The sequence below is a fragment of the Mauremys reevesii genome, linkage group 22 (genome assembly GCF_016161935.1).
Source record: "Mauremys reevesii isolate NIE-2019 linkage group 22, ASM1616193v1, whole genome shotgun sequence".
In the NCBI taxonomy this organism is placed as follows: Eukaryota; Metazoa; Chordata; order Testudines; family Geoemydidae; genus Mauremys; species Mauremys reevesii.
The window spans coordinates 2,424,566-2,557,127 of record NC_052644.1 but is presented as its reverse complement, the minus strand read 5'-3'; the positions used below and the strand labels follow the sequence as shown (position 1 = coordinate 2,557,127).

At 58.5% G+C, this 132,562-nt stretch overlaps 1 protein-coding gene across 1 annotated transcript; it reads right to left on the bottom strand.

Annotated features, from left to right (window-relative positions):
• Window positions 1–55,651: 55,651 nt before the first annotated feature.
• Window positions 55,652–130,583, bottom strand: SLC8A2 (solute carrier family 8 member A2). Its single transcript, XM_039509779.1, has 8 exons — window positions 130,515–130,583; window positions 108,476–110,309; window positions 67,520–67,623; window positions 66,431–66,448; window positions 58,557–58,681; window positions 57,472–57,571; window positions 56,895–57,170; window positions 55,652–56,090 (listed from the first exon to the last, which is right to left on the bottom strand). Exons 2-8 carry the CDS (start codon window positions 110,266–110,268, stop codon window positions 55,714–55,716), a joined length of 2,793 nt encoding a protein of 930 aa, XP_039365713.1. The 5' UTR covers window positions 110,269–110,309; window positions 130,515–130,583; the 3' UTR covers window positions 55,652–55,713.
• Between the last annotated feature and the right edge of the window lie 1,979 nt (window positions 130,584–132,562).

Below are 132,562 nucleotides of genomic sequence, written 5' to 3'. Positions count from 1 at the left end.
CAACCTCCAGCCAGCCCAGCGAGGCAGGGAATGAGCGTTATCCCCGTGTTACCCAGGAGGAACCTGCGAGCTGGTCTGCGCTACGGAGCTGGCTTGGCTTAGCTGCGTCACTCAGGGCCGGGACGGATTTCACGCCCTGTGCAATGAGCTTAAGCCGAGGGGCTGGGGGATGCAGGAGGGAGAAGAGGTGATGAGTTGGTCTCTCTTCAAAGTCCAATAGCTGCAGCCAAAAGTGAGACTGGACAATGCCCCTGTTCTGGAGCATGCAGGGGGGGTGGATGGACGCTGTTTCAGAAGAATCTTGGGAATTCCCGGCTCCTTCTCTAACCCCTAGACCCCACTCCCTTCCCAGAGCTGGAGCTAGAACCCAGGAGTCCTGAGGCCCAGTCCTGTGCTCTGACCACTAGGCTCTGCAGCCACTGCTCTAGATTGCTCAGTTCCCTACAAAAACGAACCGGCGCGGCTGTGCCCTCCCCAAAAGCCCTGAGCCTTTCGCTCCATCCCTGGAGGGAAAACGTTCTTCCCCTCGGCCTGCTCAGCACAGCTCCCTGGGAAGGTGATTAATGGCCAGGCCAGCTCCCCAGCCTCCCTCCCCCCTCCCATCCCTGGCTCCGCTTCAGCCGCAGCCCCCGCCAGCTGTTGGGCTCACATCTGGGCTGGAGCAAGAGGAGGAGGGCGGAGACGATTCCGCAGACGAAGGGGAGTAAGACATAGGCCCCATCCACCCCCAGACTCTCACGCTGAGTCCAACGGGGACCCAGCTCATCTGCTCAGCTCGCCCGGCTTCGGCTCCCTCTCAGGCCAGTATCTCGAGCAGCGAGCCCCCAGCCTCTGCTTGCCCACGTTCCGTCCCTTCAGAGACCGCAGGAGGGGGGTGATTGATTTTTCTGAACACGGCACCCAGAGGCTACGGTGACGGGCAGCCGGATAACGCTCCAAGATGGATCGTTTGGTTTCTTTTGTTGGCCAGAGAACAAGGGAGGGCCTGATTTGCAGCTGCCCCAGCCCTGTGCTTGAGTGGGGGGGAGAGGTGGCTTTAAAGTCCCTTGCCGCCCTGCCTGACCCATCCTGTGTCATTTAGAGCAGCCTCAAGGCTGTTCCAGCTCATGCACTGCCCCCGACGGGCCCGGAGGGGCAGAGATTAGCCGCCGCGCAGGGAGCTCTGGCCATGTCCCTGATTTGCTCCCTATGGCAGGGGCTGGCAGGAGCAGACTGGCCAGGGAGGCTCCTCAGCATGTGGGGGGATTCTCCGGGGTCAATCCCACCCCAGAGGGGCCTGAGATTGAAGCTGCTGGTCTCAGCTCCAGAGTGGGAGAACCTCCCACAAACCCCCCTCCTCCCTCCCGTTCCCATCCCCCTTTTTCTCTCTCCTCCTCCCACCTCCTTCCCCATCAGACTTTATTCCCCATAAGTGTGGGGGTGGGGATAAGAGGGGGATATGCAATTGCAGGCCTAGAAAGCTGCTACTTCCCCTTTAAGGGAATCTCCTCCCCCTAGGGAAACACCCCCACCTCTCCTTCCCATCTCCCCTCCACCCCCGCCAGGTGGTGGTGGTGGGGAATCTCACTCCATCACTGTCAGGCACCAGTCCCCTCCGAAGGGAACGGGAATTAATCCCCATCCAGTTTGAATTAAAATGCAAAAAAAGACAAGCCCCATTCCCTCTGACCCCGGCACGTCCCCTCCCATCCTGCCGAGCTCCGGGGGGCACCAGAGACCCGGCACCACCAGCAGCCTGGAATAATGTCACAGGGTGGGGGAGCAGGGGGTGGCACTCTGCTGTGCCTCAGGCACGGATCCCCCCCGGTGCCGTTGGGCTGCTGGGTGGGGATCGATGTCTCCTGGGCAGGTTGTGCAGCAGTGACACAACGCCGTTTTGTGTGCCGTACCTTTAAATTTTCTACCTGCTCTGACTGGAGGGGGCGGAGCCATTCTGTTAGGGTAGGGGCTGCAGCCTGTTACATGGTGCCCCCCAAGGGGACTTGACCTTAGTTCTTTCTTGAGGCTGATTTTCCTTATACAGAAAGGAAAGTCGTGCTAGCCTGCATGGCCACATTGGGCACTCGCACATGTGTGCACACACAGGGCTCTCCCCCTGGGGCACTTTACTTTAGTGCTTTTCCTGATGCTGCAATAAGGTTGTGCTAGGCTGACAGCCCTTGTGATAGTGGGTGTGTGGAAACACAAACACGCACACTGAGTGCACTCTCCTCTGCCTTCAGTTCTTTCTTTTCATGCATTCTCCTTTTGTAAAACGAAAGCCACGCTAGCCTCAGAGCCCCCGCCCAACTCTCGCACGACGCGGGGTGGAAATTTCTCTGGGTCTCAGGTCCTCTGTCTGTAAAAGGGGGAGATGCTTAGACGTTGAGTTATTTTGGGGGCAGGACCTGTCTCCTCCCACTCCGTGCTTGCGCAGCGCCTGGCGCGATCTCGGTCAGGCCCTCCTGCCTGTCATGCAAATAAAAAACATGATGCAAAGTATTATAAATGACGAGCAGATCGATGGTCCATATTCTGCGCGGTGAGCAGTAGACCGACCAGACAGCAAGTATAAAAATCGAGATGGGGGTGGGGCATAATAGGTGCCTATATAAGAAAAAGCCCCCAAAATTGGGACTGTCCCTATAAAACAGGGAAATCTGACCACCCTAGACCTGTATGCAGCATGTGTGTTGTTGGTCAGACAATTTGTGTACACACACACACACACACACACTCCCCATAACCTTAAAAAAAAGCAACTTCCCTGTTAGACTGGACTGCTATTCCCTCAGCAACGCAGGCCGGTTGGTGGGATAGAAGCTGCCTTTGCACTATAAGGGAATCCTAGAACTGGAAGGGACCTCGAGAGATCATCTAGTCCAGTCCCCTGCTCTCGTGGCAGGACTGAAAACCTTCACACCGGCTCGGGGGCCGCTATGGCCACCCCGGGCCCGAGCGCTGAGCCGAAGGCCTCCCGCCCAGAGCTCCCGCCGCGCTTTCGCTGGCTCCCGCTCCGTCTGGAGGGGCCCAACACACGAGGGGCCCTAGAAACGAAATCTCTCTCTCGCCCGGGGGAAGCTGCGCGGGCTGGTCGCTGGCTTTCGAACAGGGAGGCGAGTCTTTTCCCACGGCTCCAAAAACCAAGCAGGTAAGAGCGTGGCCAGACTGCGCCTCTCTGGGGACCGTGGGGCAGTCCCAGGTCTGCTGCTGCTGCTAACGAGTGTGATCTCGAGCAGACCCCCCCACACCTGAAAGCCTGGGGGTCATTCCATCAAAGCAGGGAAGAGTCTCCACCCTCTGTTAGATCTTCTCTGGTTATAACTATCCTGCCGACCGCGGCTCTCACCTCCACCTCCTTCTTCCCAGTTGTACCCGCCACTGCTCCCATGTCACCCCAACGCCCCCGGGGGGCTGTCAGGACGGGGGGTTGAACCGCAGGCCTTGGGGGTCGTAACATATAAGTCGCTACTACTGGAACTAGAATACCTGTCGCAGGCCTGTCGATCGCTAGTCACCTTGTCGCCCCTAGAGGGGGACAGCGGGCCGCCCTGCATGGGCATCGCTTTAAATACCTCCTCCCTAGTGATAGCGTTCACAGGAGGAATTAGACAGGCAATGGCCCATCTGTTCATAAAGCCAACGAGGGGGAGCCTGTTTTAAGGGGCAAGGGAGAGCTATGAGTCTCACCTGCCGCGAGGGCCGGGCTGAGACCCAGCCAGCTTCTCTCATGCGGGGGAGGTGGGGAGGGTGACTGAATCGGTTTTGATCCCTGCTCAAGGCGGTTAGCTCTCCACTGGTGACCAAGAGGCAAAAGATTCTGTAGCTTTTGCCAAAGCCTATTGACAGTGATTCATTGATTATAAAGCCAGGAGGGACCATTGCGGGGCTGGGGGCGTGGGGGCTGGGACTCAGGACACCTGGCTTCTGTCATTGATCAGCAGCAAGTCACGGCCTCGCTCCGTGCCTCAGTTTCCCCACCCCACTACGTGTCTATTTCGATTGTAAACTCTTTGGGGCGGGGACCATCTTTCACTCTGTGTCTGTGCAGCGCCCGGCCCAACAGGGACCTGATCAGAGCTGGGCCATCTAGCTGCTACTTCAATAGATATAACAACAGATTATGTGTTTAAAGCTCAGCACGGGCCGGGCGTCAGCGGCGGTAGGAGGGGGGACTAATTTTGTTCACCCCCGTTTAAAAGCCTCTTTGCCTCGTTTCATATTTCAAATAATCCTTCTCCTAATCCCCTGTGTTGTCTCCCCAAGTCCACCAAACAAGAAAGCGCCATTGCTGGGACACTGTATCGTAAATTACAGGCCTGCCAGGTCATAAAATCAACAGGGCCCAGAGTGTTTATTTTGCTGCATTAGACCAGCCCCTCCATTATAGACAAGAAAACATGTGAGGAATGCCCCCCTTTGAATTTCTCCGCTGCATAAAATATATTTATTACAGGGCAGCTGTGAATTTAAAGGCACAGCGCCTGCATTTATGACCTCTCGTTACATACAATTTTCAGTTAAAAGAAATCTCTTTTTTTTCCCTCTCCCGTCTCTCTTTCTCCCTGCCCAGTAATTCATTCTGGGGCCAAAAGGGGGGGGGGGAGTGGAAAGGATCACTTGAAGTCTGCAGTGGCATGCCGATAAATTAAAAAGGAGAGCATCTCTCGGTACGGAAACACAGCAGAACGACACTGAAGAATGATATTTAAAAGAGACACAAAAAGTGTATAGGTGGTTGCATCTGAAACATGGAGTGATTAGTTTTTCAATTAAAACCTGATGTTTGCCAGCTCGCTTACCAGCATTGCTAAATTAATGTCTGCAGAAACAGTGGCTTTTTTTTTTTAAAGGCAGAATAGGAAATTCAAAAAGGATGGATGGATGAATACAGAGATAGAGAGGAGTGTGCATTGGGATGGATGGATGGATAGATAGATACCATTTGAAATAACATGGATTTATACAGGCAGATCCACTAGAAATTAAATAGCCAAATCCCATTAGAAATAAAATGGATAGATAGACCGACAGATCCACCAGAAATTAGGTGGACAGATCCTAATAGAAATAAAATGAATAGATGGATACCACTTGAAATTAGATAGACAGTGAAGCCAACCAGAAATTAGGTGGATGGATAGATTAGATTTAGGAGAAAGTTCTATTTCTCAGGTCTGCAAATTTGTGCCTTTATAATTTAAGGAGGAGAAAACCTCATTATAACTGTGTTGAAACCAACTTTTTTTATAAACGTGCTAACTTTGTCCCATGCAGAATGAGGGTGTTTGGGGAAGTTTGGTTTATCTGTTAGTAGATTGATTTGGGGGGAGGGAGGTGTTTTGTGTCTTGATCCAGTTTTAGAAATTCTGTCCCATTTGTCTAAAGATATTGCCACCTTCTTGCTAAAATCCAAAGCGTTTAAAGTCTCCCAGATTTCTATCCGCTGTGTTGCTACAGACACCACTTTATGTTTCTATAGCAGCTTTTCATTTGTGGATCTCAAAGTAATTGAGCACTGAGACTAATAACATACACTCCGTATAGGATACATCCTCACGGTTGTGTCTGTGCAGCGACGCAGTTAACTCAGGGATAATGCCACTGATAAATTAAGCAAACACGGGGCTAAAGAAATTTATCTGCAAGTTGAGTTTATCCATTGGTTGTTTGAAATAATATTGGTTAAAGCAATTTTCCCCTCGGCTGATGCAAAAAAGACGCTAAGACCTGGAAGTTAACCTCCTTGTTAAAAAAATCAAATCCCTAGAGGAAAGTTCTTTGGGTATTTTAAGTATTAGATTCCAAAGCAAGCCACTGGTATCGGATCTAAAGTTCAAAGGCCTATGTCCTCGGTATGGTAAATAGATCATGTGGACGCAACAATGTGATAATCTCCTTCCTTCACGGAAAGGAAAGGGGGAAAGGAATGAAAATGATGATTAGGGTGAAATTTCAGGATCAAATGCATTTCCCATAGTGGCCCTTTAGGACAGATTTGTCCTTAGTGTGTCTTGTTCAGTTGTTTGTTTCTAAACCCTCTAAAAGCCTTTTAAACACCAATATTTGCTAGATACAGATTAAAAACTGAGAAAATAGGCCCCTGGGTTTTGCTAATGTGCCCAGAGCAGCCCTGAAAAGTTGGGAGAACATTTCTTTTTTAATGTCAGAAAAGCGGGTTTTGAAAACAATACTATTTCAGAATCCTCATTACAGGAAAAAGCACCCCAAGATCTCTCTCTCTCTCTCTCACACACCCACACACCCTACCCCTCTTCCACTTTCAGGATTTCCCACCCAACACAGCAGACCTGTTTGTCTTCAGCTTGCAAACAAATCGGCCAGCGTGCAAAAGCTGTGCCAAGCACGCAGTGCAGAATCCAAAGGCAGTTAACGAGGAGCCTGCGGAATCGGTGGCAAACGAGTGCCACCATTTCTGGGTTGAGCCCTTCTAACTGTGTGGGCTCTTTGCCAAGTCTGGATCTGGGGGTGGGGGGGGCGGTGTTTCGTCTTGTCTTAAACAAAGTTTGGATCCTCTTGTAAAAGTGATGGATTTTAAAGAGAGAATCAGGGACTCTTTTTTTAATGAGGATTTGAAGTAAAAACAAAAGACGACCCTCCATGGTGGCTTCCATGGCAAGAAAAGGGCATGTGGGAGGTGAAACAGAGGGGCCTGTTTTGGGCTATTTAAAGACAGTTACATTTTTCTACCTCCCCTTCCTTAAACAAACAAACAAACAAACACAAAAGGTGGATTTTAAAGCAATGTTGGGGCAGGAGGGGGGAAGGGATGAGGAAAGCAAAAAGATGCAAAGGAAAACAGAAGGTGCTTATGTAAATAATTCATTGGAACAAAAGGGACACACACCCCCCTGCACCCCCCACGCCCATAATACAAGGCTGGGGATTTTCAAACAGGAGGGAATGGGGGTGGGGATGGGGGTGAGAGCGGCAGAGAGAGCTCTCCGCAGTCCCTTCCGTTCTGTGGAGCCCACAGAGATCTGCTCACTCCGGCACGAGGCCGGTTTTCAGCGGTTGGGTTGAGTTGGTGAGGACCAGCTGGGCTTGGTGCTACTCAGGAAGGTGGACAAGATGACCTGCTTCCGGCCTTCGATTCTATCCTTCGTCTCCCCCGTTGGCATGAACCGCCTCCCTGTTCCAAAGGCCGCGTGTGCGCATCACCAGCATGGGGAGGGGGCTGGATTCGGAAGTGGGGGGATATTTTCCAAGCCGGGCTTGGGAAACTCAGACATGATTTGGAGCCGGAAAAAATAAATTTCTGAAAATAAATCAACGGCGCCTGTTGCTTTGTATGTTCTGCCTCTTTCCTTGCCAGGTGGGGCCCAGGCGGAGAGGTTGTTCTCCAGGGGTAACGACGACCCTGATTAACGTCATGGTGCTTAGAGGCTTAGGACGTTTAACACAGCGAAGATGTAGCTAACCTCTGGCCCTGGCTGGGATCGGAGTTGCAGTAGCAACCCTTTGCAAACCCCTCCGATTTGTTTTGAATCATGCATCTACTTCCTAGCATTTTGCAGCTGCCCCCCAGGGTTACCCCTGGTTCTGTTTATTATTGTAGGGTTAGCTAGATTACTTTGCTCTGAAGAGGAAGGACAGAGGTTGAGGCCTTGCCATCCTGCTTTGTTTTCCTATTTATCTAAGGCACCATCCCGGGTGGGGTCATCGTGAGGTCAGATCGGGCTCTGTAAAGATCAGCAGATCTGCAAAGGTGCCCCCTTCTAAAGATCTAATCGCCCCCCCCCCCGCCCCCACCACATGCTTCCGGGAATCCCTCAGGAGCGCTGAGGGGAAGACGAAGGATTCAACGGCTCTGTGCAGGAATGTAGAACTGCCGTCTCTCAGTCAAAACCGCCATCAAGGAGACCCCATCCTGGTGAAACATACAAACTCCCCTCTCTGTCCATGAAACGATTCCCCAGCTTGTTTGCTGTTCGTCCACCCCAGCTAAACTCATTCGTGATTAAGCTGCCGACACCCCCCACCCCTTTGTACAATCATTTACATCTCTGCAAAAATGCGCTGCACCCCCAGAACAGAGCAGGGAGAGCTGGCCCCGGGGGGGAAGGAAAGCCCTGGGTGTATGGCAATGGAGAATTGGGTTCGTTTGTAATTAACCACTGCAACCCACCAAGGGTCAAGGTGGATTCTCCATCACTGGCCAGTTGTCAGTCAAGTTTGGATGGGTGTGTTATTAGATCTGTTCTAGGGCACGAGTAGAGTGACCAGACAGCAAGTGTGAAAAATTGGGACAGAGGGTGTGGGGTAATAGGCGCCTGTATAAGACAAAGCCCCAAATATCAGGACTGTCCCTATAAAATCGGGACATCTGGTCACCCTAGGCATGAGGCATTAGTGGATCCTTCTGGCCTTGGAATCCAAGAAGGTAGTTGTATGTTTTCCAGAAACTGAGAGGGAGAACTTGGCTCACTTGTGTCTCTGGACTCTGAGTGTGTGTGTGTGTGTGTGTTGTGGGTTTTTTTTTAATTTTAGCCGCTGTTCACACACACTCACCACTACATGTTACACACACACACACACAATTTTAGATAATGTTCACACACACAACCTTTAACAATGTCCACACACACAATCTCTAGAATATGTTCACACACACACAACCTCTAAGCAATATGTCCAGACACACCCAATAACTTTAGATAGCGTGTGTACACACACACACACACACACACACACAACCTCTAGACAATGTTCCGACACACATGCGCACACACAGATTTATCTCACTGTAGCGTGAAACCAGTCAGCTTTGGGGACACTCCTGTTCAGCTTGCTTAAAGTTTATTGTGCTTCATAAAATTTGCAAGAGAAGCTCCAGCGTATTATGTTACTCCGCTCCCAGCGTTTGTACAGCGGGGCAGTAAGGGGGGTGGATCTCCGAAGAGGAAGATCCATTACACTTCAGTATTTCCCGCCTGCTTCTTTGGTGTGGTTTGTACTTATTTATCCCTTCATACGTCCAGTGTTGGAATGTATAGATCGTTCCAATGCCTTTGGGGGCGGGGACAGGGGGGTTATGTTTCATGCCTGACGAGCTGCTCAATAAAGGTGCTTTTCATGTCACATCCTGAAAGTCAGGCAGGAAGAAAAAAAGTGAGAAAAAGAGAAAGACAAAAGGAGAGCAAAAAAATTAAAGAAAGAATCGAGTGAGAAACTGAAGGAAAGAAAGAGAAAGAAAGTGAGAAAATGAAAGAGAAAAAATAGTTAGAAAAGGAAAGAACAGAGTGAAAGAAAAAAGAGAAAATGAATAAAGAAATAGAGTGAGAAAATGTAAGAGACAAAAGTAGAAAATAAAAGAAAACTACAGTGAAAGAAAGAAAAGGGAAATGAAAGAAAAAGAGTGAGTGAAAGAAAGAGCAGAGTGAGAAAAACAATGAAAGATCAGAAATAGAGTAAGAAAATGAAAGGGGGAAAAATGAGAGAGAGAGAGAAAGAAAAAGAACAGACTGAGAAAAAGAAGAGAAAGAAAAACCGAGAAAAAGAAAGTAAAAGTGAGTGAGGGAAAAAGTAAAAGTGAATGTGAAAACGAGAAAGAGAAACAAAAAGTGAGTGAATGTGAAAAAGAGAAAGAAAAAGCGAGTGAATGTGAAACAAAAAGGAAAGAAAAAGCGATAGCAAGAACAAGAAAAGAGAGGAAGAAAAGGTGAGTGAGAAAACGAAAGAGAAAGAAGCTGAGAGAAAAAGAAAGGAAGGAAAAAACCACACACACACGCAGCCTCTCCCGGTGCGGGCTCAGGGAGCTACTCGGGGGGAGAACCGGCTCTTACAGGAAGGGCCGGCCCGTGGGCGGGGTGTGCCGGTCCGGCTGGCTGGGGAGGCGGGTTGTGCCCCCCCAGTCCCAGACTGCAGGCCAGGGGGATCTAGTCACACAGAGTGTTGGGGTTCTCAGGGACTGGCTTCTTTTGGCCTTGTTTTGAAATGGGATTCGCTTGATTTCTGGCTTATTGTGAAAGTCAGGAGGCTTATTTACCGCGTGTGCCCCTCGGTCTCTCTTCTGCACAGCTCTTTCCCCAAGTCAGGGGGAAGTTTCCGGGTAATGGAGGGATAATTGCAGCTTCTGCCAGGCCAAGGCAATTAGCAGCGATTGCGACTCACACCGGGAAAGAAGGGGGGGGGGCGGGCTCCTTTGTTGGAAGATAAAATGCCTTAACACTCAATTAATTCCTCAGCTCCGGGGCTGATAAAGCAGTGGGAAGTTACAGCCCGGCGATTAACCAAACAAGTCCAGGAGCTTTGAGTTCTGGGGGCAGAGAGAGCAGGTGGGGAGGGGAGTGGGCAGGCGGGAGAGACTTTGGGCAAAGGAAGAGCCGGAGAAAAAAGACTTTGGGGAAGTTGACTAGACGCGCACAATACAGACAGCTACCGAGTGCCCCCAGAGGTGGTGGTGGGGATAAATCCAGAGCAAAGAGAAGAGGGGCCTTTTCCAGGAGACAATATATTCAGGCACTGGGTTCAAAACAAGCCGTTTCTTTTAAGCAGATTTTAAATAGTAATTAATAATAATAATGAATTAATTAATTCCACGCTCCTTGCAACTGGCTTTTCCTTCTTCCTCGGAGCCCCCTGCAGACAGAGGAGAATAAAAAATAAAAGCCAGCAGGGGAGAGAGATTGAAAAAGACAGAACTAAGTCAGTGCTGAATGATGGACCTGCAAAGAACGCAAAGCCCAGGGAGGTGATTTGGAGGAGAGGGAAGCAGGCTTTGAAGGCTGCTTACACGGAACAAGCTTTTGCTCCAACAGCACAGAAGGGCAGAGTTAGCTGATGGTCTCTGAGCTCCAGGTTATTGCGATTCCTCTTGGAATCGGGGGGGTTGTTTTTTCAGAGACGGGTTCATCTAAACATGTGAGGTTCTGCTTCTGGTCTAAAGTCGGCGGGAAGCAGCACGCTGGTCTCTGGGTGAGACGGATGAGTTGCCTCTGTTCGTGACCACAAAAGAACTGCCCCAAGGCTCTGTTAGCTGGGCTAAATTTACTTGAAAGATTTAGAAAGTCAATTTGATTTGATCCAATGAAGAAAGAAAGACAGAAAATATAATTCCAAGACCATCTCCAGAACTGTATCCCCAATACAGAGAGCCATGCTGGCGAGGGAATGAGAAAAGGCACAATATATATTTTTAAAGGTAAACGAAAAAGATGCTCTTATGAAGCCTGGGATTTGTTAAGGTGATCACATTTTTCTTTCCTCCTCCACAGCCTGGATTTATTTACAAAACACACAGTCCATTTAGTTTGTCTGCTGGGACCCATAAAAAACTTAATTAAACTAGAAACAGATTTTTTTTTAAAATATCCTTGTCCTTGTTATTTCCACGGATAATATTTTGATCAACAACTCATCTCTTCTGGCTCGCAATCTGTAGACAAGTCAAAATAAACTTTAAACAGCAAAACAGTCTTAACATGTGAGGACGAGCGGCCTTACAAATATCAAATTATAAAACAAAAAGCCATGCAAAATTCAGATCGATTCAGCCAGATGGAAGTTCATCAGTAAAAGCAAAAGGGAAACTGATTTAAAAAAAAAAAAAAAGGTACCTGTCCCCTCTAGATTCACAAGGAATATTATCAGCAATGATTGATTTATTCTGGGATTTCTGTTGTTGTTTGGGTTGGCCACCCACCAGTCCTGTTAAATATTTATCAGATTTGTTTATTTAGAAAGACAAGGAGTGTCAGAGCTGCTTTAGAAAAATAAACTCTCATGAAGATGGAAAGAGAGTGGGGGAAATGGGGATAAAATAAGACCTAGAAAGAGATTTCACTCCTGAAAAGATCTCACCATTGCTCCAAATTAAATACTCTAGAACCTCAGAGCTACAAACACCAGAGTTACAAACTGACCGGTCAGCCACACACCTCCTCTGGATCCACAAGGACGCAAGCAGGCAGCAGAGACCAAAAAAAGGCAAATATTGGACAGTGCTGTGTTAAACGTAAACTACTAAAAAAAAGGGGGAAAGTGTTTTTAAAAGATCTGACAAAGTGAGGCAACTGTTTCCGTGCTTGTTTCATTTAAATTAAGAAGGTTAAAAGCAGCATTTTTCTTCTGCGTAGCAAAGTTTCACAGCCGTATTAAGTCAATGTTCCGTTGTAAACTTTGGGCAGAACCACCCTAATGGTTTGTTCAGTGTCACGAACAATCCCCATTCCCGAGCTGTTTGCAGTTCGGGGGCTCTGAGAAGCACTCGTTCACCCACAGGATACTTTCTGCCTATAGAAGAGAGAGTGGGACCAATTTTTATAAAAATAAGTTGGCCCAAGATCTTACAGTCCCGGGGTCCAACAGGGTATAATTACGGTAGCAAAATTCAATGTTTTGGGGGTGCCGTTTCAACAGAAAATATCAATGTTTATTTATAAGCATTTTTTTTAGATCTTTATCTGTTTCAGTTTTCACAGCTGCAGGAAATTCGGGGGGGGAGCCGACAATTATTTCATTGCGGCAGCGGCTGAGATTCAAAAGGGTAAAGCTTTATAACCCGTTAAAACACAAACTGTCAACATCGCATGACCAAAGAGACAAAGTAAATAGCCTCAAATCAACCACTCCTACCTGCTTTCATTGTTCATTTGCTGCTCTGCTTTGGAACCAGCCTAGTTCAGCAGTTTGACTCGAATATGGTTTCAAGCAGCGTTTTCCTTTCTTTGCCTGGCTGTGCAGTTCGACTATTACTGAGGGAATCGTTTTTCGTTGGGGTCTGTGTGTTTACGGTGAAACTGACGTTTCCAGACATAAAAGTCTGACCCTTCCATGCCCGGCTATAACGTAACGGACGGGAATCTCTGCAGGTAGCTCTGTGTGTAGCAAGTTTTAGGCTCAACTCACCAAATGGTAATTTAGACACTTCCCAACATGCAAAAGCTCCCTTTGCCGCTGGCGGTCTGAAGCAGGAGATGATCCCTTGGGATGGTTTTGGTTAATATGTTTTTTTTTTAAATCTGGATTAATAATAGAAACTTCTAACAAGCCAGAAACAGACACAGGTGCAGTGAGAGAAAGATGTGCTGGTGGATTGCGGGAGCGCGCTGAGGGGATAGATACAATATATACCAGTGATATGGCCTGTCACACACACATATTGTACTACACACCAAGAGCACCATCCTGTGTGCATCTAGCGTGTAGAGTGTGAAGATATGTGTAGCTGTAGGCATATATAGAGATCTGCGTGATTTGTGTGTGTGTAACATGGTACACACAGAGGACTTGCAGAGGGGGAGGTTTAGGTTGGATATTAGGAAACACTATTTCACTAGGAGGGTGGTGAAGCACTGGGATGGGTTCCCTAGGGAGGTGGTGGAATCTCCTTCCTTAGAGGTGTTTAAGGTCAGGCTTGACAAAGCCCTGGCTGGGATGATTTAGTTGGGTTTGGTCCTGCTTTGAGCAGGGGGTTGGACTAGATACCTCCTGAGGCCCCTTCCAACCCTGAGATTCTATGATTCTCTGACTGCCCCCTTTTCTTTTTCTTTCTTTCATTTGTTCTTTCTTTCTCCATACACCTCCTCTGTCTGTCTGTCTATCTATCCCCATAAACCCCCTTCTATCTTATCTATCTATCCATCCCCATACACCCCCTCTATCCATCCATCCATCCATCCCCCTACACCCCCTCTATCCATCCATCCATCCATCCCCTACACCCCTCTATCTATCCATCCATCCATCCCCATACACCCCCTCTATCTATCCATCCATCCATCCCCATACACCCCCTCTATCTATCCATCCATCCATCCCCCTACACCCCCTCTATCTATCTATCTATCCCTCCCCATACACCCCCTCTATCCATCCATCCATCCATCCCCCTACACCCCCTCTATCCATCCATCCATCCATCCCCCTACACCCCCTCTATCTATCCATCCATCCATCCCCCTACACCCCCTCTATCTATCTATCTATCCATCCCCATACACCCCCTCTATCTATCCATCCCCCTACACCCCCTCTATCTATCTATCCATCCATCCTCGTACACCCCCTCTATCTCTCCCCATACACCCCCCTCTATCTATCTAATCTATCTATCTATCTATCCTGGGCAATGGTGTTACCAGCCCTGCTTATAATATGGCCCATTCAGATAGAGATAGGTAGAAGGGGGTATATGGGGATAGAGGGATGGATAGATTAGATAGAGTTTGTGTAAATGTAGCGTACATTGTACGTGGGTGTGTGTGTGTGTGTGTGTGTGTGTGTGACACTACACAAGAAAAAGTCCCCAGCCATGCGTGTGCCTCTAGTATATACTTGGTCTACACGTACGTGTCGTGAGGCGGCTGCCCCACCCCTGGAGAAGAGGGGTGAAGACACCCAGGCTGGGCTGCCTGGGGAAGCAGCCACCGCTGGGGCAGCTCAGGTAGGGCTCAGCTGGCCCTGATCAGAGGGCTGGGGGCCGGAGCTGGAGGAATCTCACCCTAGCCCTGGAGTGGGAAGGGCCTGGCTGCCGGGGAGCTCAGGGTACCTGACTCAGAGCAGGGCTGGGGAAAGGCCAGAGGAGCTGGGGAGCTCCCCAGGCTGAGGCCTTGCTTGAGGCCTAGAAAGGTCCTGGGGCTGCAGAGGGGCAGGCTAGGCAGAGGCAGCTGGTCCGACCCCCTTGCCAATGATGAGCGGCCATGACACACACTGCGTCTGCCCCAGGGAGCGGGGGACTGGCAGGAGCCACTGAGGCGAGGTGGGGATGGAGGGACCCAGAGGGGGGGTACTGCAGGGGCAGAACCCCGAGGTAAAGGGCACCGGGGTCTGGGAGGGACACGGGGCCTGAGGCCGGCCAGCCAGCGGAGGGCATTCCGCAGCTGGTGAAGCGCTAATTCCCAAGCTGACCAGCAGGAGGTGCTGCACCGGTGAGTCATCGGTCCGCTACAGTACGTATATGACTGGTTTTGATTAAAGCACCCAATCTAATAAATAGACGGGTAGCGTTTGTGTAAATGCGGTGAACATTGTATGTTTCTGTGTCCGTACACATAGTGTGATTGTGTGTGTCGCTAGACAAGTAAAAGTACCCAGTTCTGTGTGTGCATCTACTATACAGCTAGTGTATAGGATTGTGGGGTGCGTACGTATAGACATACCACTATACACTACGGATCCTTTGTATGTGTAGCTAGATGGGTGTATATGGGGATACAGAGATAGTGTGAATGTGGTGTACATTTTGTGTGTGTGTTTATATATGTATAATTAACGTGTATGACATTACACAGATATCGATCCATATTCTACACTCACGTGTGCACTGCGTGTGACATGCATACACATAAGATGATAGAAATACACCTGTTGTTCTGTGACACGTGATGCATCTGTGTATGTGAGTTGCTGTGTTTAGCCTATATCTGTTACACACACATTCACACCACACTGGGGTGGTCTCACCGGCGTTCCTCTTTCAGTCCTGTGCCAGCCTACACGCCACTCAGAGCCTCTTTCACAAGCTCAGCATCGGTAGTGGGGGGGGGGAGGTGAATATTTTCTTTTAATTACAAATGCCCCATGCCTGCCCTCTCTGCGAAAGTTGCCATTATTTTAGTGGTAGAATCGGGAGGCCAGGTTCTCCCCCCTTCCCTTGTGCATGGGATTTATTATTCTTTTTTTAAAAAGAAATTTAAAAATAAATACAACTTGCTTTATCCAGAGGGAAGGAAAAATCTTGCCACCGGATTTCTGAATGATCAAAATCATCCTGGGCAATAAAAATTGACCAAAGGGGGTGGGGGAGAACTCCTTAAAGAGATTCCCCTCAAAAAACAAAATAACTTCACTTCTCTTGGTTTGGTTTGTCCACACTATGGGGCTATGCCGGCATATGCTGCGGTGATGGCCCTGGAGTGTAGTCATGGCCTTTGACAGAGATGTAGTCCAAGATACTGGCATGTGGTATAACTGATCAGGAAGGGGTTAAGGAGAAGTCACTCGTTCCCAGCTGGTTACGCCCAGGGCAGGTGTCAAGCCGAGAGGGGGCAGTTAAAAGCCCAGTTCAGCCATGGCTGACAGGGAGGAGGAGGTTCTTTGGCGTTAGTTCTGTGATGGAAGGGGAGCTGGGGCTATGAACTGCCAAGCCCACGGGTGCCGGGGCTCAGCCCTGGCATGGCCTGTAAGCCATGCACTAAACTACTCCTGGGGGAATTCTGTGCCACTGCGCGTGCGCAGAATTCATGTCCCCCACAGATTTCTTTGCTTCCCTGCAGAAAAATGACTTTCTGACAGGGAAGCAAAAGGAAGCTGCAAGAGAAGTCGCACACCATTCCCTAACTGCACAGGTACATCGTTTCAGGCACCCGGAGCAGCCAGCAGAGAGGTAAATCACCACAGGGCTGGGGACACCTCCTACCCTGAGCTGGGATCAGCTGCTAATCCCGGCTGGGCTGGAGGCAGGAGAGGACGGGACTTCCTCTTCCCCTGCAAGGAGTGGCAGGAGCTGTGTCAGACCCACACTCAGAAACCTCCCCCAGGAAGCTCAGTATCCTCCCCTGCTTCCTGCCCCATCGCTCCTCAGCTGCGGGGGGAGGGGTCACTGTATGGGGAGCTACTCCCCCATCCACCCAACCCCCCTGCATTCGGACCTCCCATCCCCAGACACCCCTGCCAAGCCTCACCTGGTACATCCAGACCCCTCCTAGTCCTCCCTACCTGAACCCCCACCCCACCGAACCTCAACCCCTGCATCTGGAGCCCCATGCTCCCAGACCCCCACGCCTGCACCCAGATCATCCCCCCACTGAGCTCCCTGCACTCAAACCTCCATTCTGATGAGCCCTACCCCCTGCACCCCTCTGAGCCCTCACATCCAGACCCCCATGCCACTGACCTCCAATTAGTTCCACTCAGACCCCCACCCCACCAAGCCCTATGCCCCAGCACCCATCCCCCCCCCCGCTGAGACCCCCACACCCAGAGCCACCCAACCACCTTCACCTGGAAGCCCGCACAGAGTCCCCCTCCCCAGCCTCTGTGCATCCAGACCCCCCCACACCTAGACCCTCCACTGAGCTGCCTGCACCCAGATTGTCCCACACAGAATCCAAACCCCCCACACTGAGCCCCTCCACACTTGGAGCCTACCTGGTGCAGAGGGGCAGGACCCCAGGGTGTTTCTGGGGCAGGCCCAGGCCTTGTGCTGTGTCAGGGTTGGGTGCAGCCTCACCGCTCAGTCCGTGCCTTAGGGGTGGGGGGTAGGGAGGCTGCAGGGTGACCTCCCACCTTCGTGCACTGCCATGCTGGAGTCTCTGCATTTATTTGTTGACAAATAAAACTTGCAGAATTTTGCAACATTTTAAAATATTGTGTGCAGAATTTTTAATTTTTTGGTACAGAATTTTTATTTTTTTCCCCAGAATGCCCTTAGGAGTAACTAAACTCAACAACCGACAGTGTTGGATTTCCTATCTCTCTGCTTCACAAGGGGCATAAATCCATTTATGGATTGTGACATACACTGACACATGCCAAGGGCTGGCCCATGTGAGGGCTGGCAGGAAAACTAACCTGAATTAACTAAAGGTTAAACTGCGTGAAAACCCCGTGTGGACACCCTCGTTCGGAATTCAAGGGGCCTGATTCGGGCTGAGTGCTGTAGACAGAGATCTGTTGAAACTGACCTGCATGTGTGTGTTTCTGCCATGCGGGAGAGGTGGGGCCGGGCATGTCCCCTATTTCAGAGGGGCTTCTTTACAGCTGGGCTGTGGAACTTGTGCAAAAGAAACTCCCACTTGAAAGTTAATTTGGATTAAGGCTGGGTGTGAACTCAAAGCCCACTAGCTAGGCCAGAGCGCCCCATGTGTTGATACGTTTATTGTGGGACGGTGCGAACTCTGAAAGAGAGCTACTGAAATTCACCTGAGCTGCAAGAACATAAAAGCGACTCCAATTTTGCAAGATCTTTGAACAATCCCTCCCCCCACCCCTTTGGTGAACTTTCTTTGAACCTCCCTCTCTCTGGTTTTGTGAGCATGGACCATGGGAGGCCTGTCTGTCCTGCTAAGGTAGGGCAAAGACTCTTTGATGGGAGCGGGAGGGTGTTTCCTTACAATCTGCTACTCCACAAAGAAACCCGAGAAGCCTTTTTCTTAAAGGTCTGTGTGATGCTCACCTCAGGGCAAAAGCCTCTCAGCTATTTTATAACCTGTACTGCCTAATGTAACAGGAGTGCGGGAAAACGAAGTGGGATATACCTTTACCTGTCCTTTTTCAGCCAGAAGCCAGCAATACAGCCGTCTGTCCTCCTCGTCTCCCATTGTTTGCTTGCTAAAGCATAGACTAGGGCTGTCGATTCATCGCCGTTAACTCACACAATTAACTCAAAAAATGTATCACAATTAATCCCACTGTTAAGCAATAGAATATCCACTGAAATGTATTCAATCTTTTTTGGATTTTTTTTCTACATTTTCAAATATATCAGTTTCTATTACAACCCAGAATACAAAGTGTCCAGTGCTCTCTTTATTACAAATATTTGTACTGTAAAAATGCTAAACGAAAGAGTATTTTTCAATTAATCTCATACAAGTGCTGTCGTGCAATTTCGTTATCATGAAAGTGTAATTTACAAATGCAGATTTCTTTGTTACATAACTGCACTCAAAAACAAAACAATGTAAAACTTCAGCGCCTACAAGTCCACTCAGTCCTACTTCTTGTTCAGCCAATCGCTAAGAGAAACAAGTTTGTTTACATTGACAGGAGATAATGCTGCACACTTCTTGTTTACAATGAAAGTGAGAACAGGCCTTTGTATGGCACTTTTGTAGCTGGCACTGCAAGGTATTTATGTGCCAGATACGCTAAAGACTCATATACTCCTTCATGTTTCAGCCACCATTCCAGGGGACATGCATCCATGCTGATGGTGCTCGTTTAAAAAAAAAAAGGTGTTAATTAAACTTGTGACTGAACTCCTTGGGGGAGAATTGTATGTCTCCTGCTTGGTTTTACCTGCATTCTGCCATATATTTCATGTTATAGCAGTCTCGGATGATGACCCAGCACATGTTTGTTTTAAGAATACTTTCACTGCAGATTTGACAAAACGCAAAGAAGGTACCAATGTGAGATTTCTAAAGATAGCTACAGCCCTCGACCCAAGCTTTAAGAATCTGAAGTGCAGTCCAAAATCTGAGAGGGGCGAGGTGTGGAGCATGCTTTCAGAAGTCTTAAAAGAGCAACACTCCGATGTGGAAACTACAGAACTGAACCACCAAAAAAGAAAATTTATCTTCTGCTGGTGGCATCTGACTCAGAGGATGAAAATGAACATGCATCGGTCCACACTGCTTTGGATTGTTATCGAGCAGAACCCATCATCAGCATGGACGCATGTCCCCTGGAATGGTGGTTGAAGCATCAAGGGACAGATGAATCTTTAGCGCATCTGGCATGTAAATATCTTGCAACGCCCACTACAATAGTGCTCTGAGAACACCTATTCTCACTTTCAGGTGATATTGTAAATAAGACATGGGTGGCATTATCTCCCACAAATGTAACCAAACTTGTTTCTCTTAGCGATTGGCTGAACAAGAAGTAGGACTGAGTGGACTCTAAAGTTTTACATCATTTTGTTTTTGAGTGCAGGTTTTTTGTACATAATTCTACAGTTGTAAGTTCAACTTTCATGATAAAGAGATTGCACTACAGCACTTGTATGAGGTGAATTGAAAAATACAATTTCTGTTGTTTTTTTACAGTGCAAATATTTGTAATCAAAACTAAAGTGAGCTCTGTACACTTTGTATGCGGTGTTGTAACTGAAATCGATACATTTGAAAAGGGAGAAACCCCCCCAAAATATTTAAATAAATGGTATTCTCTTATTGTGATTCATCAAACAGTGGAGAACAGACACCTCACCTCTCGGTTCAGCCACGCCGCTGTGGGTTTGTCCCGTGTAGACGTTCTCTGGGAGTGAGGACTTCGGATCTACAGCTGGGCCGAGTGTGGTGTATTGCATGTTCATGTGTCTGTACACAGAGGTGTGTGTGAGAGATTGTATGGGGGGGGGCGTTGCTTGCAGTCCTGGGGCAGAACAAAACCGAAATACTTCAAAGTTTCCTGCAATAGGAAAGGCTGGAAAAAAATGTGGAGGGCGCGTTTATAGCCGACAAAATCACCGCGATTTCAAAACCGCTGGAAATGCTCCAACCCCCTTGAACTGCCATTTTCAACCCATCAAAATGCTCCCCCCACCCCCCCAAAAAACATTTTTTACCCGTTTCCGTGACCCATTTTGCTTTCCCCAAACCGGCCTTGTCCTGGGGGAGCCCCGCCCCGTTGGGACTTGGCAGCAGCTCCCTGCGCGTTGTGGGTGGGGGCGGGGCGCTGGGCGGGGGCTGCCCGGGTGAGCGAGGGACTCTGGGGTGAGGCTCAGGCCTGGGTCCCGCTTTCTCACCACATGAGCAACGTTGGTCAGTGGCGCCTGCTCAGGGCTGACTTCGCCTTTTCACGCGGTTCGCGTCCCGGTGCCTCCTCCGGAGGGACAGCCCGGAGCTGGGGAACTAGCCGACACTGGGCGCCGGGGGGGGGGGGTCATTATCTGGAGAGAAAGGACTCCGCGCCGCACCCTCTGCTGGATTCCGCCAGCTGGGGATCCGGCCCCGGTGGGTTTTCTAAAAGATCATTCGAAGCAACAATATTGGTGTGAACCCGAGCGAGTCCGGCCTTGTTTCCCCGGCTGGGCAGTTCAAGCGGTTTCTCCACCGGCTTTACACCACGTGGGGATCCAGTGCTGCTGTTTGGAAAACGCTCCCTCTCTACCGGCCGCTCCCCCCCCCCCTTCCCTCCGGTGTGAAACCGGAGTCGCTTGGCTGAAGTCAGAGCCCGGCCTGCCGCCGCGAAGCCGAAGTGAGCAAGATGCGAAGTGCGGCCTCGATTCGCCCACTTTGGACCTGGTGTAAACCGGCTGCATGAGGCGTGCGCCAATGGAGAACCCGGATTGACTCCTGATTTGCGCCAGTGGAGAACCCGCGGACTGACTCCTGATTTGCGTCAGTGCTCGAGGTGACCCGGAGACCCCAGCCCCGGGCTGCAAACACCCGGTACCTGAACACGAGTGAAGTTATTCGGGTCCAGATCTGCACAGATTCCAGGTGCCGGATTCCTCCGGGAATCCATTCCTGTCTGCACCTCCCTGGGCGATGCGACTCTCCCGGGGTTAAAGGGAGCGGGGGGGTGGCCCAAGATGTTTTTGTTTGTTTGACGCTGTGTGAATTTAGGGCCAGATTCACTCCACTGATAGCGGAGTTAGGCCCACGCTCTGCGCTGCTTACACCGGTGTCAATCCGGAATAACCCTGAGCGTCTTCCCTGACGGCGTCTCGCGGCAAAATTCACCCACCCGGACAGATCGTGAGTCCGTTTACACCAGATAAGGATCTCGGGCCCTCGGATCGGAACCGGATCTGGAGCCGAGGGTCTAAGTTAGGTCTGAGACACCCCCCCCCCGCTCCCCCAGATGAGCTTCCCGACCCTCTGCTTCGTTCCTGGCGCAAACTCCAGCCCTCCGGTCCCACCATCCCCGTTCACACAGCTTTAAGGTGCCGCTGGAAAGGCGAAGCGGGGACTGATTCCCCAGGGCCCCTGCTCCCTTCCCACGGGGCAAAGCCCCTGCTTCCCAAGCTGCCTTCTTCCAACCGCGGGCCCAGGCTACACGCTGGCAATCCAGGGCCTGAGCCCAGGTCGATGGGAACAGGATCTGGATTCAGCCCCCCAGCCCCGAGCTGCAAACCCAAGCGACCCCAGGGCTTCCCACTTAATGGCAGAGGCCGGCTCCCAAGATGCTCCGCACTAATAAAACGGCCCGTCGGTCTCCGAGCCCTTCACGAAGGCGTCGGAGTCATGATCCAGATGGGGAAACTGAGGCACAGAGCGAGCCACTTTTCCCAAGGTCACTGGAGACAGGACTAGAACCCAGGCGTCCGGAGTCACAGCCTAGTGCTCTGCCCACGCGGCGCCTGACTCTGCGGGGCTGGACCCCTTGATTTCTGGGTGGGGGTGGTGGGAGGGGGCGTCGGCAGGGGCTGAGGGTGGCTGGTGATCGCTCTGCTCCTGGGCGTGCTCGGCTCACTCTGGGGGTAGGGCCCAGCAGCGCAGCGCTGCGGGGGGGGGGCTTTCTCCACGCCCCCGCCCGGTGGGGTTTGCCCGGCCCCTGCTGCGCCTCTGTCCCAAGGCAGCGGTTCGAGCCCCGCGGGAATGGCTGCGTCAGCGGTTTCTTTAATACCAAAAAAAAATTAAGTAAACTTCAGGCATTTCCACTTCCCCAGTAATAATAATGAACGCGCTCGTGCCCCTGCCCGGCGCTCCCTGGGACCGCTCGGCTTGACGGATGGTTCCCGGGATCTATTAATAATGCAGTTGCTGCACCGGGTTATCCATCACTCGGGGTGATTTATTAGCGGCTAAGCGAGAGGCGGCGGGGAAATGAGATTCCGGCTGCTCTGCGGGGGCCTGATTCGGAGCTCCTGTGCGTGCACCCGGGCGCTCCGCCGGCGTCACTCCGGAGTCAGGCGGCGTCCACACCACGCGCCAGGCACGTGAGTCTGGCTGCGTTCGCCCCAGTAGTGTCAGCAGCCATGGGGCTGCGGGACCCATCAGAGACACCCGTCTGGGAGAAACAGGCGCAGGGAGATTTGAAGGGGGATCTAAGGCCCATCAATCTGGGCCTGACGCCCAGGGTTGGGTACCGGAGATTAGCTGCAGGTACAGACGCTCCACAAGTGAGGGGCTGGTTGCTTACGTAGGTGAGCGGGGTGATTCGTCTCAAATAAAGCCCCGTTTACTCTGGATCCGCCCCAGTCCTGGACCAGCCCCGCACGGTGCTAGGCGCTGTACGAAACCGCGGGGCTTGTTTGAACAAGCAGGCGATGGAGCCCATTGGAGGCGGGACCCGACCTTTTGATAAGCAGCGAGAGCTGCTCCTGTCCGGGACTGCCCCGGATCCTCAGAGTGGCTAGAGATAAGGGGTAGGGCGAGCAGAGAAGGGGAACAAGGTCAGAGCCCTGTGGGAACCCCTACAGGAAGTTGGAACTCCTGGGTTGTCTTCCTTCCCCCGGAGAGGGAGTGGGGTCTAGTGGTTAGATCAGGGACTGGGGTGCAGGACTCCTGGGTTCTTTTCCTTGCACCAGAAGGGGAGTGGGGTCTAGTGGTTAGATCAGGGACTGGGGTGCAGGACTCCTGGGTTCTTTACCTTGCACCAGAAGGGGAGTGGGGTCTAGTGGTTAGATCAGGGACTGGGGTGCAGGACTCCTGGGTTCTTTACCTTGCACCAGAAGGGGAGTGGGGACTAGTGGTTAGATCAGGGACTGAGGTGCAGGACTCCTGGGTTCTGTTACCAAATGTGTGTGTGGGGGGTTGTGTCTTGGTGGGGAGAGGGTCAGGATTCCTGGGTTCTCTTCCAAATTCTGGGCAGGAGTTTGATCTACTGACTAGAGAGGGGGACTGGGAAGCTTGGGATCCTGGATCCAGCCATGACCTCCGAGTGTGACCTTCGCTGTGCCTCAGTTTCCCTGCCAAGGCTCGTACTCTTCATCTCCCTTTTCCAGCCCCCTCGCCCGGCATGCCATAAAACCCTGTCCAGCTCCGCGACGGAGAGGCGCGCGCCCTGGCTTACTTCAAAGTCTGGGTATGTCCCAGGGAGTGTCTAGCCGCCACCATTTCATTAAAAGCCTCCTGAACAGACCCCGATTAAGCTTGACAGGCCGGTTGACAAATCGCCCATGAGCCTGTTCTCCACTCAATGACATCATGGCCTTCTGCTGCGGCTGCCAAGCCCCGGGAATGGAGGCCAGTGGCCAGGCCACCAGGCTGCTGGGTGTGCGGCTGAGCCCAGGGTCTCTGAGGCTAATCCATGCGCTGCTACTACTGTTAGGAGGTCTATTATGGTCCCCTGCTCATGGACTGGGACCCCTTGGTGCAAGGGGCTGTACAGACACAGAGACAGCCCCTTGGCCCACATCCCCTGCCAGCGCCTCTCCACAGGCCGAGCGCCTAGAGATTCATCACTAGCTTCCCAATGTGTCTGTGCACAAGGCGGGGAGGGGCCTGATCTCGGTAGGGGTCTGGGCAGCGCCTGGCGCAACTGGACCCTGATCTCAGACGTGCAGCGCCTGGCGCACTGGGGCTCTGATCTCAGATGGGGTCTGGGCAGCGCCTGGCACAACTGGGCCCTGATCTCAGACGTGCAGCGCCTGGCGCACTGGGGCCCTGATCTCAGATAGGGTCTGGGCAGCGCCTGGCACAGCTGGTCCCTGATCTCAGACGTGCAGCACCTGGCGCACTGGGGCTCTGATCTCAGATGGGGTCTGGGCAGCACCTGGCACAACTGGGCCCTGATCTCAGACGTGCAGCACCTGGCGCACTGGGGCTCTGATCTCAGATGGGGTCTGGGCAGCGCCTGGCACAGCTGGGCCCTGATCTCAGACGTGCAGCGCCTGGTGCACTGGGGCCCTGATCTCAGATAGGGTCTGGGCAGCGCCTGGCACAGCTGGGCCCTGATCTCAGACATGCAGCGCCTGGTGCACTGGGGCCCTGATCTCAGATAGGATCTGGGCAGCGCCTGGCACAGCTGGGCCCTGATCTCAGACGTGCAGCGCCTGGCGCACTGGGGCTCTGATCTCAGATGGGGTCTGGGCAGCGCCTGGCACAAAGAGGCCCCGAGAGAGATCAGGGCCCCAAAGTGCTACTGTAATAGGATGAAACTCTGGCAGGTGTCGCGATCTCATTAACCCTCCAAATGTCTCTTCCGCTGCTTCGGGCCGGAGGTTTATGAAGCCCCCCCAGGTCCCTGGTATTTCCAAAGAAATGCCCTTTTATTTCCCGGCCCTGCGGAACTGGTTGCAATAAGACATTAGGAAAGCGAAAAAGCTGTTAGTGCAGCATTCAGCGGGGCTCATGCCACCAACTCACGCTCTCCTCCCGGAGCTGGGGAGAGAACCCAGGAGTCCTGATTCCCACTCCCCATCTCTGACCGCTAGACCCCACTCCCCTCCCCTGGGCCCCTTGACAAGTCACTTCCCTCCCTGGGTCCCTCGGTTTTCCTGCCACCTTTTGTCCGTTTAGACCTGAACGCTCTCTGTAGACCCACGTGCCAACCATGAGGAAACTCCACTGAAGTGCCCGAGGTAATGCTGGTGCAAATCCGGAGTAACCCTAGGAAACCAGTGGGGTAAAACTGGTGTACATCAGGCATAACCCCTCTGAAGTCAATGGGGCGTAAGTGGTGTAAATTATGTATAACTCTACCAAAATTCGACCCTGATGTAAACCAGGAGTAGCTCTATGAAATCAATGGGGTTTGCATGGTGTAAATCAGGACTGAATCTGCTGAAGTCAATGCTCTAAATGAGTAGGTGCGCTACCAAAGATAATGGGGTAACATTGATGTAAATTAATGAGGTCACACTGGTGTAAATGAAGAGTTACACCATTTACTTCAGAGGACTCAGACGCCAGCGTCACCACCAGTGACTGGAGTGGAATGACTCCCGATTGACGCCAGCGTCACCACCACTGACTGAAGTGGCGTGACTCCTGATTGACATCAGCGTCACCACCACTGACTGGAGTGGAATGACTCCCGATTGACACCAGCGTTACCACCACTGACTGGAGTGACTCCCAATTGTTGCCAGCATCGCCACCACTGACTGAAGTGGAGTAACTCCTGATTGACGCCAGGATCACCACCACTCACTGAAGTGGTGCGACTCTTGATTTACACCACTTACTTCAGAGGAGAGTGAATCAGGAGTCACACCACTTCAGTCAGAGACGTTACACCAAGGTCAGACTAACGTGAGATCTTTGTAAGACTTGGAAATTCCTGGCCCCATTCCCCCCCCAACCCCCCCACCCCTGCTCTGGTGTCTGCCCCACTTCTCCCTCCGACCCCCGGAAATAAGCCAGCAGCCACAGCCGAACGCTGCACGTTCCTCCAGAGACGTGGGGACAGGGCCCGACTTTAAAATTCATGTGAACCGCCCGCCTGCTCCCTCCCTGGCTTTGATTAATGATCAGAGCAGAGCGAGAACACAATAAATATCCTAGGTGAGTGGAAAACACTGGGGCATGAAGAAAGCCTGAGTTAACCCTTCCCCGGCCAGGCCGAAAGCTGCAGGAGCTTCACTGGTTCGCTCTGGGGGAGTCTTGGTCCCACCCCACCCCTCAGGTAAACTGAGGCCAGATGTGGCACCTTGAGCGGCTGTTTACGTCAGATGGAGCAATGGCCTTTTTCACTCTCATATTGCACTGCTGCAAATGACAGCGTGTGTGTGTGTGTGTTTGGCCTAGCCATTGTCCCTGGGCCCCTACACACCACCACAATAGAAACCCCGAGTCCCCAGCTTTGTCCTCAGGCAGGGTCAGCCCCGGGTCGGGCGGGGGGGGGCAGGCTGCAGACCCTAGATGGGCTCTCCGGGCACACGCGCGCACACACACACACACACACACACACAGAGCAGAGCTCAGCCCCTCCAGCAGGGGGCAGCAGGGACACACACACACACACACACAGAGCAGCGCTCAGCCCCTCCAGCAGGGGGCAGCAGGGACACACACACACACACACACACCAGCTCAGCCCCTCCAGCAGGAGGCAGCAAGGACACACACACACACACACACACACACACCAGCTCAGCCCCTCCAGCAGGAGACAACAGGGACACACACACAGAGCAGCTCAGCCCCTCCAGCAGGGGTCAGCAGGGACACACACACACACACACACACACACACACACAAAAGCCGGTGTTTGCCCTGCGCCAGTCTGCAGCGAGTTAGGCAATCAGGGTTCTTTGCCCCTTGATAAACAGTGACTTGGTGTGACAGGCAGCTACAGCCTGGCTGGAGTCTCCCAAGGGGCAGGGCAGACCCTGGAGGTTTGAAAAACATGTGTGGGTGCCTAGCTAACAATGATTGTCTCACACACACACACCCCTCTGGTTGTTGCGAGGTCTCTCTTGGGGGGAGAAACACAGCTGGGACTATAACGAGAACCCAGGAGATTTGGACCCGTTTCTTGCTCTAACCACTAGACCCCCCCCCTCCCCGAGCTGGGGAGAGAACCCAGGAGTCCTGGCTCCCAGCCCCCCTGCTCTAACCGCTAGTCCCCACTCCCCTCCCAGAGCCAGAGGAGAGGACACAGGCAGGGTTTCCCCAGCCACCCAGAGGAGGGGGCGTGAGGCTGGGGGAGCAGGGGGCAGATCCCAGCCTCGCCCCCCTCCAAAGGGTTAAACTAGGATTTAATCAACAGCCGCTAATGAATCCCCTGGCTGACATCAGCGCGCGGGCAGCACGGCAGGGGAGGGGGGATCTCGTCTCATTCACTCCGCTGATTTCTCCGGGGACCGGAGGCACCGCACATCCATCACCGCGCAAGGGAAGGGGGCGAGGCGCGCGGGGGCTGCGCGGGTGCGGATCCTGGCGCGCGCCCGCGCTTCTCCCTCTCCCCATCCCCATAGGTCGCCTATGGGGGGCGCCCTCTGCAGCTGCCTGGGCCTGACACCCGCGGGCCCTGGCTTGTTGGCATCTCCTCCGATTGGCATGGGGCAGCGGGGGAGATCTGGGGGGGGGGCAGTTTCAGAATCCATCTCCCCCCCTTCCTTCCTGCCGCCTTCTATTAGGAAGATTTATGGGAACCTTTTTATCTGCGGAGAGCAGTCCCCGGAGATAAAGCACCAGGTCCCCATCCATCACGCTGGGGGGCTGGCAGGCGCGGGGGGGGGGGGCTGGCAGGCGCGGGGGGGCGGGGGAGAAGCGTGCTCCTAGCCATTCTGCCTTGGAAGGGTTAAGTAAATACACTTTATTCCTTCTCTATGGCGGCGTTCAATTCCCCCCCCCGCCCCCCATCTCTCTGCCATAGCCTGGAGACCCCGAGCTGAGACCCATCCATCATGTGGGCCGAGCCGAGAGCTGGCCGGGCGTGTGTAAATAAACCAAGGAGGCGCACGGGAACTGGGGGAGAAGCAGGAGGTTTCCATGGGGAAAGGAGTGGGGCAGGGCCAGTGTCCTTAGTGAGACCAGGAGCGGTGGATGCGAGAGAATAGAGAGAACCCAGGAGTCCTGGCTCCCAGCCCCCCTGCTCTAACCGCTAGTCCCCACTCCCCTCCCAGAGCCAGAGGAGAGGACACAGGAGTCCTGGCTCCCAGCCCCCCCTGCTCTAACCACTAGACCCCCACTCCCCTCACAGAGCCAGGAATGGAACCCAGGAGTCCTGGCTCCCAGCCCCCGCCCCGCTCTAACCACTAGACCCCACTCCCCTCTCAGAACTGGGAACTGCGGTGCTAACGCCCATTCACCATATGGCTAAAGTGGTTTTAAACAGAGATGGGTAGCAGGCTCTGGAGCCAGGACTCCTGGGTTCCATGCCTGGTTCTGGGAGGGGAGTGGGGCCTAATGGTCAGGGGCGGGGGGTTGGTGCTGGACCCCAGGATTCCCGGGGTCGGAGCTGGCAGCCAGGACTCCTGGGTTCTATCCCCAGTTTTGGGAGGGGAGGGGAGCCTAGTGGTTAGAGGGTGGGGGCTGGGCTGGGCTTCAGGACTCCTGGGTTCTATTCCAGCTCCGGGCGGCTCTGACTTTCTCTGGCAAGTCCTTTCCCCTTTCTGTGTCTGTCTCCCCGGGGCCCCAGGGGGGGTGACGAACGTGGCCCATGTGCTTGGTACTGCCTTGCAGACGCGGGATGGCACAGGAAATGGGGGGGGGTTGTCCTTGTTGCGACGTTCCAGCAAGAAAAGACCCCCCCCACACACACACACACACAAACCCCTCCTTGAAACTCGCCCTCTCCTCCAGCCGGGCAGATCCTGCATTTACCCGACGGCCACCCATACCCCGCTCGCCCCCGCGTCTTGGAGAGCTCGGGGGCCGGGGTCAGCTTTAACCCCCCCCACCTGCTTGGAGGGGAGTAACCCCAACCCTCCCCCACTGGAGCAGACCAAGTTCCCCCCCCCCGCCCCCCAAGGCTGGGGGGTGCGTCCCACTGAGCTGGTGCCATCTCTTCATTAGGGGGCCAGACACTCCGGGGAGGGGGGGAGGGCAGAGGAAGGGGGTGTCCCCGTTTTCCCAGCGTTGGAAGGAGGCTTATGGCGGATGTAAGTAATAAGGGGGGATGGGGTTAGGCAATCTGCTGGGGGGCGGGGGGTGTCCTGGGTCCGGGTTAGCGCCTGAAAGAGGTGGGTGTGGATTCCACCCCCAGGCAAGGGAGTTTGGGTGCTGCGCCCCCCTCATCGGGGTCCTTAGCTCCTGCTACTGATTCAGCAGGCGCAGGCCCCATTCCCTGCTCTAACCACTAGACATCACTCCCTTCCCACACCCAGGGATGGAACCCAGGAGTCCTGGCTCCCAGCCCCCCTAATTCCCCTTCCAGCACCAGAAATAGACTCTCAGAGCCCTGACCCCTAAATCCCCTGGCACCAACCCCACTGCATCCCTCCGCAGCCAGGGACTGAGAACCCAGGAGTCCTGGCTCCCCGCCCCGCTAATTCCCCTCCCAGCACCAGGAATAGACTTTCAGAGCCCTGACCCCTAAATCCCCTGGCACCAACCCCACTGCATCCCTCCGCAGCCAGGGACTGAGAACCCAGGAGTCCTGGCTCCCCGGGCGGGCACCCCACGCGCGGGGCTCTGGCCGCTGGGCGCTAGTGCCAGTGGACTCCTGGCTGGCTGGGGAGCGCCCCCCCAGTCCCCCTCTCCCTTGAACCAAACCAATCCGGTGCTGGGCAGCGGGGAAACCATCTGTCTTCCCCGGCCCTCGCCCCCCAGCCGGCCCCACGGGCGGGGCGCCCAGCACGGGTGCCAGCCATCGATTACCGCCCGGGCCCATCCATCAGCGTCCTCCGGAGGCGGCGGTCCTCAGCCGCCTTTTCCCCGCCGCTAAGCAGATTTGGATTCAGATTTAATTTGTTTTCGCTCCTATTTTCCTCCCCCGCCTCCCCTTCCCACGCCAGCTCGGCTGCTCCGCGCCCCCTCCCCCCTCCGCCGCCCCCGGGGTCCTGATGCTGCCCGGACGCGCCCGAGCGGCGGTGATGGGCCCCCGAGCAGGGAGGGGGGGTGTATGGGGAAAAAGGGCTGGAGGGATTGGGTGTGGGGGGAGGGATAGAGGGTATGTGTGGGGATAGATGGGTGGATAGCGGGGGGGGGGGGGAGGGGGGATGGAGGGTGTGGGGAGGGAGGGATGGGGTGTGTGGGTTGGTGGGGTGTGTATGGGGGTGGATGGATAGATGGGTGGGTAGAGGGGTGTGGGGATGGGGATGGAGGGATGGGGTGTATGTGGGGGTGGAAGGAGGGGGTGTGGGGGGAAGAAGGGAGGAGGGTGGGGGGAATGGAAGGATGGGGTGGGGAGGAAGGGATGGAGGTGTGTATGGGGATGGATGGATGGATAGAGGTGTGTGGGGAGGGACGGATGGAGGGGTGTGTTTGGGGATAGATGGGTGGGTAGAGGGGTGTGTGGGGATGGGGATGGAGGGTGTTGGAGGAGGGAGAGATGGAGGGGTGTGTATGGGGGTGGATGGATAGATGGGTGGATAGAGGGTGTGTGGGGATGGGGATGGGGATGGACAGATGGAGTGTGTGGGAGGGAGGGATGGGGTGTGTGGGGAGGGAAGGATGGAGGGGTGTTTATGGGGATGGATGGATAGATAGAGGGGTGGGTAGAGAAGTGTGTGGGGATGGGGATGGAGGGATGGGGTGTATGTGGGGGTGGAAGGATGGGGTGTGGGGGGAGAAAGGGAGGGAGGGTGTGGGGGGGATAGATGGATAGAGGGATGGGGATGGATGGATGGATGGGTGGATAGAGGGGTGTGTGGGATGGGGATGGAGGGTGTGGGAGGAGGGATGGGGTGTGTGGGAGGAGGGAGGGATGGAGGGGTGTGTATGGGGATGGATGGATAGAGGGTGGGTAGAGGGGTGTGGGGATGGGGATGGAGGGATGGGGTGTATGTGGGGGTGGAAGGATGGGGTGTGGGGGGAGGAAGGGAGGGAGGGTGTGGAGGGATAGATGGATAGAGGGGTGGGGGGATGGATGGATGGGTGGATAGAGGGGTGTGTGGGGATGGGGGATGGGGATGGACAGATGGAGTGTGGGGAGGAGGAGGGATGGGGTGTGTGGGAGGAGGGAGGGATGGAGGGGTGTGTATGGGGATGGATGGATAGATGGGTGGGTAGAGGGGTGTGTGGGGATGGAGGGATGGGGTGTATGTGGGGTGGAAGGATGGGGTGTGGGGGAGGAAGGGAGGGTGTTTGTGGGGATAGCTGGATAGAGGGGTGGGGATGGATGGATGGGTGGATAGAGGTGTGTGGGGATGGGGATGGGGATGGACAGATGGAGTGTGTGTGGGGAGGAGGGATGGGGTGTGTGGGAGGAGGGAGGGATGGAGGGGTGTATGGGATTGGCTGGATAGATGGGTGGATAGAGGGTGTGTGGGGATGGAGAGGGAGGGATGGGGTGTATGTGGGGTGGAAGGATGGGGTGTGGGGAGGAGGGAGGAGGTGTGGGGATAGATGGATAGAGGGGTGTGGGGATGGAGGGAGGGAGGGTGTGTGTGGGGGAATGGATGGATAGAGGGGTGGGGATGGATGGATGGGTGGATAGAGGGGTGTGTGGGGATGGAGGGAGGGAGGGAGGGTGTGTGGGGGGGATGGATGGATAAAGGGGTCTGGGGGGATGGATGGGTGGATAGAGGGATGGGTGGGGATGGGGCATGTGTGGGGAGGGAGGGAAGTGTGTGGGAGCCAATGGGGCCTGATCCCCGGTGGGTGTCAATCAGCCATAGCTCTGTGGGAGTCAGTGGGGCCTGATCAACTCAACAGTGAGTGTCAATCAGCCGTCGCTCGATGGGAGCCGTGGGGCCTGATCCCTGGTGGGTGTCAATCGGCCGTAGCTACATGGGAGTCAGGGGGGGCCTGATCCCTGACGAGTGTCAAATGGGCATCGCTCCGTGGGAGCCAGTGGGGCCAGATCCCTGGTGGGAGTCAATCGGCCATAGCTCCATGGGAGTTGTGGGGCCTGCTCCCCGGTGAGTGTCAATGGGCCGTATCTACATGGGAGCCAGTGGGGCCTGATCCCCGGTGGGTGTCAATGGGCCGTATCTACATGGGAGCCAGTGGGGCCAGATCCCCAGGTGGAGAATCAGGCCCAAGGCTCCCCCTCTGTGCCCACCATGTTCCAACCCAGCCCCCTCCCCTCCCTTACACCAGCGTAACTTCCATGAGGGTCTGATTCTCAGGGCCCCTTTCCCCTGCTCTGAGCAGCCCCCTGGGGGTCCCACTCAGGTGCAAAGGGACCCGAGCCTCAAGGAGAATCCGTCCTCGTGGCTTGAACGGAGCCGCCTCTGGCCCACGAGGCCTGGGGCGGGCTCGATGGGTGTTGGCCCAGCTGGCCGTGCCGGGAAAGGACTGAACGGGAGGCGAGAGAGGCTGGCGGTGGGAGCGGCGAGGGCTGGCCCCGGTTGCTCTCTTGGCTGGGTTTTTGAGGATAACGATCCCATTTTCCAGGAACTCGTGGGAGGCGCGGCGATAATTATTAATTATGCCCTTTAATGGAACAAAAGGGGAACTCGGAGTGGCTGAAGGTCACGCCAGCCGCTCATGTGCCGTCCACTTGGAAACTGGACCAGCGCCTGCTATTGCAGTGACCTTGTAGTTCTGGGAATGAGGGGAGACCGCCGGCGGGAGGGGGGGTGATGGCAAAGAGGATAATCAGGCGAAGCTAAGGGTCTAGGTGGCTACCTATGTGGTGCAGTGGCTAGCACACAGGGCTGGGAGGCAACTGACCTGGGCTAGTCCCACCTCTGTCTATCATTCTGGGCAAGTCACTTCCCAGTGCTGTGCCTCAGTTTCCCCCACTCTCTGGGGCATGGGCTGACTCTGGCTCTATTTCTGTGCATGGAGCAGGCCCTGAGCTGGCCCAGTGAGAATTTGCTCTGAGCTCTTTGTGGGAGCGGCTGGAAATGGGGTTTCACAGCAGGCATGTTTCAGGGAGCTGGGTGAGGCTTGCCAGGTGAGTAGCTGATTTGCCAAAAAAGGCAGTTGCAGGTTGGCCGAAACGATTCACAAATTCGTGTTCATTTCGGGTGTGGGGGATGGAATTTGTTTTGCCATTTTCAGGATGAAACCTTCCAGTTTGGGTCTTTTGTTTCCAAAGGTTGTTTCAGTTTCGCCCGTCGCTAGCTGTGTTAAGGAAACAAAAAAGGGTGAAAACCACCCAAGAACTAAACGAAAAGCAAAGAACCCCAGAAAATTAAAACCAGCAAATGAAATATAAATGTATCTGGGGTCAAAGGAAACATTTTGTTTGACCCAAAATGAAATTTCAGGGGAGTTTTGTTTGTTTGGATGAGAAAAAAACCCCAATTCCCCTTTGGGGTTGACCTGATATGAAATGTTGGGGGGGGGGGTTTGGTTAGGCCACCAAAGCGGAAAACCAACAGCTTGTCCCAGAAGCTGGGCCTGGGTGACGGGCTGGGTCACTCCACCAGCTGCGCTGGCCTGTTCATTCCTCTCATGTGTGGGGAGAGGCCATTGGCTACCTGGCCCATGGGTCTGAGCCCCCCAGGGCCGCTCGGCTGGTCGGGGTTGGCAGCTCAGGCCTTGGGGGAGGAGAATGGAGCCCCTATGGTCCTGCAGGCTGGATGCCCCCTTGCCCGAGCTGCAGCCAGGAAAGGACGGGCAATTCGGGCTGCATTTTGCTGGCGTTAGGCCCCAACCGAGCAGGACAGAAAATCCCAAGCACGTAGGAGACTTATTTTTTGAAGGGGGGCGGGAGCGCTGGCCCCACCAATTGCCCCTTTCCCTTCCCCACCCCTCCTCTTGCAGAGACGAGGCCGCTGGGCACCATAACTCATCCTCTGGCTCCCAGCCCCGTCCCCTCTGACTCATCCCTCCTCGCTTCCCCTCTCCCGCGCTCGCGCTCGGTTTTAATTTTCTAGGTTGTGCGCCACTCCTGGGTCAATCGCAAACATTTTTCTTCCCCATTGTCAGCTGAGCCGTCGCGCTCAGGCAGCGGCTGCACAACCCAATCAGCCGCTCTATGGATTAAAATCGTTGTTTACGGGCCGGGACCATTGATCACCTAAATGGGTTTATGTTAATGAAGGTGGTTTTCACTTCCATTTTTCTTAGCCAGACTCTGAAAGCCTTTGACAGGTGCTGCAAAGCTGGGTTTTTTAAAGCCACAGTGTCCCCTCTTTCTTGTCCTTTAATAAAGAAGGAGAGAGAGGCTCTTTCGCTCTCCGGCTCAACAAGGAGAGATAAATCCGGAGCACAAGAAGGATTCTGCAAAGTACTTGGGGAAGGTGGGAGCTGAGTGGGAAAGAGGGGATGGATTATATCCGGCTGGTGACAAACGAGCGAGAAAGTGCAGTTCGCTGCGGGAAGAGCTTACGGGCATTCACCCAGGTAGCAAACCTCAGCGCTGTTCAGTGGGCTCGGGGTGATAGGACGGGGCAGAGGGGGAATGTTTGGACTATGGTTGTGCTCAGAGACCCTGATTGAGTTCGGGGCCCCGACCGTGCCAGGTGCTGCACAGACCCCGACCGAGATCAGGGCCCCGTCCCGCCGGGCGCTGCCCAGACCCCAACCGAGATCAGGGCCCCTTTGTGCCGAGCGCTGCCCAGACAGCTCCTGTCCTGAGGGGCCGTGATCCCCACGTTATCAGCAGAGGAAACAGGCACAGAGAGCCAAGGTGACTTGACCAAGGTCATACAGAGAAGCTGTGGCAGGGGAGGGAATTCAGCCCAGGTGTCCTGGGTGATGACGCACGGCCTTGCCCACAAGGTCGCCCGCCATTTCGATGAGCGCAGGGCTGGCTTTAGGAATCGGGCCCTGCGCCTTACGTGCTTTTTTCATTTTTTTTACTCACCCAGCGGCGGGCCGGGTCTTCGGTGGCACTTCGGCAGCAGGGGGCCCTTCACTCACTCCGGGACTTGGGTGGCATTTTGGTGGGGGGGGGGTCAGCGGAAGACCCAGAGCCGGGTAGTCGAATCGGGCCCCGCAGTTCCTAAAGCCGGCCCTGGATGGGTGCGTGCCTGCACCCCGGTTGTGTAGCTACGCGGAGGCGCCCGCCACCCCAGTGTCGGACTCTCCCACGCGTTCACGCCCCTGAGCCCCCTCCCCGCTGAGGGCACCTTTGGAAGGAAATAACTCGCCTACGTGTCTAAATCCCCTTTGACCATGAGACTGGACGCCTCCGTCCGCCACGCGGGGCAACACCCACGTGCCTCGAACCGACTGGGCTGGGGAGTCTGATTCGCTCCCCCCCCGCCGCCCGCCCCGCGTGCACTTGTGCATCACCGTTCGGCTGCGCTGGCGTTTTCACGCTGGCTTGACGGGCTGCAGGAGGTGCGCGGTGCTGGCAAATTGGCCCGGTTCTCACTGCCCGTCCAGGCACCAGGGCCCACAAAAGATGAATCTGACCCCCTATTTTTTTCAGTGGGTGCTTGAACCCCGGAGCACCCACAGATTCAGCCCCTGTGGTTGCAGCAGCTCTGCCGGCTCTTTGCACATCCTCTGGGGCGTTAATCCCCCTCTTGGAATAGTGACCGGCAGAGCAATTCCTCCATCCCACCTCCCACCCCCACCCCGCATGTTCTTCTCTGCATAACTTTAGAGAACAAGGTTGGTTACACATTCAGCCTGTTTAATAGCCAGGCACAGGCTTCTGAAGTTTCATTATCCCCCTTTTACAGATGGGTAAACTGAGGCGAGGAGAGCACAGTGATGTGCCTGAGGTCACCCACCGGCTGGAGCCAGGAACAGAACCCAGGCTTCCTGTCCGCAAGCGTTAGTAGAGGCCTGGAAAAGTTGCCTGGCAGGGAAAGTTGACGAAGTCTAACCAGATGGAGTTTCGTTACAGGGCAGGCTAAGCGACTGCCAGGCTAAGGCCATGACAGCAGCAGGCTCTTTAATGGAGCCGACCAAGGTAGACTGAGATCCGAGGGATGGACGCTGACACTGGACAAATTCAGACGAGAAATAAGGGGCAAATGTTTTGCAGGGAGGGGAACTGGCCATTGGAACAACTGACCTGGGGCCTGGGCAGATTCTTCCTCACTGGCAGCTTCGAAACGGAGCCCGGGCGTCTTTCCAAAAGAGCCGCGCCAGCTCCCCCGCAAGCTATGGGCTGGACGCAGGAACCAGCGGGAGAGGTGGTTGCTCCAAGCCGATCTGCTGTGAAATCGCCACCTGTAGGACGAGCTCTGCCCGTGGGGCATGCAACAATCTCGCCTCCTGGTGGGACGAGGGGCACAGATTGGGGAACCCAGGCCCTGAGTCGGGGGGAACAGAACCCCCACCGCTACCCAAGCCGCCAGCTGCTGTGTTCTCATCGTGCCACCTCGGCCCTGCCGAAATTGGCCCGGGGCCGGGCCCCCGTCCCTACCTCAATTACGAGCTGTTTGATCCCCCTGAGAAAACAATCTGTAAAGAGCTTATGGGTGGAGAGGGCAGCAGATTAACCCCCGGGGAATTAGGCTGGCCAGAGGCCAAGTCCCAGGGAAGGGGCGGCCGCGGGTACGGACTGGAAGGAGGCAGCAGGAACTCCGGAGTGGCTCCGTGGCAGGATGAATCTGCCCTGAATTTGGTTTATTTTTGCTTCTGAGAGAGGGGGTGGGCTGCTAGGGCGGGGGTGGGGCTGGGTGGAAGGGGCCTAGGCTGGTGGTTGCCCCCCCCCCCCATGGGTTTAAAGGAATCAGGTCCCTGGGTCCAGCTGGTTACTAAACAGCTGGCAGCCTGCGGGCCAGGGCGCAGCTAAAATGGGCAAGTAATGGGCCCCACAGTGCTCCGGCCGCCGCACTTCAGTCCCCGACAAGAGGACAACACCCCCCCCCCCCCGGGGAACAAGGACGGGCCCCTTAAATGTCCATTCACTCCGGGAGGGAGGCGGACGGGCGGGGGGGAGCTGCTTTCGTTGCTGCCCACCAGCCTAGCTCCTAATGCCTTTTAGCATCAGCGAGGGGGGGGCGGCTTGGTGCCCTTTCCCCAGGCGTGGGGATCTCCCCAGCGGGGCTGCCCCTATCGGCCCTGGGTTTCTGTCACCTTTAACTTAACACAACCAGAGGAATCTGAGCGAGGTTACTGTTGTTATCTGAATTACGATAGCACCTAGGGGTGCTAGGCGCTGTACATTTTTATAGCTATTAGGTGCATTACGGTAGCACCTAGGGGTGCCAGTCATGGACCAGGTGCTAGGTGCTGTACATTTTTATAGCTATTATGGTAGCATCTAGGTGCTATATATTTTTATAGCTATGAGGTGTATTACGGTAGCGTCTAGGCTGTTCTGGGAGATATACACAAATACTGTCCGGAAGCGCTATTAGGTCCCGTATAATAATAATCCCCCCCAGCTCTTAGCCATCTAGAGACATCAAAGGACTTTGCAGCCCAGTGTCATTATCCCCTTTTACAGCTAGGGAAACTGAGGCACAGAGCGAGGCCGTGAGGTGCCCCAGGTCACTCAGCAGCCCAGTGGCAGAGCTGGGAACAGATACTCAGAGTATCGTTATAAATGTGCTGTGTATTATGGATCAGAATGGTGCTTTGTCTCTAGAGTACTTCTTGGCGTACCAAAACCTGCTGTGGATAGAAAATGCTAAGGCAGGGGGAGGCACCCTGTGGCACGGGTGCCGAAGGCAGCACGTGAGCTGATTTTCAGTGGCACTCACACTGCCCAGGTCCTGGCCACCGGCCCGGGGGGGGGTCTGCATTTTAATTTAATTTTAAATGAAGCTTCTTAAACATTTTAAAAACCTTATTTACTTTACAGACAATAGTTTAGTTCTATATTATAGACTTATAGAAAGAGACCTTCTAAAAACGTTAACATGCATTGCTGGCACGAGAAACCTTACATCTGAGTGAATAAATGAAGACTCAGCCACCACTTCTGAAAGGCAGCCGACCCCTGTACTAAGGAGGCTGGGTGGAGAATACTCCCCGGAGCAGTACTCTGCAGGATGCTGGGTACTGTAGCACTCCTGGGGGTATCCTAAGGGGGCTGGGTGGGGAATACTCCCCGGAGCAGTACTCTGCAGGCTGCTGGGTACTGTAACACTCCTGGGGGTATCCTAAGGGGCTGGGTGGGGAATACTCCCCGGAGCAGTACTCTGCAGGCTGCTGGGTACTGTAACACTCCTGGGGGTATCCTAAGGGGGCTGGGTGGGGAATACTCCCCGGAGCAGTACTCTGAAGGCTGCTGGGTATTGTAACACTCCTGGGGGTATCCTAAGGGGGCTGGGTGGGGAATACTCCCCGGAGCAGTACTCTGCAGGCTGCTGGGTACTGTAAAACTCCTGGGGTATCCTAAGGGGCTGGGTGGGAATACTCCCCCGAGCAGTACTCTGAAGGCTGCTGGGTATTGTAACACTCCTGGGGTATCCTAAGGGGCTGGGTGGGAATACTCCCCGGAGCAGTACTCTGCAGGCTGCTGGGTACTGTAACACTCCTGGGGGTATCCTAAGGGGCTGGGTGGGGAATACTCCCCCGAGCAGTACTCTGCAGGCTGCTGGGTACTGTAACACTCCTGGGGGTATCCTAAGGGGCTGGGTGTAGAGTACTCCCCCGAGCAGTACTCTGCAGGATGCTGGGTACTGTAACACTCCTGGGGGTATCCTAAGGGGGCTGGGTGTAGAGTACTCCCCCGAGCAGTACTCTGCAGGATGCTGGGTACTGTAACACTCCTGGGGGTATCCTAAGGGGCTGGGTGTAGAGTACTCCCCCGAGCAGTACTCTGCAGGCTGCTGGGTACTGTAACACTCCTGGGGGTATCTTAAGGGGCTGGGTGTAGAGTACTCCCCGGAGCAGTACTCTGCAGGCTGCTGGGTACTGTAACACTCCTGGGGGTATCCTAAGGGGGCTGGGTGCAGAGTACTCCCCCGAGCAGTACTCTGCAGGCTGCTGGGTACTGTAACACTCCTGGGGGTATCCTAAGGGGGCTGGGTGGTGAGTACGCCCCGGAGCAGTAGTCTGCAGGATGCTGGGTACTGTAATACTCCTGGGGGTATCCTAAGGGGGCTGGGTGGGGAATACTCCCCCGAGCAGTACTCTGCAGGCTGCTGGGTACTGTAATACTCCTGGGGTATCCTACGGGGCTGGGTGTAGAGTACTCCCCCGAGCAGTACTCTGCAGGCTGCTGGGTACTGTAACACTCCTGGGGGTATCCTAAGGGGCTGGGTGGGGAATACTCCCCGGAGCAGTACTCTGCAGGCTGCTGGGTACTGTAACACTCCTGGGGGTATCCTAAGGGGGCTGGGTGGGGAATACTCCCCCGAGCAGTACTCTGCAGGCTGCTGGGTACTGTAACACTCCTGGGGGTATCCTAAGGGGGCTGGGTGTAGAGTACTCCCCGGAGCAGTACTCTGCAGGATGCTGGGTACTGTAACACTCCTGGGGTATCCTAAGGGGCTGGGTGCAGAGTACTCCCGAGCAGTACTCTGCAGGATGCTGGGTACTGTAACACTCCTGGGGTATCCTAAGGGGCTGGGTGGGAATACTCCCCGGAGCAGTACTCTGCAGGCTGCTGGGTACTGTAACACTCCTGGGGGTATCCTAAGGGGGCTGGGTGGGGAATACTCCCCCAAGCAGTACTCTGCAGGATGCTGGGTACTGTAACACTCCTGGGGGTATCCTAAGGGGGCTGGGTGTAGAGTACTCCCCCGAGCAGTACTCTGCAGGCTGCTGGGTATTGTAACACTCCTGGGGGTATCCTAAGGGGGCTGGGTGTAGAGTACTCCCCGGAGCAGTACTCTGCAGGCTGCTGGGTACTGTAACACTCCTGGGGGTATCCTAAGGGGGCTGGGTGTAGAGTACTCCCCCGAGCAGTACTCTGCAGGCTGCTGGGTACTGTAACACTCCTGGGGGTATCCTAAGGGGGCTGGGTGTAGAGTACTCCCCCGAGCAGTACTCTGCAGGCTGCTGGGTACTGTAACACTCCTGGGGGTATCCTAAGGGGCTGGGTGGGGAATACTCCCCGGAGCAGTACTCTGCAGGCTGCTGGGTATTGTAACACTCCTGGGGGTATCCTAAGGGGGCTGGGTGGGGAATACTCCCCCGAGCAGTACTCTGCAGGCTGCTGGGTACTGTAATACTCCTGGGGGTATCCTAAGGGGCTGGGTGTAGAGTACTCCCCCGAGCAGTACTCTGCAGGCTGCTGGGTACTGTAACACTCCTGGGGGTATCCTAAGGGGGCTGGGTGGGGAATACTCCCCGGAGCAGTACTCTGCAGGCTGCTGGGTACTGTAACACTCCTGGGGGTATCCTAAGGGGGCTGGGTGGGGAATACTCCCCCGAGCAGTACTCTGCAGGCTGCTGGGTACTGTAATACTCCTGGGGGTATCTTAAGGGGCTGGGTGTAGAGTACTCCCCGGAGCAGTACTCTGCAGGCTGCTGGGTACTGTAACACTCCTGGGGGTATCCTAAGGGGGCTGGGTGCAGAGTACTCCCCCGAGCAGTACTCTGCAGGATGCTGGGTACTGTAACACTAATACTCCGCAGTACTCTGCAGGATGCTGAACACTCCTGGGGTACCCTACGGGGGCTGGGTGGGGAATACTCCCCGGAGAAGTACTCTGCAGGCTGCTGGGTACTGTAACACTCCTGGGGGTATCCTAAGGGGGCTGGGTGTAGAGTACTCCCCCGAGCAGTACTCTGCAGGCTGCTGGGTACTGTAATACTCCTGGGGGTATCTTAAGGGGCTGGGTGTAGAGTACTCCCCGGAGCAGTACTCTGCAGGCTGCTGGGTACTGTAACACTCCTGGGGGTATCCTAAGGGGCTGGGTGCAGAGTAGTCCCCCGAGCAGTACTCTGCAGGCTGCTGGGTACTGTAATACTCCTGGGGGTATCCTAAGGGGCTGGGTGGGGAATACTCCCCCGAGCAGTACTCTGCAGGCTGCTGGGTACTGTAACACTCCTGGGGGTATCCTAAGGGGGCTGGGTGGGGAATACTCCCCCGAGCAGTACTCTGCAGGCTGCTGGGTACTGTAATACTCCTGGGGGTATCCTAAGGGGCTGGGTGTAGAGTACTCCCCCGAGCAGTACTCTGCAGGCTGCTGGGTACTGTAACACTCCTGGGGTATCCTAAGGGGCTGGGTGGGGAATACTCCCCGGAGCAGTACTCTGCAGGATGCTGGGTACTGTAACACTCCTGGGGGTATCCTAAGGGGGCTGGGTGGGGAATACTCCCCCGAGCAGTACTCTGCAGGCTGCTGGGTACTGTAATACTCCTGGGGGTATCTTAAGGGGCTGGGTGTAGAGTACTCCCCGGAGCAGTACTCTGCAGGCTGCTGGGTACTGTAACACTCCTGGGGGTATCCTAAGGGGGCTGGGTGCAGAGTACTCCCCCGAGCAGTACTCTGCAGGATGCTGGGTACTGTAACACTCCTGGGGGTATCCTAAGGGGGCTGGGTGGGGAATACTCCCCCGAGCAGTACTCTGCAGGATGCTGGGTACTGTAACACTCCTGGGGGTATCCTAAGGGGGCTGGGTGGGGAATACTCCCCCGAGCAGTACTCTGCAGGCTGCTGGGTACTGTAACACTCCTGGGGGTATCCTAAGGGGGCTGGGTGTAGAGTACTCCCCCGAGCAGTACTCTGCAGGCTGCTGGGTACTGTAATACTCCTGGGGGTATCGTAAGGGGCTGGGTGAAGAGTACTCCCGGGCAGTACTCTGCAGGCTGCTGGGTACTGTAACACCCTGGGGTATCCTAAGGGGCTGGGTGCAGAGGAGCAGTACTCTGCAGGCTGCTGGGTACTGTAACACTCCTGGGGGTATCCTAAGGGGGCTGGGTGGGGAATACTCCCCGGAGCAGTACTCTGCAGGCTGCTGGGTATTGTAACACTCCTGGGGGTATCCTAAGGGGGCTGGGTGGGGAATACTCCCCCGAGCAGTACTCTGCAGGCTGCTGGGTACTGTAATACTCCTGGGGGTATCCTAAGGGGCTGGGTGTAGAGTACTCCCCCGAGCAGTTCTCGGCAGGCTGCGGGGTACTGTACCCCGCCTGGGGGTATCCTAAGGGGGCTGGGTGTCGACTACTCCCCGGAGCAGTACTCTGCAGGCTGCTGGGTACTGTAACACTCCTGGGGGTATCCTAAGGGGCTGGGTGGGGAATACTCCCCCGAGCAGTACTCTGCAGGATGCTGGGTATTGTAACACTCCTGGGGGTATCCTAAGGGGGCTGGGTGGGGAATACTCCCCCGAGCAGTACTCTGCAGGCTGCTGGGTACTGTAATACTCCTGGGGGTATCTTAAGGGGCTGGGTGTAGAGTACTCCCGAGCAGTACTCTGCAGGCTGCTGGGTACTGTAACACTCCTGGGGTATCCTAAGGGGCTGGGTGCAGAGTACTCCCCCGAGCAGTACTCTGCAGGCTGCTGGGTACTGTAACACTCCTGGGGGTATCCTAAGGGGGCTGGGTGCAGAGTACTCCCCCGAGCAGTACTCTGCAGGCTGCTGGGTACTGTAATACTCCTGGGGGTATCCTAAGGGGGCTGGGTGGGGAATACTCCCCCGAGCAGTACTCTGCAGGCTGCTGGGTACTGTAACACTCCTGGGGGTATCCTAAGGGGGCTGGGTGGGGAATACTCCCCGGAGCAGTACTCTGCAGGATGCTGGGTACTGTAACACTCCTGGGGGTATCCTAAGGGGGCTGGGTGTAGAGTACTCCCCGGAGCAGTACTCTGCAGGATGCTGGGTACTGTAATACTCCTGGGGGTATCCTAAGGGGGCTGGGTGGGGAATACTCCCCCGAGCAGTACTCTGCAGGATGCTGGGTACTGTAGCACTCCTGGGGGGATCCTAAGGAGGCTGGGTGGGGAATACTCCCCCGAGCAGTACTCTGCAGGCTGCTGGGTACTGTAACACTCCTGGGGGTATCCTAAGGGGGCTGGGTGTAGAGTACTCCCCCGAGCAGTACTCTGAAGGCTGCTGGGTACTGTAACACTCCTGGGGGTATCCTAAGGGGGCTGGGTGGGGAATACTCCCCGGAGCAGTACTCTGCAGGCTGCTGGGTACTGTAACACTCCTGGGGGTAGCCTCCGGGGCTGGGTGGGTATTACTCCCCGGAGCAGTACTCTGCAGGCTGCTGGGTACTGTAACACTCCTGGGGGTATCCTAAGGGGCTGGGTGGGGAATACTCCCCCGAGCAGTACTCTGCAGGCTGCTGGGTACTGTAACACTCCTGGGGGTATCCTAAGGGGGCTGGGTGGGGAATACTCCCCGGAGCAGTACTCTGCAGGCTGCTGGGTACTGTAACACTCCTGGGGGTATCCTAAGGGGCTGGGTGGGGAATACTCCCCCGAGCAGTACTCTGCAGGCTGCTGGGTACTGTAACACTCCTGGGGGTATCCTAAGGGGCTGGGTGGGGAATACTCCCCGGAGCAGTACTCTGCAGGCTGCTGGGTACTGTAATACTCCTGGGGGTATCTTAAGGGGGCTGGGTGGGGAATACTCCCCGGAGCAGTACTCTGCAGGCTGCTGGGTACTGTAATACTCCTGGGGGTATCCTAAGGGGCTGGGTGTAGAGTACTCCCCGGAGCAGTACTCTGCAGGCTGCTGGGTATTGTAACACTCCTGGGGGTATCCTAAGGGGGCTGGGTGGGGAATACTCCCCCGAGCAGTACTCTGCAGGCTGCTGGGTACTGTAACACTCCTGGGGGTATCGTAGCAGTGGACCCAGTGGCCCAGGAGGAACCGGCCCCTTGCCCTAAGCGGCTGCTGTGCCCAGCAGTTGCCCCGTGATGGCTCCCCCAGGGCGGAGAACGACCCCCCCACCTCATGCACGGGGACCCTGACTGCACACTAGCCCCATTGAGCAGGGCTGGGGGGATGGAAGGGGGGGGCTGTTCCCACTGCGGGATTCCCCCCCCCCCCCGGCTACCCCACTACACCGGTTGCGCGGCCCTGGCCAGGCCGGTCAAAGGGGCTCGGGTTTCAGGCGCTGTCTAAATGAGGCTGTTTGTCCTGTTGGGCTCGGCTGTTAAGGGGCCAGGCCAGGCAGGAGCCGAGCCCCCGGGTTGTTCCCAGGGCTCCTGGCCTGACCCTTCGCTTCCTGTATTTAGTCTGCGCCGCTGGCTCCGCGAGCGCCGGGCAATTACTGCGCTGGCTCCTGGAAACCGGCTAGTTAGTGTGATGGCTGAATACGCCCCCCCAGGCCCCCGTCCCGCTTTGCCCACCTCCCTCTGCCTGCCAGGGCATAATGCCCTGCTTGCACCTAGGGAAACTGAGGCACGTGGTTTGCCTGGGGCGACAGAGCAAGAAAGAGGCAGAGATTGGAATAGAAGCCAGGGAGCCTGGTTCCTAGTGCCCCACCCTAACCAGCCCTCCCCTCCCAGAGCCAGGAGAGAACCCAGGTGTCCGGGCTCCCCGCCCCCCTCCTGCCCTAACCACTAGCCCCCACTCCCCTCCCAGAGCCAGGAGAGAACCCAGGAGTCCTGGCTCCCAGCTCCCCTGTTCTAACCACTAGCCCCCACTCCCCTCCCAGAGCCGGGGAGAGAACCCAGGAGTCCTGGCTCCCAGCTCCCCTACTCTAACCACTAGACCTCACTCCCCTCCCAGAGCTGGGGAGAGAACCCAGGAGTCCTGGCTCCCAGCCCTTAGTTCTAACCACTAGACCCCACTCCCCTCCCAGAGCTGGGGACAGAACCCAGGAGTCCTGGCTCCCAGCCCCTCCTGCTGCTCTTACTCATCAGATCCTGCCTGGATTTTATCCTGGTAACTGTAATGGGTTATTTTAAGCCAAACTCAGTGAAAACCTGGTAGCAAGAGCTGCGTCTCTCTGGCACATCTGGAATCCATTAATACCACATGCCGCGGAGGTGCAAGGTCAGACCCGTGGCCTTGTGACAAACTGGGGGGCAAGGCCTTTTCAATCCCCCACGGGCTCACCCTCAGCCCCAGTGTCAGCCCGTTCCTACAGGCCCTTCGCAGGCTTCTGGTCAGCGGCCGTGACCGGGCAGTGGGCTGTTCCTGTGCCCTGCCTAGGGTCCGTAGTGGGAAGCGGGACTGGTCTTGTGGGAAGCAGGCCCATAGCGAATACTTAGCCCTTCCCGTCAGCAGATGTCAACACGCTGTATCATTAGCCCCATTTTACTCACGGGGAAACTGAGGCACGCAGCGGTCAGACAGGAGGCCAACAGCGGAGCTGGGAGCAGCGGCCGCGTCTCCTGAATTCCTTCTATCTGGCAGCCCACGTGCTCTTCCCTGTATGAAAACTCCTGTATTCAGGCCAAAGAGCTGGTTGGAGCTGGGGCATGAGTTCATTGACTAGAACTGGGTGGAAACTGAGCTTTCCGATCTGGGGGCAATTCTGAGACTTCGAAGTGTGTGTGTGTGTGTGTGTGTGTGTGTGTGTGTGTGTGTGTGTGTGTGTGTGTGTGTGTGTGTGTGTGTGTGTATGTGATTCCACATCGCCTGTGAAACGGTTCGACTTTCAGTGGACACTTGCCCCATGAAACATACTCAGACCTGCTTGCTCAGGAGAGACGCCGCAGAGCGGCGAGGTAGCAGCCAGGCTGCGTTTCAGGACCCCCCCATGGCAGTTGGGGGTTAAATTATTGGGATTTGGGGCAGGACGGGTGAGAGGTTGATTTAGTCTTAGCACAGGAGCTTTCCTGTGCAAATACATCCCTGCAAAAAATCAAGGTCGGGTGTCTCTCCGCCATGAGTTCGTCGGCAGGGCTGGGTGGGATCCAGGCCCGTGGTAAGCCGGGTGGGTGATCACAATGGTCCTGAATATCGACGGGAAAAGAATCTCCGCCCCGAAGGGTGGGACCCCAAAGGCCCAGGTTGGTTTCAGAGTGGGGGTCTCTCCAGGGCAGGGCCGGGGGCGCATTGGCGGGGGGCCACCTTGGAGGAAGTGTGCCCCATCCCCGTCCCCGCTGGGCCTGTGACGGGGAGATCAGCACGACAGAGGTGGCTCTGGCACGCCTGGAGGATGCTCGGGTACCACAGTGATGAGCGAAGGGTGTGGATTTCCCTGCCCCGAGGCTGCTTTACCTGACGCCGCCTTAAACACCCACCCCAGGGTGGAATTGTTGCAAACCAGGCGACTCAGAGCAGCTGTGAGACTGACCTGGATTGACAAGGGGGAGGAGGGGAATTCACGGGGGGCAGCTCCTCCTTCCCCATCACAGTGCAGGCGACCCCCCCATCCTGAGATTCCCCCACCTCCCTGCCCTGCTACAGAGGGCTCTAGCCAATCTCTCTCTGGTATCTTCTTGGCCACGGGCCATGCTCCAGAAGTGGCTGCAATTAGTAACTGATGCAATCAGGCCTTAGTAGGTGGTAATTCTCTTCCAGAGAGGGACAGGGAGTGTGGGGTGCAAGGATGGGGCCTCTTCTCCCTGCCTCCCAAATCCTCCGGGAATAAAGGGTTCAGGATGGGGGGTGGGTTCTGCCTTTCCACTGAACAATTCCACCGTGTGCGATCCAGCCCCCCCCAGCTCTGCGGAGCTGGCGTCGTTCTCTATTACGCAGCCCCTCACCCCGGTGTCTGAGCTCCGCGCCGCCCTGGCACACATGGGGAGTAAATGGGCCTTTGAAAGCCAGGAACAAGGGGCCACGGTGCAAACAGGGGCGCGTGAGGCTCAGGGATGGATGAGTCGTGGGTGGGTAAAACTGGGGTTTGCGCCTGATGCCCCCCCAATCCTCCCCCTAGCTTGGTGCCCACAGGAGCCCAGGCGTCACGAGTTCCAGTCCAGACCCCATGGGGCCTGGGGCAGCTTTGGGACCTCTGGGTGCGAGCCGGGCCTAGGTGGGACAATCCCTTTGTCCCCCACGTGCAAACCTCGGCCCGCTCCGAGGGCAAACGGGACCCTCGGTCTTGTCCTCGCTCCGGCCACAGAGGGGTTTTGTTTTTTTAAAATGCTGCTTTTATTTTTAGTTGGGGTTAAACCCCGCGCCGAGTGGCAGTTTCCAGCTGAACAATGGAGGGGCCTTTAATCGGGTTTGCGCGGAAGACACACAGGCCGGCTTTGAATGCAGGGTTTAGCAGCCGGGCGGGGAGCGGGTGAGGTGGGGAAGCCAAGCCGCATCAAAGCCCAGGGCCCTTTTGAAGTGGCTAATCCCTTTGGAAATCATATTCGGGGCATAAAAGGCGCACAATGAAAAGAGCCGCCGAGGTCAGGCCCGGAGTGTCGGGGGGTCGCGGATCCGCAGCGACGTCTCTATTATCCGCCCTGCTCGGATGTGGAGCCAAATCCCACCATTGTCGGGGGGAGCAGCTGAGCACGTTAGCCCAGGCGCGGGGCGGGCGGGGCGGGGGGACCGGGCCGGGGCGGGGGGACCGGCCTCACAGCCTGCAGCAGAGGACAAAGGGAAGGGCAGGTGCTCGGGGAGGCCGGAGGGTCCCTGGCCCGGCAGGGGGCAGCAGAGACCTCGCAGGACATGGGTCATGGTGCTGCCCAGCCCCAGATCTGAGCCAGCCCCAGACCCTGTCACTCACTTAACGTCCTGCAGTCGTGGGAGTGGCAAAGCCAGGACTGGAACCCAGGAGTCCGAGCACTCACTCCCCCCGCCTCTAACCCCCTGGATACCACACCCCTTGCCAGGCATAGAACCCAGGAGTCCGGGCTCCCAGCCCCCCCTGCTCTAACCACTAGCCCCCACTCCCCTCCCAGAGCTGGGACCCACTCCCTTCCCAGAGCTGGGATAGAACCCAGGAGTCCGGGCTCCCAGCCCCCCTGCTCTAACCACTAGCCCCCACTCCCCTCCCAGAGCTGGGATAGAACCCAGGAGTCCGGGCTCCCAGCCCCCCCCTCCGCTCTAACCACTAGCCCCCACTCTCCTCCCAAAGCTGGGATAGAACCCAGGAGTCCTGCCCCCGCCCTGGACAGTTTGGCTCAGTTTTTAGGGCAGGGTCACTCTGAAACTGGGCGCAAAGGTGGGGGGTTGTTTCATCTCAGAGCCAAGCCCCCAGCGCGGTGGAGCCGGGTCCTGGGGGCCAAAGAGGGCAGAAGCCAGGGGGCACCCAGGCAGCGGCCCAGGGGGATTAACTAGCCAGCACCCCCGCCCCGCCCGCCCTGTGTCTCCACCGCAGACAGAGTGTGGCGCAGCTTAGAGGCCGGTGCTCCCAAGAACTGGGGTGTCCCCTATGGGCAGCCCCCAAAGCGGGAGGGTCCCGGGGGGACAGGGCTCCCCATTACTTCCTGCACCCCCGGGGAAACGGGAAGGAGACGGGCTAAGGGATGGGCCGGCCTGGCCCACAAGTGCAGCGGGATGCGTGTGTGTCCGGAGGCCAGGCTGGCTGGGGCTGGGGGGGGCAGGGGGGAAGGGAGGTGCTGAGAACCCAGGAGTCCCCTTAGAGCAGCAGGTGCTACCCCCCCACCCCCAGCTACGAGTAGGAATGGGGGGGGGTCCTCTGTGTGTGTGTGTGTGTGTGTGTGTGTGTGATGCTGCCCCCCGCTGGAGGGGCAGAACCCTGGGCGGGGTGTGTGTGTGTGTGTGTGTGTGTGTGTGTCATGCTGCCCCCCGCTGGAGGGGCGGAGTCCTGCTCTGTGTGTGTGTGTGTGTGTGTGTGTGTGTGTGTGTGTGTGATGCTGCCCCCCGCTGGAGGGGCGGAGCCCTGCTCTGTGTGTGTGTGTGTGTGTGTGTGATGCTGCCCCCTGCTGGAGGGGCGGAGCCCTGCTTTGTGTGTGTGTGTGTGTGTGTGTGTGTGAGAGGCGGCCCGCCGCTGGAGGGGCGGAGCCCTGCTGTGTGTGTGTGTGTGTGTGTGTGTGTGTGTGTGTGTGTGATGCTGCCCCCCGCTGGAGGGGCGGAGCCCTGCTCTGTGTGTGTGTGTGTGTGTGTGTGTGTGTGAGATGCTGCCCCCCGCTGGAGGGGCGGAGCCCTGCTCTGTGTGTGTGTGTGTGTGTGTGTGTGTGTGTGTGTGAGATGCTGCCCCCCGCTGGAGGGGCGGAGCCCTGCTCTGTGTGTGTGTGTGTGTGTGTGTGTGTGTGTGAGATGCTGCCCCCCGCTGGAGGGGCGGAGCCCTGCTCTGTGTGTGTGTTGCCCCCGTCTCTCCGTCTCTGCCCGTGTGTAACTCCCCAGAGCCCCCGGCCGATCCCCGGCGGGCCCCGCGTCCAGCCCCTATGGTGTGTGGCCGCCCCCCGGCCCTGCACGCCCGACACATCCACCGCACGCTCCCGGCCTCGCCGCGGCCCCCTGACCTGCCAGGAGCCGCCAGTGACGGATGGCTCGGCCGGGCCTCGGTGTCAGCAGGGGCCTGACCTCCCAGCGGTCGCCCAGCCAGGAGAGAATGACCCCCCGTCCCGCCCCCCCAGCCCAGGGGCTTTGCCGATGTAAAGACGTGCTGAGCTGTGGTGCAAAGCGAACCCGGAGAGGGGTGGGGGGGGGGGCGGGGAAAGCAGGAGAGGAAAAGAAAAATGAATCAATAAACTCCGGGGTTCTCTCCCCAGCTCTGGGAGGGGGGTGGGGTGTAGTGGTGAGAGCAGGGGGGCTGGGAGCCAGGACTCCTGGGTTCTCTCCTGGGCTCTAGGAGGGGAGTGGGGTCTAGTGGGTAGAGCAGGGGGGCTGGGAGCCAGGACTCCTGGGTTCTCTCCCGGGCTCGGGGGGAGTGGGGTCTAGTGGTGCAAGGCGGGGGGGGGGCATTACCGATGGTAACACACACACACATCTGGAGCGCTGCTGCTGCTGCTGCAAAGCTCGGTATTAAATCATTCTGACTCGGTGTATTACGGTAGCAACTCCCGGCCCCAGCCAGGGGAGCCCCACCAGGTGCTGCCCAGACCCGGCGTGTGGCCGACGACGGGGGCGGTTGCATAGAGTGGTCATGAATTCACTGGCCGTGTGCGTATGCGTGTGCAAGGGGCTGGCGTGTGCGTGTGTGCGTGCAAGGGGCTGCTGTGCAGGGCTGTGCGAGGGCCTAGCGTGTGCAAGGGGCTGGCGTGTGCGTGTGTGCGTGTAAGGGGCTGGTGTGCAGGGCTGTGCGAGGGCCTAGCGTGTGCAAGGGGCTGGCGTGTGCATGCAAGGGACTGGCGTGTGCGTGTAAGGGGCTGCTGTGCAGGGCTGTGCGAGGGCCTAGCGTGTGCAAGGGACTGGCGTGTGCATGCAAGGGACTGGCGTGTGCGTGCAAGGGGCTGGTGTGCAGGGCTGTGCGAGGGCCTAGCGCGTGCACCCACCCGTACGCGTGTCTCTAGGACGGCAGCTGCAGGCGCCGACTCCAGGGGGCACTTGTGTCGGCTCCCCTCCCCGGCATCGCTGGACGGGAGCAGGGGCGAGTTGACCCGATTCGGGGGGGGCCAGTTTGGGGCCAGCCCTTGCCCCCAGCAGGGCCCCGGATGGCGGGAGTTGGGTCAGCAGGTCTGAGGGCCCCGGCCCGGCAGGGGCAGTGACTGGCACAAAGGGGCGCTCGCAAATCTACAGGGGATTCGCTGCGGGACGTACACGGGGCTAGTGGAGAGCCCCCCACTGAACCCCCTGCCCCATAGCGCCCCCATGTGCCACGCTGAGCCCTGGGGTCAGCACTGACCAGCAGGGGAGAGCGCCGCCCCCCCGCAGCCCAGCACCCCCTAGCGCCACGCTGGGGCATTGGGGCCAGCGCTGACCGGGAGGGGCGAGCCCACACCCTAGTCCTGGCTGCCCTCTTTGGGCCAGATGTGCCCCTGGCTATTTGGGCGGGTTGCCGCTGCCCAGGCAATAACCGCCCCCCTCCCAGCCGCTCCACGGACCGGTCTCTATTCCACTCCAGGCCCGCGGGCCCCAGGCGCCTCGCCCGCCCCACGGCTGGAGCAGCTGCGCCACCTTGTGGCAGGAAGGGGGAACTTCCTACGTGGGTAGCGCAAAGCAAGTGAGGGGCGGGTGGGACCCGGGGCTGGCTTTGCAACTGTGGAGGGGGGGGGCCGCTTAACCCCCCCCCCCAAAACACAAAGGCCTAGAGCCGCAAAGAGAGCTGGGAGCCTCACACCCTGGGCCAAGTGTCTGGGAGCCCGGATGCCTGGGTTCTGCCCATGATCTGGAAATTGAGGAGGGACTAGTGGTTAGAGCTGGGGGGGGGTGCTGGGAGCCAGGACTCCTGGGTTCTCTCCCTGGGTCTGGGAGGGGAGTGGGGGCTAGTGGTTAGAGCCAGGGGGGCTGGGAGCCAGGACTCCTGGGTTCTCTCCTGGCTCTGGGAGGGGAGTGGGGGCTAGTGGTTAGAGCCAGGGGGGCTGGGAGCCAGGACTCCTGGGTTCTCTCCCTGGGTCTGGGAGGGGCGTGGGGTCTAGTGGTGAGAGCGGCGCATCCCTTAAACAACGCTACATCCAAATGCGGAGAAAATGCAGAACAAGCAGCATCTGGCCACAAGCTCCGGCCACAGCTCGGTTTTCGGTGGCGGGGCGTCCTCTAGCGGCCTCCCTTGGTAACGACACACTGTACTGAGCCCCCAAAAGTCTGTTCCTGGCCATTACTCAGCCAGGACATGGGGCATTTGGCCGGGGGGGAGGGCACCAGGGTCCATTGAGCTGATCGAGGGTGGAAAGGGGGCAAAGACAGTGCGTGAGCTGAATCCATTGAGCTGGTCGTGGGTGGCTGGAAAGGGCAAAGGGAACCGGGTTAGATGGGGGGAGCCCCTGATTGGGGGCAGAGGGAACCTGGCTGAGCAAGAAAGCAACTCCCCCCCCCCCCCGAAGTCAAAACACAAAGGTCTCGTGTCTCTTTTTTTCCTTCTTCTTCGCACTCAATGGCTTCGGAAAGTCAGCCGCCCGTCCGGGGGTGGCACGCACGTCCCCCCCTGCCCCCGCCACACACACGCTTACTCGGCCACAGAGACGTTCACAGGCAATATTCAAAGGTTTATGGCGACTCGTACAGAGAGAGACGCAGCGTTTCAAAAGGAGACGGACGAAACCACCGACAGAGAAGAAAGAGACGAGAAGGGGCGCGGGAGACGCCTCCCTCCCTGCCCCGGCCTGGGCCGTCAAGCTACAAAATCCCTTGTCTGAAAAGTGTCGTTGTCCAAAAACACCCGGGACGCAGCGGTAAGAAATCCAGGTTAAAAACCCTGCTCTTTGCATGGGGCCATATCTCCCCACGCAGCCCCAGTGGCAAGGCCCACGTAGGGTGACCAGACGTCCCAATTTTATAGGGACAGGCCTGATATTTGGGGCTTTTTCTTATATAGGCTCCTATTACCCCCCCGGCCCCGGCCCGATTTTTCACACTTGCTGGCTGGTCACCCTGGGCTGCCCACCCCAGTGCAAAAATGACAAGGCAGCCAATGGAGAGGTGCTTAAAATCCAGGGCATTTGAAAAGAGCCCCCAGCGGGGCCTGGAAGGGTGCGTTCACGCTGGCATCTGGCAGTGGAGCTGTGGGGCTTTTCTCTGCAGCTAGAAGGGCTAGAAACTTTAAAAAATATATATATTAAAGTCAAGCGTCTCAGCGACTTCCACCCACCCTGGACCTGGGGGTGTATGAACCACACCCGCATCATGAGAGTCGGGCACACTGGCTAACGCCCAGCCAGTTTGAAAAGGACCCATATTTCCCCCCCACCCCCAGTTAATAAGGCTTGTTTGCTCCTGGATTTTGGGACCACATCTCGGAAGGACTAAAACTCAATGCTCTAGCGAGGGGCTCCGCCCGCTTTGAAAGATGCACGTGCCTAATGGGGAAATGACCCAGCTGCACCACCCCAGGCCCTAATTAGGGCTTAATTGTCACCCAAACGGTTCTTTAGAAAACTGGGTTTCTGACAGACTTGGCTGCATCCTGCCGAAAATGTCCATGTTTTGTTTTAACACCCACCAAATGCCCCCAAAATGAACCATTTTCAACCCAAAATGAAAATATGTCCCACCTGACCTGCGGCCGCGGAGCTCCGTGGGAGTTGTAGTTTGGGAGCCTTCTGCTCCCATTCGCCTCTATGGGCAGGGCTCCCAGCCGGACTTCACTTCCCATGTTGCACCGCAGCCAAGCAGGAAGGCTGTGGTGCTTCATGGGAGATGTAGTCCAATCAAGCAGCCCAATTAAGAGGGGGGTCTGGGAGCTGAACTACACCGCCCATGAGGCGCTGCACTGGCATTTCAGACTTCAAATCTTTCTGTTTGTAGCTAAAATATTATAGATTTAGGGTTTCTTATCACCAAAATCTTGAAATTCAGCATGGAACCCCCCCATTTTTCAGCCCCCCCCCTGTAATTTTAATGTATGCGTCTTCCACGCAGCCCCCACCAGCTGCTCCTCTGCCCCCTCCCGCTGGAAATTCTGGAGTGGATCTTCCACATCTGAGCTGCCTTTGCCTCCTCGCCGAGCGCCGACGTGCAGCCAGTGAGCAACGCGGCCCTTCCGGAGCCATGGGCTTTCCTGGCGCCCCCTGGGGAAAGCTGGGCAAACAGCTGCTGTGTCCCACCCCAGAGGTGGCTGCCTCTCAGCGCCAGGCAGCAGATCCTTGGCATTAGAAATGATGTCACACGCCCCCACCCCCAGCCCAAGCCAATTGGCCTCACACAGCAGGGATCAGACCCTGTGTCTCCCTGTGCAAACAGCTCCCATCAATGGCTTGACTCAGGTCTTGGGCGGGGGAGGGGGGGAGGGGAAGGACAGATCAGAGCATCCCAGTGGGGCCAGGCCCCTGCGGTTCGGGGGTTAATGCAATTTGGGACTTTGATCTCCCCTCAGCTCCACGTGGTGACTGACGAGCTACGGGGCTGGATCAGATGCCAGGTGCTGCAAGGGACACCCCCCAACACACACACACACCCCAGCACCACCGTGGGGCGGGTCGTGCCCTGCCCCATGGAATGATGACGCCCCTGTGGGCCAGGCCCTGCCCGGTGGGACGGGGTGTGTGAAGAGGCCCTGGGAGAGGGGAATGGTGGGGGGGTTGCTCTGTGTGTATTTGCACTTTGTGACTAGTTCTGTGGTGTGTGGGTGCGTCTGTAGCCTGTGTGCAAATGTGAATAGGGGTGTGTGTGTGTAGTGCATATGTGAATGTGTGTGCAGTCTGTGTGCATGCATACATGCAGAGTGTGTACATGCATGTAGTGTGTGTCTGTAGCCTGTGTGCAAGTGTGAATAGGGGTGTGTGTGCGTAGTGAATGTGTGTGCAGTGTGTGAGTGTGTGCCTACAGAGTGCATGTTGTGTGTGTGCGTGCAAATGTGATGGGGGTGTGCAGTGTATGTGTGAACGTTTGTGCAGGATGTGCACATGTGCCTGCAGAGTGTGTATGTATGTGTACATATGCAGTGTGTGGGCACATATGTGTGTGTACAAATGTGATGGGGGTGTGCAGTGTATGTGTGATTGTGTGTGCATGGGTGCCTGCAGAATGTGTGTGCTTGTGTACAAATGCAGTGTGTGTGTGTGTGCAAATGTGAATGGGAGTCATGAGGTGTGCAGAGTGTATGTGTGAACCATTTGTGCAGTGTGTGCACCTGTGCTTGCAGAGTGCGTGTTTTGTGTGTGTGTCTATGTGCAGCAGTGTGTGTGCGTGCGTGCAGTATGTATGCATGAGCAGTGTGTATATATGTGTCTATGTGCAGTGTGTGTGTGTGTGCAGTGTGTGTGCGTGCACAGTATGTATACACGTGCAATGTGTATGTGTGTACATGCAGTGTATCTGTGTGTGCAGTATGTATACACGTGCAGTACGTGTGTGCGCGTGCATGCGCGCAGTATGTATGCACACCCAGTGTGTGTGTGTGTGTCTACGTGCAGTGTGTGTGTGCGCAGTATGTATGCATGCGCAGTGTGTATGTATGTGTCTATGTGCAGTGTGTGTGCGTGCACAGTATGTATACACGTGCAATGTGTGTGTGTGTACATGCAGTGTGTGTGTGTGTGCACGCGCAGGATGTATGCACATGCAGCAGACTCACAGGTCCACACCGGGGCATCACACCAGGCTGAGGAGCAGGGGGCCCAGTGCCACCGCCGGTGCACAAGCGGGCGGCCGAAGGCGAGAGGCCGGCCGGCAGTGACACCCCTGGGGGCGGGCGTGGGGGGCACACACAGGCCGGCTGGCTGGCTCCCAGACCCCCCGCTGTGAGCCGCCCCCTGCGGCAGGACGACACGGGGGGGCCCTTCTTCCGCCGCAGGTGGGATCTGGCTGCTGGTTCTTGCACCTCTCCGGAGCCGGGGGTGGGGTCCCCCAAATCACCCCTCTGGGCCCAGCTGCAGCTTGAGTCCCTGTGTCCGGCCGGCCGACAACCCAGCCCATCCCCCGACCCGAGGAGACGAGCACGACGCAGAACAAAACGAGTTAAATGAAAACGCCATGGGGGGGGATTGTGGCACCCCCCCCCCCCGGCTCCCCCTTCTCCCAAACCTCGCTCCCCTCCAATCCCACCAAAGCTCTGCCCTGTGATCCCCCCAAACCTCGCTCCCCTCCAATCCCCCCAAACCTCTGCCCTGTGATCCCCCCAAACTTCACTCCCCTCCGATCCCCCCAAACCTCACCAGCCCCTGGGGACATGCTCGCATCCAAGCACCCCCTATAAGCTGGGGGGGGGGGCTGTGCCAGATCTGACATTCATGGGGATTGTTCATGGGGGGGGAGGTGACATCAATGAGGTGCTAAAAATTAGGGGGGGCTCATCCCCCCATATAATGGCTGCACCCATGACAGACTAGGGGGGGCCGCTCCTGGTTCCACGCAGACCCTACAAAAACAAAAGAGGACACTCAAAGATCTGGGTGCTGGGATGGAGCAGGACCCCCCTCCCCCCCCGGCAGTGTCACTGGGCAAAGGGGCCGGTGGACGGGGGCAGTGCCCCCCCCCCCCCGCGAGGCTGGCTCAGAAGCCCCGGATGTGGCAATAGGCTTCGAGGCTGGAGAAGAGGATGTAGAGGAACCAGAGGCCCAGGAAGAGGCCGGCGGTGAGGAGCTTGGCCGGCCGGGGGCCCCCCAGCTCGCCCCCGATGCTCGGCCGGCGGCGGTACATGAGGACGCTGATGCAGACGAAGGCGAAGATGGTGAAGAGGGTGACGGAGAAGGCCAGGGTGCCCGTCTGCACCCGGAAGTCCTGGCCCTGCGCGGCCCAGTAGATGGCGGCCACCGACCAGGCCACGCCCAGGCCCAGGAACACGTTCACCGCGTTGCTCCCCGTCACGTTGCCGATGGAGGCGTCGGCGCATTGGTCCTGCAGGGCGGCCACCTTGCTGGCAAAGGTGTCTGGGGGGGAGACGGGGCATCAGCTGGGGGCCACGGAGCCGCCCCGGGGCCCCCTGGCTGGGGACTGGCACCTTACACCCCAACATCCCCAATAGCCCAGCCCTGCCCCCCCCAGCTCTGCCGGTGCCCCTCACTCCCGACCCGCAGCCCCTGCAAGCCCAGCTCTGCCCCCCACAACTGTGCCGGTGTCTCTCATTCCTGACCCGCAGCCCCTGCCAGCCCAGCCCTGCCGGTGCCCCTCACTCCCGACCCGCAGCCCCTGCTAGCCTGGCCCTGCCCCCGCCCCAGCTCTGCCAATGCTCCAACTCTTGTAAAATGTTCCCTCACTTCTTTAATGATCTTGGGTGATGAAGACTTGACTGAAAAAGCCTCCCCCCCTCCTCACACCGCCCAGGGGCATTGGGGTCAGCACAGACCACCGCGGGAGAGCGCCCCCTGCTGAGCCCCCACCCTGCTCCCCACAGCCCAGCGCCCCCTGCCGAGCCCCCCACCCTGCTCCCCACAGCCCAGCGCCCCCTGCCGAGCCCCGCCCGCTCCCGCAGCCCAGCGCCCCCTCCGAGCCCCACCCCGCTCCCGCAGCCCAGCGCCAGCCCAGCGCCCCTGCCGAGCCCCCACCCCTCCCCCAGCCAGCGCCCCTGCCGAGCCCCACCCGCTCCCCACCGCCCAGCGCCCCCTGCCGAGCCCCCGCCCCCCCCTGCAGCCCAGCACCCCCTAGCGCCGCCTGCGTGGGGAGAGCGCCCCCCCCGACCCCTGCCTTTCCCCTGGCACTGCCCCGTGTCGTGTGCGGGCCGGGCCAGGCGCGTACCGGGATGGAGGTGCCCAGGGCCACGAAGACCACGGCGTTGACGGAGTCCTTGAGGCCCACGGTGCAGCCGAAGTGGGAGGCCAGGTCCCCGATGAGGGCGGTGAGGAGCCCGATCACCAGGATGGAGACGCTGAAGCAGGCCCAGCCGTTCCAGTACTCGGTGGGCGGCACGCAGGCAAACAGCACCTTCCAGAACACCGTCAGGAAGTGCATCACGTAGTCAAAGCAGGACGGGAGCTTCTCTTCCCGCCCGTCCTCCTCCTCCTCCTCGTCACCTGGCGGGGAGCGGCAGCACGTCAGCCAGCGCGCCAGCCCCACGGGGCTGCAATGCGGCCACTTCTGGGGTGGGGCGGGGGGCTGGGTAGACAGGGATCCCTGGCCTGTCACTGAGATACAGGCCAGGGACCCAGGGGCTGGTTATCTAGGGTCCCTGGCCTGGCACTTGAGATGCAGCCACCTCTGGGGTGGGACACAGGAGCGGTTTATACAGGGATCCCTCACCCGGTGCTGAGATGCAGCCACCTCTGGGGTGGCGCACAGGGGGCTGGTTATACCCAGGCCAGCCCCGGCACCCACCTGCGCTCACGGTGATGGCGTCCAGGAACTGCTCCCTCCAGGAGTGGGTGCCGATGACCAGGGCCAGGTTGGTTTTCTTGATCAGCTTGTCCACGGTGTTCTGTCGGGGAGGGGGGAGGGGCTCAGTCTCGGGGTCGGGGGGAGGGCGGGACCCGCACGGTCGGCTCCGTGTGCCCCTCCACGAGATGAGTTGGCCAGATCTCAGCTCCATTCCCAGCCTCGAGGGCGGAACGGGCCCTGGAGAGCGAACCCCCCCCCTCCGTCGCCCCCTAGCAGTGGGTCCCTGGACACACTGGCAGGGGGGAAACACACAGGCCCCAAATTCCCACTGTCGTCCCCCCAAATCCTGCGGCTCCTGGCGGCGCAGCGCCCGGCTGCCTTAGGGGTTCGAACGCCGGGTGGGTAACGCTGGTCCGGCCTTGAGCATCGCAAAGGGACTCGGACAAACGAGCCCCCGAGCCCCTGGAGAGGCCACAGGGCTGGCACTGAAAGGGGGTCGTCGGCTTAGCCCACCCCCCTTCCGCGGCCCCTCGGGGAGCGTGATGGAGAGAGAAAGAAAGAAACCTGCAGAGTCACCGCAGACGAGCCCAGCTGCCCCCCCCCCGCCCCGCCCCGCCCTGCTGTTATCCCACATTCGGGGGGGGTCAGTTCTACCCTGCCTGCCCTGCCCCCGGAGTCCGATAGTCCCCCCCACCCCCCGCTTTGCTGCTGCCCCACAGGCGGGTGGGGAGGCCGATACACCCTACGTCTGCTCCCCGCCGCCTCCTTCTGGGCGCTGCGCCGGGGGGATGGAGCCAGAGGCCTGGACCCTTTTGCGTGAGCCATTTGGAACGAACGTCTCGAGAGGGAAGCGCTGCCTAGTAGTTGGATCACTGGAGCCGGAGGCCCTTTCTCTGCTCGAACCACTAGCCGGGTGGTTCTCAGCCGGGGGTACGCGCACCACTACTGAGAGGGCTTCCAGGCGGTTCATCAGCCCATCTCGAGCCCCTCCATCCCCTCCCAGAGCTGGGGCTGGACCCCGGGAATCCCGACTCCCAGCCTGGCTCCTCTGGGCCCCCTGCGGCGGAGGAGAGCAGAGTCATTGCCTTAAAGTCGTACGACTCCTCGATGATGACTTCCAGCCGGCAGTTCTCCCCCAGGATCGGCTTGCCCATCTCGGCGATCCTCCAGGCTTCCTCCTCCTCTGCCGAGAGCTTCTTGTCCCCGTCGGCTGGACAGGAGACAACCCGTGAGCCCCCCAGCCGCCACCGTGGTTTCCCCACCTACCTCGCCCCTCAGGGACGTCGCTGGTTCCCCTCCCCACAGCATGAGTGCCCCCCACCACCTGTGACATGCTCATCCTCCCCACATCCGGGGCGGCAGGGCAGTGCTCTCGTAGGACAGATGGGGAAACTGAGGCCCGGAGAGGCAATTGCCAGGCCAGCACCGGTGTGAGCGGACCAGCCCCTGCTCTCGCCTGGGACGGGCTAGATGCAGAAGGTGACGCAGTCCATCACCCAGGCATGTCCCCTCCCGCGGGCCGGGCTCCACCCCAAAGCCAACGGAAGCCGATATCCCCACTGCGCTTGGTCGGCTTTGGGTCCGACGGGGAAGCTGGAGACAGACTGGAGAAAAGGCGCCGGTTTGTAACAGGGCAGGGAACAACTCACCCGGGCTGGCAGCGGGTTCTCCAGCACAGGCATGTGTAAACCAAGACTGGCTGTTTTCTAGAGCTCGGCTCTAGTTCAACAGAGATTGGGCTGTGCAGGTCTCTGGCCTGGGCTCTGCGGGGATCAGACTGGGGGATCACAGGGAGCCCATCTGGCTTCAGAATCTGTGAATCTATGGGTGACATCCCGAGGGATCAGGATGATGCTACTGTCAGCCAGTGGCCATAACACTCATCCATCCATCCCCATACAGACCCATCCATCCACCCATCCATCCTCATACGGACCCATCCATCCATCCATCCATCCTCATACGGACCCATCCATCCACCCATCCATCCTCATACGGACCCATCCATCCTCATACGGACCCATCCATCCACCCATCCATCCTCATACGGACCCATCCATCCATCCATCCATCCTCATACGGACCCATCCATCCATCCCCATACAGACCCATCCATCCACCCATCCATCCTCATACGGACCCATCCATCCATCCATCCTCATACGGACCCATCCATCCATCCTCATACAGACCCATCCATCCATCCATCCATCCCCATACAGACCCATCCATCCATCCCCATACAGACCCATCCATCCATCCATCTCCATACAGACCCATCCATCCATCCATCCCCATACAGACCCACCCACCCACCCATCCATCCATACAGACCCATCCATTCTCATACGGACCCATCCATCCATCCATCCTCATACAGACCCATCCATCCATCCCCATACAGACCCATCCATCCATCCATCTCCATATGGACCCATCCATCCATCCCCATACAGACCCATCCATCCATCCATCCATCTCCATATGGACCCATCCATCCATCCCCATACAGACCCATCCATCCACCCATCCATCCTCATACGGACCCATCCATCCATCCCCATACAGACCCACCCACCCATCCATCCATCCATCCATCCCCATACAGACCCATCCATCTCCATATGGGCCCATCCATCCTCATACGGACCCATCCATCCATCCATCCCCATACGGACATATCCATCCATCCATCTCTATACGGACCCATCCATCCATCCCCATATGGACCCATCCACCCATTCATCCCCATACAGACTCATCTATCTATGCACCCATCCCCATACAGACCCATCATCTATCTATCTAACCCCACACCCCCCTCTATCTATCGATGGATCGATGGATCCCCCCAGAAGCTCCGGGAAGCGGGAGCCCTGCATTCCTCCCCAGCAGCCGCTCACCAAAGAGAAGCTGCAGGTGCAGTTGCAATTCCAGGCAGGGGGGCTGGACCAATGTTTACAGTGGGGGGGCACTGAGAGCCACTGAACCCCACTGCAAACCCTGCACATAATGGAAACCAGCCCCCCTGGTCCCAGCTAACCCCACGTCTCCAGCCTGGGACGGTCTCTGTGACTAAAGCCCTGGCCACACGCCCACCTCACCCTGCGCCGAGCGAGACCCCGCGACATCTCACTCATCAGACACTCGGTGGGAGCGACCGGGAGGGGGCAGGTTTGCCTTCCAGCACTTGGCATCTCTATAGCAACTGCCATGGCGGGTCCCGGCGGGGTTTGCAGGTGTTAGTCAGCTGAGCATCACAACCTCAGTGTCAGGGAGGTTGGCACCACCAACGGAAATCTGAGGCACAGGCAAGTGAGTGGCTGGCAGCGGCAGCACATGGAACAGAACCCAGGAGTCCTGGCTCCCAGCCCCCGCCCCCGCTCTAACCACTAGACTCCACTCCCCTTCCGGAGCTGGGGATAGAACCCAGGAGTCCTGGCTCCCAATCTCTGCTCTAACCAGAATCCAGCACTCGCTCCCTTAAGGTACACGTCACGGTTCTGGAAATTTTGTTCCAACATTATTCCTACATCAAATCCTTTTAAAGGGCAGAGCAAACACTTAGTATTTCTAAAACCGCTTGAAAGGTTTCGAATATTTTATGCCCCTAATACTTGGCTGCAGCCTGTTTCTTGAGCTGCCCGGGGACCGCGCCACAAACAGCTGCTTTGTAATTTGCTTTTCATTTAACTTGGCCTGTATAAAACTTGGGCATGTGTATTTTGTGCTTCTGTGTGGAGGTTTACAGCTGTGTGTGTGTGTTTACATGTGTGTGCATGAGTCCACGCATGTTAGGGGACACGTGTGTGCAAGAACTGGTGTACATGTGATTTGGGTTGGCACATGTTTGCATATGTGAGCGTCTGTTTATGTGTCATGGCCTGCACGTGTGGGCACGTATGTACAGTCGCATGTTATGTGTTGGGAGTAGCTGCTGTAAGAAGCTATTCAGAAAGGACCCTAAAACAGCAGCCTCCACTCTAAACATGGGTCCCTGTCGAAAACGCAGACCCATGCAAGGCACATGTGGGCAGAGAGGACGCTGTTTTATGAAGGTTTGTGCACATAAGTGACAGAGAGGCTGGAAGACCAGAGACACGGCAAGACAGAAGGAAGCAGGATTGGTAGGTTGGCCCTGAGAAAAAGCGGAGAGGATTTTTGGGCAGCGTGCTGCCTGGAAAGGGGCTTGGAACTGCGAGCAAAGTGGCCGTCTCCTGTTATTTGAGTCCCTCCCGCGTTTCAAGGGAACAGGAGTCTATACGTTCTTGGTAATTAAACAGGATTGAATCAAAGAAATACCTGACTCAGTGTCTCCTCTTCCCAGAAATAACCCCCAAGGGTTACCCAACCAGGGCAAAGAAATGTGTGTTCTGCCTACGTCTGTAGGTGTGTTACTCTGCGCCTGCAGAGCAGTGCATGTGTGGGTGGGTGCGTGGGTGCACCTGTGCTGGAGAGCAGGGACAACCCATCTTGACGGTTTCCAGGAAGGAAATTAAGATCCAGCCATGCGTGCCGTTCGCCACAGGAGATAGATAATGACCATCTGGCTCCATCTCTAATTAAAATCAGCTCGGTGTGATGTGTCCCCTCGCAGTAGCCATCTAAGGGGGATGCTGTCGAGGACACTTCAGAGGGCTGGAGCCCTGCCCTGCCCCGCCGGGCTGCCAGCTCTTCCTTTCCTGCTTCAGGCTTGGTGCAATTTCAGAAGAATTCAGGCTGCCACGGAACCTGGACCAATCGGGGGTTTTCCTCGGGTGACTCAGCTCCCAGCGCTTGCAAATGCTTTTCTCAGCGCGCTGGGGTTGGCAGCCAGTGAGCGGTCCCAGATCTCAGCCGGCGATGATCAGCTGGGTCTCCTGGAGGCCATGAGGCCAGATCCCCAGCTGGGGCGAACTGGCTTGTCTAATGCCACGTTTCTTGCTCTGTTCTAGTCCCGTTTCCATGACAGCGACGTCTTTCCTGTGTATTATGGGCTGTCCTCCTCTTTGCCACGCAAGGGCTCGTCTAGGGACGTGGTTCTTTGACATCTGTCCCACGTGCCCGAAGCTGGAATCATCGTCTCTGCAGCCGCGCCGGTTCCTTCGCCCCCTGGGAGCTCTTTGCTCGCCGTGGGTTTCTGGCATTTGCCAAGTTTCAGAAGCAGGTAACCCTGCGGGGTTCACAACAGCACTGCACGATCTCCCACTAGAACCTCAGAACTGCCGTAGGGGGTCCGATCGGGGCCCCTTCTCCCACGTACCCAGCCCGTCCCAGAGCTACACACGTCTCCACCACAGACACACACACACTTACTCAGCCCCGCAATCCACACAGCCAGGCCCACAACACACACACACACATCACCGCAATCCTCACCCCCCCACGCTCCCTCCTACACGCCCCCTCCATTGCTCTCAGTCCCAGCTTGTCGCCATCCCCAGCCCTGGTTTCCGGCTCTATTCGAGCTCTCCTGGGCAGCCCTCTCCCAGCCCGGCACCCGTCCACACCAGGGTGCATTACTGCAGAGACCCACGGTCACTTGCCCTCTTCCTTTGCTGCCCAGCCCAGCCCAGCCACACCGACATCCACCAGCTGATCCCCGCGGGACGGAGCATTTTCTCTGCATGGGGGCGCCTGCAGGCGGCCAGCCGAACACACAGCCCGGGGGCAACCCCTGTTGGCAACTGCGGGACGAGGCCAGAGCAGGGCTGGTACATTTTGAGGGTGGGTAGGGAATCGTCCATCCAAACTTTCTTCCCTGATGGAAAACTGGCTTTTCGACGCTCAATCAACGTTTTCTGCTGAAAATGGTCCCCGACTGCTGTCGGAGGTGAGCTACCCGGCGGGGGGACTCCCATGGTCTACACGGCTGGATGGGGCGGGACCTACCTCTGCACGGCAGAGTGAGCCTACCCAGGGCTTAGCCGACTCGCGCTCACCACGCCCGCCTGCAAGGATCCACCACCGCACATGCCCACACCGGGGCAGCCACGGCCACACTGGCGCCGCCATTAGCTGGGTTTGGTGCTAGGGGCGTATCCCGGGGTTCTGAGGGCCTGGAATTGCTTTGCAGTGTATCGGGGGAGACCTCTTCTGTCCTCCCCAGGCCCCTGTCCTGAAGTGTTCGGGGCCCGCCCTACACGTAGCCGTAGCTGGCTGTGCACAGGTCCCACTTCGGTCTGTGCCCGCTGGCGCCAAGCCGTGGAGAAGGTGCGGTAAGCCTCAGAACACATGGCAAGCCATGGAGAACACGTGGTAAGCCATGGAGAACAGGTGATAAGCCATGGAGGACAGGTGATAAGCCGTGGAGGACACATGTTAAGCCATGGAGGACACACGTTAAGCCATGGAGGACACATATGAAACCTGCCTTATAGACATTGCCACCCCCACCCCCTGAGTCATCCCCATCTCATTTCTACAAGGCCTGAATATACAGAGACAATTAAACCTCGTTAAGATGCCTCATCCTGCCAATCCATTTTTCATAATAATGAACGGGTCAGATCATGGCCTTGGAGTGACAGGGGTCGTGCTTTGTGTTACGGTTCCATTCATCAATGGCTCACAAAGGGTTAACGACCGATCAACAATTGTCACCAGAACAGCCCAGCCGTGAGCCGTGCAGGTTACAGGCAGCACGTCAGAAGAAGGTATCATAAATTATTACCGGCAATTTGTTGTGCTGCTGTTTATTAAAGTGTCACTTGCCACTGGCTGGAGGTTGAAGCTGGAAACATTTCCGACTGGAATTAAGGTGCAAATTTTTAACAATGAGGGTAATTAACCAGTGGGTGTGGTGGATTCTCCATCACTGGCCAGTTTGAAATCAAGATTGGATGGTTTCTAAAACGTTTCTGCTCTAGTCCAAACAGCAACTAATTCGGGGGAGGTCTCGGGCCGGCCTTACGGAGGAGATCGGACTAGAAGTCAAAACGCCCTTCACAAATTAGAGAATTGGTCAGAAATCAACAAGAGGAAATTCAATAAGGACAAGTGCAAAATCCTTCACTTAGGGGGAAAAATCAAACGCAGAACCACAAAATGGGGCAGGATTGTCTGGGGGGTCGTATGACTGAACAGGAGATGGGGGGCAGAGTGGATCACAAATTGAATACAAGTCAACAGTGCGATGCAGTTGTGAAAAAGGCGCGTGTCGTTCTGGGGTGTGTGAACAGGAGTGTTGGATGTCAGACACGGGAGGTAACCGTCCCTCTCTGCTCGGCACTGGGGAGGCCTCAGATGAGCCCTGCCCCGTGCCCCATGCATGGGGCTGGCCCGTACCCTGCCCCACCTCCCCTCCGCACATGAGGCTGACCCGAGTCACCGGCCAGAGCCCTGCACCCCCCAGGTTCAGGGATCTCGTCCACACCCGGCCTGCTCCCTCCGTGGGGCTGGCGTTGCTCACCCCTCTGCACCCGCTAGGGGGGCCCGCCCCCGTTTTTGCACAAGTGGGTGTGTGAGGCAGTGGGAATGTTCGGGCTGGTCTGTGAATGCTGAGTGGGGAGCGTTGGCCTGGGAAGGGGGCAGGGGAGCTGGGCTGGGACGGCCTTGGGGAAGGCAGCACACCTGAGCCTGTCACCTGAGACCCCAGGAGGGGGGTTGGAGGCCAGGGGACACCTCTGCCGGGGACACTGGACAAAGGACACAAAGGCTGGGGGAGGAGCCGGGGGGAGGCTGAGTGAGAGGCTGGGGGGAGTTTTCAGTTTGAAGCTGGCTGGGAAATGGAGAGGGGCCCCGACGGGGCTTGGGCCTCCCTGGGGCCCCAGATGGACCTAACTAAAGGGGGTCCTGCTGTCTGTGCCGGCAAGACCTGTGTTAGACCCTGTTCCTGTCATCTCACTAACCCTCTGTGTCCCCGGCTGGCTGAGAGTCACGTCTGACTGCGCCGTGGGGGGGCAGGACCCTGTGGGAAGCGCACGGAGGGGCAGAGGATGCTGAATGCTCCAAGGTCAGACCCAGGAGGTGAAGCCGTGGGAGCTTCCTGCCCTGCAGAGAGGCTGCTCCGAGGGAGAGGAGGCTCCCCGGAGTCCTGCCTGGCTTGTGGGGAGCAGTTCAGAGCAGCGCCCGGGGACCCCGTGACAGGGTGTCTGTCCCGTTGGCTCCTGCATGGCCACTTTTGCCAAAAAAAAAAAAAAGTCAGGGTGGCCAGGACAGGGCTTAAAAAAGGGGACTGGCTTGGCCAAAACGGGACGTCTGGTCGCCCTTGTGGATGCTGGGTGCCATTCTGGAGACTGTGATTTAGGAAAGATGGGGGGGGGGGAATTGGAGAGAGTCCAGAGGAGAGGAACAGAACTGAGGAAAGCTCTAGAAAGCCTGAGCTAGGAGGGGAGGTTAAAACAGCTGGGCACGTCCGTCTGGAGAACAGACTGGAGGGGCGGGGGGGAGACACGACAGTCTTCACAGGTTTCAAAGAGGCCAGTGATCAGCTGCTCTCACAGGTAGCACAGGAAGTGACGGGCGCGAACCGCAGCAAGGGAGATGTGGGGGAGCTATTAGGAAAGTCTCTCAGGCCGGTTAAGCTCTGGGACAGGAGTCCAAGGGAGCCTGTGGGATCCCGGTCACGGGAGGTTTGACAGAGCCGTCAGGGACGGTCGAGGTTGGCTTGGTCCTGTCTCAGTGGAGCAGGCTGGATTTAATGACCAATCAAGGTCCCTTCCCGCCCAACATCTCTGTGAGTCTATGGTGAGTAATGATCCCGTCTGGCCTTGGAGTCTATGGCGCTACCCATCTCTTCGCTACGTATTTACCCTCCCTACGCTGCTGTGCGTGCGGGAGCACGGACCCCAGGCCTCTCCGGCACGTCCCACTCCCTGGGAAGCGGCGTGAGTTCTGCTCTTCCGATGGGCGGCCGACCCAGCCTGCAGTCCCCACGCGCCCCAGCCCCTGGAGACACCCGCGGTGGGGAGGCTGGGGGATAGATGGGTGGGGGAGGGCAGAATGCAGGAAAGGACGAGGTGAGGAGAAAGGGTCTTACCTTGAGTTAGCAAGAGAGCTGCAGAGAGAGAGAGAAAGAACATGTGATGAGCCCGACCCGCGGATCAGCGCCGCGCAGAGGGGAAGCAGAGGAAAGATCCCGGCTGAAGGCAGGAGGCCTGGCTCAGAAGTGGGGTGAGTGGGGCTTTTCCCAGCTGAGCTCCTGCCCGCAAGGAACCGGGCTGAGACCTGGCAAACTCGTTCCGCTGAACAGGCAGCAGGTTGTAATACGAGTTAGTCACAGCTGGCACAGCGACCCGAGATGCATCCGCACCCCCTGAGCCTCTGATTGCTCCAGGCCGGTTTCTCTAGCCTGCCCTCTCTCCCGTGCTGGGGCCGGAGAAGCTGGCTCTGATCAACTGGATTCATAATGCACATGCATCAAAATCCCTGGGCAAAGCCTCCGGCCAGGCAGGATGGAAGCAAGAATTGTTCTCCAAGCAGAATTTCTCACGCTGCCCTTCAAGAAATCTGCCGTGTTTGAGTCTCCTGCTGCTCCCCGCTCCCTGGCTCCGCCTGCCCTGCACGATGTCCTGAAATCACCACCGCCACCCACAACTGGCAGCAGGACCCAGGAGTCCTGACTCACGCTCGTGTGTTAGGCCCCATTCCCCTCCCAAGAGCCATGAATACACAGAACCCAGGAGTCCCGACTCCCGGCCCAGCCCCCCATCCTGCTCTAACCACTAAACCCCACTCCCCTCTCAAAGCCAGGAGGCCTGGCTCCCTCCCATGCTCTTACCATGAGACCTCACTCCCCTCCCAGAGCCAGGGATATAACCCAGGTGTCCTGGCTCCCAGCCCCTGCTCTAACCACTTAACACCACTCCCCCCCCAGAGCTTTGGATAGAACTCAGGAGTCCTGCTCCCAGTCCTGCATTCTAACCAATAGACCCCACTCCCCTCCCTACACCAAAATGGGAACCCAGGAGTCCTGACTGCGATTGCCCTCGCGATGGGACATGCTGCCTGGCTTCACAGAAGGACAGGGAGCCGGTGGCAAACTGTCCCACCCGCGCTTAGCCCAGGTGAGCGGAGAAGCGGGGATCCCCGACTCCAGCCTGGCGATGGAAGGAGGTGCCCCCCTTACCCGAGATGCCCCGTTTCAGCCAGCGCGGCTGCCCCAGCTCGATGAAGAAGTTGTCCTTCTTCTCATACTCTTCATCGTCCACAATCTTCACCTGCAGGCTTTTCCTGCCGAGACAGAGAGAACGAGAGAGCGGGGTCAGCAGAACCGGCCTCCTGGGCTGCAGGCAGGGGAGAGACAGGCGGGGGGCGGCGGGGGGAACACCCCCTCTCTGGGGCCACTGCCGCCCAGAGGGCTCATCTGCTTTATTCCAGTCACTGCTTTGCCTTCTATTCAGCAGCAATGCAAGAAACCTACAGGCCTGTGTCTTGTAAGACATTCGCTTCCGCAAGTTAGCAGAAGGGTTAAGACCTATGAACTCTGCACTGATAAACGGCCCAACAGAAAACCCCCAAGTATTCGGGGAGCTGAAAATAGAGTTTAAGGGGACGTTCTGATCACAGGTAAATAATTCAACCACAGAAGGGTCCTGGCAACGAACTGACGTACGGAACAGGTCCGGGAGATCCGTTTAAGGCTGGCCTGCTTGCCCGCCTATATGGCCTTTCTTGTTTTGTTAGACGTTTGATTATTTGTTTGATTATAACAGGTTGCTATTAGGGTGGATTTCGGCTGTAACACAAGGGACCTGCAGGCCACATTCTGTATGGTGAACAGGGAGCAGCCAGACGTCTGGGACCTTTCACCTCGACAGACGGAGCTAAAGCATAAGGTCCATGTAACACAGAGGATGCGTTAAAGCAGGTTGGCGCAGGGGCTTTCCTAAGTTCAGACCCGGTGCCCCACAACTTGGAAAGAAGCAGTTAGGACCGAAAGAACCAGTGCGAAATAACCCAGCCACAAAAGGGCCATGGTAATGACTGGCCGTATAGAACGAGCTGAGATCATCGCTATAGCAACCTCGAGGGAAAAGACACCCCAGCGTTAGCGACGTGAGGAAATACAAACCGGAGAAGGGAAAATCCCCCACCCAATGTGCATTGAACACAACGGTGCCAGCGTAGCTGAGTACAAGAGTGGCAGCGCAGCCGAGGGGCGGCAGGAGAGGGCGCCGAGGCCCTGGGAGGTGCCAGGAGATGAGGAGGGAGGGGATGGGGATGAGGAAGACGATGGCTGACATTCAGGAGATGGGGCGCGGAGATGGACGTGCAGACGTCGTCTCTCGCTCTGCCTGGGCTGGGGTCTTTGAGACCGGGCTAATTGTATTAATAAACCGTACCTGTAACTAGACAAGAGGTCCTATGTGCGCGTCGGGGTTTCCATCTGTACAATAATTGAAATAACACCAGGCCTGATCTCGGGGCACGAACCTGCCAACCCTCAAACTGACACCTGGGGATTCTGAACTAATCAATATCATTAATACAGAATCGAAGATCAGGTGACGCCGTCTTGGTTGCTACTGGCCCTGGGCTTTCCTCAGCCCTGCTCAGGACGGGCCCAGGGAGCACGGTGGGGATTGTTATTTAATCAGCGGTTCTCAAACTGTGGGTCACGACCCCACTGTAATGGGTCGCCAGGGCTGGCGTTAGAGTTCCTGGGGCCCGGGGCTGAAGCCAGTGCCTGAGCCCCACCACCCAAGGCTGAAGGCGACGCCCGAGGAACTGCCACAGAGACCCTGACTGAGATCAGCGCCCCGTCGCGCCAGGCGCTGCCCAGACCCCAGCTGAGATCAGGGCCCCGTCGGGCCGGGTGCTGCACAGACCCCGACCGAGATCGGGGCCCCGTCGCGCCAGGTGCTGCCCAGACCCCACCCGAGATCAGGGCCCCGTCAGGCCGGGCGCCGCCCAGACCCCGACCGAGATCAGGGCCCCGTCGCGCCGGGCGCCACCCAGACCCCGACCGAGATCAGGGCCCCGTCGCGCCGGGCGCCACCCAGACCCCGGCCAAGATCAGGGCCCTGTCGTGCCGGGCGCCACCCAGACCCCGGCCAAGATCAGGGCCCTGTCGGGCCGGGCGCCGCCCAGACCCCGACTGAGATCAGGGCCCCATCACGCCGGGCGCCGCCCAGACCCCACCCGAGATCAGGGCCCCGTCGGGCCGGGCGCTGCCCAGACCCCGGCTCAGATCAGGGTCCTGCTGTGCCTGGCGCTTGTGATCTTTCTTGAGCTATCTGCTGTCTCTTCCCTCCTTCCCAGCGCCCCCCTCCCTTTGTTCCCGGGGCCCCACTCCCTTTGTTCCCGGGGCCCCATTCCCTTTGTTTCCAGGGCACCCCCCTCCCTTTGTTCCCGGGGCCCCACTCCCTTTGTTCCCGGGCGCCCCCTCCCTTCGTTCCGGGGCGCCCCCCTCCCTTTTTTCCGGGGCGCCCCCCTCCCTTTGTTCCCGGGGCCCCCCTCCCTTTGTTCCGGGGCACCCCCCTCCCTTTGTTCCCGGGGCGCCCCCTCCCTTCGTTCCCGGGCGCCCCCTCCCTTTGTTCCCGGGGCGCCCCCCTCCCTTCGTTCCTGGGGTGCCCCCTCCCTTCGTTCCCAGGGCGCCCCCCTCCCTTTGTTCCCGGGGCCCCCCTCCCTTTGTTCCCGGGGCGCCCCCCTCCCTTTGTTCCCGGGGCGCCCCCTCCCTTTGTTCCGGGGCGCCCCCTCCCTTTGTTCCCGGGCGAGCCGGTGAACGCTTTGCCGGAGCGCGTAGGGCAGCGTCTCACTGCGGGAGGCAAACCAACCGCCCAGCCGGCGCTTCGCTCCCCACCACGCGTGCACCAAGCCCGGCCGACGGGCTCTGCCCGGCTGGGGCGGAGGGTTTGGAGCCTGGCCAGCGAGGGGAGGTTTGCGCGGCGCGTGGGCTGATGCAGGGGGAGCAGCGGGGATCCCCCCACCGCCAGCGCGCCCAGCTCTGCACGGGACAGACCCACAAGGGGGCCGGGGAGCCCCCCAGTGGAACCCCCAAAGCCAGCGCTGGGCGCGCGGGATCTCCCGGCCTCGAGTGGGCCGGGGGCGGGAGACAGACCCCCGGGAGCCTGGGAAAAGCCGGCCCGCTTGGCGGGGCGCTGCCGGAGCCAGCCAATAGCAGGTGCCGAAGGGAGAGGTTCGTCCCACGCCCCGCCCCGCCCCGCGTGGGGAGTTCAGGACCACGCTTCTGGTGCTGGGGAAGGGGGCAGGTGCGCACCACTGCCACCTACTGCGCGGAATCAGAACTTCTCAGCCGCGGGCCCGGCCCCTACACCGCCCGCCCAGGGCGATTCTCCTTCAGCTCAAGGCCCGGGGTCTGCTGGAGCAGGACGACCGGGAGTTTGGCCTTCTACCCCCCCCCCCCCAAAGCCACACGAGCGAGCTCGGCCGAGGGATCCCCCAGGGCACATTGGGGCTGGGGGGGGCACCAGGCTCCCAAAGCATTGACCATCGCTTCCCCAGTATGGTTCCCTAGCAACCGGAAGCAGGAGTGGCCATGGAAACGGCTCGCATCTCTCCCCCCCCCCCCATCTGGTGCAAAGCGGGTACCTTAGCGGCTATGGGTCTGAGGCTGGGGGTCTGGCCACGCCTTCCCCCCACACGCTCCCCTCCCTTGTGCTCCTCGAGCTACACAGCAGGGGGGGGGTTTGCAATGAATCAGCCCCTGATCTTGGGGGATTCCGGTCTGGGGGCCCTCCCAGGGTGAGAACTGCCAATTGCCTCCTCTGGTGTCACTCGCCGCCCAGCCCGCCCGGGAAGCCAATTTGATTAAGGGGAGGCTCATCTGCAGGCAGAACAATCTCCAGTCCAGGCAAACCGGAGGAGGGAGATAATTTGCCGATGAATAATTTAATCTGCGGCTCTGAGATGAGAGTTTTCGGTTTATGTTTTTTCCTCCCCAGAAGCCAAAGTTGGTGGGGGAGAATCTCCCTTTGCAAACCTCTTTCTTGGCCTTTTCAGAAGCACAGCGAGGCAACCCGGGGGGAAATCAGCTGCGGGGATCGGTGCTAAGCGGGGGGGCGGGGGGGGGGAGTGTTCTTTCCGGGAGAGAGGGAAGGAGAAAGACAATAAATAAAGGAGAGAAGAAAAAAGACCTTTCAACCCTCTGGGTTCCTCCACGGTAGTGGATTCTGATCCCCAGCCCCCAAGCCTCTGCAACTGGCTCTCCATCACACTCAGCCCCCTCCATGCAACTCTGCGGGGGAATGAGCCCCTGACAATCTCCCCCCACCTATGCAGAGGGCTCTGGTGTGAGGGCTCTGCTCCCGGCATAGGGGGCAGATCGCGAGCATGGCCAGAGCACACTGCTCTATGGCTATTCTCTGCCCCTCAGGGCCCATATGGGGGAATGGAGCATGAGCTAGAGCAGCCTTGGGGCTGCTCTAATTTACACTGCGGGGGAGGGGAGAGGCAGGGTGCTGCACTACCACAGAATGCTGTCAGAGCAATGGAGCGTTAAGCTCCCACCCACCCTGTCTCTGCCCCAAGCACAGGAACAGGTCCTCTATTGCTATATTGGCTCTGTCATCCATTCTTTAAAGCAAAGCCCCTTGCAGCTCCCCTTCCACACATGTATCCCTGTTGAACCAGCCTCTGGGCTCCCGGAAGCACCTATCCCTGGCACCACATTGGGGCCAACACTGGTTGTGAGGGGAGAGCACCCCCTGCTGAGCCCCCACCCCCTGCAGCCCAGCGCCCCTAGAACCAATAGCAATGAGAGTTGTGCCCTGGGACAGAAAGACAACTCTGGGGCTTTCCTTCCCGCTTCAGGAGCCGTGACAGCCTCCTTGTGAAGCCACTGGGCATGGACTCAGGAGATCTAGGTTCAGTTCTCACCTGTGCGATCTTGCACAAGATGCTTCATGCCTCGGTTTCCCCATCTGTAAAATGGGAAGAATGATCCTTCCTATTTAGAGTGGAAACTCTGGAGGGCAGGGACTGTTTCTCAGTGTCTGTGCAGCACCTGGCATGACAGGGCCCTGATCTCAGTCGGTCTGGGCAGCTCCTGGCCTGACAGAGCCCTGATCTCAGTTGGGTTTGTCTACATGGGCAAATTGACCAGAATGGTTATTTTGCAATATCTCCCCATTCGGACTCTCTATTCAGACACAAAACAGAGTAATTAATCTGGAACAAAATCGCTTTTATTCCGGCAGAGAATGTCCATGTGGGGGGGTTATTCCAGAATAGGTAAATGATCCTGGATTAGCCATACTGGTCCTTTCCCCGGGTCCGTCTAGCCTTTAGTGACTGGATCTAGCTAGGGCAGCAAACAGGAGAACATTCCTTTCCTCCCCTCTCCTCCTGCATCCACTCTCCGTTCATCCCAGCCTCTCTCACAGCCCATCCATTTCCCCAGATCCCTCCCCAATCCTATATCCCCCCCCACCCCTCTGACTCATTTTCATGTCTATGTTCTCTCTGCGGCTCGACAGAGTAGCTGCTTTTCGCGGTAATTATTCATTGCCTTCCGCCCACTGTTTGTTATTAAAAAAAAAAATCTGAAACATCTTCATATTCCTGAGTCATGAGAAACTGCCTCTTCTCCCAAGTGCCTGGCATCCAAGGAGCAAATCGCCAAGGATTAGAGGCTGTGTGGTCTAGTAGGAAGGCCAATGGGCTCGGGGGTCAGGACGCCTGGGTTTGAGCCCTAATCCGTGATTTTCCCCACTCTGTGCCTCAGTTTCCCCAGCTTTGGACTAGTTAGACCGTGAGCTCAGAGCACCAATCCACCCTTGGCCAGTGTCCCATCTCCAGCCTTCCCGGAAAGGGTTAAAAATAAAACAGAATACACTGGAGACGTTTTCTTTCCTTCCTGACCCCCACCGGAGACCAGCTGCAGCCCTGAAGCATGAGATTTGGGGACCATAAAACATGGAGCGGAAGGAACGCTGATTTCGCACCTGAGAACGCTCCAACTCATTCCACCAGTGGCAGAAGCTTGCAGCTCTGGCGGGCTGGATCGCAGCACTCCCGCTGCATCCCTTCGGCAGCGAGAGCCCCTTCCCACTCCTTCGCCTCGTGATGCCATTGTGTGTTTGGAGGTGGATCCACGAAGCCACTTGAGAGGGAGAGCGCCGATATTTTTCTCTGGCTGCACACCCACGCTGCTGCAGCAGCCTTCGCCGCCCAGGCATCAGAAACTCCAGCGGGGGAGGCAAAAATCAGCCAGTTTCCCACACGTGACATTTAAAGAGGCGCCAGAGGAAGCGATCAGGGGGCGCTGGAGGAAAGAGCTGGGCCCGGGCTGGGGGGGAACTTCACGGGGATTCTCTACTGAGCCTGCTGGATGCTGAACAGACCCCCCGGTTCGCTCCAGCTCCCCGATGGGGGGCAGAGAACAGCCACACCCCCGATGCACCCTCTACGCCAGGGACTGGCAGCAGCTCCACACTGGCCTCGGAGGCTCCCTGCACGGGGAGGCAGGAATCTCGGGGTCCGTTTCCATCCGCCTTAAGGCCCTGTTTCGCTATGGGGCGTGACTGATTGCCGGGCTCAGGGTGGGGCTTTGAGAGCAGAGGGTTCCCCACTGCAGGTCCCGATTTGCCACTGGGTCTTGGCCTCCCTGCGATGCTCAGGCTGCAGCCGCCCAGCAGCGACTCCGCCCCAGGCTTCTCCAGCAAAGGAGCCGGCATGTTTGGGTTGGGTCTCGTGACGGGCGCCCGGGGGACACTGCTGGGTTCCCAATGCCCACACAGGTGCCAGGCCCAGCCACACGCACCCGGCTGCCATGGCAGCGTCTACAAGCCAGAGCACGGGGAGCGCCCCTGGAGAGCTCCCAGCCAGTTGAAATATGGTTCCTACCGTGCAGCTCACATCTGGAAAGCCCTGGAACAACTCCCTCGCTCCTGTTCAGCCTTTGTGTTAGCCAAGGCCGGCGCCATTTCGGAGCGCGAAAGCCTCTCGCGCAGCGGAAAGCTCGTGTCAATAAGCATCTGCCGAAGCTTTAGATTCACCTTCTTTCAAAAGCAGGCAGCCCCGGCGAAGCAGCAGCCCCATTACTACAAACTCAACCGCCAAGAGTCTCCTTCACCTCCCGCCCAGGTGCAAAGTTATCACGTCCCCTTCTAGTGGCTGGTCCACCTAGAGAACAGCCTACTACCGCTGGTGGTTAATGAAGTCGCTCCTTTGGCTCACGGGGGTCGCTCTGTACTAGAGGTCAGAGGCTGAAACCTGGCTCCCAGCCCGTGATGGAAAGCAGGTGTGCAGCTGTGCAAGCAGCTGTCATGCCCCACTCCAGACGCAGCTGCATTTCAGTGGCAGGTCTAGGCTTAACCACTGGATCATCCTGGCTCTCTTCAAATCCTTAGCGGCAAACAGCCAGTGTTGCCAGTTCATGGGATTTCATTGTGAGTCTTGTAGCAGTTGGTGTCTGGAGTCCTGGGTTTCCACAAGGATCTCAGCTTTAATTTTTGTAAGGGGTCCGTTTCCAGCCCTCGGGGTTGTGGGGGAAAAGCTGGAAAAATATCAGCCCAGCAGACTCAGAAACTAGAAAGCCAAGAAAGAACCCTGAGTGGATTCTTCTTTTAAAAAACAATCTTGGGATTTTTAAGCCAGTCTCACGATTTCAGGGGCCAGTCTCATGATTTTTGAACGATGCCGTGACCCCAAATGCTAAGGCAGCTCATGAGCTTGTAAATTACCTCCCTTTGGCCAGGGGCCAGCTTGCATGCTGGCTGCTACCCCATCCCTGACTTTTCATCTCACTTAATTATCTCATTTTCTCCTCTCAGGCTCCCCCCCGTTCGTTAGGCCATCGGAATCCGACAGAACACTCGTCGGGTCTGTCTGGAGATGGGTCCAGCCTCTGAGGAGTTTGGCATCTGTGAGGTGTATTACAGCAGTGCTGAGCACCAAACAGAGGATCGGGGCCCTGTTTGCCAGGCGCTGAGTATACACAGTGAGAGACAGTCCCCGGCCCGAAGAGAAGGCCAGCAGAGCAAGGACTATACCCCATTGCACAGATGGGGAAACTGAGGCCGGGAGAGAGGCAGTATTCTGCTTGTATCAGTGAATTCAGATCCCCTGTCCAGTGCTGTAACCACCATGCTCTGGGCCTGGGCTTTGGAAGAAGGATCGCTGCGGCTGGCTCCAGACTCCATGCCTGCCTCTACCCTGAGGGCGCGGCAGGGATTAGGGGGCTGGCCACCGACGAGACACCACAGATGCTGAGCCAGACCCTCCCCGGCTGTCAATTGGTGTCACCCCTTCGACTCTAGGGGAGCGACACCGATTGGCACCGGCTGGAGATCTGGCCCCGTTGACACCAGTGGAGCTGCGCCGATTCCCACCAGCTTTCTCGCCCCGAGGAGCTGTTCAGCTCAGGATTTACCCCTCCGAGCTCGCTGGTCTCTGGTCTCCAGCTGACGTCCTGCTTGACCCCAATCTGTCCGGCGCCGCTCAGTCTTCCGGACGCTTTCCCGGCAGGTGCTCGGGGGCTGGCGTGCTCACACCTCTCGCCAGGCCCGTCAGACCCTTCGTCTGATGCTAACGCTGCTCCCGCGCTTGGTTCTTAGAGGGGAGATGGATTGCTCCCAGCTCCCGCTCTCCAGAGATGTACCCGGCCCCCTTCCCTGTCTGTCTAGCCCCTGATGCTTCCCAACCCATCCTCCTCTGCCCCTCCCTGCACACGGGCTGCTCAGAAATGTCTTTTCTTTCGCTTCTCCTCTTCCTCCCGCTCTCCTCAGTTCATCCATTCCAACCCCATTATTATTATTATTAGGTGTATTATCGCTCTGTCTAGTGGCCCCATTGTGAGCGAGATCAGGGCCCCGGCGTGCCAGGCGCTGCCCAGACCCCGACTGAGGGACAGTCCCTGCTGTGAAGAGCTCACACAGTAAATAGACAAGGCAGACAAAAGGCAGGCAGCGAAACAGAGGAGACGTGACTTAACCAAGGTCACCCAGGAAGTTGGAGCCAGGAAAAGAATCCAGATCTCTTGACTAGACCCCACTGCCCACCTACCCCGGAGCACACGCAGGCCTGATCCCGCGCGGTGCCAAGCATCTTCATGAGCTGGGCATGTGTGTTTGTGTGAGCTGTACCCCTGCCCTCTGCAGGATTGAATCAGAATTGCATTACTGTGTGTCATAAGCCCTATACTGCTCATGGGGGATTCTCCTTGCGCTTAAGGAGCTGAGGACTCTTGGAGCAAGTGGATCTAAGTTGTGATGCTGCTCTGAAGTTCCACTGGGCTTTGTCACCCCCTGGATGCCTCAGTCACTACCTGTGCATTCCCCCGACCCGTACGGATTTTGCCTCTCTGACGCAGGAGCCGCCCAGCTCTGCTCCTACTGAGGGAACTTGAACCTGTTTTTTATCCTACCTGCCCCAGACAGTCACGTAAAGGGAATCAAGAGACCCTGAGATGCCAGGTGCCTTTAAACTGAAGTCTTTCCCCATCAGCAGGGAAGGATCACCATGGCAACCCGCCTCCCTCCTCGTTGACATTAAGCACAGAGGAATCAATGACTGAGGCTGGTCAGGGGAGCGGGATGGGGGGCCAGCAATCCAGGCTGCGGGGGGAGGGGAGAGGAGCGTGCCGGGGGAGGGGGGCCGCTGGAGCTGAAAACTGAAGGGGTGGGGGAGACAGACAGGCAGATGGGCCGCGGGTGAATGATTCATCTGTCTGACCCCCCTCCCTGAGGCTAGGTGTGGGGGAAGGAGGTGCTGGCGGTCTCCACCCCCCCACACACACTCTTCTTCCGAATCCCCTGCCCTCGGCGTGCTGCCCCTCGCGGCCTTGCGGCCGGGCCGGCTAGAGCTTCCAGCAGAAACCAGCACCGCTCCTACGCCCCTCGCCGGGCAGCGGGATCATTGCACCCAATGGGCTGTAATACAGTGAGGCCTGTCAGGGGCACAGCCACAGGGGGGCCTGGGTGGGCTATGGCCCAGCCACTGAGCATCCCGGGCCCGTCCAGATCGGAGCAGGGGTGTGTCGTGCTGCACGGCGGCCTGGAGCGTCACTCGGGCACCCGCCATCCAGGCCGGAGCTCTGCACCCGCCCTTCAGAAAGCGACACCCCGGGCTGGCCATGCGTGTGCCCAGCTCGGCAGGTGAAGCCTTGCGCTGGGGCTTGGGAGAGGGCGTCGGGGGAGACGCTGAGCTGGCAGGTGCTCGGGGGCTGCCCGCTGGCCAGCGGCGCTCTGCGCACGGCTCAGCCCCTGCATGGCGGGAGGCCGGTCTCTGCAGCGCTCCCAGGAGAGGATGCACTGAGCTGGGCGTCTCGGAGCAGAGTCCGGGCCAAGCTGCGCACACAGGCAGCCCCTGTCGGTGCCCACCGCGGTGCAGCCAGAGCCGACCCGCCCAGGGGCCGCCCGGCTCGCAGGAGACGCAAGCCCCCCGCTGAAGGGCGGCCGCCCAGACCCCGCAACGAGGCAACAGCTCCCTGTGTCCCCCGCTGCAGTCAGGGTGCAGCCCAGGGGATCAGCGCTCCCCACCCTGGCCAGGCTGCACAGCACAGTCAGTCACCGCCCGTCCCCCCGAAAGTCACTCCTAGCTACGCCACTGGGGGCTGTGGCTCCGCCTCTTTCGGAAAGAACCACCTGGCCTGGCTCCACCCCCATTTAAAGGTGGGGCTGTGTGTTCCTGGCGTCTTTACTCCTTTACTGGCTGGCTGAGAGTCGGGTGAATCGCAGGAAGCCGCGGGGGCAGGGCCCTGACTCCCCCACACTCTGTGACAGGGGGTGTCTACACGGCCTGGGCTCTGAGTCAGGTTGGAGCCCAAGCCCCGCTTCTGTCCACACACACATCAGTCTGACTCGGGTCAGCCAGCTGTCAGAACCTGCGTCCTGCCAGTGCGCTGGGTCAGAGCCTGAGCCCTGCTGTGACCTGGCTCCAAGCCGGGGCCATTCTGCAGTGTGGACGCGGCTCAAGCCACAGACCGGAGGCAGAAGGTCTGGGTGGCGCAGTATGGACGTGTCAGCACGACAGCGAGACCCAGGTTTACAACACAGTGCGGATGCTCAAGCGCGGGCTTGGAAACACCGAGTCCACAAGCCTGGGTGCCACAGACCTGGGTCTACAATGCAGTGTAGACATACCGTCCGTGCCTCAGTTTCCCCATCTATACAATGGGTTTAACAATACCAACCTCCTTTGCAAAGCGCTTTGAGATCTGCTGATGGGAAGAGCTGGGGATGATTATTAGCGGCACATTTGTACTGTTATAACTGTGTCCAGCCTAGGGAGATGATAGAGCAGCATATTTACAGCAGTATGATCGTTGTGTGTAGGCAAAGCCTGAAAGGTCGTACAGACACGGAGCCATCTGTGCCAGAGGTGGATATTCAATCCAGGTCCCCAGACTCCCATGACACATCATAATCCCGAGCTCCCAGAGAGCCATGGATCTCAAAGCACTTCACCAAAGGGATCGGGATCATTATCCCCACTGTACATATGGGCAAACTGAGGCAAGGAGCCGGGAAGCGACTTGCCCAAGGTCACCCAGAGAGCCAGTGACCGACCCAGGCCTAGGACTCCCGACTCTGTTACTTTATCCACTAGGCCGCACTGCCTCCTATGAAGGAAGCCAGCAGCCAGCTGGACTAGAGATGCAGCCAGCCGCTGCTAAGCCGTCTCTCATCCCCACCGGTGGCAATTTGTGTCCTGTTGCTTTAAATATCTTGTGATTATTCACATCTGCTGTCACCTGTGGGGGGGTTTCTTAAACCTTTCCCAAGGCACCGGCTCCTCCCCCCAGCCCCAGACTCCTGCAGCGGGCGTGAGAGCCCGCGACAGACACGGTGGGGACGTGGGCGCATGCCACTGATTATTCCATTATTCAAGTGCCGTGTGGTGTGCTGAGATTTATCGTTTTCACACACACACACACACACACACACACACACACACACAGAGCGCAGGGAGAGGCACTTATCGGAGCTCCCCAGAAACACGGCCTCACGCCTGCCAAGCCAAGGCGGCGCCTGATAAGAGCCACCCTCGGCTCCCGATCAACGGGCTCCATACGTGTACAACAAGCAGGGGGATAAACCTCCCCCGTCCCCAGCCATTTCAGCCTGATGATAAAGTGCTCCCCTGCTATGGAGCCAAGTGTTATGGAGGTGGCAGCACAGCCTAGTGGGTAGAGCAAGGGCCCCCCTGAGAGTCAGGAATCTTGGGTTCTGTCCTGGGCTCTGCGAAGCGCGTGGGATCTGGGCTGGTGCCAAAGGTGGGGTCTGTTCCCAGCTCTGGGAGGGGAGTGCAGGGGTTGGAGGGACTTGGGGGGTCAGGACTTCTGGGTTCTGTCCCAGACGCTGCCCAGACCCAGACCAAGATCAGGGCCCCATCGCACCGGGCGCTGCCCAGACCCCATCCGAGATCAGGGCCCCGTCGTGCCGGGCGCTGCCCAGACCCCAACTGAGATCAGGGCCCCATCGTGCCGGGCGCTGCCCAGACCCCAACCGAGATCTGCCCCCCCCCAGTTATGACTGGGGCAAGGGCAGTCATGCTTAGTGGTCAGAGCACTGGCGGTCAAAGGCCAGGAACAACGCCCAGGTCAGGGCTGGAGTCCGGGCGTCCCAGAGCAAGCCGAGAGGCCGGCCCATCACTCCGGCCGGCAGGGCACCTCGAGGTCCTGCACCAACCAGAGCCCATGAGGGACGGGGTCAGTCAGGCTTCCCGGCGTGGTGATAGTCAACTCATGGCAATGCCGGGGAGCAGTGCCGGCCGTCCTGCAGAACCGCGACTAGCCCAGGCTAGATTCTCTGTCCTGCTCAGGCCCCGCCGTGAATCTCCCCACACCCCCCCAGCGCAGGGGGGTCCCCTCCGGCCCGTGTGGATCTGGGGTATACAAAGTGGATGGGGGATATGGCCGAGTGCTGCGCTGTATTCTCTGCTCCTGTCAGGGGCAGCGGGTGAGTTGTGGGGAGTAGCGTCCTGGTGTCGGGCTGCATTGTGCGCGTGTTGTGTCTCGGGGTAGCCTGCCTGTGGAGGAGCGAGGGGTGTGATGGGGAGGAGCGGCCTGGGCATAACCATTAGGGCTAGCAAGGAGCAGAGTCACCGACACTGAGCGGAGAAATTACAGGCACTCGCGCATTTCTCATCACTTTGTAATGCTCATTTCTGGACTCTTTGGGCTCCAGCGACCCAGCTGCATTCGCAGACTCTTTGAACTGATGTGAGCAATCACCCAGGGGAATTGCTAATAACACTCTGCCTCTCTCCCGTCCCCACCTGCACAGCGCGATTCATTTCCCGGCCGAGAAGGACGATGGTTTTCCAGGCTCTGTCGACGGTGGCATAAAACCCATTGGAAGCCTGGCCCCGGCTTCGGCTGGGTGAGACGGACGTAGCTCTTCCACGTCTCACCTCTCCTGAGCTCCAGTCCCACAAAAGGCTGCAAACTAACTAACTATCGAATCATAGAATCGTAGGACCGGAAGGGACCTGGAGAGTCATCTCATGGCGGGACTATCCCTGACAGGTGTTTGTCCAACCTGCTCTTAAAAATCTCCAGCAATGCAGATTCCACAACCTCCCTGGGCAGTTTAGTCCAGAGCTTAACCACCCTGACAGTGAGAAGTTTTTCCTAATGTCCAACCCCCTTGCTGCAATTTAAGCCCATTGCTTCTTGTCCTGGCCTCAGAGGTTACTGAGAACAATTTTTCTCCCTCCTCCTGTAACAACCTTTATGTACTTGAAAACTGTTCTCATGGCCCCTCTCCGTCTTCTCAGCCAGACCAAACAAACCCAACTTTTTCAATCTTCCCTCCTAAGTCATGTTTTCTAGACCTTTCATCATTTTTCTTGTTTTCTCTGGACTCTCTCCAATTTCTCCACATCTTTCCTGCAACGTGGGGCCCAGAACTGGACACCATACTCCAGTTGAGGCCTTATCAGCGTGGAGTAGAGCCGAAGAATCACTCCTCGTGGCTTGCTTACAACACTCCTGCTAATACGTCCCAGAACCATGTTCGCTCTTTTTGCACCAGTGTTACACCGTAGCTTGTGATCCACTGTGACCCCCCGATCCCTTTCCGCAGTACCAACTGGAGAACGCAAAACCCTGATGACAGCTCTGTTTCGATTTTCGCTCTTTGGTTCTGCAATGAAGGGGGGAGGAAATCAACCCACCCGCCCTCAGCAGTTTATACATTGGAATTAATGAACTGACAAGCCTCCCAAACAGGTGGCATTTCCTGCTCTTCCCTGGATAATTTTCCGAAGATAAAAACACATTTTGCAGGGGGCGTGCTAGCTGGTGCCTTCTGCATGTAGCTAATCTCTCTCTCTCCTCCTAATACCTGAAGTTCTCTGAGCTTGTCAGCTTTAATAACTAGCGTTGGATTGCAATTTTTCTGCCAGGCAGCCATTAATTTCAATTTGCAAGCGGGCGAGCCCGGGCAAAAAGTTATCGCCAAGTTATTTGCTCTACCGTTGAACGAGATCCAAGATGAGTGAAATGCAGATGTTGCTGGAAACATCATTAGGATGGGCATGTGTGTGTGCGTGTGGGGGTGGGAGGGGGGATGTATAGGAAACGAATTAGGTATTCAATTCCCTCTGGATGTCCAGGAGTTAACAACAGAATAGTCCTATAGGTTGGGTGCTAAGTTGGAACTTGGGAAGCATGAGTTCAAATCCTCCCCGCTGTGTCGGGCACATCTTTTTTCCTCTCTGTGACTCAGTTGCCCATTGGAAAGAGTTTGATTTGAATATCATGGTGCCTCATGGGAGTTGTAGTTCAGGTGCCTCATGTCCCCATTCCCCTCTATGGGCTGCCCCCCCAGCCGGACTACATCTCCCATGACGCCGCTGCCTCCTCTCATAATCCAGGGAATGAAGCATCATGGGAGATGTAGTCTTGACCTACAGAGGAGCCTAGGCATATGAGTCACCCGAACTACAATGTCTACTTTCAAATCAAAATATTTTGGGATGAGCTATTGACCAGAAATCGGAGGGGCTGAGAGATCATGAGCCCCGTGGGGACACTGAGTTACAGAGGGACCAGGTGACTTGCACAAGGAGGCTGAGGCAAAGCAGGACTTGAATCCAGATTTCCAAAATCCCAGCCCCCACCACGGCACCTTCCTTCCTTCTACCAATGCCCCCCTGTAGCCGCACGGGTGAGCGTTTCAAACCCCACAAGCGCCCCTGGCCTGTCGGCTCAGGACATCCCCACATGACGCCCCGTAACCAACAGAGCCACTCAGGATTTTCCCACGGAACGAGGCTTCTTCCCGACACAAAATATGGTTTCCTCACAAAAAAACCAGGCGGCGTTCTCCCTGCTTGGCCAATATTTCTGATTTCCTGCGGGAAGCGTCGAATCGGTTTTCTCTCGGCGCGGCCCCATGCCGCAAAAATTCCCGGCTCTTTCGACTTTCCAATTCGAGCCAAGATTGGCAGAGCTGAGATTCCCCGCGGGATGGAAATTCCCATTTCCCAACCGCCCTGGGAATACGCAGCCGTCGCTGTCCATGGTGGTGAAAGCAGAAACTCAAATCCCGCTAGATCTGCTACTGCCAAGGGTGACTTTTACCTGCAGAGACCCTCAAGTGACGCTCAGGGCTTCCCTGCTGGGTGAAGATCTGGGCTGACTAACCCCACCATGAGAGTAGGCATTCAAGGAAAGCCATCACTCTGATTCCACGCCACGCTCCTCCGGCACGGCTAGACAGAGACCGAGCCGTGGCAGCCGTGGGGCCTTTGACATACCGGCCCCATGGGGCGGAAGGGGTCCTGGAGTTGCTAAGTAACGGCTGCTCTTTGTCGCGGGGACTGGAAATTGCAGGACGCACATTCTGCCGGGAGCTGGCAGCTACGGCAGGGAGTTATATTCAAGGGGGTGAAATGTCTGGCACCTGGGGCTCTGTGACAACCACAGGCCTGTTTGTTTCCATACACCAGTCTAGCACCATGTCTCTGCCTTGCTAAGGAGAAAAAAAAACAGCTAGTGGGTAAGATTAGGGAGAATGGTTGCCAGGACTCCTGGGTTCTGTACTTGGCTTTGGGAGGGGAGTGGGGTCTAGTGGTTAGAGCAGGGGGGGCTGGGAGCCAGGACTCCTGGGTTCTATCCCCAGCCCAGGGAGGGGAGTGGGGTCTAGTGGTTGGAGCAGGGGGGCTGGGAGCCAGAACTCCTGGGTTCTATCCCCAGGCCAGGGAGGGGAGTGGGGTCTAGATTACAGCACGGAACGGGGGATGGGACCCTTGGGTTCTCTTCTCCATGCTGGAAAGGAGGGGGGGTCTCATTATTCAGGTAGGGGGGAGAAGTCCGGACTCCGGGGTTCTGCTCCCAGCTCTGTCACTGTCTGGGGCACATAGGAAGGGCTCCCCAAAGTCCAGCTTCCAGACCCGGCCTGGGCTCAGAGGGCCCCCGGGTTTCAGGAGCGGGGGGGCGGCCGCCGGCCAGGGAGGCGGCGCTGCGCCGCGGGCGCCGCCCTGCACCCTGCCGGCCGACCGCGGCTGACGCCGGGCGGCGCCGCCAGGCGAGCGATCGATCACGCCAGCGCCCAGCCCAGCGCACGCAGCCGCCCGCCCTTGCAATCCCGGCCGGCCAGGGGCGGGGTGACCGGTGTGACCCAGCCTCTGGGCCCCTCTGGCAGCACCGGCCGTGGGGTGTGTGTGTGGGTGCGCCCTCCCTGGGCCTGGCGGCCAACCCCTCCCCCCCCTGGCCCCCCTGGTAGGGGCTGATCCGCACTGCGGCTGCGCTCGCCCCCCCCCCCCCCGCTGGGGCGCGCGAGCTGGGGCCCAGCCCAGAACCAGAAAGAGGGAGCGGAGCCCTCGGCCCCCCCTGGGTCACCAGCCTCTCTAGCTCCCCACAGCAAGTGTGAAAAAAATCGGGGGGAATAGGAATAGGAATAAGAAAAGAAAGAAAAAAAATCGGGACTGTATAAAAAAAAAAAGGACACCTGCCCTAAACTCCTCCTCCTCCTCCCGCCTTTCCCCCCACCCCCCCACCTGGTGAGTCTAGATCCCAGTGCAGTGCGGCCAGCCACGGTCTCCAGCCAGCCACGGTTCCCAGCAGCCCCCCAGAGCGCACCGCCGTGCTCCTCTCGACACATTCAGACAAGGGCTCTGATCAGCCGAGAGCAGCAGCTAGCCCAGGGGGGGGGGGATCCGGGGGGGGGGGCTCTGGAGCCGCACGCGGCTCTTCAGAAGTTATCATGCGGCTCCTCGCACAGGCCCCGACTCTGCGGCTGGAGCTACAGGTGCCAACTTTCCAGTGTGCCCAGGAGGGGGGGCTCCCTGCTCAACCCCCAGCTCTGCCCCCCTCCACCCCTTCCCGCCCCCTCCCCGAGCCTGCTGTACCCTCGCTCCCCCCCCCCCAGCCTCCAGCATGCCAGGGAACAGCTGATCGGCGAGGGGGCAGGGCGGGAGGTGCGGGGAGCGGACGGGGCTGCGGGCGGGGCCTGCAGACGGGGCTGCGGATGGGGCTGCGGACGGGGGGCTGCGGACGGGGCTGCGGACGGGGCTGCGGACGGGGCTGCGGACGGGCTGCGGACGGGAGGCTGCGGACGGAGGCTGCGGACGGGGCTGCGGACGGGGCTGCGGACGGGGGGCCGCGGCCGGGGGCGGCGGCCGGGGCTGGGGACGGGAGGCTGCGGACGGGGGCTGCGGACGGGGGGCTGCGGACGGGGCTGCGGACGGGGGGCTGCGGATGGGGCTGCGGACGGGGGGCTGCGGACGTGTTACCGCGGCTCTTTGGCAATGTCCATTGGGAAATTCGGGCTCCTTCTCAGGCTCAGGCTGGGCACCTGCTCTAGCCCATCAGGGCCCTCGATGTGCCCCCAGCCCAACCCTGGGCGCTGGGTCCCTTTCCCACAAGCTCCTGCTGCTCTCCCCCAGGCTGCGGAGCAGCCAGATCTGTCTGAACCGGTGCCACAGCCCCCCGTCCCCAGGCACCGTCCTGCTCTCAGAGCCGGGATGGGACGAGATCCCTCTGCTGCATGGGCCTTACTCAGCCTTAGATGCCAGGGGGGTGGGGGCGAGAGAACTAGACACAGAGACAGAGAGAGAGAGAATGTATGGAGATGAGAGAGACAGAGATGGGTGAGTGCGGGATAGATAGATAGATAGATAGATAGATAGATAGATAGATAGATAGCGGGTGTGTGTGGGGATAGATAGATAGATAGCGGGTGTGTGTGGGGATAGATAGATAGATAGATGGGGGGTGGGGGTGGGGATGGAGAGATGGATGAGGAGGGGACACAGAGGGAGAGATCCCTGTGACCTGCCCCCAGGACGTCGACCCCCCGCCAGACTCCTGACCAGAGGAGGAATCGCGACACTGGCCCAGAGCCCGGCCCATCCAGCCCAGTCTGCAGACCCAGGAGCAGCCTGGAGCAGATTTCGGAGACAATCCAACACACGAAGCCACCAACGCCTCTGGCCCCTCAGCCAGGGCCCTGCCAGCTGGTGATGAACTCATGCCCAGAATCCTGAATACTGGCTGGCCACCAGCAGCAGTATTGCCTAAGGGTTAAAGCACTGGGCTGGGAATCAGGAGACCTGAGCTCTGCTCCTGGCTTTGTTACTGACTCTCTGGGCCTCAGATCCCCAGCTGCAGAATGGAGCTAATACTCCTTCCCTGTTCTGCTGGGGGACTGTGGGGGAAAAGTCAGGCTTGCCTCAGTTTCCCCTTGCTCTGTTTAGACCGTAAGCTCTTTGGAACCCTGTGTCTGGGCAGCGCCCGGCGCGACGGGGCCCTGATCTCGGCCGGGGTCTGGGCAGCGCCCGGCATAGGGGGGCCCCTGATTCCAGTTGGGCCCTCATACAAATCACAGTCCCAGGGAAGGGTGCTGCGCTGGAGCCGGGCTCAGATAGGGAAGCTTTGCCAGCCCAGCTGGCTGTTCATGGCCTGTCCTGCTGCAGGCGACGAGCAGGCCCCCAACGCCCCCAACCCGCGGCCAGGCTGGGCCCTGAGGTGCCGTGTGACAGTTCTGGCTGGAGCAAGGTGAGATGGGGGCAAACGTCCTGTCTCTGTGAGTGCGTCTGCCTCACGTTTCACTTCGGGAGCCTTCCCGGCCAGCTCAGCGCCACCAATGCTCACCCTGCGTGAGCGAGTGACAGAGAGCGGCTGCCGCCGACGTGGGCTCGCGGGAGTGTCCGTGCTGCTGTGGCTAGTGGTGTCTGCCGGCCTGTGTGTGCTTGGGTGTGTCAGGGTAGACATGTGTGTGGCTGTGTCCGTGTGTGTGCACGCATGTTCCTCAGCGTGTGCATGTGTGTGCATGTGTGTGCATGTGTGTGCATGCATGTTCCTCAGCATGTGCGTGTGGGTCTGTGTGTGCATGTGTGTGCATGCATGTTCCTCAGCATGTGCGTGTGGGTCTGTGTGTGCATGTGTGTGCAGGCATGTTCCTCAGCGTGTGCATGTGTGGGTCTGTGTGTGCATGTGTGTGCATGCATGTTCCTCAGTGTGTGCGTGTGTGGGTCTGTGTGTGCATGTGTGGGTCTGTGCGTGCATGTGTGTGCATGCATGTTCCTCAGTGTGTGCGTGTGGGTCTGTGTGTGCGTGTGGGTCTGTGTGTGCATGTCAGTGTGTGGGGAGACTCAGGCCCACTCACTAGCCCTCACCCTGATCTCTAATAGTTGTGGATTAAACCCCTAAGCAGGGCTGTCTAACGTCCCGTCCAGAATGTTTTGCTCGCAATACGATGATAACGCAGAGATTCTTGGGAGGCATAGAAATGTCCCAGCATGGTTTGAATCTTGCCAAGTTCTCGGCCTCAACAATTTCATGTGACGGGCAGTTCCACCGTCCAATTACGCAACGTATCCAATGGGAACATACCCCCTTTCCCTGCCCGGTCCCTCGGCCGCGCGTTGGGCGACACGGAAAAAGGAAGTTCCTTTCTCCCTTCTCTACCCCAGTCGGCACTGGACAGACTGTTGTCACGGCCCCTTGTCTTTGGGACGTTTATGCAAGAAACTTTCACTGCGTTAATTAACCGGCAATTGTCTCCCGCGGACGCAGCTCCCCGATCGGTGGGGCACGGCGGAGGAGACAAAGGGGGATCATTTTCATTTCAAATCGTATTCCCCTTAGTACCAAAGCATTAAGTAGACTCATGTTCAGAGGCCCATTGTGCTAACTCCGCACAAGGGCCTCCCCCAGCCTTCCTGCAGCAGCTTTTCCCGACCAGTTAAGCACGAGGGGCTCTTAACACTCTTTTAATTGGACACCAGCTCTAATAGGAGCATCACAGGGACCCGCGAAGGCTCCCTCACCAGGACGATCTGCAGAGGTCGGGGGCTCATATCAGATGCTTCCCAAGGCTTTGAGGATGGAGGTTTTCACTACCAAAGAAGCAGGGGGGAGAGAACCAACCTCATCATCTTTTCTCTGTTCCTGATTTGTCCTTAATTAGTTTTCGAGACTGGGGGCTATTGAAGCCAGGGTTACAATTTAAAACTTAAGCAGCTCCTTTGATTTATCGCCTTTATCGGAGGGGGAGAGAACAGATTTTTAATTAAAACAATAAAATAAAATAAAATAAAATAAAATAGGGCCTGATTCCCAGTCATGCTCAGGCCACACTGGTAACATCAAGAGGTGGAAATGGCCCCTGGAGAGTGACCCACACGCTGTGGCTATTGTCCGCCCCCCAGGGCCCACAGCGGGCAGAGTCCTGACACCAGGAGCTGGGCAAGGGAGCTGAAAGCCCCTTGCCTCTAGTGCAGGAACAAGGTAACTGGGAATCAGGCGCTTGGTTCTCATTAGGATTCAACTCAGGCTGAGCATTTAGTAGGATGCAGAAAACGATCAGACATGGATATGGAGGAGGAGCCCATCCAGCGTCAGAACAGGAGATAGTTAAACATCAGCCAAAGGTTACAAACCCTCATGCTCCAAGGCATGAGACAACCTCCAACAATCAAGGGTCAGGAGGGAACACGCCCTGGGCACCAAGTTATCCCACCACTGTCCACTAGGGGGAGCGCCTTGCACCTTGCTCTGAAGCAGCTGGTGCTGGTCGCTGGGGAGGGAAGCTACCCAGCTAGAGGGACTGGGCTGACCCAGGGTTGCGATGGCTCCTTCAGCCGGCATTTTCCACCAGGAATAAATTCACCCCCCAAAATAACCAAAGGAATCCAGTGTCTCCGGTGAAACGGCCAGGATGGTTTTCACTGAGTTTTGAAACATCCGTTCCCGGCATTTCCCAACGTGAGTCTCCCCAGATGCGGAGTGTGTGACGAAGTGGGGGATTGTTTCATTTTTTGAGGTTTCCCAGGGGGTTGCAGGCCGAGGGGGTGGGACTCATTGTCCCCGGGTGTCACTGGTTTAAGGAGGGGAGGGGAGGGGGAGTTTGTTGGGACACAGGACCGGAGAGGGAGCCTGGGACCCCGGCCGATGGGCTGGAGGAGGGAGACCCCAGTGACTGGTGACCCACAGGCCCAGCTCAGGAGTCGCAGCCGGTTCTGGCCAGTGGGGGACAATGGGGGCGGAGAGGAGGCCCAGGCGACCCTGTTTACCTGGAGAGAGGACAATGGACAGAGGCGGGGCCTGGGGCCGGGGGTCTCAGCTGCCCAGCTGGGAGCAGGGGGGCTCGGGGCTGGAGAGGGGGAGCAGGCAGAGCCCACCTGGCTGCAGGGGGACTGGGATGTGCTGGGCTGAGGGAGGCCAGGCCTGAGGCCCTGAGAGTTTCCTGTGCTGGGTTCAACTCTCAATAAACCCTCCTGTGTTACGCTGGCTGAGAGTCGCTCCGGGCTAGAGATCAGGGTGGGGGTGGGGCATTAACCCCTTCGGGGGTGAGGAGGCCCCGGGGGCCCAGAGCGAGGGCCCCACGGCAGAGACAGACGTGCTGAGGCTCCGAGAGGTGGAGGGGCCTGACCCCGAGAGAGAGTGGCTCCCCGAGAAGGGCTGTCGCACTGAAGGGGGCACCCCCCACGGACCGCACGGGGCCAGGAATGGGCACGATCGGAGCGGAACCAGGACCGTGTGTAAACAAACACCCCCACCCTGGACTGGCATCCGAACCCTCCCCGACATCTGAATTCAAGAGCAACATGAACTGTACGTGGTGTCTCTGGCGCTGGAATCAGCCTGGCGAGGGCTCGACATTCACACCCTGCCTTGCTCCGGATTAACCGCCCTGTGTAAATGAGCCCGAATGCGCATCGGTTAAACCCGTGACCCGGGTTCCTCTGTTCGGGGAGGCAAAGAATCAAACCGGAGCTTGAGCCGCCACCCGTCCGCTGTTCTCCAGAGCCGCTCTGCCCCCGGGAGGGATCCAGCCCCCCGGGACGGTGCTGTGCCAGCAGGAGCTGGCAGTGCCCGGGGACTAGACTGTCCTGCTCTGCCAGATGGAAGCAGATCCCGGCGGGAAGGGCCATGGTGGACTCTCAGAGCATCTTGTGGAGGGTGTCACAGCACTTCATGCAGGTGAGTGAATTCAGACCCACAGATCCCCCACCAGATCCATGTTATCTTCCCCGTTCGGCAGGCGCAGAGCCAGAGGTGGGGAGTGTGGGGAGCGGCTGACCCCAGGCCCCAGAGCAAGTCGGTGCCAGAGGTAGGACCCAGGAATCCTGACTGCCTGGACCGTGCTGTAAGCACAAGATGATCCCTCCTAAAGCTGCAACTGCGCGATGGCCAAGTCCCACCTCTGGGGTGGAGTCAGCAGCTGATGGTACAGGGACCCCTCACCCGCCACTGAGATGCAGCCACCTCTGGGGTGGAGTGCAGCAGCTGACGGTACAGGGACCCCTCACCCGCCACTGAGATGCAGCCACCTCTGGGGTGGAGTGCAGCAGCTGATTGTACAGGGACCCCTCACCCACCACTGAGATGCAGCCACCTCTGGGGTGGAGTGCAGCAGCTGATTGTACAGGGACCCCTCACCCACCACTGAGATGCAGCCACCTCTGGGGTGGAGTGCAGCAGCTGACGGTACAGGGACCCCTCACCCACCACTGAGATGCAGCCACCTCTGGGGTGGAGTGCAGCAGCTGACAGTAGAGGGACCCTTCACCCACCACTGAGATGCAGCCACCTCTGGGGTGGAGCCAGCAGCTGACGGTACAGGGACCCCTCACCCGCCACTGAGATGCAGCCACCTCTGGGGTGGAGTGTAGCAGCTGACGGTACAGGGACCCCTCACCCACCACTGAGATGCAGCCACCTCTGGGGTGGAGTGTAGCAGCTGATTGTACAGGGACCCCTCACCCACCACTGAGATGCAGCCGCCTCTGGGGTGGAGTGCAGCAGCTGACGGTACAGAGACCCCTCACCCACTTCCACCATCCATGGAGCCGGCCCTAGAAATCCTAATGACCGGACTGACCCTGATTGAAGCAGAACCTTCCTGGAACGTGGCTGCTCATTAGAAGCCTCATTTAAGGGCCATTTGTGTGTCTCTGTGTCGCCAAGAGCATCCTCCCAAGGGGAGAGAAACGCTCAGCTCTGCTGTGGGAAACACGGAACTGGCTGACGTCTGTCCCAGCAGAGTCTCCAGGCAGCCGGTTCTGGGTCACTGGGAGGTGCCAGGCGACAGCCAGAGACTAGAATTAACGAGCAGGAGATTTCCCACCGTTTGCTAACTAACTCAATCCGGCGGGTGCCATGGAACCGCGGGCGAAGGGGCCAGGCTTTCAGCGGGTACAAATCGGCCCGGCAGAGTTGATGTCAGCTCCAGTTTGCACCAGCTGGGGATCTGGATCCATTGATTGAGTCACTCAAACCTGGTACTTAACCCCAGCTTTCTAGGTTGGAAAAATGTGATTGCGCAGGCACCCGCCTTCTCCATCAGTGAGATGCAGCCACCTCTGGGGTGGAGCGCAGCAACTGTACAGGGACCCCTCACCCGCCACTGAGATGCAGCCAGCTCTGGGGTGGAGTGCAGCAGCTGGGAGCAGATCCTGGACTAGGAATCACTTGCTTCTCCTCTGGGTTTGCTGAAGAGGGAACTGCAGGGCAGGATGAAGGTGCAGCAGATCAGTGTGTAGGACTGGAATAGCAAGGGGGGGCTATAGGTCAGGAGTGAGGGGCCCTGGTAATGTTATGGGGGGGACAGGCTGGGACAGCAGAGGGGCTGCGGATCGGGAGTGAGGGGCACTGGCAGAGCTGCGGGGGGGTTAGGCGGGGACCGCAGAGGGGCTGCGGGTCGGGAGTGAGGGGCACTGGCAGAGCGGGGGGGGGTTAGGCTGGGACCGCAGAGGGGCTGCGGGTTGGGAGTGAGGGGCACTGGCAGAGCTGGGGCGGTTAGGCTGGGACAGCAGAGGGGCTGCGGGTCGGGAGTGAGGGGCACTGGCAGAGCTGGGGGGGGGTTAGGCTGGGACAGCAGAGGGGCTGCGGGTCGGGATTGAGGGGCACTGGCAGAGCTGGGGTTAGGCTTCCTGGCTCCGTCCCCTTTGCTTCTTCCCCGTCCCGCTGCTCCCCCGTGAGCTCCCAGCTGGGCTGTCCCCATGTCAGGGGCCGGGTGTCCCACCAGGAGCTGGCCCCAAGGGGAATCCCAGCTGGGGAACACGACCAGACAGCCGGGGCCGGGCCGGGGCAGGGGCAGGGGCAGGGGCAGGGAGGGCAGGGGCCGGGGCAGGGTCAGGGGCAGGGGCAGGGGCCGGGGCCGGGGCCGGGGCAGGGAGGGGCAGGGGCAGGGGCAGGGGCAGGGGCCGGGGCAGGGCGGGGCCGGGGCAGGGGCAGGGGCCGGGGCGGGGGCCGGGAGGGGCAGGGGCAGGGGCCGGGCAGGGAGGGGCAGGGGCAGGGGAAGGGGCTGGGTCAGGGGCAGGGGCAGGAGCCGGGGCCGGGGCTGGGGCAGGGTCAGGGGCGGGGGCAGGGGCAGGGGCAGGGGCAGGGGCCGGGGCAGGGAGGGGCAGGGTCAGGGAAGGGGCTGGGTCAGGGTCAGGGCCGGGCCGGGCAGGAGCAGGGGAAGGGGAAGGGGCTGGGGCAGGGGCAGGGGCAGGGGCAGGGGCAGGGAAGGGGCTGGGTCAGGGGCCGGGGCAGTGGCTGGGGCAGGGGCAGGGGCCGGGGCAGGGGCAGGGGCCGGGGCAGGGGCAGGGGCTGGGGCTGGGGCTGGGGCTGGGTCAGGGGCCGGGGCAGGGGCAGGGGCCGGGGCAGGGGCCGGGGCCGGGGCCGGGGCAGGGACAGGGGCCGGGGCCGGGGCCGGGGACAGGACAGAGGCTGGGACAGGGGCCGGGGCAGGGGCAGGTGCTGGGGCAGGGGCTGGAAGCTGCAGGCCCCTCCCTTGGCCAGGCGGGCCAGGGTCCCCGGGCCCCGTCCCAGCAGCAGCGGGGAGACGCTCTGTGACGAAGGAGCCGGCAGCGGTGCTGAGCGTGCGGGCGGGGAACGGCTGGTGTGGGCGGCAGGCCTGGCGGGGACGTGATGCCGGGTGTGAGGGGGGTGGGAGCGAGTGGGTGTGTTACGAAATGTGTGTGTTTGTGTGTGTGTGATGGGGTGTGCAGATAGCAGGTTGTTCTGAAAGAGGGGGTGTGTGTGTGAAGGATTTGTTGTGCAGAGAGCAGGTGTGTCAGGCAATGGGTGTGCAAGGGGGTGCATGGATAACACGTGTCAGGCAGTGGGTGTGTGTGACAGGGTGTGCAGGGAGCAGGCATGTCAGGCAGTGGTTGTGTGTGAGTGGGGGGCACAGGTGTGTCAGGCAATGGGTGTGACGGTGTGCAGGGAGCAGGTGTCAGGTGAGGGGTGTGCGAGGGCATGTGGAGCACGGGCGTGTCAGGCGAGGGGCGTGCGAGGGCGTGTCAGGCGAGGGGCGTGCGAGGGCATGTGGAGCATGGGCGTGTCAGGCGAGGGGTGTGCGAGTGCGTGTCAGGCGAGGGGCGTGCGAGGGCATGTCAGGTGAGGGGTGTGCGAGTGCGTGTCAGGCGAGGGGCGTGCAAGGGCGTGTCAGGCGAGGGGCGTGCGAGGGCATGTGGAGCATGGACGTGTCAGGCGAGGGGTGTGCGAGGGCGTGCAGAGCACAGGCGTGTACTGGGTGGTGGACGTGTCAGGTAGCCGGGCCTGGCATCGCTGCCCAGGGTGGATAGTGCACAGGGACAGACGGACGGACACTCTCAATCTGCCCCCCAGGGCTCAGCCCACCCAGCCCCCTACCAGCGCTGACGAGCAACCAGCGTCCTCGACCCAGCCCTCCCCTGCCCTGCAGCTGGGGGGCGCCACCTCGGGGCACATCCACCCCCCACAGGCCCACCTCGACATGCAGGTATTACAGCCCCCTCACCCGAGTGTTAGTGGGGGCTATTGGTTAGAGTAGGGGTAGGGCTGGGAGCCAGGACTCCTGGGTTCTCTCCTGGCTCTGGGTGGGCAGCGGGGTCTAGTGGTTAGAGCAGGGGAGGGCTGGGAGCCAGGACTCCTGGGTTCTCTTTCCAGCTCTGGGAGGGGAGTGGGGACTAGTGGTTAGAGTAGGGGTGGGGCTGGGAGCCAGGACTCCTGGGTTGTCTCCTGGCTCTGGGAGGGGAGTGGGGGCTAGTGGTTAGAGTAGGGGGGGGCTGGGAGCCAGGACTCCTGGGTTGTCTCCCCAGCTCTGGGAGGGGAGTGGGGCCCAGTGGTTAGAACAGAGGACTGGGATTCAGGATGCCGGGGTTCTGTGCGCAGTTCTGGGAGGTGAATGGGGCCTTGTGGTTACAGGGGGGTGTTGGGGTGGGAGCCAGGACTCCTGGGTTCTGTACCTAGGGCAGTGGGGCCTAGCAGTTAGGGCACACAACTGGGATGGTGGATTCTGCTTAGGATCACGTCACAGTTCCCAAGCCCCGGCTCACACAACCGGCCAGGACCCTGATCCAGCCGTTCTGACTCCAGCCTCAGCGTGCTAGGCCCAGCCAGCGTCCTTATCCCCCTTGCCCGACTGCAAAGCTGAGGCACGCAGCGGGGAGCTGGCCTGCCACGGGCCGCACAGCGGAAGTGCTGGGGAAGGAACCCCGGCGTCCTGCCCCCCCACCCCCCAGCCCGGGAGAACCGCCGTTTGCTGACACAAGAAACAGTCCCTGCCCCACACAGCTAAGTGCGAGGAAACCGAGCCCCTGGGATCCCCCAGGCCACCTGGAGGGGGCGAGAGGGAGTTGGGGGGGGGAATTGTTCAGCCTGGGGCTCAGCAGACGAGGTTCGTCCTGGGGCATTTTGTAGCATGGTTCTTTGCCCCGCTAGAAACCGGCTGCTCCTTTGCTCCCGGCCCTCAGCTAACAGCAACACCCGATCAGGGAGGCAGGAACGCCTCTGATCGGCACTCAGGACACCTGGGTTCTATCGCTGGCTCTGCCACTGAGACGCCGGGTGACCTGGGGCACGTCACTTCCCCACTCCGGGCCTCGGTTTCCCCTCCCGCTCTTTGGCGGCACATACACTGGGCTCCGGGTTTGTCCAGCACCTTGCACACAGGGGCTCGGCTCTCGAGATGGTACCGTAATGAAAGCAGGGCCAGAGGGGAGCTGGGTTCGACTTCGGGCACCGTCCCAGCCAGGCAGCCTTTGCGACTGCAACTAAATCAACCGTGGCTAGGACAGGAGCTGGGAGGCCGCTGGGGGTCCTCGAGGACCCGTGAAGCCATCAGGTTCCCACTCGCCCGTACATTCTGCGGGAAGAATAACTGCGCTCGCAGCCCGCCCAGAGCAACCCGAAGGAAAAGCTCAGAAGAAGACTGAGACGCGTAACTTCAGGAGGCCTCCCGCACTGTGCAACGTATACGGGCGATAACCCGCTGCGAGGCGACTCCCCTGCCAGAGCCAGCGCCTCCCCGCCCCGGAAGGGAGACTTCTCTTCAAAGCCAAAGCCAGGCAGACGTTTCTCCCCCGTACGAGGCGCACGCGGACGCTGTAGATTGGAACCACCGTCCCGGCCAACGACCCAGAAAGCAAAGACATCCAGCTGCCCACACACAATCTGGCCCTTTTCCTGCTTAAAACAATCCGCTGGGGAAAAAGACGCGTATTTCAAACCTTTCTGTGAAGAGACTGTCCAGGCCCAAATTTTTTCCTAAGTTGGCTCATTCTCCGGCGGGTTCAGGGTCTGATTTTCACAGAGTTCTGAGACCCCCCTACCTGGCAGAGCAAACTCCTTGCAGGGGTCTTCAGTTCTCCCCACCCCCCAGAAAAAAACAAAACTACTAAGGGTTCTTGAAAGTGCACATCCCTGCTAACATGGCTTGCCTCAGTTTCCCCACCGATTAACTGCTGAGTCATCATGTTCCCCGGGGGGGGGGAGGGGAAGGTCATCGCGATTGAGTAGTTAAGGGCTACAAAGTGTGTTGGTGATACAGTGGAAATTAATTTAGGTGCCAATTCTCCGACCCATACAGCACTAGCTACGAATTAGTATTATCATGTATCCCAGTAGTGCCCAGAGATCCTGGCCCTGATCAGGCCCCGCGTCATGCCAGGCGCTGCCCCGACCCTGACCGAGATCAGGGCCCCGTCGCGCCGGGCGCTGCCCAGACCCCAACCGAGATCAGGGCCCCGTCGCGCCGGGCGCCGCCCAGACCCCAACCGAGATCAGGGCCCCGTCGCGCCGGGCGCCGTCCAGACCCCAACCGAAATCAGTGCCCCCTCGCACCGGGCGCCGCCCAGACCCCAACCGAGATCAGGGCCCCGTCGGGCTGGGCGCGGCCCAGACCCCAACCGAGATCAGGGCCCCGTCGCGCCGGGCGCTGCCCAGACCCCAACCAAGATCAGGGCCCCGTCGCGCCAGGTGCCGCCCAGACCCCAACCGAGATTAGGGCCCTGTCGCGCCGGGCGCTGCCCAGACCCCGACCAAGATCAGGGCCCCATCGCGCCGGGCGCTGCCCAGACCCCAGCGAGATCAGGGCCCCGTCGCGCCGGGCGCTGCCCAGACCCCAGCGAGATCAGGGCCCCGTCGCACCAGGCGCTGCGCACACACACACACACACACACACATAGTCACAGACAGTCCCTGCCCCAAACAGTTGGAACTTGTCCTGGTATAACCCTGTCAGCTCAGGGCGTGATTTCTCACCAATGTTGTACCGGTGCAAGCCCCGGTGAGGATGCGGTTATACCGGGATAAAGATGACCCGGAGAACAAACTTTTGCCAGCGTAGCTGTGTTGGTCGGAGCATGATAAGCTGCGATCGCTGAGCGACAAGCTCTGTGCCAGCTCACGCCCCCGGTGGAGCTGTGTCCGCACGAGGAGCACTTTGCTGGTCTGGTATGGTGGGAAAGCCACAGCGGCAGAGCCTTCCACGCACAGACCCTGCCTCGCTCCCCTTCCCTGTAGCCGCAGAGCTAGAGCAGCACACGGTTCTAGCGGGTACAGGGCTGCAGCAGACAAGACAAATAGTGGGTGGGGAAACAGAGGCACAAAGAGGGGCCGTGAGGGGCCCAAGATTACACAGAGCTGGAATCAGAACCCAGGTGTCCTGGCTCCTGCCTGCTGCACCCCACTGATTTGCCCTGAAAGCGCCAATTCCGATTCTACGGCGTTTCCCCCCGGCTGAGGCCAGCCTGAGCGGCTAGCGGCGGAGCCGGGCAGACCTCAGGCGTGAAGCGGTAACGGGGTTTGCTCCCGCTCTGCAGACCCAGGGAAACCAACGAGCAGCGGAAACGGAACTGGAGTTTTAAAGGTCTCTGGGTTTTCGTCACTGGAATCGCCCAGGTCGGGGGTGTTAGGAGCCGGGTTTTAACCTCAGAAAGCCCTTTGACGTGCATCCCCGCCGAAGAGACAGAGACGATCTTTCTTCCTCCTTCTTCTTTGGACTTGAAGGCCAACATTTCCCACAGCGCCCGGGGCCCAGATGGCCCACGGCCAGCGCCCACAAGCAGGGCCCAGCGTGCCCAACTCTTTAGAAAATCTGGCCCAGTACCTTGGTGCCTAGCTGGAGGGTCGTGCTGTGGGGCATTGCTGCCTGCAGAGCAGCACGTAGGCAGCTCAGGCCAGGCTGCTGCAGGTTAGAGCAGCCGCTGGGGTCGCTCTAAGGCCACACACGCAGAACTGTGCCTCGCAAAGACTGCAGAAAAGCCCAGGAAACACAGCCCAGCCCCCTTCCCCGCATCTTTAGGGAAATCCAAGGTCGCCTAATGAGGCAACCCAAATCCCATTGGACATCCGCAGGCCCAGATTCATCAGCCAGCGAAGACGGGGGGAGTGACCAGCCTTTAGAAGGACAAGCCCGACTGTAATTAATTTGACTCCATTTCATTTCTGCAAACAAATGGAACCAAATTTTGCCTGCAAAGTTGCCTCTGTCCCTCCCTCTCTTTCTCCCCTAATCCAGGAAGGAGGAACAGTCATTAATAAACCAGCCTGTCAGCACCTCCATAATACCAAGCATTAAAAATTCACAAGTGCCTTTTTCCCTCCGGCTCGCCGTCTCCGCGATGAGTAATGCCAATCGAAAGGTGAGAGTGGGGGCAGGGGTGGGGAAACGGGATGGAATGAAATGAAAAGCAGCCGTCTGGCGCTGGGGGGTGATTTTCTGTAGGGTGTGAGGACACAGGGCAAGAGAGGCGGGGTGGGGGATTGCGATCCACAAGCCCAAAACAGCTGCTGTAACTCCAGGGTCCCCAATGGGTAGGGGAGGCTGATTAGATAAAGGGGCTGGCTCGGCAGAGCTCATACACACATCGCCAGTTATTGCCCAGTAGATCAGACTCTCAGTCCATCTAATGCCATATGCTTTGGAGGAAAGTGCCAGCCCCCCCTGCCCCGGGCCATTATGGAATAACCCGCCCTCAGGGAAAGACCTTCCTGACCCCAAGAGTTAGAGGTTGCTTTGTGCCCTGAAGCATGAAGGTTGCCACGCTTTCATGTGGCGAAAGGCACGAACGGCTCTTTCGCCCAGATTGAGTTTTCCTGCCTCTGATGGAGGCGGGGGGAGAGGACTGAAGCAATGCTAAGAAAGTCCCGGAAAAAAACCTCTCTTGGAAATCACGGAGCCTGAAGAGAAGGGAAAAAAACCCAAACCCCGCAATCAGCAATCAGAAATGTCAGCGGCTGTGCTATTTGGATGCCAGATTTGATGAAGGGTTTGCAAGACGTGCACGCAATAATACATCAAGGGAGAGGATTAATTGCTGCACTGAGCGGCGGGAGGAGAATTACCAGCCCCCCCCCCCAGTCTACTGGCAACGAGACCATCAGGCGGGTGGGAATGCCGTCTAGTAGGTGGAATGGGGAAGTGAGAGGGAGGAGGGTCTAGTGGTTACAGCAAGGGAACGGAGCTGGGATCTGGGCTCTCGGGAGTGCCGGAGCAGGGGGCTGGGAGTCAGGACTCCTGGGTTCTAGTCCCAGTTCTGAGTGGGGCTGACAGGGGGACCGCAGTGGAGACCGTGAGTCAGGACTCCTGGGTTCTCCTCTCGTGGTGGGGCTCCCTCATCCGCAGTCAGGGAGGAGCAGGAATCACTCTCAGCTGCGTTCTCCCGAGGCCGGCAGGTGCAGGCGGATCAGCAACCCTCGGAAGCCAATGCCAGCGCAGGCTGCTAAGCTGAGCAGACACAGGTTGAGGAGGTGGAGAAAGGCCCGGAGAGGAAGGAGCTGGATGCTAAAGGGACAATTCCTCTGTTCAACAGCAAATTTAACATGCGCAGAGAGTGGTTGGAGCAGGGGACTGGCTGTCAGGACTCCTGGGTTGGAGGAGGGGAGTGGGGTCTAGTGGTTGGAGCAGGGGACTGGCTGTCAGGACTCCTGGGTTGGAGGAGGGGAGTGAGGTCTAGTGGTTGGAGCAGGGGACTGGCTGTCAGGACTCCTGGGTTGGAGGAGGGGAGTGGGGTCTAATGGTTGGAGCAGGGGACTGGCTGTCAGGACTCCTGGGTTGGAGGAGGGGAGTGAGGTCTAGTGGTTGGAGCAGGGGACTGGCTGTCAGGACTCCTGGGTTGGAGGAGGGGAGTGAGGTCTAGTGGTTAGAGCAGGGGACTGGCTGTCAGGACTCCTGTGTTGGAGGAGGGGAGTGGGGTCTAGTGGTTGGAGCAGGGGACTGGCTGTCAGGACTCCTGGGTTCTCTTTTCAGCTCAGGGAGAGAGCGTGATCTAGGGGTTAGAAGGCGGGACTAGGTGGCAGGATGCCGGGTTCTCTTCCCGGCTCGGGGAATTGGGTCCTGTGGCCTTTATCGGAGCTAATGTTGATTCACAGCAGCCAGGGATCTGATCCTTTCGTCAGCAAGCCTGGGACTTGAGGGTCAGCCCGACGCCCTCTGATCCAACTCCCCCTAAGCACCTGCTGCCGCATTCTGACTCTGCTGAAGTGTAGCCGTGCTGCTGGGTGCCGGGCACCTCGGCCTTGTAAGCAGGCGGCCTGAGCCCCGGCAGAGATTTGCCCAGGCACATCCACAAGCGTCTCTGAGGAGGCTCCGCAGGTCTCGGGACAAGGCCAGGCTTGGCGCGTGCACCCAGGGGGCTGATCTGAAATAACTCCGCCCGCAGAGCGAGAGGGGTTGTACAAACGGTGGCTTGAGAGGGACTTGATTACAGCACAGGAGCAAATCCCAGGCCCCCCAGGGTTTCTCAGTCTAGCGAAGCCCAGCCGGACGTGCAAGGCAGCCAAATCCCAACGAGAAACCAGGCACGGATCTGTAGGCATCTGGCTTAGCCCGTCCCGAGTGCGTCTTTTCTGGGAGCCTGGGGCCAGTGAGGCGGCTGAAAGCAACGCTCTCACCCGCCCGACACCGGCCCGAGTTTGCCAGGCCTCGGAGTGACGGATCAGCCCACGCGCTCCTCCAGCTGAGCCAGACGCTGCGTTTTCTCTCTGTGCCGCTCTCTCCCCCGCTGCGTTCTGCGTCTTTGTCTAGTTTTGTCTTCTGGGAAACAGGCTCGGAGCTTCCACCGCATGAGTGACAACAGCTGCACCTGTCTCACTAACGTCTCCTCCCGTCCCCCAAAGGCCGATTCTAACGATGAGGCCCGTTAACGCCACCTGAAGGGCAATCAGACGGGGCGGGGGCCTTAGCAAACCTCGCTGCAGCTAAACAGAACACGGGCCGTGGTTGGACTGAAACTCTCTATTTCAAACACTTCAGCCGCTTTTCCCTCTTTTTTGGTATTGCTCCGAAAAGGTTAGAAAGACTCGGCTGTCGCCCTGGGACGGGGCAGCCACGGTTTCTGTGTTCAAACCCCCACCCTAGGCTGATGATTCGCGTGGGACAGCGACGGGGGCGTGTTGACACCCTCTGGGGCGGTTTATGGCCTGGACGTTAACACAACTCCTCGTGACTGCTGGGTCCACAAACGCAAGCCTCTGCCGTTGGAGCTGAAGGCCCAGAGCCATCAGCAGGGAGGCAGAGGAAGAGGAGGACAATTTCTGATGTGCTCCAGGCACTGGAGTGGGGATAAAGTGCTACAGAGCATGTTGTTATTCTTTATTATTTGAACGACCGTAGTGCCGGGGACCCCCCTGTGCCAGGCGCTGTACGTTTTTATTGCTATTCAGTGTATTGCAGTAGCACCGGGGTGCCCCAATCATGGGCCAAGTCCCCATTGTGCAAGGCACTGAACAAAACCAGAATTAAGAGAAGATCCCTGCCCCAATCACACCCTTATCCCCATGTCACTGACTGTGCAGATGGGGAAACTGAGTCACCGAGACACTTGCCCAAGACTATTCTGGGAATAAAGGTAAGTGGGAGGCTTGAAGGGCAGGTCCCTCGGCAGTACCCAGGGAGCTGAGGTCAAGACGCCGAATCCAGAACCACCGGGCTCCCAGGCCAGCGCTCAGCAGAGTTTGTGGAAAAGTCCATCGAAAATGGCTCGTTTGGGTCCCCAAACATCTGTGTTTTCACTGAAAATTTTTAAAGCTCGAAACCCGCAAAATTGCAATGAAAGCGCCGGAAACGTCCCGAGTGGAAATGGTAAGCGGGGATGGAAAAAATGATCAGTTTGGTCAAAAAACTTCCGTTCAGGAGAAAAAATAAATCTCTGGTCAGTCAGCTCAAGTGCTCAGGCCTCCCGCACGGCCTGGACGCATTGTGCCCTCCGCTGTGCAGTGGGAGAGACACATCACAGCAAGGACAGACGCCTCGGGCAGGGCGAGCGTCTGAGCAAGGCACAGCAGGTGATTGTCACGGGGCGCTGCTCTGAACTGCTCCCCACAAGCCAGGCAGGACTCTGGGAGCCTCCTCTCCCTCGGAGCAGCCTGTCTGCCGGGCAAGACGCTCCCACGGCTTCACCTCCTGGGTCTCTCCTTGGAGCCTTCGGCCTCCTCTGCCCCCCCGTGCGCTTCCCACAGCGAGTCCCCCCAGCGGGGTCCTGGGGGGAGCCACAGGGTCCTGCCCCCCACTGCGCAGTCAGACGTGACTCTCAGCCAGCCGGGGACACAGAGGTTTATTCGATGACAGGAACACGGGCTAAAACAGAGCTTGTAGGTACCGCAAACCGGACCCCTGGCCGGGTCCATTCTGGGGGGCAGCGAGCCAGACCCCCCCCGTCTGCCCTCACTCCTCATCCCCCTCCAGCCCCTCCTCTCTAGGCTTTGTTCCTTTCCGGGCCAGGAGGTCACCTGCTTCCTTTGTTCTCTGACACCTTCAGCATCCCCTTGCAGGGGGGAAGGGCCTGGCCATTAGTTGCCAGGAGACAGAGTGTCGGCCATTTATGTGCACTGACCCTTTGCTTTGCCACAGTTACACCCCCTTATCCCACCACCTAGAGACCTAAGAAATGCACAGGGGAAACTGAGGCACCCACACAATATTCAGAGGAAACATTAAGCACAGTCCCACTTCGTCACAGTGATCAAGCCAAGGGAAACCTTGGGGCGCTTCGTGCCAGTCAGATCTGCTGGAATCGGCGTCCCCGGTGCTAGGAAGTGGGCCGTGGGCGGGCGGGCCTAGTCATTACCCTGTTTGTTTGGGTTTCCCGGGAGCTGGCTCTGTCTGAGCCTGCAGCACCCTGGGTACCCCAGCCAGAGGCACTGAGGCAGAGACGGGCCTGATCTGCAAAGCTCAGAGCCGGACCCCAACTACTTCCCCTGAGAGCCACCCCGAACCTAGGCTGAGCGCCCCTTGCCCCCGCTTGCCTTTGAGAGACAACGGCTCGCCCCAGAGACAGACGCAGCCGGCTCTTGGCTCTGTCAGCTGCCGTCAAAGGGCGAGAGATCAGCAGATCCGAGTCGGAAAGCGTCAGTTTCTGGCCCTGAGCTCCCGGCTGCCGCAGATAAATCCTCCCCACCTGCCGTGGTGCGGCACCGGAGCGCGGGTGCCAGCGGGCGAGCAGGGCACAGGCGCTGAAGAAATGCCGCCCGCGGGGTTAGATTTGCGCCGTCGTCGCTTCTCGGCGAGCTGGTGCAAACAGCACGAGCCCTTTGCTCTTTGCCTTTCTCCTTCGCCCGAGTGCCAGGCCTTGGAGCGAAATCACTGCCTGGGCCGGAGCGTGGGCCACCAGCCGGGCGGGGGCTGCCCGAGCACCGCTGGGGACCACCTCCGTCCCAGGACCGGTGCGACTCGTTGGACTAAGAGTCTATCCAGCCCCTGCACGGCTGATTTCTCCTCCAGCGGGAACCTGACCTGCAATCTGCTACCTTCCTGCTCCAGGCCAGGAGGCAACCACTCCCCGGGAGGAAACACGCTTTGAGATTGCCCCAGATCTCACCCCCGTCCCCGCCCCGGAGCCTGGTGATGCAGCTGGACTGGGAGGAGCAGCCCCCTCCTTCTGTTTGGAGAAGCGTCACCTCGGCACCCCTCCAGAGCCCCCCACCTTCCCTGCCCACGCAGCTCGGGGCTCGCCAGCTCCCGAGTATATTAACAACTCGTTAATTTCCCTGGGGCTGATGAACCGGGGGCCTGCAGGACAATCAATCTGGGAAATCAACAGCAATTTCTTGGACTCGCTGAGGCTGCACAGACCAGCTGATTGAGTCAGCACCTTCCAAACGGTGAGGGCCCCGGAGAACGGGGGAGCTTCGTGTGCCATGGGGCAGCCTGACTTCACACCCGCTAAAAAGGGGAACCCCGGGTTTGTAGCACCGCTCGCCACCCACCAGCCCGGTTCCCAGAGTGACGTGGACAGCTCGGGGCAGAGCGGATTGGTGGGTTCTGCACAGGCCTGGTAGGTACCTGCCTGGGAGAGCGCTGACGAAATCGCAGGGTGCGTGATGCCCCGCATTGGTACTGAGCGCAATATGGAGCTGGGGGTGCTGTGCTGCAGGGAGCTGGGCGGATGATACGCTGGGGGGCGCTTTTCCTCCTCAGTCAGCACTGCTGGAGCATCCGTTTTGCAGTGGCAAGTTCAGTTGAGATCATGGTTAGTAAAGATCCCGTGTTATAAACAGCTGCCACATCCCACCCCAGAGGTAGCTGCATCTCCATGTGAGGTGAGGGATCCCTGTATAAAAAGTCACCATCTCCCACCCCAGAGGTGGCTGCATCTCAGTGCTGGAGGAGCAATCTCAGTATATACAGCGGCCGCACCTCAACAATGGACGAGCAGCACATAAACCACTGCCAAGTCTCATCCCACAAGCAGCAGATAAACAGCTGCCACGTTCCACCCCAGAGCTGGCTGCATCTCAGCGCTAGCCCAGTGATCCCTGCATAAACAGCTGGCATGCCCCCCCCATGGCCGAGTGATCCCTAACTAGCCCCCCAACCCCGTAAGACTCAGTTCTTCCGCAGGAAATGCTGCGTACGCAGTGCAGGATTCAGACCCACGTCAACGAGAAGCATTTCCAGCCCAGCGGGCAAGGTGGCGTTTGCAAAGGAGAAGCCCCTTTGCCATCACTCCAGTGCAGGTGCAGAGATTGCCCGGTCGAGCCGTGGGCACAGGCAGGGAAGTCCCCGCTGGATCGATAACTATTTGCTATGGCTTGTAGGGCACCGCGGGAGGTGGGACCATGCGGGCGCAAGACAGCCAGGTAGGACGCAGGGCAACGCACGGGCTGGGCTCTGGCTAGGTGGCGTCGTGGTGCTCTGGGGTTCTGCAGAGCTCTGCAAAGTGGGGACGAAACGCTCCCGCGGCGCCATCGCCTCACCCCCTGGGGAAACTGAGGCACCTAGCTTGGGACGCGCCTTGTCCCAAGCCGGTCTGTGACAGCCTGGAAGAGAACTCCGGCTGTTAGTCCCTTCCTCCTGCGGCCTTTCCTGTCCCGTTTCTGCCACTCGCCCACACAAACGAGGCTTCTCTTCGTTGGCAGCCGCGGCAGAGAGACGGCAAAGCGCGAGTCCACCACTGACGCTGATCCTAGCCAAGGGCCCGCCCCGGGCAGAGGGAGGCCGCTCAGAGCAGCTGTTACTGTTAGCTACGTGGAGCTGTGGGACATCTGAGGCTCCAGATCTGCCCCGACAGCAGCCTGGGCGCTAAATCCCTGTCGATCCAGCCGGGCGGCGCCACGTAGCATTTTAAGGATGCCCGATCTCCGCTTTTGGGGACATTCCCCCTCCCCCCCACCCCCGTTTGTGGGTGGCATGGAACAGTGCTCGTGTGTCCTGAAGGCCACGAATCACAGTCGAGCCAGGGGAAGGGAGATCAGTCCTGGAATCGACAGAGGCAGAAAGAAAACACCACTCCTGGTACTGGATCCAAAGTGAGAGAACGTTGCCTTTCAAACTAGCCGCTTCCCACCCCACCTAAAACGTTTCTGCCATCGCTCCATATGAACAAGAAATGTTTCATCCCCAGCGAGAGCAGGAACGCGTCAGCAAGGGTATTAATTATGCCATTAAAAATTCATTTAAAAAGGAGCTCCTCAAATCGGCACACGGAAGCCACCGTTGAGCGTTGGTTTTTCTAGGCGGCCATCCAGGTTTTTGTGCTGGTGGGAGCGGTGGGATGAGCGAGCAGGATGGGTCGCTGGCATCGGCGCGATGGTCGAATTCTTTAAAGCAGGAAATAGCTACTTAAGAAAGAAGGATTTAGGGACCAGGGATGCTGTGATGGTTACTCATGATTTTTGTTAGGGTAACTCCTAGGAACCCCGGTCATGGCCCAGGCCGCACAGCGCTAGGCACTGCACATTTTAATTGTTGTTAGGAGCCCCAGCATGAACCAGGTTCTGTGTAAACCCAGAATGGAAAATCCCCTCCCCAAAGAGCTTCTGCTCTAAAGTCTTGTCTACACTAGGCAGGGTCTGGTGGTACAGCTCTATGGGCGCAGCTACCAACGTATTCCTGGAGGTTTCTCTTCTTTAGTTCCTGGAGGGTTGGCAACCCGACATCCCGTCCGAGCCCTTCATGTGGGGACAGACCCTCGACTGGCAGGAATGTGCTTCCCTGGGCACGGCTCAGTGCCGTGCCCTGAACAAAATCAGCGACCCCGGCAGAAGGACTTGTGGCTGCTGTAATTGCGTCAGTCCTGGGGCTTTTGCTGGTATAAACACATTGTCAAAAGCTATCACCCTCCTAAATCGACGTTCTCCTCCTGGCAAGAGCTTGGGGCACAGAGCGGGCCCCAGGAGCCGAGAAGAGGCGACAGCTGGAGACAGGCAGGCAGGTGTGGGAGCAGGGGGAGACGATGATTGTCTCCGATTTATGTTCTAATGCGGAAAATCCACAAATTAGCCTCATTTGAATTCCAGTATCAGAGGGGAGCCGTGTTAGTCTGGATCTGTAAAAGCAGCAAAGAGTCCTGGGCACCTTATAGACTAACAGACGTATTGGAGCATGAGCTTCCGTGGGTGAATACTTGACATGCATCCGACGAAGTGGGGATTCACCCACGAAAGCTCATGCTCCAAAACGTCTGTTAGTCTATAAGGTGCCACAGGATTCTTTGCTGCTTTCATTTGAATTCCAGTAGCACCTAGAGATCAGCCCCTGTAGCCCTGGGCGCTGCAAGGATCCACCCCAGACTGGGATCGGGGGCCCCCACTGGGCCGGGCACTGGACAGACACACCCCACACTGGGATCGGGGCCCCCACTGGGCCAGGTGCTGCACAGACACACCCCACACTGGGATCGGGGCCCCACTGGGCCGGGCGCTGCACAGACACACCCCACACTGGGATCGGGGCCCCCACTGGGCCGGGTGCTGCACAGACACACCCCACACTGGGATCGGGGCCCCACTGGGCCGGGTGCTGCACAGACACACCCCACACTGGGATCGGGGGGCCTGGGCCGGGCGCTGCACAGACACACCCCACACTGGGATCGGGGCCCCCACTGGGCCAGGCACTGGACAGACACACCCCACACTGGGATCGGGGCCCCCACCGGGCCGGGCGCTGCACAGACACACCCCACACTGGGATCGGGGCCCCACTGGGCCGGGTGCTGCACAGACACACCCCACACTGGGATCGGGGCCCCCACTGGGCCGGGCACTGGACAGACACACCCCACACTGGGATCGGGGCCCCACTGGGCCGGGTGCTGCACAGACACACCCCACACTGGGATCGGGGGGCCTGGGCCGGGCGCTGCACAGACACACCCCACACTGGGATCGGGGCCCCACTGGGCCGGGTGCTGCACAGACACACCCCACACTGGGATCGGGGCCCCACTGGGCCAGGCACTGGACAGACACACCCCACACTGGGATCGGGGCCCCCACCGGGCCGGGCGCTGCAAGGATCCACCCCAGACTGGGATCGGGGGCCCCCACTGGGCCAGGCGCTGGACAGACACACCCCAGACTGGGATCGGGGGGCCTGGGCCGGGCACTGCACAGACACACCCCACACTGGGATCGGGGCCCCCACCAGGCCGCTCGCTGCACAGATACAAGCGACAGCCCCGGGCCCAGAGAGTTCACAACCCGCGCACATGGAGGAAGGCTGGTTCTCCCCAGGCCAGGAAGTGATCTGCTCGAGCTCCCAGAGTAAGTCTGTGGCAGTGCCAGGGCTCCCGGCTTGGCCCGGGGCCAGCCCACCCCGCGGGAGCAGGCCGGTTGCACCCCGCAGTGATCTGGGGGTGCTCTGGCCCCCTGCATGGCATGACAAGCTCTCACGGAGCCGGCCGAGAAGCCGTGCTGCCGCCAGGCTCCGGGAGCCCTAACAATACAGTGGAAGCTCAGAGGAGAACCGGGTGTTTTCCCGGGGCAGCGGCAAAGGCAGACTCCAGCTAATGCCACCGAGCGGGTCTCCCAGCCCACCGGAGCTAGGTTCTCCTGCCATCGCCCTCTGAGCTCGGGCCCTGAGCAGCCGCTAAGCGGCTCCTTTTAGAGTCACGTCTTTCACGGCTCTAGCACGAGCCCTGGGAATCTCCTCCCCGACCCCCTCATCCTGCTGCAAACCCAAAGCCTCTTGGGGGAACGAGGGTGCTCTGAGGGCTCCCAGGCATTTGCACGATATGGCTCTCAGCACAGAGATCACTATATGCACGACTCCCTCCATCGTCACACCTGCTGCATGCCAGGAACTTCATGGCACGAGTGGGGACTGAACCCAGAGATAGCCCTTCTCCAAAAGCCCAGCCCCCTGCCACCTGAGCTAACGGTGAATCTCCCCTAGCGTTGGCAGTATAGGGTATATGACACACACGTGAGAAGTTCTTATTCCCCCCAGCAGAGAGCAATAGTACTAGCCAGCGCAGTGCAATGCTTTTTCTTCTCTTACCAAAGATGACCTGGGGAGCAGGACACTGACACTGGTGCCAGGGGATGAGTATTTACAGCTGATGCCCCCCCCCACACACACACACTCCACAAAGTCACCACAGAGCCATAAGGAAGAGGTGGCCTTTAAAGAGCTAGAATACAAAGGGCCTGATTCTGCCTTGCTCAGCACCTCCTTCAGGCGCTGCGCCCAGCAGAAAGCACTGCCAGATCCGAATTTCCACCCACCTTCCACCATCCGTAACAAACCCACATCCTCAATAGCTCGGACATAGTGAAGCGACTCGATCTGCACTGAACAACGGGCTACGAGCCCACGGCCTTGTCTGCACTGGAGATTTGCCCCAATTCCAGCCACTGGTGGCAAACCCCACATCTGGCCCGGATCTTGGCTTTCCACAGTGGCTGGCCACTGATGGGTGGCATCTCAGTATGGCCAGCCCCCACCCTTTCAAAAATCATCAGATTAAATATATATATTGTTTGGGGTTTTTTTTCCACCTTCTGCGTTTGGGGCCAGTGGGGGGGGGGGCTGCATTTTCCAGTATTTCTCCCCAACCAAGAGGGCTAGACACTTGCTTTTTTAAACTTTTTCACAATAATGAAAGCCAAGATTCTCAGCTAATCCCAGGACTCCGGGAGCTGGGGCTTGACGCACGCCCGCACGCAGGCACACCCTCACCAGGCGGCAATGCTGGGTGCATCTCCAGGCCGTGGCGAGGCTAACAAGAGGGGCCGACGGTTCGTACTTACACCGTCTCGTCGTCCTTGAATTCCAGCTCCCCGCAGGCGTCTTCGTAGTCGATGCCCGCTCCGCGAGCCGTCCCCTCCACCGTCCGGTAGGGGACGATCACCGTCCCCCGCGCCCCGGAGCTCCGCACCACCTTCACCTCCATGGTGCCCTGGCACTCGCTGACGCGCAACAGCTTGTCCTGGAAGGTGAAGATGCCGGCATGGTCGTCGTCCAGGATGGTGACGGTAGCGATCAGCGGGGCCACCAGCCGCCCCTTGGGGTGGTCGGCCGAGTCGGACTCGAACATGCCCTCGGCGTCCCCCACCCGCAGGTTGAGCAGGCGGACGAAGAAGTGCTCGTCTTCCTCGAAGATGTCATCGTCGATGATGCCAATCTTCAGCTCCTTCTGCGTCTCGCCCGGCTTGAAGATCAGCGTCCCCTCGCTATATTCGTAGTCGGAGCCCGCCTTGGCCGAGCCGTCCTCCGTCTTGTAGTCCACGTAGAAGGTGTGGTTGCCCTCCCCACCCTGCTGGCAGGCCACGGTCAGCGTGACCGAGCCGCAGTTCTCCAGGCAGTGGTACAGGCAGGGCTCGAAGAAGATCTTGCTGTAGTTCTCCTCCTCCGCCTCCGACGGCGCCTCCAGAAGGTTGGACGACTTTTTGGAGAACTCCGAGACGTGTTTCTTCAGGATGTTCCCAGCCCCGGTCATCATGCGGGTGGCTTGGATGCGGTAGAAAGCTCGGCTCTTCTGCTGGTGCAGCAGGGCGTAGTAGTTGGCCATTTCCACCAGCTGCTCCAGCTCTTTGTCCGGGTGCTTCTGCTTGAGGTCTTTGAGGATCTGGATCACCTCCTTGCGGCTCTCGTCCAGCTCTTTCTCCTCTTGGGTGGAGGAGGCCAGGGCCGGGGACGCGGACGCCGCCCCGTCCATGAAGACGTTCTCCCGGTGGTCATTGGCCAGGAAGCTGCCATCCATCTCGATGTCCTTGGGGAACTCCCCTTCGGTGCCGATGATGATGCCGCTCCGCGGGTCGGCGCGGTACCTCTTGTAGACGTACTTGTAGAAGAAGAGCCGCTTGTCGGCGATCCAGGCGAAGACCACGCAGACCGGGAAGAAGACGAGGGTCAGCAGAGCTTCCCAGACCTGCACCACGCCCGGGGAGATGACCGCCAGGATCAGATAGAGCCAGATGTAGGCGAAGATGCTCCAGGAGGCCGTGACGAAGAAGACCCGCAGGTGCTTGATCTTGCGGCTCTCGCCGGCGGGGATGACGTAAACGCAGATGGCGATCACCACGAACATGTTGAAGGCGGCGCTGCCCACAATGGTGCCGGGCCCCAGCTCCCCGGCTTGGAAGTTGTGCCCACACACCTCGATGACAGAGAGCAGGATCTCGGGGGCGGAGGAGCCCAGCGCCATCAGGGTCAGGTTGGAGACCGTCTCGTTCCAGATCCGCACCGTGCCGATGCTGGTCTCCCCGTTGGCCTTGGTGACGGTGATTTCCTTCTCCTTGGAGGTGATGACCTCGATGGAGGCCATGAAGCGGTCGGCGATGATGGAGACCCCCAGGAACATGTACATCATGGCCACGAAGTAGACTATGGCCCGCGCAGCTTTGTCGCCGAAGGAGGGGTTGTCCGGCTGCCAGACGGGCAGCAGTACCCCCGGGTGGCACGTGTTGGACCCTTGGCAGCTCACGTTGCTTTCCAGCACCGTCTCCAAGGCTCCCGCCAGGGAGAAGTTCTCAGCCAGGAGGACGGACGCCAGCAGAGCCCTGGTGAGGAATCGGGGCAGGGGCTGCCATGCCAGTGCCATGATCTCGGGCGGTTCGGTCCGGCTGCCAGACCCGGCGGGATCTAGAGGACAGAACGAGAGAGACTTGTGATGGCACTCCAGGCTCACGGCTCGCCGGGGCTCGGAGCGTCCCAACGCACGTTGCCCTCCCAGTGCTGGGATAGACCCCAGGAGTCCTGGCTCCCAGCCCCCTGCTCTAACCACTAGGCCCCACCCCCCTCCCAGTGCTGGGACGGATTGCGCCAGGCTCCTACACTAACCAGCCGGCTCCCGCCCCCTCACCCTTCAGCACCGTGCTCTGCTCACTGCGTCTCTCAGACCAGCTGCGAGTCGCTGGTACGCGACAGATGGATCCCCCCAAACACAACCTACGAGCTCGGCTCCGCGGCGCAGCCTTCCGGGCTCCGCTGCGCTATTTTTATTCCTTGTTCCTGTTCCAAACACTTCTCCAGAGCTCGCTGCCCGGGGCTCGGGCGGGCGCAGGAAACCTGAGCGACTCGCTTGGCTCTAGGGGGAGTGGATTTCAGGGCACTGCAGGTGCCACCCTGGCAGGACGGACTGAAAGGGCCAACAGTCACTTCTCCTGGGGTGAGATCCCCTGGGATCAGCCCCCTGCTCTCCCAGCCCTGCGTTCCTCCTTCCCCCAGTGCCCCTCAGCCCCGACCCGCAGCCCTGTTATGCCAGCTCTGCCATGCTCTCCCCTGACGGTGCCCGTCAGTGCTTCAGCTGCCGATCCCTCGGCGTTCCCAGGGTCAGGCCCAGCCACGCCTGCACCTGAGACACCAGCAGACGCCCACTTGGCAGAAGCAGCCACTGCTCTCGCCCTGCAGCCCGGCTGCCTGCTGCTTTCCACCCCTCCGTGGTGGGCGCCTGGGCAGCAGGGCTGGACGAGGAGCTGCAGCAGCAGGTCTAACCCGGCTGAGGGGACGTGACCTGTTCAAGGTTGCCCAGAGGGTGCGTGGCAGAGGCAGGAATCGAACCCAGGCCCGCAGCCAGAGCCGGCCCAGCATCGCACTCATCCCTTCCCTTGCAGGTGCCCCAGAGAGCTGGGAACCAGCTGGCGTGGAAAAGCGATCGGCTGGCAGCTGTCCACGGGCCGGCCCGGGCAGGGTCTGCCTCCTTGCCAAGGCGCTTTGCAGGGGATTCGCTCTTCGATAACCGGCACGGCTCATCTGTCCCCCACCCCCGGGCGTCCACAGGCCAAATCCTCAACCTCTCCACGGGAAACAGACCCAGCTCGTTGCTATGGCGGCCATCCCTCTCCTCTCCCCACGGCCACAACCCTGCTGGGTCCCAGCCCGGCTACCATGCCCTGCCCTGCACGCGGCGCTGACTCTCCCCCATGGCATTCCTGCTCCGGCCCCATCCACGCAGCTGCCCGCTACCCAGAGCCGCCTTCAAAGCAGTTTTCTCTTCACTAGCCCTGGCGGGAGGGACATGGCCCCGGCCAGCACGGCAGGATCGTGGCCGCTCCAGAAACGAGCCACCGTGAAACAAGCATGGCTCGGCAGCTGCGTTCTCCCGGGAACAGACCGGGCCCAACCCTTCCCTCAACAGGACAGAGCATCAGACGGAGATTGTGACCGTCCCTCCTGTCTACAGGCCGCGTGTGTCATGCCTGAGCTAAAGGAGTATGTCTCTTAACCAGCGGCAGCAGTAGGCTGTTATCCTCTCCATGGCCCAGCCGCTAGAGGAGAAGACACACACACAGCATACACATGCACACGGCTTTGTACACAAACACACACAGAGTGTGCACACACACACGTGCACCTTGCACACACATGCACACACAATTTTGTACACATCGCCCCGCTCTGCTATACACACATGCACAGCTTGGTGTACACACACACACACACACACACACACAGGGCGTGCACATCCACACGCCCACATGGTTTCACACTCATGGCTTGCAGCACACGCATTCCTTTGGCCACCCACTCGCTGGGGAACAGTGGGATTAGCCAGGCGAAGGGAGGATTAGCCCTGGACACAGAGGCGGGCTGGCTTCCCTTGATTGGGTCATCCCAGAGAACAGCGGGGTGGGGGGAACTCAGATAAGCCGCTTACTCCCAGGGCAGGACACTAATGAGCTTTAGCAAAATGATGTAAAATTGTGCCGGTGGGAGACACTGTTTTTTAAATTACATCCTTAATAAGAGATCATCTGTGTCCCTGGCTGCTGCCAGCAACATGCATACAACCAGGGCGGGGAGGGGGAGGTAGAGGGACAGGAGACCCCCAAGCTACAGGGGTCCCCCAGTCTTCCCCCTCTCCCGCACCCACAGTGGGATGCATTCGGGGTGGGAGGCAGGAGAATCAGGGACCCCAGGGCTGGCAGGGAGCAGGGGAAGTGGGCAGGAGAGCAGAGCTTGCCGTCTGCCCTGCTTGCCAGGCACCCCGAGATCCACCGAAAGGGCCCCGGCACGTGGCTCTCTGCACCGACCGGGCACCCCAAATCCCGGCATTGTTGGGGTCTCCTGCCAGCCTTGCACGAGTGGCTGAGCCGGGGAGTGCAGCGCGTCCTAGTGATCACAATGAGCTGCCAGCGATGCATCCGTGGCGTTGGATTCCCGGCCCCTCGGAGGAGCTGACGGAGCCGATTCTTTCAGCCGGAAGGACCTCATTAAATCCCAAGGCCTCATTAGCACAGGCGAGACGGGAACTCCTGGGTGATGCTAAGGAGGAGGGGGGAGTAAGCAGAGCGGAGGGGTACCTGGCAGCCGGAGTGCTGGCCAATCTGCAGCTCTCGCTGGCCGCAGGCCCCCAGAATCACTAAGCCATGCCAGCCACATGCCAGCCGAGCCTGGGGGCCGCACCACGGTCGCCGTGCGCGGCTGGTACGGAGACGGTGGCACCGATCCGGATGCCCGGGGTGCTGGGCATCGTCCTAGTGCAAATCCTAACTGCCTAATCCCCCAAACCCCTGCCTCAGCGGGCAGCCCTAGCCCTGGCGCTCGGCTGGAGCCATGCTGTCCAGGAGCAGGAATGGGGCGGTGAGCCAGGGCTGGCCCGAGGCCTGGGATGGCAGTGGCCTGCTACCAGGAGCTGCGCTTTCTAGGGGTGGGTCACCTGGGGACCCATCCTGCCCGGCCCCATCCGTGCAGCGATCCCAGGGGTGAGCTCCCTCCCGGAGGATCACAGGGTTTGTAAGAATGGAAAACAGGCTTAGTGGTTAGTGTGGGGTGGATGGATTGGAGAGTCAGGACTCCTGGGTTCTAGTCCTGGCACTGGGAGGGGAGGGGTGTCTAGTGGTTAGAGGGGGTCAGCCGGGGTTAAGACTCCTAGATTCTATTCCCAGCTCCGCCAGCGATTGCTGTGAGACCCTGGGCAAGCCACCGCCCCACTCCGTGCCTCAGTTTCCCCATCTGTAAAACAGGGGTTAAGGATCCTCTCCTTCCTTGGCCCCACACTTTGAGGGCCGTGGGTGATATGAGCGAGTTATGACAATAATCTCCAGGCCCAGGCAGCCAACGCTCCCCTCCTCCCCGAGCAGCTTGAGTAGCCGCATGGAGCAACTTCTCTGAGGTGTGCGAGCGCCGGCCGGCTCGGCAGCAAGCGCGGCGCGGCGAGGGGAACGGCCCAGCGCAGCGAGGTCTGGCCGGTGTCTTTACACCGAGCTGGGCTAGGACAGGGCCCAGGCGGGTCTCCCAGCCCCCGGCCCCGCCCCGGCGCTGCTCTGGAAGGGGTTTGTTTGCAGCCCTCTGGTGGTTAGAGGCTGGGGCTCTAACCATGGGTTCTGCCCAGGAGGAGGGCAAGGCTGGGAGGCAGGATTCCTGGGTTCTTGTCCCAGCTCAGGGAGGGGAGTGAGATCTAGGGGGTGGGTTGTAATCAGGACTCCTGGGTTCTATTCCCAGGTCTGCCACTAAACCCCTGTGTGCACAAATCATGTCACTGCTCCATAGCTCAGCGTCCCCGCCCGTCTCACCGACACCTTTCCAGCACTGCTGGAAACATCAGGATCACCTGGGCAGCCTGCATCCTTCCCCCTTGTGCTGAGGTAAACTGAGGCAGAGAAAGATGAAGAGACGCTCCCCAAGTTCACCCAGGGCAGAGCCGGGCGTTCTGCCCAACCGGTCTCATCGCACAGGAGCAGGGGCGCACAGGATGAAACTGGGGAGGGAAAACTCAGCGGTTTGAGCATTGGCCTGCTAACCCAGGGTTGTGAGTTCAATCCTTGAGGGGGCCACCTAGGGATCTGGGGCAAAAATCAGTCCTTGGTCCTGCTAGTGAAGGCAGGGGCTGGACTCCATGACCCCTCAGGGTCCCTCCCAGCTCTATGAGAGAGGTGTAGCTCCATATATGAAAGGCAGCACATTTAAATCCCACCAAAGGAATTATGAGCAGCACCACTGGCCTATGGGACTCCCTGCCACCAGATCTCAGTGAGGCCAAGAGCGTAGCAGGATGCAAAACAAAGGCGCAGCCACTTATCCCGACAATGAGAATATCCACAGTTACGAGGAGTTGCTCTGGTGTCACTGCATCACAACCACATGAGACCCACAGTCTCTTTTCTCACTAGGTGTCGCTCACGTGACCCTGGGTACCACAACAAAACCCAGGCCCGGGTGCCGAACGCGCAGGGGAGATGGGGAGCACCCAGAACCCCGTGGTGGGCCAGGCCCGGTGGGAGCCAAAGCAATCTCGCTGGCGCAGCAGCTGTCAGGGAGCGGGAACATCGTCTGCTCTTGGCAGCAGATGGCTCTTGCTTGTCTCCTGCCTTCGTCGGCGGTCACCGTGCCGGAGGGGGCACTTCGAGCTGCAATCTGCGCGGCACGCGGAGACCTGCGGACACAGGATGGTCATCGCCCGACACGGGCCAGCTGCCGAATGCGACTTCCTTCCTTCGCGCTGCCAGGGACAAACCCCCCAAAGCTCAGCGCCCCCGATGCCTGGTCAATTCCAACTCCAGCTCCCACACTCCCAGCCCCCTGATCCGCTGACGGACGCGCTGGGGCGGGGGGGAGCCGTCCTTCCCCATGGAGTGGTGGCGACTGGACACCTGGGTGCCGGCTGAGTGACACAGGAAGGCTTTGCACAGGCAGGAGAGACGGGCTCATGCTTAAAGCACCGGCAGGGGACTCGGAAGACTCGTGCTATTGGCTTCCCGTGTGACACGTGGGGGGGGGTCATTTTGAGCCCTACCTCAAGGCGCAGCACTGACAGTGGGGTGGGGGTGGGGTTCCCCAAAGGGACCAAAATAAAGGTCAGATTTTCATGCTAAACCCATTAAAAATCCAGCCCATTTTCCCACTGGGTCTCAGCTGGACACTGCGGAAAATGACCATTCTTGTATGACGATGATTATTAATGTATTTGTACTGGGTACAGGGCCTCATCGCGCTAGGCGCTGCACAAACACAGAACTAAAAGACAGTCCCATTGTCTGTCTTCTCTAGTTAGACTGGGAGCTCTTGAGGGTAAGGACTGGCTCTCACTGTCTGGGCGGCGCCCGGCCCAACGGGGCCCCGATCTCGGCCGGGGTCTGGGCGGTGCCTGGCCCGACGGGGCCCTGATCTCGGCCGGGGTCTGGGCGGCGCCCGGCCCGACGGGGCCCCGATCTCGGCCGGGGTCTGGGCGGCGCCCGGCCCGACGGGGCCCTGATCTGGGCCGGGGTCTGGGTGGCGCCCGGCGCGACGGGGCCCTGATCTCGGCCGGGACGATAGGGTTCCTTTTCCAGGAGAGGGGCTCAGCTTTCAGAAGTCTGGACAACACTGGGCTCTGTGCAGCTCTCACATGGAAAAAGAAACTGAAATCTCTTCCGTATGGTGGGCAAAGTGACTCTGTTTCAGGTCTCCGGCCTTGTGTATTTCACAGGGTACGTGCCTAAAAGGCTTCCAGCAAAGTGATGTATTATTTACATGATGGGGGTTATTGCTTCATTTAAGGACATAGGAGGTGCCACGCTGGGGCAGACCAATGCTCCATCCAGCCCAGTATCCTGTCTCCGCCAGTGGCCAAAGCCAGAGCCTCCGAAGGAGTGTCTCCAACAGGGAAGCGGGAGTGATCCACGTAAGAACAAAAGAACGGCTGTACTGGGTCAGACCAAAGCTGCATCCAGCCCAGTATCCTGTCTTCCAACAGCCGCCAATGCCAGGTGCCCCAGAGATCAGGGCCCCGTCGCGCCGGGCGCTGCCCAGACCCCAGCCGAGATCAGGGCCCCGTCGGGCCGGGCGCTGCCCAGACCCCAGCCAAGATCAGGGCCCCGTCGGGCCGGGCGCTGCACAGACACATAGTAACAGACAATCCCTGCCCCAAAGAGCTCACACTCTAATTAGACAAAGGGCTGGTGGGCAAACTGAGGCACAGAGCAGGGAGGCGATTGGTCCATGCCCGGTGGCAGAGTCAGGAGCAGATGCCGGGTTTCCCAGGAGACCACGGGACCCCCTCCCAGGCAGCAGGAGCTGCAGAACCCAAGTGTCTCAGGTCGGATACTGACAAACTTTCGCCAACTTCAGAGGCCCCCCCGGAGGCACGTGGGAGCCGAGGTGCATTCGCTGAGCAAACGCGGCTCTTCCTTTCCCCCCGCGGCCCCCCGCCAGCCGGGGGTTGTCCCCGGCAACGGCTGCTCTGCGGCAATGAGCAGGGACCGCTGGGCTGCTAATCCCGAGGAAAAGGGAACCAGCACCGCGCCCGGCAGCCTGCGCAGCTACTGCGCCCCTGCCAGCGCCTCTGGAACCGCGCCGCCCACGCCCACCCGCTCGCCGCAGGCCCCTCCCATAGCAACGCCGCCGTTCCCATAGCAACGAGAGACGGGAACGGGCTATAAAAAGGCGACAGAAACGAAGGAATGTGAAAATAGAAACCCCGATGGCTCACGGGACGGGCTAGCGGCCGCCACCTCTCCCTCCTCGTGCGCCCGGGGCTCGCCCCAGCACGGGCACCCTGAGCTTCCATGTATTTATCCTCACAGCACCCCGGGGCCCGACCCCCGGCTGGTGTCAAGCAGCCAGCGCCACATGGGGCCAGAGCCCTGGCTGGTATCGATCAGCCAGGGCTCTATGGGGCCAGACCCACAGCTGGCGTCAAGCAGCCAGGGCTCCATGGTACTCCATGGGGCCAGACCCCTGGCTGGTATCGATCAGCCAGGGCTCTATGGGGACAGACCCACAGCTGGTGTCAATCAGCCAGGGCTCCATGGCAGTCCATGGGGCCAGACCCCTGGCTGGTATCGATCAGCCAGGGCTCTATGGGGCCAGACCCACAGCTGGCATCAATCAGCCAGGGCTCCACGGGGCCAGACCCACAGCTGGTATCGATCAGCCAGGGCTCTATGGGGCCAGACCCACAGCTGGTGTCAATCAGCCAGGGCTCTATGGGGCCAGACCCCCGGCTGGTGTCAAGCAGCCAGTGCCACATGGGGTCAGACCCCTGGCTGGTATCGATCAGCCAGGGCTCTATGGGGCCAGACCCACAGCTGGTGTCAATCAGCCAGGGCTCCATGGTACTCCATGGGGCCAGACCCCTGGCTGGTATCGATCAGCCAGGGCTCCACGGGGCCAGACCCACAGCTGGTGTCAATCACCCAGGGCTCCATTGGAGTGGACGAAGCTTTCACAGAATCTCAGGGTTGGAAGGGACCTCAGGATGTGTCCAACCCCCTGCTCAAAGCAGGACCAACCCCAGACAGATTTTTGCCCCAGATCCCTAAGTGGCCCCCTCAGGGATTGAACTCACAACCCTGGGTTTAGCAGGCCAGTGCTCAAACCGCTGAGCTATCCCTCCCCCCAAGCTTTGCCCACTGACACCAGCTGCAGATTTGGTCCGGGGCCCCTCTCGCCCCAGGCGGCTTCCCCCGAAAGCCCAGCCCCGGGGCTGCCCGGTGCACCCCGGGGCTGCCTGGGGAAACGTGGCTCCAGCCCCTAGCTGTACCAGGCCGGGAAAGCAGGCGTCTCCGTCTCCAGCGCCAACATGCCTGTAATTAATTTAATAGCCTCATTACCAGCGCCGGGGTGAAACATCAATTAAACAGTCCAGGAGGCTCATTCGGCGACAATGGGATTGTATTCGTTTTCCCCCCTTTGGATTGGCGGGTTCCCGGCTTTTAATAGACGCTTTAATCAGGCTTTATAACTCACACAAAAGGTCCCGCCTGCACGGCCTCGGCGTCCGACCGGGACATCAGACGCTCCCCGATCAGGCCGGGTTCTCTGCACCACGAGCCTCCGCTCGGGGCTGGGGCTGGAGGAGGGATGAGCAGCATCCGGTCCCACGCAGGGGGTGGGGATCCTGGAAAGCCCTGGAGCGGGGCCACGGGCTGGCACCTCGGAGAGCTGGGTCCCATGCCCAGCTGGGCCAGTCTCTGGACTGCAGCCGGGACTGGACGACAGGGAAAGGATCACTCGATAACTGCCCCGTTCTGTTTGTTCCCTCGGAAGCACCTGGCACTGTCAGGGACAGGACATGGGGCTAGATGGGCCATCGGTCTGACCCACTAATGCCGTTCTTAGGCAGAGTCCCCTGTGTGACCTTGGACACGTCACTTCATCTCTCTGGGCCTCAGTTTCCCCCCGTAACACAGGGGTAATAATTCTCTCTTGTCGATTTAGATTTGAGGCTCCCGGGGGCAGGGGCTGTGTCTCGCCGTGTATCCATGCAGCGCCCCTGATCTCAGCTGCGTGGGTGAGCACAGGGGCTCCAGATTGTAAGGAAGGTGTTGGGGGAAGTTCCCGTGATCTGGTTCCCGCCTGTAGCTTTAATGTGGCAAGATGATAATTCCCTGGGACTGCACCTCCCTGTCCTACGGGGAGAGCGCGCCATCGATGAACAGCTGCTCTGGGCTCCATCTGAGACCCCGGGGATTCAAACATCCATTGCCCTGAACATCTCCAAAGCACGTGTATCTGGGGCGGGGGGATCAGCGTTGCGGCAGGAAAGCCGGTTCCTACCGGAGATCAATAGCCGGTCTCAGACTTGTGCACCATGTTGGACCACATCTTAATAGAGAGATCACCGACCCGCACAGTCTCCTCGCCAGCGTGAATCCACAACGACCTGTGAGCCACCAGGGATGGGGCTGAGAACCATCGAACTCTGCACGGAGCTGGGAACCTCCAGCTCACCGCACCGGCTGAGAACCAGCAACTCACCGCATCAGCTGAGAACCAGCAACTCATTGCATACAACTGGGAACCTCCAGCAGCTTCCCCTTTGAGAGCTATTGTCGCAGGCTCTCTGCAGACCAAGGCAGATGCTGATGCACCTATTGCACTCAAGGCCGTCTCCCCCCTCCCCCCCCATCAGCTGTCTCAGGCTCTCTGCAAAGTCAGGCAGCATCACTGCAGCAGTTACTCCTGGGTCACATTTTCAATCTTTTCTCCACAAACGTGAGGGTTAGAAATGTATTTGTTTAATGACCGATAAGTGCCTGCCATAATCACATGGCTGCAGGAGCCAGGGCACCAGACACCAGTATAATGATCGTACACTAATCCAGCCCTGTCTCTATTTGTCTGAGACCGTCGCTGTGAGCGGGGGAGCTGCCCCACGTGTAACTGATGCAGGGATGTCTGCCTGAGTCTGCAGAGAGCCTGAGACAACAGCGATGCCATTAGATTGTGGGTTCCTTGGAGCAGGGACGATCTTCCTTCAGTGTTTGGAAATTACGTGGCACATGAAATATAATCAATCGTGATAATAATAATCGTCGCTACCACTATGGACTAGTTAGTAAGTACAATCAGTATCGCCATGGTTACCTTACCTCTTCCCTAGCAACACACAGCCAGAATCTACCATGCTTGCTCATGCTGAGAGTTATTTTTCCTCCTCGACTAGGGTCACCCATCTCCTTGGGAAGACTCAAGAACTAACGAACCACTTCTGAGTAGGGGTTGTAGAATGTGGCTCGTAACGAGCCCCAGATTTCTCCTGATTTGCTGCACATGCCCCATGACGATGGGCCGGTGGAACTCATTGCCACAAGATGTCACCAAGGTCATTAAAAGTGGCTGTGGATTTGGGGATGCCATCATTGTTGGGTGGGCAGGCTGGGATGCCTTAAAGAGGGCTGATTGTCAAAGGGTGGGCACCCAGCATGGCCTGGAAATCTTGACTGGTTTATCTTATAATCATAGTCTTTATAAGCACTTGTCATCAGTAGATTGCAAAGCACTTTCAAAGGAGGGGGGGATATCATTATCCCCATTTTACAGAGGGGAAAACTGAGGCCCAGAGACGGGAAAAGACTCGCCCAAGCAGGCCAGTGCTGGAATCCACACCTCCGACATCACAATCCACTCCTCTAACCACTAGGCCACACGTAAACCAAATGATGGGATAGCCAGCCCCCCTCCAAGGCAGGTCCCCTCCTGACCTGCGATCCTTTTAGAGATCAGCCCATGCGCTGAAGCAGGGGGGTTTATAGCCCTGCCACACCTCTGGGTTGGGTTGCTTTTTGGAATATTTACTGTTCTGGCTCTGGATTTCCTTGTTACCCATACAAACATCCAACCCTTGTTCTCAGACCTGCTAAGCTCTTACACCACGGTTTTCACAAGGGACTAGTGAAAAGACACACGCTCAGGAGCCAGATACTCGGACTAGCCCTGGTCCTTTGCGGGACAGAGGCCAAAGAGCCAGGAGCGAATGATACTGACCGACCGACAGCAGCGCTCGGTGCCCCAGGAACAGCAAACCCGACGCGGGGAAGCAGACAGGGGAATGCAGCAGCGCGAGGTTCCGGCGTGCCATTAGTGCCTCCTGTCGCACGGGGACGCAAGAGGACCCGCCTAGACGAGCAGTCACTGCAGGGAGTGAAGCTGGGACCGCTGGATCGAACAGCACGAGGCACCAGTGCCTGGCCAAAATGCCCCGGCTTCTACAGCGCAACGGCTGGAGTGGACTCGTAAACCTCCGCCAGCCACCAGAGCGGGACAGAGAGGCCCGCGGTGTGAATGCAGTTTACGCACGCCCCCCTGGCCGGGGAAAGATCCCTGTTCCTGGATTAAAACATTCCCAGGGCTGCAGACTCGACCACGATGCTGGGGAAGTTGTTCCAGTGGGTAGCTCCCCTCCTTGTTAAAAACGGACACGTTTCCCGTCTGAATGTGTCTAGCTTCCCAACTATACTTATAAAATGATGGGGTCTAAATTAGCTGTTACCACTCAAGAGAGATCTTGGAGTCACTGTGGATAGTTCTCTGAAAACATCCACTCACTGTGCAGCAGCAGCCAGAAGAGCGAACAGAACATTGGGAATCGTTAAGAAAGAGAGAGATAATAAGAAACAAAATATCATGTTGCCTCTATATAAATCCATGGCACGCCCACGTCTTGAATACTGCGTGCAGATGTGGTCGCCCCATCTCAAAAAAGATAGATTGGAATTGGAAAAGGTTCAGAAAAGGGCAACAAAAATGATTAGGGGTATGGAACGGCTGCCGTATGAGGAGAGATTAATAAGGCTGGGACTTTTCAGCTTGGAAAAAAGACGACTAAGGGGGGATATACTAGAGGTCTATAAAATCATGCAGCAGCGTGATAAGCATAAATAAGGACGTGTTATTTACTCCTTCTCATAACACAAGAACTAGGGGTCACCCAATGAAATGAATAGGCAGCAAGTTTAAAACAAACCAAAGGAAGTATTTTTTCACACAACACACAGTCAACCTGTGGAACTCCTTGCCAGGGGATGTTGTGAAGGCCAGGACCATAACAGGGTTCAAAAAAGAACTAGATAAGTTCATGGAGGTTAGGTCCATCAATGGCTATTAGCCAGGCTGGGCAGGGATGGTGTCCCTGGCCTCTGTTTGCCAGAAGCTGGGGATGGGTGACAGGATGGATCACTTGCTGATTCCCTGCTCTGCTCATTCCCTCTGGGACACCTGGCATTGGCTGCTGTCGGCAGACAGGATACTGGGCTGGATGGACCTTTGGTCTGACCCAGTACGGCCGTTCTTATGTTCTTCAGCTTCCGGCCCCTGGGACCATTAGACCTGCTAGATCAAAGAGGCCACGATCAAATCTTGACAGGCCTGAGTTCAAGTCACCTGCTTCCTGGGTCACCCTGGCCAAGTCTCTTCCCTGCCTCAGAAGCGGTTGGAAGGATAAATACGGTAACAGTTGGGGGCTGCTCAGATCCTGGGGGAACATGGGCCACTGAAGTAGCTTTGATCAGTGGGGAACAGCTCCCTGGGGGGTTGCTCTATTCTGAAATGAAAGTGACTTGATTCTGGAGTAATTACTCCCATCACCAAGCTCTGATGGACCTGCGTTCAGAATGGAGTGTCCACATGGAGGAGTTATTCTGGATTAGCACAGCCGCTCAATTTCCCCCGTGTAGACAAGCCACGAGTGTTTGAAGTCTGGCACCCCCGCGTCACCAGTCACCCCGGCCATTCGCTCTGTTTGAGCTAGGCAAAGTGAAGTGCAGAGGGAGGGGAGCGACTGGCCAAGGTCACGTGTGGCAAAGGCAGGAGTGGAACCCAGATCTCTTGGAGCCCGGGACCTTAACCACAAGGTTGTGCTTTTTTCTCCCCAGACGTTTTAAAACAACAGCAAGTGGGAGGGAGGCCGGGAGGGTTCCTGCAGCGATGTATTGTAGGAGCTACATTTTTAATGCACACTTTGCAGGGGGGAGAGGAAACACGTCTCCTTGATAGCTGTTCCTCGCTCGAGCCAGCAGGGGGTGCAAGTGTACATCAATTGATGCTCCAAGGAGGCCGGGCGTCCTAATGGTCAGAGCAGGGGACCTGCTTCTTCATTGTCCTGCACCTTGTGCAACCATTTACCTGGGGACAAAATACTCCCAGAGGAACTGGTAGCTTTGGCCCCTCACTCTGCACAGACTCAGGGTCCAGAGGCCCTGGACTTTTGTAGGGAGCTGCTTATAGCAGAGGACCAGGAATCAAAGCCCCTTGGTACCATTTCTGGCTACGAGAGGGAGTGAGGTCTAGTGGTTAGAGCAGGGGACTCCTAGGTTTTAGCATCAGGCCTGGGAGTGTTGCCTAGGAGTTAAAGCAAGGGAGGGTTTGGGACGATATCCCCAATTCAGTAACGAAATAAGCCCTTTTCGGAGCCCGGGCGCTCTGAAAATCAGCCAGTGCTCAGTCCATTATTCACGGTCCCGCAAACGGTTCCTCAGCACCCGAGGAGAGAGAGAGAGAGAGAGAGAGAGAGAGAGAGCTGCCCCCTTGGCTAGCTCTGCTTGGCCTCAAACGCCATCAGATCATCAGTGGATCCTTCAGCTCGTCCTGATGGGGGCACGACTGCCGACCGCCGTGACCGTCCGGGTGGAAAGCTGGGTTGCAGCTCAGTCTCCCAGTGCAGCCGGGGGACGCTGGGCTGGGCCGAAGGCTTCGGCAGGGAAACCTTTAGCCCGTTTGGATCGGACAGCTGGGCGCCAAGCCAGGGCCACATGTCGAGTCCTTTCCCCAAGGGCCTAACCCTGGGGATTTGCTCCGGGCAAACGCTCTTGGTCTTTGGTGGGAATTCGACCTGTGTGAGGCCACCAGGCCGGCACTGGCTGGACCTGACAGCATTTCTCCAAGCCCCAAGGAGCAACTCGACCCTGGGTGGGGACTGAGCTGGGTGGGGTTAATGGGGCTAAATTCCATGATGGGTGGGAGGGGCCAAATTTGGCCTCGTGCGCCGGCTGCTTCTCCCTTCCCTGGTGGGTTTCAAGAGGCACATGGGCAAAGCAGGGCGGGATCCGCTCCCGCTGGAGGGGGGAACCCGGCTTCGAGCCGAGGGAGTATTACTGTGCCAGAGCAGCCTCTGTTGAAAAGAGACCGGCTGCAGCCCTAACCTAGGTGCGATTAAAGGAAAATAGGGGAGGAACCGGGATTAACGCACAAAAGCCGCTGCACTAGATACAGCCGGGGCCAGGGACTGGAACTGGGTGGGGCAGTGGCCGGCCTGACCTACGCCTGCCACCCCTTCCCCCTGCCCAGCCCTGCTCGCTTGGGTTACTGGGCTGGCTGCCAGGGGAACTGAGCGAAATTCCCTGGCCGTGCTATGCAGGGCAGCCTGGACGATCCAGTGGTCCTGGCTGGCTTCCTAAGCTACGAAGCCCGTTGGGAGCGGTTCTGCCCCATGTGGAATGATCTGCACCAGCCCCCTTGGGACAGGAGCAGCCGTGTTCCACCCCCACTGCGCACTGGTCTACGGGGCTGTGCAGCAGGGAGCGGGGGCAGATCGGGGCCCCCAGCGAGAGCTGGCACCGATGGAAGCAGGAGCCATGCAGGAGAGGAAGCAGAGGAGAATCCCCATGCTCAGGGAGGAGGGGGATAAGATACAGGGGAGGCAAAGCTCACTCTGAGATGTGGGGATGGGGCGTCAGCGAGGGGGACTGCACCCACCACCCCTGAATCTCAAAGCACGAGAGGCTGAGCTGAAAGATCCAGCTCCCACGGCTCCTACGCTGCAGCAGAGTCAGGCGGGGGGGACAGAGAGTCCCACCACTGCAGCCAGTAGTGCCTCTTTCAAACCATGCTCCTGCCTCACTGCGGGCCCAATCACAGCCTGACCTCAGGGCTCGAGGCTAACGAGGGCTCGTATAATGACCGGTCAGTACAGGAACCTTTCCCTACAGCCCTTGGGGCAGTGCTGGTTTATGAAGGTTAAGAGGTGACTTATCTCTGGCTGTAAGTACCTAGACGGTGAACAGAGATGTGATAACCGAGGGCTCGTCCGTCTACCAGGGGAAGGATCCAATGGCTGGAAGTTGAAACTAGCCGAATTCAGACTGGAAATTAGTGCAAACGGTTAGCAGTGGGGATACGTAAGCAGTGGAACAACCTACCGAAGGCTGAGGGAGAATCCACTTCTTCCTCACTGGGCCTGATTAAATCAAGACGGGCTGATTTTCTAACAGCTCTGCTCTGGTTCAAACAGGAGCGAATGCAGGGAAGTCACAGGGCCTGTGTTCTGTCTAGGCCCGGAAGAATCCCATTTTTATTTCTTTGTAATTTTGGCAGAGGACACAGATGTTTATTTCTAAACATTTTTCTGTTTTTATCAATTTAAATTTTCACAATTGTGCAAAACTGTGGATTTAAAGGGTTGGTTTTAGATTTTTCTCTCTCTAAACACTCACAGTTACAGGAAACTATGCGGGGGGGGGAATCAGACAATTATTTAATGGCAGTAGATGCTGAGATTCAAAAAGTAAAGGGCTTTATAACCGTTAAAACACAAATTGCCAACGCATCCAAAGTGAATCTCCTTCAGTCAAACCCAAATAAGTTCTCAGGTGGCATTTTTCCATACAGTTCTATGATCATGGATGGAAAGAGTTTTCCTCGGTTTGTGTGGAGATGGTGAAATCGATGCTTACGGACACCAATAAAAATCTAATTTTCCAAGGCCAGTGATACAGGAGGTTAGACTAGATGATCCCAATGGTCACTCTGGCCTGAGATAAATCTCTCGGCGCGTGGGGTTTCCACCGCAGTGGAAGAGGCTTTCTCTGACACCCGCTCTACGGATTCCCGGGAGCGCCAGCCATCACCCTAAGGCCTGGCGTCGCCGCTAAAACGCTCTGGCAGAGTAGGACTTGCCCACATGCAGCCACCGCCAGGGCTGGCTATTCCAGAGCTGCTCTCCCTGTGGATGGCCTAGTCCGGATTAATTCATGTGCTTCCAAAGTGGATTGGAACAGAGCAGCCACATGGGGGAGCTATTGCGGAATGGCCTATTTCACAACAGCGAGTCCAGTCGGTTCCCCCGTGTAGACAAAACCTGCCGCTGAGAATCAGGTCCCTCACAACCAGGGGCGGCTCTATCTTTTTGGCTGCCCCAAGCAGTCATGCGCGGGAGGCGCCCCGGAGCCGCGGGAGCAGCGGACCTCCCGTGGGCATGACTGGTGAGGGTCCGCTGGTCCCGCGTGGCTTGGCTGGACCCCCCGCGGCTGCGGACAGCTCGCGGGTCCGGCGGCTCCGCTGGAGCTGCCGCAGTCATGCCTGCGGGAGGTCCAGCCGAGCCGCGGGATGAGCGCCCCCTCCACAGTCATGCCTGCGGCAGGTCCACTCGTCCCGGGGCTCCGGTGGACCTCCCGCAGGCATGACTGCGGCAGGTCCGCCGGCCCAGGGGATGGGCCGCTCCTCGGCTCGCAGCGGCAGGATGAGCTGGGGCCCCAGCCTTTTGCCGCCCCCTAGATTTTGCCGCCCTAGGCACCAGCTTGTTTTGCTGGTGCCTAGAGCCGGCCCTGCTCACAACACACCCGAATGATGAATGTGATGAAGTGGGGGATTGTTCCATTTTTTCGTGGTTTCCCAGTGGGTTGCAGGCGGGGGGGGGGGGGGCCTCAGTGTCCCCGGGTGTCACTGGTTTAACAAGGGGAGGGGAGGGGGAGTTTGTTGGGACACAGGACCGGAGAGGGAGCCTGGGACCCCGGCCGATGGGCTGGAGGAGGGAGACCCCAGCGATCGGTGACCTAACATCCCAGAGACACAGCTCAGGAGTCGCAGGTGGTTCTGGCCAGTGGGGGGACAATGGGCTGCGGGGAGACAGGACCCCGGTGACCTGACCAGCCAGAGGAGGGCAGAGAGGAGAGGAGGCCCAGACGACTCTGTTTACCTGGAGAGAGGACAATGGACAGAGGCGGGGCCTGGGGCCGGGGGTCTCAGCTGCCCAGCTGGGAGCAGGGGGGCTCGGGGCTGGAGAGGGGGAGCAGGCAGAGCCCCCCTGGCTGCAGGGGGCCTGGGATGTGCTGGGCTGAGGGAGGCCAGGCCTGAGGCTGGAGAGTTTCCTGTGCTGGGTTCAATGCTCAATAAACCCTCCTGTGTTACGCTGGCTGAGAGTCACCCCGGGCTAGAGATCAGGGTGGGGGTGGGGCATTAACCCCTTCGGGGGTGAGGAGGCCCCGGGGGCCCAGAGCGAGGGGACTCCCTGAGGGCCCCACAGCAGAGACAGACGTGCTGAGGCTCCGGGAGGTGGAGGGGCCTGACCCCGAGGGAGAGTGGCCCCCCAGGAACAGGGCTGTCGCACTGAAAGGGGCACCCCCCATGGACCGCATGGGGCCAGGAGTGGGCACGATCTGTGAGTCCGTGACAATGAACACTGAGCTCCTTTAATTCCGCACCCTCGCCCTAGGCTCTGTCCTCCTAGCACCTCCAGTTTGTCTCCAACATGCGTAGGCCAACGAGGACCCCGCAAGTGAGCAGGGTATTACAGGGGACAGTGACCCCAGAGAAGGGACCAACGCCTCCACACCCCCAAATCGCACTGCGTCGCATACTCAGATCAAATCCGTGGCCCAGCGTCCCACCGTGAGTCACTAAAGCGCACGTCCAAACCCCGACATTGTCTGTTCCGCTGCAGAGGACCCTCTGGCCCCAAATCCATCCCTGGCGTAACTCCAGCGGATGGATTTCACCCAGCAGCAGCATCCGATTCCTTTCCTGGTTCCACTAACTCAGGATAACACTGTTCCCCGACGCAGAGCAAGCCAGATGCCAATCAGCAAAACAGGCGCTGGTGAAGTGGCTGATGAAACATTAGCTGCCGATGAAATCCAAGTATGAAAACGTTGCAAGGAACTGGCCGTGTGTGCGAGTCGCACATATTACAGGCGCACAGAATTCAGTGCATTACCACACAGGTCATTATATTACACACACGTACATAAATCCAGTTCTTTATAATACACACACATCCATAAACCCAGTTCTCAACAGTATTATATTGTGTACGTGTAGATTCACATACACACCACCACAGGAAGCAGGACAGCTCAGATGTGCACCACAAACCCCATGCTGCTAACACCACCCAGAACCAGTCTCCTTGGGCTCAGGGGGTGGGGCCGGGGCGTTTAGAGCTGAAGCATGAGTGCCCTGTTCCCGCTGGCACTGGGCTTTTCGACAGGCCGTGGCACGTCAGTGGCCACAGATTTGCTACCACACTTTGGGGGGCATGGGGGGAAGATGGTGGGTTATTTGATTTCTTCTGGAGACAGCTCGAATCACTACATGTAATTGCACAGAAAAGGCTCCTACTCTCAAAGGCACATCTGCCCCGATTCCAGCTGAACAGATCCACACGCAGCATGTTGAGCGGCGAAGGCTCGCTGGCTGGGGGCCGTCGAGAGGAGTTTCCCACAATCTTTACCTCAAGGGACCAAATGCATCGCTGGTGTAACCCCACTGGTGTCAGTGGGGGCCAGATCCCCCGCTGGCATAAAGTGGCATCGCTCCCTCGGCAGCAATGGATCCGTTGGGCCCTATCTGTGGCTCTAACCCATGATGTTAATCAGCTGTTGCTTTGCTGAGGTCAATGGGGCCAGCCCCCCAGCGGCTGTAAATCAGCACCGCGCTGCTGAAGTGAACTCTGCTGAGCCAATTTACCCCATGATTTGGCCAATGGCTCTAAACCATAAGCCCCTACCTGAGTGAAAAAGCCCTTTAGCTGTTCCGACGAGTGACAGGTACAGGGTGCCCCTCCCACGCATTGCCAGCTCCTTCCCTTCCGGTCTCCAGGGCGTGGGAAAAAGCTGGCCTCTCTTCCCAGGCTTCGGAGGGGGAGAGGAATATGCTTCTGTTTCAGTTCCAGGCAACTCTCTGTGCTAAGCTGGGTAATATTTTTTACCTAGTGATGTGGATGTACTTTCAGAGAGAGTCCAGGCCATTTAAAATAAATACACAGGCTCATTCCTCCTAGATGTGCTGCCATCTCCAGTAGCACCCACCGGCCCCAGCCGAGATCAGGGCCCCATCGTGCCAGGTGCTGTACAGACGGAGCGAGCCCGCATGCCATGGAAGAGACAGCCTTGAAAATGGGATTTCAGGCTGCTCCTGCCGTGTTATCAAAGGAGAATCTCATCCAAGTCCCACACACTCCGGGATAATCTTTGGAGACAATGTAACTGCATTCTTAGCCCAGGTTGAAGGTGGCTTCCTAAGGTAAAACCCAGGTTTCAGGCAGCCTAACTTCTACCATGCTGTGAAATGTTACCACCCACTATCTTCCCACAGAGTAAGTGATACCACGGGGTCAGATCCTCTGCTAGCACAAACCAGCACAGGGGCTGACATCGGCCCGGGGATCTGGCCCCATTGACACCAGCGGCGTGACACCGCGTCACACCCGATGGGGATCTGATGCGATTGACTCTAATGGAGTCAGATCCTTTTCACACCAGCTGGGGGTCTGGCCCCACTGACTCCAATGGAGTGATGCTGATTGACGCCAGCTGCAGATCTGGTCCCACAGACTCCGTGGCGTGACACCGATTTACACCTGCTGGGGAACCAGCCAGTAGGAAATAATTCAAAGTTATTTCACCTGCTGGGCTGTCCCAGTGCGTCTTGGTTTCTAGCTTTTGGAGCGTAACCACTGGAGGGTCAGGTCTGCTGCCTACCCAGCACTTTAATCATCACCCTATTTATTACGACTCCAATCTCTAAAGCAGGCGTCGCTGCAGGGGCAGGGAAACCCAGCAGGTCTCTTCAGCCACGTTTTCAGCTCTAAATCCCTCTCTGGCCCAGTTCAGCCCAGCCCCACTGACAGGGACGGCGCCGCTTTCCGCCGGTGGATTCGGCTCATGCCATTTCCAAAGCGCGTTTCACTGCCTGGGAAATAAAGCCGCTGCTGGGAACACCTGTCCCTGTAAATGATGGGAACGCCGCGTGTCTGCCCCGTTCACAGCGCCCCTGCTCCAAACACGGGGCCCATCTCCGGGACAGCCACAGGCATGAAAACATTCACTCCCCAGCCCTCTGGCGAACGGGCCACCGGCCCTGGGGGGCTCCCTTCGGCGCAGGGCGCAGGCTGGCCATGGAGCAGGCGGGTAAAGGCACCGGGGGATCCAGGGGCAGGGGAAGACAATGGAAGTTTACGGGGTTAAAAATGGATTCTGATCATTAAAGGGTCGGGAGGCACCGTGGCAGGCTCCATCCCAAGCCGGGGGAGAGGGGCATTGTTTTCTGCCGAGGCATCGGGGGCAAAGCTCCCATGGCACAAGCCGGGGGTGGGGTGGGCAGGTTCCCAGGTGGCGGCAGCTCCCTCTGTGCCAGCTGCAGAATCCGGCCCCCGCCACTGCCAGGAGAAACCCGCTGAATGGGGAGCGGCGGGGGCCGCCAGAGGTGGGGAAGCGGCGGGGATGCCGAGGGAACAGGCGATCGGCCGGCGGAAAATCCAGCGCACACGCAGAGACACACGAGGGGCAGCTGCCCCCCCAGCCCCCCCTACCCCCCCCCCCCGCCAGAGCCTCCAGCAAAGAAGCCAGCGGGAAAACCTGCCAGCGCCATCCAGCCACCAGCGCCCCCACTCCGCCAACTCCCCCCCCGTGTCCACGCGGGGCCCCGCCCGCCTACCTGGGGGGCTGCTCCTCTCGCGAGCCTGGGGCTGACCGCGAGCTCCGGAGGCACCAACTTACTTCCCCATGCTCGGCTGCGGGCGGGCGGGCGGGGCGGGCTGCGTGGGGAGGACGGGAGGGGAGGGGGAGTCGCTCCAGCTGCCGGCTTGCTCGGAGAGAAGCCCCCCCCCCCAGCCCCCGCCCCTGCAGCCGGCCGGAGCCCGCCCAGTGAGGGGGGGGGGCGGAGCGCGGGGCGGATCCTGGGGGAAAAGGGGGGCCGGGGGCGAGTGGGGGGGCCGGGGCCGCCCGCGGGGGGGCCTGGGCAGCCCGCGGAGGGGGCGATGCCCAGCACCCAGGGCGGGGCTCCCCGTCCCGGGCAAAGGGGATCTTGGCAGACTGGAGGCCCGGAGCTCCCGAGAATTCAGCACCTCACCAGTGCGGGACAGCTCCCAGCTCCCCACCCCACCCCACCCCGCCAGTGCAGGGCAACTCCCAGCTCCCCTCGCCAGTGCGGGACAGCTCCCAGCTCCCCGCCAGTGTGGGACAGCTCCCAGCTGCCCCCACCGCCAGTGTGGGACAGCTCCCAGCTCCCCTCTGCCAGTGCGGGACAGCTCCCCCGCCAGTGCAGGACAGCCCCCGCCAGTACAGGCCAGCTCCCAGCTCCCCGCCAGTGCGGGACAGCTCCCAGCTCCCCGCCAGTGCAGGACAGCTCCCCTCTGCCAGTGCGGGACAGCTCCCCCCCGCCAGTGCAGGGCAACTCCCTGCCCCCCACCAGTGCAGGACAGCTCCCAGCTCCCCCGCCAGTGCGGGACAGCCCCAGCTCCCCACGCCAGTGCGGGACAGCCCCCACCTGCCTCCCCCCCCGCAGAGCAGGGCCGCTCCCCAGCGCCTGAGCTCCAAGGGACCCAGCAAACCCCCCCTTCCCCCGGAGCTGGGGACAATTCCGATTCCGGTTTGCCAGTGTCCCTAGCCAGGCCATGAGGGGCAGGAGAGAACCCAGCTCCCTGGGCAGCAGCCCGGCTCTAGCCCCACTGAGGCAAGGCTCTGCATTCAAAGCAAAGACCCCCCCCACACACACCCTAAGACAAGCCTGGGGCCAGGGGCAGGGGGGGACTAGCTCATGCATTTGCCCTCTGTGTGGCTATCTCCAAACCCACTGGCACCTGAAGGCTCCAGCCGAGATCAGGGCCCCACAGGGCCTGGTGCTGCACACAGCTGGCATGAGACAGCCCCCCCTGAGGAACTCTCGGTGTAAACAGATGAAGCGTCGGGAAGGGAAACTGAGGCACAGAGAGGGAACGTGACTTCCCCAAGTAGGAGTAGAACCCAGGTCTCCCCGTCCAGTGCTCTACCGCCGAGGCCACACTGCCTATAACCCTGGAGCACCACAGAAACTATTTAGGGCCGGGATGGTCAAAGGCAGCTAGGGAGGGAGTGAAATTTCCAAAGGTGTCATCACCTTCCCCTCTCTACCTTTGCTTGAATACCTGGTGACTTATCTCCATCCCCACCCTGCCTCTGATCGCTGCCTTTGCTGGTGCTCTCTGCAGCGGGGGGGGGGGACACACAAAAGCAGAGGCCATTTCTAAAGGTTGTCTGTCGGGGGGAAATGCCCCCAAACCCCCAACTTCCTTTGGTTTCCCGGCCACACAACAATCCCCCTCATGAATATGCAAAGTGCCCAGAGTTCATTGGTTCCAGGCACTGCATGTGTCGAGCAGGGGGAAGAATGCCAGAGCCAATCGGCTCCGAGCAAACTGCATATTTATTATGGTGAGAGGGGTGATTAAAATGCAACCTGCCCATTTAAAAGAAAAAATCCTCTTGGGTAATGGGGCCATCCAGGAAAGCTTAAGGTGACAAATCTCCTTAAAAGAACAGGCCCATTTCCATGTGACTGTACGAAACCAGCTGGGAGAGAAATTCCATTTAAACACCACCCTGCTTGATTTATTTTTAGCGCAGTTTTCTATACCAGGCAACCGTGCAGGAAGTTAGCAAGATGCCTATGGAGAGAGGAAATGAAGATCTTTCGCCAGTTCCTAACAGCGGCTGCCTTTCGTTTTC

Excerpts from the sequence above, each read along its gene's own strand:
- SLC8A2 (XM_039509779.1), bottom strand. The coding sequence starts at position 110,268 with ATGGCACTGGCATGGCAGCCCCTGCCCCGATTCCTCACCAGGGCTCTG. Across the intron at positions 57,171-57,471 it reads CGCCATCACCGTGAGCGCAG|GTGACGAGGAGGAGGAGGAG; the intron begins GTGGGTGCCGGG and ends GCTCCCCGCCAG. Across the intron at positions 56,091-56,894 it reads CCTGGGCACCTCCATCCCGG|ACACCTTTGCCAGCAAGGTG; the intron begins TACGCGCCTGGC and ends TCTCCCCCCCAG.